The 144,179-nt window shown below is 39.4% G+C and overlaps 2 protein-coding genes and 1 long non-coding RNA gene across 5 annotated transcripts in view; 2 read left to right on the top strand and 1 right to left on the bottom strand.

Annotated features, from left to right (window-relative positions):
• The first annotated feature begins 1,860 nt into the window (after positions 1-1,860).
• KIF3C (kinesin family member 3C) lies at positions 1,861-67,756 on the top strand. The gene is made up of 8 exons (XM_044661016.1): positions 1,861-3,372; positions 36,890-36,991; positions 41,185-41,307; positions 43,369-43,487; positions 44,094-44,210; positions 65,834-65,942; positions 67,288-67,460; positions 67,663-67,756. Exons 1-8 carry the CDS (start codon positions 1,861-1,863, stop codon positions 67,754-67,756), a joined length of 2,349 nt encoding a protein of 782 aa, XP_044516951.1.
• Positions 55,570-59,506, bottom strand: LOC123235002. The gene is made up of 3 exons (XR_006505361.1): positions 59,186-59,506; positions 57,210-57,259; positions 55,570-56,014 (listed from the first exon to the last, which is right to left on the bottom strand). It is a non-coding gene; the product is annotated as an uncharacterized LOC123235002 (long non-coding RNA).
• Positions 67,757-124,985: 57,229 nt separating the features above from the next.
• Positions 124,986-144,179, top strand: part of ASXL2 (ASXL transcriptional regulator 2) — a 166,723-nt gene continuing 147,529 nt past the window's right edge. For all 3 annotated transcript variants that reach the window (XM_044663756.1, XM_044663757.1, XM_044663754.1), the window contains exon 1: positions 124,986-125,280. In XM_044663756.1, the coding sequence (XP_044519691.1) occupies positions 125,224-125,280 (57 nt within the window). In that variant the 5' untranslated portion in view covers positions 124,986-125,223. The remainder of the gene's footprint in view (positions 125,281-144,179) is intronic.

The raw sequence follows: 144,179 nt of genomic DNA on the forward strand, positions 1-144,179 counted from the left end.
ACACATTACTGTCTATCATGTATTCTTCTCTCCAGCCAAATTGGCCTACTTGTTCTTTCTCAAACCTAACATTCCACCCCCTGACTTTTGCACAGGCCTGACCCATCCCTGGACTAGTCCATCGTAGTTTTGTTTTTTGTATTTTTTTCCTAGCTAGGGGAGCCCAGAGCCTGTAGGTGGAGGTGAAGGGACCTTTGGAGAGGGAGAGAGAATAGAATTTTAGACCCAGAAGAATCTTTTGAAATTTAGACTAGAAGTTCTTAACCTTTTTTGTGTCATGAACTTCTTTGGCAGGCTAATGAAGCTAACAGACTCATTAGAATGTTTTTAAGTGCATAAAACACATAGAATTACAAAGGAAACCAATTATATGGAAACATAATTAAGATATTTTAGAAACAAATTAATGGACTCCAGAGTAAAAACCTCTGATCTAAACCAGCACCTTCGTTTCATATATGAGAAAAATGAGTCCCTGAGAGGTTAAAAGTTAGAGCCCAGGTCACAAAGCAAATTAGTGACAGGAGGAACTAAATTCGAAGTGTCCTGATTTGTAACCCAACACCCTTTCCTTCCTCCTGATGTGCCTGATAACTGAAGATGCTAGAGAGGGAGGGGCTAGATGGGTAAGCTGTAGCCCTTAAGAGTCAGGAAAGGATGGGGCCGAAGGGTACAGGTCAAGGGATTAGCCTCCATGGATTCGAAGCCTCCAATCTCACTAGAGACAGAACCCTGGGAAACCGGGGGCCTTCAGCCTTATCAGAGGCATCTAAGACTGGAACTAGGGCTCCTAACCTGCCGGAATTCGGTTAACAAAGGCAGGACTACAACTCCCAGCATGCCTTGAGCGCAGCCCTACTGGGGTGAGGGTGGGTGGTGTCAGGCTCTGGCGTGAAAATGTTAGAACCCACCGGGAGAGCAGGATTTCTGCAATGAGAGGTGCCCGTTGTTTGTTTAGGGGAGCAGGGAGCCAGCAGTGGCACGGGGCGGGGATGCCTGACCATTTGTTTTTCTTCTAGCCAGTCCCAGCTGGTCTCTGCTCCCCCTCCCCCCATCCCTTTACCCCACCCCGTGCGAGTGGGAGAGCTACGGCAGCGGCGGCAGCATCACTCCCCCAGCCGCCACTGCTCCGCCCCATCCCCGTCTGTTTTTCTCTCTCATTCTCGGTTGGCGGCGACGGTGGCGGCGGCTGCAACGGCAGCAGAAGCAGAAGCGGCGCTGCAATGAATGACCCTCCACCCTGGGGAGAGGACTGTAGGTGAGCGTCTCTGCAAATAGAAGGGCCATGAAGGATCCCGGACCGCAGCTGTCCAGGACCTCCGGCTCTCCTCCCAGCCCACTGCCATAGAACACTGGAGAGGAGTAGGAGGAGGAGCAGCCCAGATCCCTGCCGCCCACCCCCATCCTATTTTCTTCTTTCTTTATCTCATTGTTGCTGTTTACAGCCCAGGGTCCCTTCTCCTCAGCATGGGCCGTGCTCCGGGAGCTGCCTCCTGGCAGGCGATGCTGCTCCTGTTGCCGCTGCTGCTGCTGCTCCTGCTGCTGCCTGGTCATTCTGCCTAATCCTCGTCCCCAGCCAGGGGTGGTGCAAGCGAAGAGAGGAGAGCTTTGGAGGCCAGGACTGCAGCAGCTGGCGGCCAGGCAGGCGGGAGCGGCAGCCACCACCCCAGCCAGCATCCCTCTCTCACCCTAGGAAGCTGCATGCACGTTGAGGAGCAGCCCCAGGGGGCCGGGACAGCCCCGTGGATCCAGACTTAAGGGCAGGCAGACAGCCAGGCTGATTGAGTGAGGGGGGTGGGGCGGGGGCGTGGGTGGGATAGGGACCCGGGCTGGGGAAAAGAGCGTGCTGTGAGCTGCAGAATGGCCAATAAAGCCAAGCCCAGCGAGGCCCTGAAGGTGGTGGCCCGGTGCCGCCCCATGAGTAGGAAAGAAGAGGCTGCTGGCTATGAGCAGATTTTGGAGATGGACGTGAAACTGGGCCAGGTGACTCTTAAGAACCCTCGGGCTTCCCCGGGGGAGCTGCCCAAGACTTTTACCTTTGACGCTGTATATGATGCCAGCTCTAAGCAGGCTGACCTATACGACGAGACCGTGCGCCCACTCATAGACTCGGTGTTGCAGGGCTTCAATGGCACTGTTCTCGCCTATGGCCAGACTGGCACCGGTAAGACCTACACCATGCAGGGCACCTGGGCTGAGCCAGAGCAACGAGGAGTCATCCCCAGCGCCTTTGAGCACATCTTCACTCATATCTCCCGTTCCCAGAACCAGCAGTACCTGGTGAGGGCCTCTTACCTGGAGATCTACCAGGAGGAGATCAGGGACCTGCTCTCCAAGGAGCCAGGCAAGAGGTTGGAGCTGAAAGAGAACCCAGACACCGGAGTCTACATCAAGGATCTCTCTTCCTTTGTCACCAAGAATGTCAAAGAAATAGAGCATGTGATGAATCTGGGCAACCAGGCCAGGGCTGTGGGCAGCACCCACATGAACGAGGTCAGCTCCCGTTCCCATGCCATATTTGTCATCACAGTGGAGTGCAGCGAGAGGGGTTCTGATGGCCAGGAACACATCCGGGTGGGCAAGCTTAATTTGGTGGACCTGGCGGGTAGTGAGCGGCAGGGCAAAGCAGGCACCAACACATCCGGAGGGGCACCTACCCAGCCTTCAGGGGGAGGGGGTGGCACCGGGGAAAGGCCCAAAGAAGCATCAAAAATCAATCTGTCCCTTTCTGCACTGGGGAATGTGATCTCAGCCTTGGTGGACGGCAGGAGTACCCACATACCCTACCGGGACTCCAAGCTGACCCGGCTGCTTCAGGACTCTCTTGGGGGCAATGCCAAGACCATCATGGTGGCCACCCTGGGCCCGGCCTCACACAGCTACGATGAGAGCCTCTCCACCCTGCGCTTCGCCAACCGGGCCAAGAACATTAAAAACAAGCCTCGGGTGAACGAAGATCCCAAGGACACGCTCCTCCGGGAGTTCCAGGAGGAGATTGCCCGCCTGAAGGCTCAGCTAGAGAAGCGGGGGCTGCTGGGTAAGCGCCGGAGAAGCAGCCGCAGAAAGAAGTCAGTGGCCATTGAAGGGTACCCAGAGGGTTCCGTGACTGAGGCCTGGGTTGCTGAAGAGGAAGATGACAACAACAATAACCACCGGCCACCCCAGCCTACTCCAGAGGTCCCTCTGGAGAAGAATATGGAGAATTATCTGCAGGAGCAGAAGGAAAGACTGGAGGAGGAAAAGGCAGCTATACAAGATGACCACAGCCTGGTCAATGAGGAGAAGCAGAAATTGTTAGAGGAGAAGGAAAAGATGATTGAAGACCTGAGGCGGGAGCAGCAAGCCACAGAGCTCCTGGCCATCAGATACAAGGTGAGACATTGAGGGTAGGGGGGTGGGTCCTTCAGGTTCTCCTGTGAGCTCATAAGCTCAGTGACTCTTTCAGTCCTAGAACCAAAAGGGGCCTTAAAGATAGAGTCTTAACCTTTGTGTCTTGGACAACTTTAGCAGTCTGGTAAGCCTGTGGACCTCCTTTTAAGAATGTTTGTTGTCCATGCATATTCATAACTAAAGAAAATGCTAAATTTTAGCTAGAGGTTAGTGAAAAGATAGATGTGTTTTTTACCCCAGCCAAGTCCACAGGCCCCCTAAAATCTATTCAGGGACCTCAGGTTAAGAACTCTTGATCTTAGAGGCAGCTAGAAGATTCGATGGAAGAGAGCCAAACCTAGAGATAAGCCTAGGAGGTCCTGGGTTCAAATTTGACCTCAGACACTTCCTAGCTGTGTGATCCTGAGCAAGTCACTTACCCCTCATTGCCCAGCCCTTACCACTCTTGTTCTGCCTTGGAACCAATACACAGTACTGATTCTAAACAAAAGGTAAGGATTAAAAAACAAAACAAAATCCAACCCTCTTATTTTGCAGATGGAGAAATTGAGTTTCAGGGACCTAAAGTGACTTGGCCAAGGTGACATAGCTAGTTAATGACTGGGTTTAGGACCCACATCTCCCAACCCCCAGTTCTTTTGTCATCAACCAGTGACATCCACTTATGGAAAACAAAGGTGAAGATTACCCATGAGAGAATCTTGCTTACTTCCATTGGGACCAAAGGATGGCACTTCTCAGCAGAATAGAGTGGAAACCTCACACTTCTTTTTTCTTCTCTTCTCTTCTCTTCTCTTCTCTTCTCTTCTCTTCTCTTCTCTTCTCTTCTCTTCTCTTCTCTTCTCTTCTCTTCTCTGCTCTGCTCTGCTCTGCTCTGCTCTGCTTTTCTTTCTCTTCTCCTCTCCTCTCCTCTCCTCTCCTCCCTTCCCTTCCCTTCTCTTTCTCTCCCTCCCCCCACTCACTTAGCAAATGCTCCACTATTATATAGATATTTCCTCTAAGCTAATGCACAATTACCCCCAAGAGTTAATCTGATTGTCCATGAAGTCAAGCACTTTCAAAAGATAAATAGTATCTTTGACCTGAAAGGGACCCTGATTTCTCTTTCCTACATCACCTGCAATGCCTCTTGCTCTGCACCTGATACCCCACCTTTTTTTTTTTTTTTGAGGAGTAAGCCTCTATGAGGGAAGAGGAATTCCTGAAGGCTGATATGGGGGAAGCTTCACTATAGACCCATGCACTCTGGGCTGGAATTCCAGAGTCCAGTGGTCCATGTCAGTGGAATAAGTTATTCCATTGATGACACTCAGGTAATGGTGACCTGAGAAACAAACTGGCTGCTTAAATCCTAAATCTAGCCATAAATATCCAATTCCAAGCCCAGTAAGACTTGATCCCAATGTCCTAGGGAATTCATAGATCAGGATATCAGCAAAATGAGCAGTTCTCAGCAGGGTGTGTGAGCTTTAAGGTCACACAACAAGAGTCAGCAGTGAATGGCACCAACAAGGCTAACTAACCAGGGGCAATAAATAAACAAAAGCTATGGGAGAATGAGAAGAACAAGAGAAGAGAAATAAGGGGAGATGATGATAGGCAACTGTCGGGGAATAGTAGAGAGTAGATTGCCAAGAACTGGGCAGCTCATTGATAGAGGGGATAGAGCAATGACTTTAAAGTCAGAATGATCTAAATTCAAATTCTACCTTTGACACTTACTAGCTATATGGAGACAGGCAAATACTTTCATCTCTCAACCTTAATTTCCTTATCTGTAAAATGGAAATAATAATAGCACCTATATTGCAAGGTTGTGGTGAAGATCAAGTGAGATAATATTTTTTAAATGCTTTACAAACCTTAAAGCACCATATAAATGCTAGTTATTATTGTTGTTGCAGGTACCACCTGGTGTGGCTAGTACCTTTGGTTCCTGTGAGAGATGAAAGCAAGGGTGGGGCTGAGGGCTACCTTAAGAATTCGGAGGCCTGATGGCAGCTGTATGGTCAGTCCCTGGATTCTCTTCAGGGTAGCAAGCTCCTGGTGAGGAATTTCTTTAAGCAGAGCAGACTAGCACCCTCTCTGCAATTTACAGTCTCTAGAGTTACTTGGGAGACTGAAGAGATAAGAGCTTTGTACATCATCATGTAGCCAGCCAGTACATTTCAGAGCTCAGACTTGAACCCCAACCTTTCATACCTGGGAGGTATAACTGGGAGGCTACCTAGAGAGAATAATGAATAAATTAGTGAATAGAGAATAAATAGTGAGAATATGGGGAACCTGGGATGAAGCACAGAGCTGATCCTGCCCTGGTCAGCCACATCTGGAGTTTGGCATTTGGTTCTGGTTTCCAGGGCTGCTGTTAACACCCCACATTCATGTGAGGGAAGGAAGGGAGTAAGAAAATAGGGAGGGAAGCCTACCTCTAACTGATAGCAATCAACTTAAATTATTCTTAAGTACTAAGCTTTATTGCTAAAGGACTGCAAGTATTGTATGTATGCCCTAAAATAATCATCATGAGGCAAAGGCCTGGCTGCTCCCACTATAGTTATGGCTCTGCTGGGCACCATTTTTTAGAAAGGACATTGATAAACAGAAGAGTATCCAGAAGAAGGAGCCAGGTTGGTGAAGGGCCTGCTCAAGATCAATCCCTTGAAGGATGTGGGGATGTTTAGCCTGCAGAAGAAAAGACTCGGGGAAACACAATAGCCATATTCATATATCTAAGACATTTGGAAGGGAAATTAAATTTGTTCTTGTTAGAGGGCATTCCCAGGAACAATGGGTGGAAGTCAAAGCTTGATGTCAGACAAAACTTCCTAACATTTAGAATTCTCCAAAAGTGAAATGGGCTGCCTCTGGAGGTAGAGAGATTCTCCTTACTGGAGGGCTTTAGGCAAGGACTGCAGGATTACTGGTCCTGGAGTGGCAAGTTTTGTTAAAGTACGGATTTTTCACTACTATCTATTCCATTGCAGGACAAATCTGACATGAATAGGTTCCTCAAGGCTGCCACTGAGGGTGGGATGGGATTGTACTTCTTGGGTGACTAGGTCTGGTAGATTCCTAGAAGCATCAGATTATCAGTCATCATAACTGTTATTATAAGATTTGGATTCCACTTTATTCTTATCAAGAAGTAGTCCAGTAAGGAACCTACAGTTACATCAAACCCCATTTACACTTTAGCTGTTTAGAATGAAACATTTTTAAAAAACAAACACCCAGGGGCAGGCTCAATCAGTGGATTGAGAGCCAGTCCTGGAGATGGGAGGTCCTGGGTTCAAATTTGACCTTAGACACTTCCTAGCTGTGTGACCCTGGGCTAATCACTTAACCCCAATTGCCCAGCTTTTACTGCTCTTCTGCCTTGGAATCGATACTTAGTATTGATTCTAAGACAGAAAGTAGGGGTTTAAAAAATACAACACACAAACAAAATTTTAAATGATTAAACATATATGCATTAAAATGTGCATAGTCCTTTTTACAAATGAAGCCAGAGTACCCTGTTTGTATCTATGTTCCCTTTCTGAAATCCATTTCATTCCCCCCTCCCAATTTTGCCACTGTGGTTATTGTTATTTACAGAGCCATAAACATTGTGTACATTGCCATTCTCTTCTTGGTTTCTTTGAGCCATGGTGCTTTATAGAAATTCATTTGTACTTCTGAGTATCCTTCCTATTTTATAAATCCTTAAGGGGCAGTTATCTTCCCTTTTCAGCTTGTACCACAATTTGGTCAGCCTTTCTCCAATTTTCATTATTTGTTTACTTTTTTTGTTATAAATAAAGCTGTTGGGCCAGAGAGTTTTTTGAACCAGTCGGGATCTTAGAGATCATCTAATCTCATTTTACAGGTGAGGAAAGTGAAGGAGGCGTAGAAAAGGAGTTGATTTATTCAGTGTCACCCAGCTAGTTTGTAACAGAGCTGGGATTAGAATGTAGGTCTCCTTAATCCTCGTCCAGTGTTTGTTCTAGCAGGGCAGAAGAGAGGGTATAAGAAGGGTTCCAGTCATGTATTTTAAAACTTATGAGGACTTATTCCTTCATTGTAGGTTTTTGGTCTTACACAGTTGAAAACTGAATAGGATAAAACAAAACATAATGAAATGAAACAATAAAATAAGGCCAAATGGTCCCTGAATGCCTATCCTTCTTGTCTGTCCTGGAATACTTGAGAGTTCCAGATCTGGTACCTTGTCAGTCACTGGCAAAGAAGAAAGATGTATTTATATTTAATATAATGTACAAATGTATCTTTAGTACAATGTACAAATGCGTGTTTGTATATGTATTTGTATTTAAATTTTTTTTTAAACCCATAACTTCTGTGTATTGGCTCCTAGGTGGGAGAGTGGTAAGGGTGGGCAATGGGGGGTCAAATGACTTGCCCAGGGTCACACAGCTGGGAAGTGTCTGAGGCCAGATTTGAACCTAGGATCTCCTGTCTCTAGGCCTGACTCTCAATCCACTGAACTATCCAGCTGCCCCCTGTATTTAATTTTAATGTATTTGTATTTATTCACTGAGTAGATAGAGCCACTTCCTCGGTAGTTATGAGAAAGGACCTTGAATCCTTTGGAGGGAGCAGTATGCCTCTCACTATTAAAGAAAGGCAAGAGATTACCCATTTTCAGAACAGAAGGCCCTTCTAGGATTAGGCTTTAAATCAGTGATACCCCAAGAGCTAGGAGGAAGTTGGATCCATGTGCAAACAGTATTTATCTCTATTTTGTCCTAATCTTGCAAAGGAAATCATTGTATCCCCAGCACCTTGTACATAGTGCAGAAATCATAGCTTTAAACCTCTTCCCCATACCCCACTCTATCCCAAATTGCCCATGACTCTATATAGTCATGGTAGTCCTCTACGATGTACCATTTCCGTTGTTATTTAATGTCTAGACCCTTACCATCTAGAGAGTCTGGGAGAGTCATGCAATTTGAGATAGAGTGGGGCCTGGGGAAGAGGGCAGGGTCTCTGGATTTGAACCTTAGAAATGCAGAATCTTGAAACTGGAAGGAGTCTTGGGGACCATCAAGTCTAGTCCCTTCATTTTAGAGGTGAATAAACTAAGACTTAGAGAAATTAAAATGAATTGATCAAGATCACATAAGAATGACTTACATGTCTAATAGGTTTCCTATTTCCTGCCTTCTCAGATGGGGGACAAGAGGAAGAGAATTTGGAGTTTAAAATGAAAATAAAGGATTTTTAAGAAAGTTTACGTGACATGTTAGTAGCAGAGCTAAGACTCTTTCTAAAACAGAGTACAGTGAAAAAATGCACTATCTCAAGTTAGAAATTATAGTTGTTATACAGTTATTTCAGTTGTACCCGACTCTTGATGACTCTATTTGGAGTTTTCCTAGCAAAGATACTGAAGTAGTTTGTAATTTCTTTCTCTAGTTCATTTTATAGATGAGTTAACTGAGGCAAACAGAGTTAAGTGACTTGCCCAGGGTCACACAGCTAGTAAGTGTCTGAGGCCAGATTTGAACTCAGGAAGGTGAGTGTTCCTGACTCCAGGACGGGCACTCTCCATTGAGCCACTTGGGTTCAAATCCAAATGATGACTCCACCCGCTGTGATCTTGGACAAGAAACTTCATTTATCTGATTCTCAGTTTCCCCATTTATAAAATGAAGCATTTGAACCTGATGGTCTTAGAGGTCCCTTCTAGCTCCAGCTCTCATTGCCTCATCTAGGACTCTTTCCATGGTGGAGGGTAAATTCTCTTGCCATCCATGCCAATGATTCCCTGGCTAGAATACAGTAAGAGCCTTCTCTTCTCCATGCTTCAGGCAGTTGTCTGCTTAATGGAGAGGAGAGCTCTGACATTGCTCCTCAGAGACGGAGGTGACATCATCAACACATCCAGGACTCTTGGGTCTTCAGCAAAGATGGCAGAGCCCAGGAAATTTCAGGTTGAGAATAATTCTGTGCCCTGTGTCCATTGTTCAGAATCCTCTCCACCTCTTATCACCCCCTCCCAATTACACAGAACTAAGAGTTAAGAGATCTGGATGTAGCTCTGTTGCTAATGAATTATGAAATCAAGTCAAATGAGAACTAGAATTAGTGTTAATAGACTTGGGTTCAAATCCCATCTCGCTACCACTTTCTGTTTTTTAAACCTTTACCTTCTGTCTTAGCATCAAATTTTTTTTTTTAAATAAAACCTTTCCTTCCATCTCAGAATCAGTGCAAATTAAATATTGGTCCAAGGCTGATCGGTAAGGACTAGGCAGTGAAGGTCAAACGACTTGTCCAGGATCACACAGCCACGAAGTGTCTGAGATCACATTTGACCTCTCATTTCTTGGCCTGGCTCTCTCTCCACTGAGCTACCTTGCTGCCCCCTTCAATATCATTTCTAAGATAAAAGAGTAGAAAGGCCAGGCAATCAGGATTACGTGACTTGCCCAGGGTCATATAGCTAGAAGGTGTGTCTGAGGCCGAATTTGAACCCAAGTCCTGACGATTCCTGACCTGGCATTCTATGCTATGCTACCTAGCTATCCCAGCCTCTCCACTCCTTTCTTCCTGTGTGACCTGGTAACAAATTCCTTAGCCTCTCTGAATCTCACTCTCCGCATCTCTAAGATGAGGGAATCATATCAGATGTCCTGCCAGGCCATTTTGTGGGATCACAAAACCAATTGTATGGCTTGAAGGGATGTGCAGAGAGCTGGCGTTGTGAGAGGGGATGGATTTGAACAAGAGAATGAGCACAGAGGTAATTATACCAGCCTTATCTCAGTGATGGAAATGCCTTATTCAATTTGAAATATTAAAACAAAAAACAAAGAAATAGACATTGTGGGGTTGAACGACTTCACATACATTCCTCTTTCTTTTCTCCTTTGTATAGAAAGATGCTCATGTTTATTCATGTTTGTGAAGTTCATCATCATCACAAAAAGGAAAAAAATGGAAAAGACCTGCCCTGTCTACTTCCCAGGGGTATTATAAGGATAGATAAAATGATATATGTGGGAACACTTTGAGAAAGTTAAAAGCACCTTATGAATGGGAGGTATTATTAGTAGTAGTATCTTTACCATCTTGCCACTTAGGGTACCCAGGATCCCCAGAATCATGGCTTTGGCCTATCAGGTGTCACCATTCCTAGTCTCAGTGCTCTAGGTGTTTCTCAGACTTCCGAGTCATGGCTGAAGACCTCAGGGAAGGTTTAGAGGATGTCTGAGACCTAGAGCTTGGGGTTTTCTTCTCAAAATTAGCTAAGCCCATTCACTATCCTCAGACTTATCCTTTTGCTCCTCTCCCTCATTATCTTTTGCTCTTCCTCATGTCATCATAGCATACCTTGCTGGGAAAAGCATTCTTAAATCAGAGGAGCTGGATTCAGATCCCACCTCTGATGCTTCTTATGTGAGACTCTGGACAAGTCACTTCTCCTCTCTTGGATTCAATTTCCTTATCCATCAAATGAGGGAATTGGACTAGATACCTTCTGGTGTCTCCTCCATCTCTAGAGCCATGATCCTGCCAGTGGCTCAGCTAACCCAATTCTTTCACTCTCTGGCTTCCTCTTTTACCTTTTACTCTGCCTGGGTTGGTCTTGCCACATTTTCTCTCTCTCTCTGTTTCTCAGACAGCACATGGTGACATTTTGGGGGGTTAGCCTAACGCTCCATGTATACTTTTTCATGAGCCTTAGTCATTGCCAATGAGTATTTATCGAGTGTTTCTGTTGCTATAAGTGGGCAGGCGGGGGGGTGGGGAGTTAATATAGCATATAGTAGTTTCTTCCTTGCAATTTTATGTTAGAGGTAGAGGTGGGCTTGGAAGGTTGTTGCATTTTCTGTCTGAGCATTTATACCTCAGAAATCAGCAAACACTGCAAATCAGATCTTGACATTGATTCGTTGACTGTCTACGAGGCATAAGAAAGTAAGAAAGAAAATGTTAATAATGCAGATTAAACTTAAAAGGATGGCTTGTGTATACTTTTTTTTTTTTTTTTGGAGAGCCAGATATTAAACATAACCGGTACACCATTGGTTAGAGCTTAAATTGTGGAGTGAAAGAAAGTGCAACAAAGATAAGAGAATGTTTGTAGTCTGGTTGGGACAGGTTGAGAGATGAAAAGGACCTGTTTTGACAGAAGGCTGAAGATGTGAGATATGTAAGCCTGAAGGGAAGGGAAGGACAAAGGCACAAAAGGGGTAGAAATCACAGAAGGGATCATTTTGGGAAAAGAGTAGGGAATTCTGGATAGAGCCTTGGGGACTCTCACCACCAGGGGAAGTAGGAGGAGATGGAAGATGGATCTTGAAGAAGTAACCTAGGAAACAAAAGGAAAATGGAAATGAAGCCAATATTCAGAACTTAGGAGAGTTTTAAAAGGAACAGGGTAGTAGACAACATTGACCTATCTCTGTGCCTATTAATGGTTCCTCTTCTCTTCCCTCCCTCAGCTGAAGCATGAAAGAAGGGAGGATTCCCCAAGGCTCAGTCCTTGTCTCTGTGTCTGTGATTTCTCTTTACATTCTCACCCTTTACATGGACCATTTCCAAATTTTGTAGCTCCAGATCCTACCTCTCTTTTGAACTCCTAACAGTGGAGTGGTGGGATGTAGAAGAAACATTCCTTGATTGGGAGTGAGAGGGCCTTGATTCCATTCCTGGTTCTGTTTTTTATTATCTGGGGTGACCTTTGATAGGTTACATAACAGCTCTGGGCCTCAGTTTCCTTGTCTGTAAAATAAAGGGGTTGAACCAGATATCCTTCAGCACTAGACATGTCTTCTAGAACTAAATCTACAATGCTCTGACTTCTAATTTTCACTTAAGTTTGTATGTGGCTCAGTGGCTAGAGCACTGTGCCTGGAGTCAAGAAGACCAAGTTCACATCTTGTCTCAGACCCTTACTATGTGGTCCTGAGCAAGTCACTTAAGCGCTGTTTGCCTCAGTTTCCTCATCTATAAGATGAGGATTATTATAGTGCCTATCTCCCAGAGTTATATTAAGGATTAAATGAGATAATAATCATAAAGAACTTCTTTGGGTTTTAGTTTTACAAGATTATTCACTTACAAAAATGAATAATATGGAAATATGTTTTGTGTGATAATACATGTATAATCCAGCAGAATTGCTTGTCAACACTGGGAGTGGAGAGGGAAGAAGGGAGGGAGACAACATGAATCCTATAACTTTGGAAAACTTATGTGGAAATTTGTTATTAAAATAAAAGATAAAACATTAAAAAAAAGAATTATAAAACACTTCCCACAGTGCCTGGCTCACAGTAAGCCCTAGAGAAATGTTAGGTTTATTATTATTACTACTACTATCATTATTGTTGTGGCCTGCAATTTTATGTCTTGGGTGAAATCCTCATCTCATTTTCCCATTTCTATTGGTGCTATCAGTTTTCCCTTTGTCATCCATTTTTTTTTTTAACCCTTGTACTTCGGTGTATTGTCTCATAGGTGGAAGATTGGTAAGGGTGGGCAATGGGGGTCAAGTGACTTGCCCAGGGTCACACAGCTGGGAAGTGTCTGAGGCCAGGTTTGAACCTAGGACCTCCTGTCTCTAGGCCTGACTCTCACTCCACTGAGCTACCCAGCTGCCCCTTGTCATCCATTTTTAAAATGACTGAGTCATCTTGGATTCCTCCATCTTCCTCCATGTACAAATTAATCACTAGGTTCCTGTTATTTCTTCCTAATGTTTCTTAACTTCTTTCTGTTCACATCCTTTGTGCTATTTAGTCATTTCAGTTGTGTCTGACTCTCTGTGACCCCATTTGGAGTTTTCTTGGCAAAGATATTGATTGGAGTGATTTGTCATATCCTTCTCCAGCTCATTTTACAAATGAGGAAACTCAGGCAAACAAGGTCACACAGGAAATGCCCTGTGAGGCTAGATTTGAACTCAGGTTGTTTAGCCCTCTGTGCACTGAGGTGCTACCTAGCTACCATCTAACAGCCTCTTCCTACCTGGACTTTGAGCCTCCAGCTTTGGCTCTCTCCAGTCTATCCATCCTACACAAAGACTTCAGACTGGTCTTTCCAAAGTGCTGTTTTCGTCCTGCCTCACCCCTATTCAAAACCCTTCAGGGGGCAGCTGGGTAGCTCAGTGGATTGAGACGGGAGGTCCTAGGTTCAAATCTGACCTCAGACACTTCCCAGTTGTGTGACCCTGGGCAAGTCACTTGACCCCCATTGCCTACCCTTACCACTCTTCCACCTATGAACCACTACACAGAAGTTAAGGGTTTAAAAGAAAAAAAAAACAAAACAAAACAAAACCCTTCATATTCAGGTGAATTCTACTGAATTTGTAGAGGCAGCTTCTAAGCTCAATGGATGGAATACTAAGCTTGGAGTCAGGAAGAATCTAGCCACAGGTACTTCCTACCTGTGTGACCCTGGGTAAGTCACTTAACCTCTATTTGCCTCAGTTTCCTCAACTGTAAAGTAGGAATAATAAAGCAGGAAAGTAATAATAATAATAATACCTCACAGGTATTTTTTTTAAAGTTTTTTAAGTTTTTTTAAGTTAAGGTTTTAAGGATCAAATGAGATAATATTTATAAAGTGCTTAATACAGTGCCTGGCACATAGTAAGCACTATATAAATGCTCAACTTCTTTCTCTAGTTATATAGTAAATTTAATTTAACAAATATTTATTGAGCACCTCTTGTGGGCAAAGATTGCCAGGCCTGGACTCAGGAATATTCATCTGGCCTCAGATATTTATTATCTATGTGACCTTGGTTTTAACCAAAGACTTAACTCTGTTTGCCTCAGTTTCCTCATTTGTCAAATAAGCTGGAGAAGAAAATGGCAAACCATTCTAGTATCTTTGCCAAGAAAACCACAAACAGGGTCATGAAGAGTCAGACAAGGCTGAAAAATGCCTGAACAACAACAAATTGTGGACAGAAGCACTGTTGTAAGTGGTAAAAGTAATACAAAGATTTAAATGGAGGGATTTGGTCATTCATTTGTGAGGGCAGCTAGAGAGTTCAGTGGATGGAGATGGGAGGTCTCGATTCAAATCTGGCCTCAGACACTTCCTACCTGTGTGGCCCTGGGCAAGTCACTTACCCCTCATTGCCTAGCCCTTACCACTCTTCTGATTTGGAACCAATACTTACTATGGATTCTAATATAGAAGGTAGGGTGTTTGTTTTTTTTTTTAAACCCTTGTACTTTGGTGTATTGTCTCATAGGTGGAAGATTGGTAAGGGTGGGCAATGGGGGTCAAGTGACTTGCCCAGGGTCACACAGCTGGGAAGTGTCTGAGGCCAGGTTTGAACCTAGGACCTCCTGTCTCTAGGCCTGACTCTCACTCCACTGAGCTACCCAGCTGCCCCAGAAGGTAGGGTCTTTAATTAGATTAATTAAAGAATTATTTATTATCTTATTTATATTTTTATATTTAATAATAAAATAAATTTAAAAATAAAAAATAATTTATATGTGTTATAATATATAATTAAATAAAATTTAAAAGGTTAATTAAAAATGTAAATGTTAGAGTGTGAATAACGTCCTTCAAATTAAGAGGTTACGTTGAGCTTTTCCAAGTAGAACAAGGATGCCTTGCCTAGAGTGTGCAAACGACCACTTTGGTGCTATGATGAAACTTATGGATCCCTTCTCAGAATAACGTTTAATTCATAACAAAAAAGGAAATGTTAAATTTTAGTTAATGGTTAGTGCAAATAAATATATAATTTTTTCCCCTTCGAAGTTCCCCCAATCCCTCCTTTCCTGAAACCTATTGCTGGACCCCTTTGGGGGTCTTCGAGAGAATATCACTAGCCTAGAGATAACTAGGGCGTAGAGGAAGGAGCACTGGTTTTGGATTCGAGAGATCTGATTCCTTTTTTTGAATATGAGCTCTTCTACTTACTACCTTGATCATCTTAGATAAGTCACTTTCCCTCTGTTGCCTCTGTTTTCTCATCTTCAAAATAAGGAGGTTTGGTTTCAATGGTCTAGAGGGCCTTTCCAGCACTGGATAATAATTAAAAGGGAACAATAATCCACAGTGTACTTGGATGATGGGCTTAATTCTATCTGTTACAACCAGGGGAAAAAGATTAGGAGTCATTACGTATGGCATTGTTCCCTGAAGACATTGGTCCATTGTGTTGAGTTAGTTTAAAGGGAAAAAAAAAATCAGAATGTTTTAGAAACCAAAATAGATGAAGATTTTCCCCTCTTTTATAAGAACCTAGGAATTCAGAATTCTGAATGCAGCTTTTCTTGCACACCCTCCCCTCAAAATAAAAACCAACTAAAACAATCCAGGAAGGGGTTAGAACCCTTTCTCCTGTTAGGGACACTTTTGGCAGTCTAGTGAATGTTTTTAAATAATTGAAGGAAATATTAAATTTCAGTTAGAGATCAGTAAAAATAAATGTAGTTTTCCTTCAGTTGAGTTTATGAACCCTTTTTCTGGGGGCTCAGTCAATCAATAAGTATTTATTAGAGAATCTACCAGAGAAGCAATACGATACAGTGGCTTACATCCTGCCTTAGACACTTCTTAGCTGTATCCACTGTATGACCTAGTATTTTGTCTATACCTATATAAAGGGCAGGCAGCTAGGAAGCACAATGGTTAGAGCACAGAGCCTGGTGTCAGAAAGAATCTGGAGTTAGGAGTTCAAATCCAGCTTCAGACACTTACTAGCTATGTAACTTTGGGCGAGTCACTTAGTCCTGTTTGCCTCAGTTTCCTCATCTGTAAAATGAGTTGGAGAAGGGAATGGCAAACGACTCCAGTATCTTTGCCAACAATATCCCAAATGGGGTTACAAAGAGTCAGGCACACCTGAACTGACTGAACAACAACAAAATAAAGGGGTGTTTTCCACTCTCCCGCCTCCATTGATGAGACGTTCTATGCCCTGATACCTTTCTCAGGTTAGATCAGCTCTGAAATATAAAATCAGCCAATAGACACGATATGTAAATATGATTGTCTATACCCGGAGGGATGAGCTTCTTTGATTGGGCCAAGAAACAGGGCTAACCCAACAAGTGACCCACACCATTGGGAATTTTAAGTAGCAGAAAAATTTTAGTATTCCTGAATCCAAGGATTCCAGCCTAGCAGTGGAAGACTTCATTTTGGGAGTTGAGGGCACTTCGAGCCAAGCATCTGAGTGTAGAAGCAGACTTGAGAATCCAGCCATTTTCTGCTAAGCCAGACAAGAAAGAGGTTTGCAAAAGTATGTAAATGTCACTCTTCTTACTAAATTTTTTTGTTTTGTTTCAGAAAAGATAGTTTGTTTTTTAAATTCTTACCTTCAGTCTTAAGAATCAATACTGTATATTGGTTCCAAAGCAGAAGAATGGTAAAGTCGAGGCAATGTGACTTGCCCAGGGTCACATAGCTAGGAAGTGTCTGAGGCCATATTTGAACTCAGGACCTCCCATCTCCAGGCCTGGCTCTCAATCCACTGAGCCACTCAGTAGCCCCCAAGAGTTATTTTTTACAAAAATGTTATTTACATTCATGTAATGAGTGTGTTTGTTTTTTATTTTCTAAAACTTTACCTTCTCTCTTAGAATCAATACTAAGTATTGGTTCCAAAGCAGAAGAGTGGCAAGGGCTAGGCAATAGGAGTTAAATGACTTGCCCAGGGTCACACATCAAGGTAGTGTTTGAGGCCAGATTTGAACCCAGGACCTCCCATCTCTAGTTCTGGCTCTCAATCCACTGAGCTATCTACTTGCCCTCTAATGGGTTTATAACTGATATTTTATGTGAATTAATAAATATTTAAAATTATATCAGTTTTAATCTTGAATATGTTTAAGTATCAACACACATAACCCACATAAACAAAAGCCTTTTCAAGTCCTCAATAACTTTTAGGAGTGAAGAGGATTCTCAGACCAAAAAGTCAGGGAACACCTGACCAACTATCTGCCTTGATAGATGAAGAACCTGAGGCCCAGAAGGGTTCTATGACTTGCCCAAAGTCACACAGATGGTCTTTGCTGGAGCTTGGATTTGAACTCATGTTCTCTGACTCTAAATCCAACAAAACCTCCTCTGTCTGTTGTTGAGTGCCCTCAATCTCCTTTATTCTATTTTTCTTATTAGTTCCTCTGCTTCTCTCCCCAGCCCGAGGCAGCACTCTTCCTAAATCCTCCTCAGTAAGGAGATAAACAAGCTCCTTCTCTTTGGTTCTTCTCATTGCCAGAGCCATTTCAGACAGACCTTGTTCTCCTAAGCAGTCTCCAGCTTTCCTTAGAAGGCTCTGGCAATCTTCAGCTTTTTACTTCCCTAAGAGTTTACTCATCCAGCTGAATCCAACCCAACCCAACCTAGCCTAATCCAATCAAAGCAGCATTTCTTAGGGACCTGCTCTATGCTGGGCAGTCTGCTAAGCACTGAGGAGATAAAGATAAAAGTGAAAAGGTCCCCACCCTGCCTTTAAAGGATGCCTCTTCTCCTGCAGGAATCCTTATCCCCATTCCTTCCTTGTAGTGGTGTCTCTCAGACTCCAGAGCCACTGGACGCCAAGCCTTTCTTTTTCCCATCCTTGAGTCTGAGCATGATCTCTCCTCGCTCCCCAGGAACCCCTTTTCTTATTGAATATTCAACTTCACATACACAGACATATTTATCTGCATAGTAACAAGAACAATGAACAAGAAGATAAAGTGACAAATAGGAATAGTCATCGCGGCCCAATTTCCAAATGCCCCACACCTGTGCCTGCTGACCTCCTTGGCTTCCTCTGAGTCCCAACTAAAATCCCTTCTTTTACTGTTTTTTCCAGAAAAGGTGATTTTGTTTTCTTTTTTAAACCCTTACCTTCCATTTTAGAAACAATACTGTGTATTGGTTCCAAGGCAGAAGAGCAAAAAGGGCTAGGCAATGGGGGTTAAGTGACTTGCCCAGGGTTGCTCAGCCAGGAAGTATCTGAGATCACATCTGAACCCAGGACCTTCCTGGAAAATGGTTTTTCTAACCTCTCTTAATTCCAGCTCTTTCCTTCTTAATTATTTCCTATTTTTCCTGTATATAGTTTGTTTGAGCAGATTTGTTTGCATGTTGTCTTCCTTATTAAATTAAATTGTAAGATCCCTGAGGGCAGGTACTGTCTTTTGCCTCTTTTGTATCCCCAGAACTTAGCAAAGAATCTGGCACATAGTAGGTACTTAATAAACATCTATCAAAGGGGGCAGCTGGGTAACTCAATGGATGGAGAGCCAGGTCTAGAGCCAGGTCTAGAGATGGTTCCTGGGTTCAAATTCAGCCTCAGACACTTCCTAGCTGTGTGACCCTGGGCAAGTCACTGAACTCCTATTGCCTAGCTCTTACCGCTCATCTGCCTTGGAACCAATACACAGTATTAATTCTAAGCTGGAAGGTAAGGGTTTAAAAAAAAAAGAGGTAAGATTTGTGTTTTTTTTTTTAAACAAAATGAAATAAATGTTTATTGCTTGGTGATATTTGAGCAGTCAATTATACAACAACCTACTTAGCATTAAAGTTCTTCATCTGTAAAATGGGGGTGAAAGTTATATAAACCTCCCAAAGTTGTTGTGAGAATCAAAATTAGATAATGGAGGTAAAGTGCTTTGCAAACTTTAAAGCAAGTTTTAGAAATATAAACTACTAATATGATTGCCACCATCTTTTCTAACCCTTTTATATTACAGATGAGGATTAAGCTATTAGGCTGAAAGAGTGTTAGACTTGGAGTCAGGAAGCTCTAAGTTCAAATTCTGCCCAGACTCTTATTTCCTGTGTGCTATATAACCCTAAACAAGTCCCTCAACGTCTCTCAGCCTTAATTTCCTCATCCGTCAGATGGGCATAACACGGGTAACCCGCCTCTAGGGATTATTGTGAGATTCAAGGGAGGTTATCTATTACATATTTTGGAAACCCTAAAGAACTATATAAAATGATCTGTTTTGAGGATAGGGAAGCCAAGAAAGAGGAAGGACTCACCCAAGGCCTTAGGGCAGATGGGCCTGATTGCCCTGCCATCTAACAGAATAATTTCTTTCTAACTCTTCAGGTGACTCACTCGGGGCAATAAGTGCGTTATCATATGGGTCCTTTATTTCCGACTCCTGGCTATTCCAATAATAGATTAATTGGCGATGATAATGCACTTACTGTGCCCTGAGTACTGGGGCTGAAGGGAACTGGAAGATAGCCATGAAGAGGCCGCCTCTGGTCCGGGCAGCCAGGCCTGTTCCTAGAGCCAGGAGAGCTTAGACGATCACGGATGGGAGGGGAATAGTCCTTCCACACAGTTTTGTTGCCCTCCGATTGGGAGAGAAGAATCTCTCCGAGGATGGGCTAGGACAGGGCAGGGGCTCCGGGCTAGAGCACGCCAGAAGCCTCCTGGATGGCTTCCAGTCAATGTAATTAGACTCTGATTTCCAGCAGAATCGAATCCCTGAGCATTCACTGGATGGATCTATTCACCCAGAGAATCAATTTTCACCCACTGTTGTCCATTTTGTTCTCTCTCTCTCCGGGGCCGGGCAGGGAGGGGGGAAGGTCTATTTTTTATCCTGTTTGAGCTCAGCAAAGCAGCATGAGTTGCTCCGGGAAGACCTGGCTTCTTTCTTCTGCTCCACATACCAGCGTGCGCTTCTCCCCCTTTCCAGCCTCGGTGGCGAGGGAGCCGGAGAGAGGCCTGGGGAGGATGTGCTTGGCTAATGGGTCTCCCTGGGAGCTCTTCTCTCCTGAGAGACTGAGCTCATCCGTGCCCTTCTGAAGCGGGAAAGGATGATGCAAAAGGCCAGCCTGAGATCTCATCCCGGCCCCTTCGCCATCGCCCCTTCCAGGGTCGGCTTCAGGTGGCCGAGGCAGGGCGGCCGGCGGGGGTGCTTATTTAGAACTTAAAAAATCCTTTCCTTAAGTGCCATAAGTTATAAGCTGCTAAGGGAAAAAATGATTAGGGAGTTATGGCGGCAGGTACAGGGAATTGTTTCAAGACAAGAAACAAAGGATGTGGACAGACTGTTCTGGGGATGAGGAAATGAGTGTTCCCCCAAGGATTGGCCCGGAGAGTAACGCGGGGAAAATCGCTCCTTCTTTCTAGGATTTCCTTTCCTGATCTGTAGAAGGGGTTGGACTAGAGGATGACAAAGACTATTGGAGGACTTAAAATTTGATGTGATTATCATTCAATTTAGAAACAGCACAGATGCCTCAAGATTTAGAAATAGAGGGAAAGCAGGATGGTACAAGGGAAGGTAAATGGCTGGGCCTGGAGTCAAGAAGGCCCGAGGTCAAATGTGGCTTCAGACACTTCCTGGCTGCGTGACTCTGGGCAAGTCACTTAACTCTGTTTGCCTCCGTTTCCTCATCTGTAAAATGAGCTGGAGAAGGAAATAGCAAATCCAGTATCTTTGCCAAGAAAACCCCAATCCTGATCAATGACACACGTAAAACCCAGTGGAATTGTGTGTTGGCTACTGGAGAGGGGTGGGAGGAGGAGAAAGAAAATGAATCATGTAACCATGGAAAAATTTTCTTAATTAATCAATAAAATAAAATAAAAAATGGAGTCACAAAGACATGACTAAAAAGACTGAACAACAATAAAAAAAATAAAAGAGCACTAGGCTGAGAGCCAAGAAAACTGAGGCCAAGCTCTGGCACTAACCTTGGGCAAGTCATTTACCTCCCTGGGTCTCAGTTTCCTCATCTGTAAAATGAGCGAGTTGGACTAGATCATCCCTGGAGTCCCTTCCAGCTCTAACCTTCTGTGTACTTTCTGGTTGATGTCTCTGACTCTGGCACTGGGAAGCCACAAATGAAAGAAAGGAGTGAATGAAGCATGAGGCAAGAAGGGAAAACTTCTAAATGATTATCCATTAGCCTCTCACTCCTCCATTGGCAAGAAGAAAGAGGAATTATTTCTTCCCATTTTGATTTGGAGGAAATTGAGTTGGGGTGAGAGTCTTGTGGGAGCTCAGAGCATGCCAAAACTGGGACTTGAGCCCAGATCACCTGCCTTTTGGTCTCGTGCTTTCTTCACCCTGACTATATTTCCTCACTAGTGAGAGACATTTTTGTCTCGTGGAATAGAGTGATCCCTGCTGTACTTTTAACCTGAGCCATCTGAGGGAAAAGGCTAAATCTGATCCCGACATATTCCCCAGGGCCCAAATTCATTGTTTTTCTGTGTATCTCTCTCTTTCTTGTCCTTCTCACCTCTTGACCCCCAAGACTCTAAAATAGTAATGGAGGGAGAAATAATAATAATTGACATTTATTTGGCACTTTAAAGTTTGCAAATCACCTCACATATGTTATCTCTTTTGTTCATCATAACCCACTGTGAAGAAGATAGTGCTAGCCTCATTTTGTTGTTGTTGTTAGTTGTGTCTGATTCTCTGTGTCCCCATTTAGGGCTTTCTTGGCAAAGATGGTGGCATGGTTTGCCATTTCCTTCTCCAGCTCATTTTATAGATGAGGAAACTGAGGCAAACAGGATTAAGGGATTTGCCTGGAGTCACAAAGCTAGTGTCTGAGGTTGGATTTGAACTGGAGAAGATGAGTCTTCCTGACCTCAGGTCCAGCACTCTAACCACTGTGCCACTCAGCTGCCCTAGCCCCATTTTATAAATGAGGAAACGAAATCTTTATTCTTTCATAAGTTTTTTATTGTTTGTGTGATATGTTCCTTCTTTCACAGCATGAGGAATATGAAATATGTATTGCATGACAACACTGGCATGATAAAATCAGACTGTTTACTGCCCCAGGGAGGGGAAGGGGGCAGAGAAAATCTGAATTGAAAAATATTGGATAACAATAGCCAAAAATTAGAGGAAACTAAATCTAAGAAAGGTTCAGCAACCTACCCATGGTCACAAAGTTATTCCAGGACCAGCATTCTAAACTCTCTGTCCTGTGGAGATGGTGTGAGTAGCATTCCAAAAAAGAGGAATCAAGGCTTGAAATGAGATAGACTTTATAAGACTTCGGGTTTAGCAACTAGTTTTTATTGTTTCATTTTGTTTTTAATCATTTCAAAATGTCAAACTACCATGTTTTCCTTCCTTTTTTTTTTTTTTTTAAACTTTTACCTTCTGCCTTAGAATCAATATTGTATATTGGGCTGTTTTTTTTTTTTTAACCCCTTACCTTCCATCTAAGAATCAATCCTGTGTATTGGTTCTAGGCAGAAGAGTGGTAAGGGCCAGGCAATGGGGGTCAAGTGACTTGCCCAGGGTCACACAACTGGGAAGTGTCTGAGACCAGATTTGAACCTAGGACCCCCCCCCCCCCATCTGTGTATCGGTTCTAAGGCAGAACACCAGTAAAGGCTAGGCAATGGGGGTTAAGTGATTTGACACCAGTTTGGAAGTGTCAGAGCCAAATCTGAATCCAGGACCTCCCATCTTTAGGCCTGGCTCCACTGAGCCACTTCATTACCTCTACCATACTTTCTTTCCCATCAAATCCTGGGGTTGGAGCTTAAGGGCATTCAAGCTGAAAAACAAACCCCTAGTCCAGTGATTCCCAAAGTGAGCGCTACCACCCCCTGGTGGGTGCTGCAGCGATGATGCCCACAGGTGCATTTATCTTTCCTATTAATTGCTATTAAAATTTAAAAAAAAATAATTTCCGGCTAAGTAATATTTTTTCTGGAAAGGGGGCGGTAGGCCAAAAAAGTTTGGGAACCACTGGTCTAGTCTCTTGTTCTCTGTATTCAATTAGTTATTATAAAATCAGACTTTTAGGGATGAAAAAAAAGGTCTTATAAATCTGCCCACTCTTGCTTTACAGATGAGGGAAACTGAGACATGAAAGGATTAAGTTCCATATAACCCTTTTCACTCCAGACCCAACTATTTTATCATAGAGTTGAATGTAGGCCTTCTGACTTCTGATCCAAGTAATCATGGGATCCTAAGTCTAGGGCTAGAAGGGATTTTGGAGGCCATCTAATCCAACCCTCTCATTTTACAGATGAAATTGAAGCAAGGTTAAGTGAATAAGGTCACATAAGTACTAAATATCTAAATCGGGGTTTTGAGAGACTCTCTCTTTATGTGACCTTACCAAATTTTACTTTCTTGGTTCAGACTGCACTCTGGGTCGAGGCCTTCTAACTTGTATCACTCCAGGAGCCAACCTGAGAGCCATCGGGTAGCCTTCAGCCATACACCTTGTCTGCTTTAGATGGAGAAGGGGATAGTTTCCAGGATCTCACTTCCTTGAACTGGTCTGATGTCCTTTAATTTGCAGAAGCTCTGATACCAAGTACTGTTGCTATTTTCCAAATTACTTTTCTATCTGACATTTACTTCTCTCTTCCTCCAGAACCTCTAAGCTTCACAGACAGTCGCCACTAAGAGTCCATTTTTACTGCTTTGTAAAAGTCATGTCTAATAGCAGCTCTCTGGGAGAGTGGATTGTCTGTGTAGCCTAGACCAGCATTTCTTGGCTTTGGAGTTCCTGTTCCTTATAGGACTGAGGGATTCTCTTTTTTCTTATTGTTCAATAGTGCCTGACTCATTATGACTCTTCCTATGGACCACGCCATTCATGGGATTGTCTTGGCTTACTTGAGTTGCTTGCCATTTCCTTCTCTAGTGGATTAAGGCAAAGAGTGGTTAAGTGACTTGTCCAGAGTTGCACAGCTAGTGTCTGAGGCTGGGTTTGAATTTAGGCCCTCCTAACTCTAGGCCAGTGCTCTCTATCCACTGAGTCACCTAGCTGCTGCCTCCTCCTCTTCCTAGAATCCCTCTAATCATTGTGTTGTTTATTTTTTGTTGGGTTTTTTTTTGCCTGACATATTAATTCATTGTCAGAGAACTTTCCATTCGGAAACTTTCTGTACCGTGAAGGTCAGCCTCTCATCTGCTCAGTATTAGAGAATTGCCAATTGCCTCTAGGATAAAATACAAACCCTTTCTTTTGGCATTTAAAGCCATCCACTGTCTGTCCCCCTTCATTACAACCCACTTCAGCCAAACTGGTCATCTTGTTCACTTCCCACACCACACGCCATGGAGCATTTTCATGCCTCTGCATTGGCTCATCCTCATGCCTCAAAGGCACAGCCTTCTCTCCTCAGCCTCTAAGAATCCTTTCTTTTCTTGAAATTTCATTCCAGTACCATCTTGTCTATGCAGGCTTTCTTGATTCCTTCCCCCTTTCCCTCCCACCAAACACGGTTAGTATCTTCCTTCCTCGAAATACTTTGTTTTAGCTATATTTCATAGATACTTATATAAATACACGTTATCTCCCATGATAGAATGTTAAGATCCTTCAGATAGAATATAAGATTCAGTGTCCAAGGGCACTGAAATATAAAGCCAAATGTTCATAGTCATACAGGTAATATGAATCACAGGGAGAATTCAACTTGGGTATATTTGACTCCAATCCACGTTATCTATCACGCCATACTACTCATGCACTTCTCTCTTTCTCTCTGTCTCTGTCTCTGTCTCACTGTCTCTCTCTCTCCCTCCTAATTGTCTCTTCACTTCTCTCCTCATCTCTTTCATTTTCTCTCTTCTTCTTTTTTGGATCTTTGTCCCTTTGGTCCCCCTAGCTGTTTCTCTACCCCTTCTTTTTCTCAGCCTCTCTTCTTCTCTCTCTCTACCCCCTTTCCTTCACCCTCTCTCCTTTCCTCCCTTTTTTCCTTTCTTTGCTCTCTCCCTCTGCCCTTCTTCCTCTCTTCCTCCCCTCTGCCATGTCTCTTTCTTCTCTCTCCCTAAATCCATGTTATTTGTTCAGAATTAATTTCACTCTTGAGAAGATAGGGTTCCTCTTTCAATTCAGCACCGGTGATGAATGTGTTGATTTTTACCGAATACTTTGGTTGCTGGCATAGTTGATTAGACAAACTAATTAGAATGCTAATCCCCTGTAGCTAGAACTCCAAGGTGTGAATCAGTCTCAGATTCTGTAGAAATCCTAAATTTAGGGTTTTCATCTTTACCTACTAGAGCTTCTAATTCCGAAGGTTTGAAATTGGTGTTCTGAACAGTAGACAGGCATGTTAGGAATATTGATGATTCGTCCAAAGATGTCATCATGTTCAAAGTAATCCTAGCTACCCTGGCACGTTTTTTTTGCTTCAGGGGAAATTGTTGGTCTCATGACTCTGGGCTCTGGCTAAGCTGGGAAATTATTTCAGTGACTACATAATTATCTGACAAGCAGAAGGTCAAGAGTGGATTCTGGCTTCTACCTGTTTTGTGATGGCTGCATCAGGAGTGAACTCAGCACTGAGCTCCTACCTCATAGTGATCTCTTGTCCTCTTGAGGGACAGATGTACAAAGGGACAAAGCTTCACAATTTCTTTCTCCCCAGATCCAGCAGCTCCCTGTTAGCTTCTTAATCATGCTAGAGTCCTTTAGAACCAAGTCATATCCACAGCCTCCTCCCACCTGTCCTCTAGTAGACAAAGGGAGCATTGACTTAAAAAAATGAAGGCAGTGGATATCTTTTTTCAGGCAACTAAGGACTTAAGATTTCCAGCTCCCTCTCTGAACAATACTCTCCTCTTACTCCCACTTCCACCCCCAAGCCGGAGGCAAAGCCAGAACAGATGGCCTGTTGACCACCATCTTCCCTTTCAACTGCATATACTGTGGTCTAAGGATATAAACCTTTGAAGAGGGGGAGGAAGTGAAGCTATTTGCACATATTAGTGATTAACAATGGGAAACAGTTTGGTGCAAGGGAAGGAGGACATAAGAAGTGTTTTACTGGGTCATTTTGATCTTTCACCCAGCCCAGTACTCGTCTGGTGGTGGCACAAAGGGATAGTCTGTAGAAGGGATTAAATACTATCCATGATGTTTCTCTGGCCAAAGAATTAGTCACTTAGAGCCCAGCCTCCTGGTAATGAACCTCTTTGTGTTTAGCTAGGCTGATCCCCATTTAGTAGTCTCAGGATATCTCCAGGATTATACTCATGATATCATTTTAGATGATTAGATTTGTACTTTGTCCCTTCCCCTGGCATCCCATACTTCCTTACTAACTTGAGGGTGACTTTCTTTAAACATTTATTTTATTTACTGAATACATTTACAGTAGTACCCCATTTTACACAAACTCAATACATGCAAATCCAGGTAGAAGTGATCAGCAATTGAAAAAAATAAAGGCAGAGAAAGATGTAAAATAAGAATTTTTCATTATGTGCTCGATCCACGCCATTTTTCCAAGCCGCGTAAAGTCTCCTAGCAGTGCACCCAATCATGCTCATTCTTACTCTGCGAAGCATTAGTATGAGTCATTACATTGTTTTGTGCCAAGTCATATCTGCATCAGAGCAGTGCTCCTCTTTGTTTCATTAATGCTAGTTAGTTATCATTAATAATGACCCCAAAGTATAAGAATAGAGATGCTGGTAGCTCTGATAAGCTTAAGAAAAGTTGTAAAGTGCCTAGGTATGTTCAAATACTAAATACTTATTAAATAATGGAGTTCACTATTATGCACATTTTTCTCCCACTTTTTCTTTAAATCCTTACTTCTGTTTTAGAATCTAACAGCTTTTAGACAGAGAGGCAAGGGGTAGGCAAACAGAGTTAAATAATTTGCCCAGGATCACACAGTTAGGAAGTGACTGAGACCAGATTTGAACCCGGGTCCTCCTGACTCCAGGCCTGGAGCTTTATCCACTGTGCCATCTAGCTGCCCTCTTGATTTTCAACTTATGTGAAGGGTCTTGGAGCATACTGATCGTACAAAACAAGGTCCTACTGTATATTATGACCAAACCCAATGCTACCTCTTGGGCTAACAAATCCCATAAATTTAATACCTGCCAGGTAGAGTAGCATCTCTTTTTCTTTGACCTATAACTCCTTCTTTAAAACTTCAGGGGGGTCCAGCTGGGTAACTCACAGGACTGAGAGTCAGGACTAGAGATGGGAGGTCCTAGGTTCAAATCTGGTTTCAGACACTTCCTAGCGATGTGACCCTGGGCAAGTCACTTAACCCCTGTTGCCTATCCCTTACCACTCTTCTGCCTTGGAGCCAATTGGCTCCAAGACAGAAGGTAAGGGTTCAAAAAAAACCAAAACTTCAGGAGGACTTTCTCAGTTTTCATGTTCAAAGATTTGATGAGAATGCCCATTTTTATCTTACCCATGCCATGCATTTTCCTATAGACTTTAATCCCTTCTAGTTTTCACACTGACAGAATTACAGACATCCTTGAACCCCTTTTGACCCTTGTCTCTCCAGATTGAAGAAGTCTGCCATTTGTGCTTCTGTCTCCCATGCTGCCCACTTGATCATTTTAGTTGTTGTTTTTTTCTATTTTTCCTGTTGTAGTAATACCGGCTGACATTTATATAGCATATTTAAGGTTGTAAAAGTACTTTATACATTCGTGATAAAGGCAAAATGAAATAATATGTGTACTTTGTAAAACTTTAAACTCTCTATAAGTATATGAACTATTATTTTCTCATTTAAACCTATCAACAAATCTGTAAACTGTTATTATCTCCATTTTAATATAAGGAAAGTGGTGCTCAGGGAAGTTAGATGATTTACCCACTGTCATACAACTACTAAATATAAAAAAAATTTTTTTTTCTATTTGATCCTAGAGATAAAGAATTGTTGGGAGTTTATTGAGTTGGGAGATGACACGTGTAAACCTATGCTTTAGGAAAACCACTTTGATGACTTTACAGAGAATGTTTTGGAGTAGGTAAAGATTTGAGGCAGGGAAACGGGTTAGGAGGCTGTTTCAGTGGTTCAGATCAGAGGTGAGAGGAGAAAAGGGAATATATACAAGAGATGTTGTGGAGGCATAGAAGATAAGATTTGGCAACAGATTGGATAATAAGATTGGATAGTGTGGTGAATGAAAATGAGGAGTCAAAGATGACACCAAAGTTATGATCTTGGGAATGAAGATAGTGGTGATCTTGATAGTAACAGAGAAATGCAAAGAAGGGTCAGCTTGGGGGAAAAGATAATCAGTACTGTTTCGGACATGGTGACTTTGAGCTGCTCACCAAACATCCCGTTTGGAATGACCAATGGGCAACTGGAGCTCAGGAGAAAGACTAGGTCTAAACAGGAAAGTCTAAGGACTCATTTTACATAGAGATGGCAGTTGAGCACATAGGAACTGTTGAGATCACTAAGTGGGAGCGGGTAGGAGGAAAAGAAAAGAGAGTCTAGGATAGAGACAGGGGGGAACACCATGTTGGTTATTATAGATTGGTGGTTACAATATGGCTAAAGGAGAAGAACCAAGAGTGGGCAGTAGCACTAATCCCCACGAAGGAGAGAATATATGCTATAGAGAATGTTACAAAGAGAGGTAAAGCACCATGAGGATGGTGAAAAGGCCATTAGATTTGGTCATTAAGAAATTATTGGCAACTTTATGGAGGCTAGTTTCAGTTAAGTGATGATGCTGGAAGCTTAGGGTAGAGGAAGTGGAGGAACCATATTATATAGACAGCTTTTTCCCAGAGTTTAGCTTCTGAGAAGGGGAAGAGAGATATAAAATGATAAGCTAGTGGGGATGGTAGGATCCAGGAAAGGGTTGTTTTTTGGAGTTTCAAATAGATAAAAGAGATTGAAAATCAGAAGAAAAGAAGATGATCATGGGAATGGTCTACTGAAGAAGATGGGAATGGATGGGATCAGGTTCTAGTTTAAATGCTTCCTCATTGTGTGACTATGAGCAAATCTCAAACCTGTTTTTCCCATTGATAGAATGGGGATGATTCTGCTTCTCCTACCTAACTCTCAAGCCGGTTATGAGTATAGTATGACTATGTGAGTGGAGAGAAAGGAATATGTGTGTGACTGTGTGACTACTGGGCAAATTTCAAGCCTATTTTCCCAATTAATAAAATTCTTCTTCTACTACCTAACTCACAAGCCTGTTATGATTAAAGTGCTGTATAAATATGAACTATTGTTAATATGTTATTAGGTAGTGAGCATTTGTACAACAGTGATGGAATAAAGGGGAGAAGGGATGGAAATAAGAAATTTGCTAAAAGTTGACTGGAAAAGATTTGGTGCTTGGTTTTACATAGCAAAAAAAAAAAAAAAGAGAGAGATGAGCCAAATAATAATAGTTAACAGTTATATCATGCTAAAAGGTTGTTTGATCTTCAGAAAAAAAGCCTGTGAAGCTACTCTTACTATTCCCACTTTCCACATGAGGAAACTGAGGCTGAGAGAGATTAAGTAACTCGCTCGAAGTCATAGAGCTAGTAAGTATCTGAAGAGAAATATGAGCCAAGGATAACATCTGCATCCATGGGGCCACGATGTCTCCTTAAGGGTGACCTAGGTTCAAGATCTTCTTCCAACACTTCAGTTGAGTAACTGTGGACAAATCACTTAATCTCTTGGAGCCTCTATTTTCTCATCTGGAAAATGTGACAATAGCACCTATAATCTCCATGTCCCAGGGTTGTCATGAGAAAGAGTTTTGTAAAACTTCATTCACTATAGAAAGATGAGTTGTTACTCTTTCTAAAAACCCTTTAACATATGTAGGGTTTATTGGCTTCAGAGATATAGTATTTTCAGGGAATTATGTAGAAATATTTTTTAATAATAATAACAACTGGCATTTCAAAACTTTTATAGCTGGAAGGAACCTAAAGCAGCTATCTTGTCTCATCCACAGTCAAAAAGGAATCTGTCCTATAACATACCCAACAAATGGTCGTCCAGATTTCTAGGAGGAAAAAGCCACTAACTCGCTAGGCCAACCATCTCACTTTGGGATTCTCTTCTTGTTGTTTGTCCTGACATCTAGCCTAAATTTGATTCTTTGCAATTTCTACTTGTTATTTCTGATTCTTTCCTCTAGGGTCAAAAAGAACTAATCTCATTCTTCAAACATAGCTATTATTACTCTCCTGAGTTTTATCTTCTCCAGGCTAAACATGCCCAGTTCCTTTAATTGTTCCTTGTGTGACATATACCGAAGACTCTTCACCACACCTATTTTGAACACTTTCCATTTTAATCAGTGGTAACCAGAACTAATACTTCAGGTGTCTTCTTTTTTATATTTTTAAACCCTTACCTTCGGTCTTAGAATCAATATTATGTATTGGTTCTAAGGCAGAAGAGCGGTAAGGGCTAGGCAATGGGGGTTAAGTGACTTGCCCAGGGTCATATGGCTCTGAAGTGTCTGAGGTACATTTGAACCCAGGATCTCCTGTCTCTAGGCCTGAATCCACTGAGCCACCCAGATGCCCCCCTCTCCCTCAAGGTGTGTTCTTATCAAGGCAGAATCCAAGGTACTATCACTTCCTTATTCCTAGAAGCCAAAACTCTCAAGTTCAAGATCTCATTACTTTATTTAGCTGCCATATCAAATTGTCCCAAACTAAACTTATGTTCCACTAAACTTCCCTAGGTATTTTTATTTTATTTAAATGTTTTAATTTTTAATTCTAAATTTTCTTCCTTTCCCACCCATTGAGAAGGAAAGCAATGTGATACCCATTATACATATGAAGTCACATAAAACATTTTCACACTGGCCATGTTGTACCCAAAAATAAAGTGAAAAAAATATACTTTGGTCTGCACTTAGAGTTCATCATTCTGGATATGGATGATGTTTTTTTAATCACGAGTCCTTTGTAATTGTTATGGATCACTTTATTGATCAGAATAACTAAGTCTTTCACAGTTGATTATTGTCAAATATATGTCATCCCTGGTTTTTCTAAAGCCATCCTTTTCATTTCTTCTAGCATAATAATATTCCATCACAATCATGTGCTACCACTTGTTTAGTCATGCCCCAGTTGCTGGGTATTCCCTCCATTTCCAATTCTTTGCCACCACAGAAAGAGCTGCTAAAAATATTTTTGAATGTGAATATATCCCTGTGCCCTCTTTCTCAGATAATTTATAAATTTTATTTATTTATAAAAATATAAATGGACATATTTAACATAATTATTTAATTAATATAATTTTTAAATGATTTATAAACTATAAACTTATAAATTCCACCCATCCTTGGATGACCTTGATTCTTACAGGTCTGGTTAATCTTATTTGATAAATTTCTTTGAAAAGAGGAACTAAGTATATGGGCCAACCAGTAGACTAACTCATTTAGATTTCTAAAAAGCCTCTGGCAAAGCTCTACAGCAAAAATTATCTTAAAATTTTAAATTATTACGTGGTTAGGTTAGGAGTGAGGGGATTTTCTGTCATGGATTAAGAAATATATTTCTTTGGGGGCAGCTGGGTAGTTCAGTGGATTGAGAACCAGGCCTAGAAACAGGAGGTCCTAGGTTCAAATCTGGCCTCAGACACTTCTCAGCTGTGTGACCCTGGACAGGTCATTTAATCTCCATTGCCTATCCCTTACCACTCTTCTGCCTTGGAACCAATACATAGTATTGATTCTAAGGTGGAAGGTAAGAATTTAAAAAAAAGAAAAAGAAAAAGAAATATATTTCTCTATAGATCATTCTCTGAATCCAAACATAAAACTTTGTTTATCCCTATTGAATTTCATCTCATTCAATTCAGCCCAGGGCTTTAGCCTCTCAAGAAACCCTTCCTGATCTCACCCTCCCAGATTATCCGTATCAGTCAATAAGTACTAAGCGTCTACCATGTGCCAGGCACTGTGCTAAGTACTGGACATACAAGTAAAAAGAATGAAACAACCCCTGCTCATGATGAGCTCATGCTCTAATGGGAGACATTACGAGAACATAGAAAACACAGAGTGTCAAGTTAATACAGCTATAATACAGGGTGATCTGGGAGGGAGGTTACTAGCAGCTGATGAAGTCAGGAAGGGTTTCATTCAGAAGGTGATGCCCAAGTTGCATCTTAAAAGAAAGAGATGGTCTCTTAGGTGGAGATAAGCATCAGACTGCACTCTTAGCATGCAGGATGGCCAGTGGGAAAGCAAGGAACAAGAAATGGGAACAAGGGGAATGAGTGAAGAACAGAGAGAAAGCCAACTTGGCTCTTCTAAGAGTGCTAGAGCTGTCCAGTGAGGCTGGGGCCATAATGTAGAGGCTTTAAAAGTGAAATAGGGGAGGGAGTTTATATTTTATTTCAGAAGCAATAGAAAACTAATGAAGTTGGCCAAATAGGGGAATTACTTGGTCAGATCTTCACTTAAGAAAAATTACATGGGCAACAGTGCATAGGATGGACAGGGGTGGTGAGAGACTTGAGGCTGGGAGACCAACCAGTAAGTTGTTATTGTTATTGTTTTTATAATAATCTAAGCAAGAAGTGATCTGTGTCTGAACTAAGGCTATATGAATGGGGAGAAGGCGTCAGATATAAGACATGTTATAAAGGTAGAAACAGTAAGAGTTAACAATGTGGGGTGTGTAGAGAAAGGGAGGCATCATGGATAATACTGTGATTTATGAACTGTGCCATGCTTTTGACAACAATAGGAATGTTTAGAAGAGGGGAGAATTTAGGGGAAAGATAATGATTCAGTTTCATATATATGGAATTGAAGATGTCTCTGGTACATCTAGTTTGAAACATCCAGTATGCAATTAGTGATGTAGGCCTGAAATTGGGGGAGAGAATGGGGCTGGATATGGGGCTGAACAGAGATGATAGTTAAAACTGATGCAGTTACCAAGAGAGTGAATATAAAGGGAGAAGAGAAGAGGACCTAGAACAGAACCTTGGGGACACCCACAAAACGGATGATGAACTAGTGAAAGAGATTGTCAAGGAGTGATCATACAGGTAGGAAGCAAACAAGGAGGAGAAGTGTTATAAAAATCCAGAGAGAAGAGGGCATTTAAGAAGACAGGATGGTCAGTAGTACCAAATATAGCAGAGAGGTTGAGAAAACTTGGTATTAAGAAAAGATCATTAGATGTGGCAGTTAAGAGATCATTGCTACCTATGGAGAGCATGGGTTCAGATGAATGATGATCAAAAGCCAGAAGGACAATCATATAATTTTGGAAAACTCATGTGATATTTGTTATTATATGTAAATGATAAAATAAAATATCTTTATTTTTTTAAAAAAGCTAGAAGGAGAGTGGAGCTGAGTGAGAGGAGAAGAAAGTAGAAGTGACAATTAGAAATAACTTTTTTGTTGTTAAATGGAGGAGAGATGTAGGATGAGGAAGTTGGAGGGAATGGTAAAGTCTAGTGAAGGTTGTTTAATGATGGAGAGATATGGGCATGTTTGAAGGCAGTAGCAAAGGAAAAAAGTAGCAAAATGAATGAATGAGAGGCTAAAGATTTGGGAAGGGTGGTGCCAGAGAATGCAGTCCACTAGAGAAGGTGGAAGAGGAAGAGATCAGATGCATATGCAGAGAGGTTGCTATGGGCATGGAGAAGGCTCATAAGTAGAGAGAACTATTGAGAAATCTGCTATCTCACCAGTCAGGGGACTATATTTTTTAAATATGATTTTAATTTTTTGCTTTATATAATCTATTTGCATGTATAATTTAGATTAATTTATATAATATAATAATGATAAATTATAGTATAATTTTATTTTTAATTTTTTATGTTCATATGATCATTCTTGTTTATCAAGGTCTGTTTATTCTCAATAATGCTTTTTCCTTCAAGTAAACAGAGCAGGCATAAATATCTATAATAAATTTATTGTCTTACAAAAATCATTGCCTAGAAATATGAAGATACAAGAAAAGATGTTTGCAGGCAAGTGCCTGGTGGTCAGCAGCCAGTATGATTCAGAAAGGGGATGGGAGGAAACAAGGGTAAGCTCCTGAAATCTCCTACTTTCAAGGGCTTCCCAGGTGCACAGTAGGAAGTGGCTACCAATTCTCCCTTCTCTCTTTTTTTCCCAGCCTTACCCTCCCTCCCCCACTTTGGCTGCCAATGTTTCTAGGCTACTGAGCCCAGCTGCCATATTGCAATACTTAGCAATAGCATGAGTGTGAGCTGACCCATTAGAGGAGGGCAAAGAAGCAGGGAAGGAATTCGGCATGAATTTGGGGCTGTGGACAGGAAGCTAGTGTGGAAGACTTGACTAACTCTTTGTGCTTCCCAAGTTGCTAGTTGGAGGAGGTGGTTAAGGAGGCCTTCTGGAATCCTTGTTGGTCCAGTCTTGGTTCTGCCACTGATTTATTGTGTGACTTCAGATAAGACATTTCATTTCCCTGAGTCTCAGTTTTCCCATCAGCAGAATGAAAGGATTGAACTCTTAAGCTCCCTTCTTATTATAGCATTTAATATTCCCTGAAAACCCAAGTGTGAAGAGGGGAGGTTCATCTTGGGAGTTCAGGGCCCTCTAGTGACTTCACATTCTCCTATCATACCTCTTCCTGCAATCATCTCTTTTACATTCTTCTTAATTATGGGAAATTCCAAATTTTCCCTGCTCTCTAGCCCACTCAGGTATATATGTGCATTATCCAAAAGAATGAGGTCAGGGAGCAGCTGGGTAACTCGGAGGATTGAGAGCCAGGCCTAGAGATGGGAGCTCCTGGGTTCAAATCTGGCCTCAGACACTTCCCCGCTGTGTGACCCTGGGCAAGTCACTTGACCCCCATTGCCTAACCCTTACCACTCTTCTGCCTTGGAACTAATACATAGTATTGATTCTAAGATGGAAGGTAAGGGTTTAAAAAAAAAAAGAATAGAGTCAGTTGAAGGGTAGCCAATACTGCCTGGTGCCATTTTTTTTAACCCTTATCTTCCATCTTAAGTATCTATTTCTGTGTCTACTAAGTATTAGTTGTTTCTAAAGCAGAACAATAAGGGCTAAGCTTGCCCTGAGTGACTTGCCCAAGGTCACATACTAGAAAGTGTCTGAGACCAGATTTGAACCCAGAACCTCTCAACTCCAGACCTGGCTCTCTATACACTGAGCTATATAATTGCCCCCTGGTACCATCTAATGATAAAGAGAACCCCTAAGTTCTCTTGGGGATTGCTCAGTAAGATCATTGAAGTGGTATCCTTTTTTTTTTTTTTAATTTTATTTTTTAGAAAAATTTTACATGGTTACATGATTCATGTTCTTACTTTCCCCTTCCTCCCTCCAACCCCACCATAGCTGACACACATTTCCACTAGTTTTAACATGTGTCATCTATCAAGACATATTTCCATATTATTGATAGTTGCATTGGTGTGGTCGTTTTGAGTCTACATCCCCAATCATGTCTGCCTCAGCCCATGTGTTCAAGCAGTTGCTTTTCTTCTGTGTTTCCACTCCCACAGTTCTTCCTCTGAATGTGGATAATGTTCTTTTTCATAAATCCTCAGAATTGTCCTGGGTCATTGCGTTGCTGCTAGTACAGAAGTCCATTACATTAGATTTTACCACAGTGTATCAGTCTCTGTGTACAACGTTCTTCTGGCTCTTCTCCTTTCACTCTGCATCAATTCCTGGAGGTCTTTCCAGTTCACATGGAATTCCTCCAGTTTATTATTCCTTTGAGCACAATAGTATTCCATCACCAGCATATATCACAATTTGTTTAGCCATTCCCCAATTGAAGGGCATACCCTCTTTTTCCAGTTTTTTGCCAGAAGTGGTAACCTCTTATAGGTGGCAGATTGCTAGATGTGGAGTCAGAGGACCTGAATTCAAATCTCAGCTCTACTGCTTACTTAGCATATGACTTGGATCTAGATCAGTATAGAGTAGAGATTAGAAAGTGGGGGAATCAAGAGAAGCCTTCTGTACTGAGTGGCTCTTGAGCTCATTGTTGGTTTTTGGCCCTTTTACTTCCTTTCTTGATGTCTCAGTATCCTCATCTGTAAAAATGAGTACATAGGGCCAGATGAATTAAGGCATCCTTTAATTCTGAATCTATGACTTGTGATTACACGATCCTAAAGTCTTTGGTCTTCCAGTCTTCTCTCTTCTTCCATGTTATGCACTGGAAGATAAAAACTCTTCATTCTTTCCTAAACCAAGAAGTCCCTTTCTGCCATTTCTAATCATTAAGCAAACTCAGCAGAAACTGGATAATGATAATAATAGCTAAATTTATATAATGCTTTAAAGTTTGTCAGGGATTTTACTGTCATTAGCCAAGAGGCCCCATTGCTGGTCTCATCTGGGGAAGAAGGCCCTAACGTGATTTCCTCTAATTCAGAACAGAAAGCTATGGGCAGCACTATCCCCTTCTTTGTCTTCCTGTTCTACCCTCATCCATCTACTCTGTATAGTAGAGGTGCACTGGAGAGGAACCCTACTTTTCCTGTACAGTGGGAGGTGTACAGACCAGGTGAACTCCTTTCCCCCAGGGGTCTCCTCTTGGCTGTACCCTCTGGGAGGGTGCTGGGAACAAGGAGAACTTTTGTGTGAGGCAAAAGAGGCCAGAAAGAGACTGGGGAGGAGACAGATGTTGAATCCTACTGAAGGCCTAGTGGCACAAGGCCTAGGATGGAATTTGGTATCAGAGTTGCAGGGGCCATGCAGTAAAGGAAACAAGAAACCAGCAGCTATTTTGCCAAGATCTTTTGGACTCACCCATTTCCTCTCTCTCTCTCTCTCTCTCTCTCTCCTAGGCAATGGAGAGCAAGCTGCTAATTGGAGGTCGAAATATTATGGATCATACCAATGAGCAACAGAAAATGTTGGAGCTGAAAAGGCAAGAGATTGCCGAGCAGGTAAGGATTCTGTCCTTCTGAGCCAGTGGTCTGTAACTGAATGGTTTGAAATGAGAGAACATGGGTTCAAGTGAATAGGCAGCTAGGTGGTACAATGGTCAGAGTGCTGGATGTGAATTCAGATTCGACCACAAACACTTCAGCTATGTGATCCTCAGAAAAATCACTTAACTTTTGTCTTCTCAGCTGTAAAATGGGGGCTATGATAACACTTGCCTTCTGGGGTTGTTGTGAGAACCAGGTAAGTTAATACTTGTAAAGAGCTTACTACAATGCCTGGTACATAGTAGGTTCTTAATTAATGCTTATTTCCTTCCTTCCTTCCTTCCTTCCTTCCTTCCTTCCTTCCTTCCAATCTTACTTTTGTCACGTGAGCTACCCTAATTCCTCATATGTTAAATGAGAAGATTGGGTTGGCAGCCTCTGAGGCCCTTTCAAACTCAAAATCTAAGATTGTAGGACATTAAATCAGGCATCCCTCTGAAGAAAGAGTGGAACACTACAGACACCCAGAACTCCTTTGCTTTCTCCCTTGGCAAGAGGGCTTTCTCTCTTGGCTGAGAGCAGTGCCAATGATGAGAGCATGAGAAATGCCCTGCAGAGCCAGACTGAATCTGTCCAGTCCAACAACCTGTCTCTGACAGTGGTGCTTTGTAGGAAAGCAGCTTCAGAAGGTCAAGAACAACCCAGACTGGATGGCCCATCCCTAAATCATCAGAAGTTGAAATATATTTAGTTTACTAGTTAACCTTGTCCTCGGAGTAGGAGAATTGACCCTGAGATCATGCCCAGGGCACATTCCATCCCTAGTGATCCAAGTGAAGGTCAGGATCCCACATAGAGGTATATATGTACAAGGCTGCAATGACTGTGTTAGCCAGCGTCCTTGTCCAAATTGGGAAGCTGAGGAGGGGCAAGATCACATTTGGGGTCAGGATGAATGGGAACATAAGGCCAATGAAAAATGACAGGATATGAACTAGCTGGGAAATAGATACTGCCTCCTGAGCTCAGAACTCTATCCTTTTTCTTTCATTCATATATTCCTTCAACAAGAATTTATTCAATACTAGGGCAATGGGGTAGCCAGGTGGCCCAGTAGATAGAGAGTCAGGCCTGGAGACAGGAGGTCCTGGGTTCAAATCTAACCTCAGACATTTTCTACTGTTTGACCTGGAGCAAGTCATTTAACCCCAATTGCCTAGCCAGTGATGGGCAAACTATTCCCCGAGGGCCTGATCCAGGACATGGTTTGCCCATCACTGCGTTAAGCAATTCCACACGGAATGGGCATGGCCCATACCACTCTTCTGCCTTGGAACCAATTCTTAGTATCGATTCTAAGAGAAAAGGTAAAAGTTAAAAATAAATAAATAAAACCCACCAGGGAAGCTAGGTAGAGTGCTAGGCCTGGAGTCAGATAGGCCTGGGTTCAAATCTGGTCATAGATACTTCCTAGCTGTGTGACTCTGGGCAAGTCGATCCCAATTGCCTAGCCCGGTGATGGCAAACTTATGAAATGCGTGACACACATGTAACCATTTTCAATGACACGCGGCCACATGCAGCCACATACAGAGAAGTTTGGGGCCGCATGTCAAGGATGAAACGTTTTCTGTATAAGTATTAAAAATGATAAAGGCTGGTATAATAATATATATTAGTAATTTAATTAAAGCCATGCTGATAGATAAAATCATTAGACCACGCGCTTGTAAGCATTCAAAACTGCTGCCTCCATTACTGTCTCCAGTCTGCTAGCCAAGAGCCTACTGGCAAAGAGGCCACTCCCTCCTAACCCAGGAGATTATATCCCCTCTCTGCGTCGACGTAGGCCTCCCCATGCCCAAAGACCCGGAAACGGAAACCAGTTGGACCACGTTGGATCACGGGAAATGTAGTTTGATACATTTTCCCAAATTTCACTTTTACAGCTGTAGTGTAGTGTAGACACTCTGTGCATGATAAATGAAAATTCTACCTGTATTAATTTACCTATTTTGGGTTATTAAATACAGTTCTATATTAGAATTATACATTTTTATTATTTAAACTATAAATATCATGAAATTATGGTTTTTTCCTTGAAGTGACACAAACCAGCCGAGTTTTGCTCAGTTTTTTTGGCGAATTTTGACACACCAAGCTCAAAAGGTTGCCCATCACTGGCCTAGGCCTTCCCATTCTTCTGCCTTGGAACTGATATTTGTATCAAGCCTAAGACAGAAGTTAAGGGTTTAAAAAGAAAATAAGAATTTATTAAATATCTATTGTATTCCAGGTGGGAGACAGAGTGACATTGGATAGAAAGCTGGTCCCCAAATCAGGAAGTCCTGAGTTTAAATCCTACCTTTGACATACCCTGGTAGTCACATAAATTCCTGGTGGTCATATAAATTCCAGAACAGGTATAGATGTGCATTGATAAAGGGAGTTTTCTTATTGGAAATACTCTAGGTCAGTGATGGGCAAACTTTTTAAAGAGGGGGCCAAAGGAAAGGAAATGCTCATCTGTCAGTCTGTTTCTAAGGCAGCTCTTTCAAAGTTTCATGGTATTGTAGCCTACTCATTGTATTTGTCAGATCAGGAATAATGTCCCTCAGCTGGCTGGATAGAACATTTCAGGGGGCCTCATTTGGCCCACTGGCTGTAGTTTGCCCATCACTGCTCTAGACCATTGAAATCCCAGGTTCAATCTATTTTTAAAATGTATTTAGCTCTGTGCTATAGGTCCTAGGGACACATGAGTGAAAGCACTGCCCTCAAGGAGCTTGGAGGGGTAGAGGGGAGGTTCAGAGATAATTAAATGCAATGCAATGAAAGTTGTTCCATCCTTTTTTTCAGTTGTGTCTAACTCTTTGTGGCCCCATTGGGCTTGTCTTGCAAAGATCCTAGAGTGGTTTGGCATTTCCTTCTCTAGCTCATTTTCCAGATGAGGAAAAAGAGGCAAACAAGGTTTAGATAGACTTTCACAGGGTCATGCAGCTAGTATTTGAGGCCTGATTTGAACCCAGGAAGATGAGTCTTCCTGACACCAGGCTCAGGAATCTAAACACTTAGCTCTGTGTAATGCCAGTGGGGAAGGACATTAGAAAGTGGGGGAATAGGGGCAGCTGGGTAGCTCAGTGGATTAAGAGCCAGGCCTAGAGACAGGAGGTCCTAGGTTCAAATCTGGCCTCAGACACTTCCCAGCTGTGTGACCCTGGGCAAGTCACTTGACCCCCATTGCCCACCCTTACCAATCTTCCACCTATGAAGCCAATACACAGAAGTACAAGGGTTTAAAAAAAAAAGGGAAAAAAAAAAAAAGAAAGTGGGGGAATATTGACCTGGCAGTCAAGAGACCTAGGTTCTACTCCCTAATGCTCTACTAACACACTTCGTAGTCTTGAGTGAATCACTTTCTCTGAATATGTATATTTTGAGAGGCATAAATGGTTCCAAGTAATTAAAAATCTTATTATAGAAAGCAAGATGATTTCAAAAAAAGCTGGAAAGATCTGCAGGGACTGATGCAAAATGAAATAAGCAGAACCAGGAGAACACTGTACATAGTAACAGCAATATTGGACAATGATTATCTGTGAAAACTTGGCTATTCTCAGCAATGCAATGATCTGGGACTATCCTGAAAGACTTATGAAGGGGAATGCGCTCCACCTCCAGAGAAAGAACTGTTAATCAGATGGATGGGAATCAAAGCATTATATCTGTGTATTTAGGGCTTTATTTGGGATTTTGCTTATATATGAGTGTCAATACAACAGTGATCCATATGGAAGCATGTTTTGCATGATAATAAAATAAAATTTTTAAAAATCTTAAAAAGAGTGGGGGAATTAAGATAGGCCTTTTGTATAAGGAAACAGTTGAGCTCATTGTTGTTTATGAGGCTCTAAGACAATGAATCCATCAATAAACATTTCTAAAGTGAAATAATGCCTACTCTGAAGGAGTGGATTTCCTATGAAGTGGAAAATCTAGCCAGCTACTGTGGTAGGAGCCATTGCCTGTCCCCTTCTCCTTTGGTTAACTGTGTGAATTGATCCACAACTGTTTCCTTTCGCTCCAGTATCAGATCCAAATTCCCAGGAGACCTGCTTGAGCCCGGTCCATAACAAGTCTTTAGATACTCCCCTCTTCCTCTTCATTTCCTAACTGTGCTGAATTTCCTCTATGCTGCTTTGTCCTAGAAACGCAGAGAGCGGGAAATGCAACAGGAGATGTTGCTGAGGGATGAAGAGACCATGGAGCTCCGGGGCACCTACACCTCTCTGCAACAGGAGGTTGAAGTCAAAACCAAAAAACTTAAGAAGGTGAGAGTCACAAAGTGGATGGGTAAGGGGGCTGAGGGGCCCTTAGGAGTCCTGGAAGGGCCTAACTAAAATGGCCCACCACCTCAAATGATGTGGTTTCAGGCCCAGCACCCACCCCAATATCAACATCCCTCCGTGGGTCCCATATACTTCTTTTGTCATTCAATAAACATTTTTAAGTGTCTGCTGTGTGCTGGACACCCTATTAGTACACATAGGATGCGTAGGTACCCTGTCTACAAAGACAAAATATTTCCTGCCTTCAAATGAGCTTCTATTCTATTAGAAGAAATAACTCAAAATAACATGTGTATATAATTATGTATATCTATGCGTATTTATTATTGTTCAGTCATTAAAGTTAGCCATGCTTGACTTTATGACCCCATGGACCACAGCATGCCAAATACTGCCAGTCTTAGTTAAATTCCCTTTTTTCATGGTGTCATTCCCAAATAACAGCTTGAGCCTTGCCTAGTGGCAAAGTACTCCTAAAGAAGGAGAGGAAGCCTTAAGGAAAGAGAGGGACAGCAGACTCAGGATGAGCTAAGGGACAAAGAAGCCAGAAAAGAGAGAATTAGAAAATATCTAATATGATGGGAAGTTCATTCATTGTCATCAAGATGCCAAGGGCTCTAATAATTTTTTAAACTCTTATCTTCCATCTTAGAATCAGTGTTGAGGATTGGTTCCAAGGCAGAAAAGAGGTAAGGGTAGGCAATGGGGGTTAAGCTTCTTGCCCAGAGTCACACAGCTAGAAAGTGTCTGAGATCACATTTGAACCCAGGACCTCCCATCTCTAGGCCTGGCTTTCAATCCACTGAACCACCTAGCTGGCCCCTAATAGTTTGGGGCCCTGAGAATAGGTGCCAAGCTTCTGTTAGGACCTAGCTAGGAGATGAGGCTAGAGTCCAGCCACTGGGTAATAGGTGAGCCTTCCAGGAGTGCCCAGGGTCATAGCAATCTGATTGGGACCTGAACCAAGGTCTGCCACTCTGGGAGTTACCATGAACACACTTTCCTCAGGGTCTGATCATATTCTCCGAGGCCTCCCCATTCTGCTGCTAATGGGAACGAGGGACACGTGGTGCATTACTTACTTGCTACCATAAGCCAACCCCTCTTTTCCTCTTGCTAATAGAATTTTCTAATTTATAAAATAGAAAGCAGAAATGATAAATTATAAAATAGAAAAAGCATTCATTCTAGAATCAGAGGTGGAAGTCCCACTTCTGTGCCTCAGTTTCTTGAAATGCAAATTGAGGGAGTTGGATTTCATGACCTCTGAGATATTTCCCAGCTCTAAACTTATAATCCTTTGATCTTCCCTCCTGGGCTTCCTTCAGGATGACAGACCCAGCCACATATCTGTAATCCTGCTGTCCTTGGAAAGCCTGGTAGGGTGAGGATTTCAGTTAGCCTCAAAATATCCCTATTGGGGTGGGGGCACAGCTGGATGACTCAGTGGATAGAGTGCCAGGCCTGGAGATGGGAGGTCCTGGGTTCAAACCTGGCCTCAGATACTTCCTAGCTGGGTGACCCTGGGCAATTCACTGAACCCCCATTGCCAGCTCTTACTGCTCTTCTGCCTTGGAACCAATATACAGTATTGATTCTAAGATGGAAAGTAAGGATTTTAAGATATATTTTTATTATTATATATTTATTATATATTCTATTTAAAATCAATCTAGATAGATAGATAGATAGATAGATAGATAGATAGATAGATAGATAGATAGATAGATAGATAGATAGATAGATAGATAGGCTCCTCTTTTTCTCTCTGATTGTAGTCATGAGAAAGTGGGATGGTAGTGGCATCTTTGGTGGGAAGGAGGGATGGCAGGAGACCCACCGGCAGCTTATTCGAGTTTGGTGGTTTGGCAGTAAGAAAAGGTGAGACTCAGGCATTCATCCTTTCATCCTTTTCAAGAAGGAAGTGGTTCTCTGGGTCCCAAGGAGTGGCTTCTTGGACTCATGAGAGGTTGAGATTGTTGCTGCCACCCCATCCCATGCCTGGCAGGACTGATTTGAACACACAATCTATCTCTGGTCCAGCTCTACGCTAAGCTGCAGGCAGTGAAGGCAGAAATCCAGGACCAGCATGATGAGTACATTCGTGTTCGGCAAGACCTGGAGGAAGCACAGAATGAACAGACCCGGGAACTCAAGCTCAAGTAAGGGGCATCTTTTTCCCTCCTATCTTGGCATGTCTTTCCACTTAGAAATTCCCTAGCCTTCTCTCATTTCTCATTCCTCCAAAGTCAGGCTTTTTCGTTGCCAGGACGCTGATTGCCCCCAGCAGTTGCAATGCTGCCTATTCTCACATGGAGCAGCGGATTGGGAAAGCTCATTGAATTGAGCGAGGGTTCTTCTGATCACCTCTGCTGCCCTCGGATTAAGGCTGGAGAGTTGGTGCTTGGTATGGCACAGAGTAGAAGCATGTTTCCTAAGGACAGGAGAGGGGTCAGAAAGTCCTAAAGCTAGAAAGTCAGGACTTTGGGGGATCTCCTTTTATTTGTCATCATATATTTATCAAACACTCTAAAATGAGTTAGCACACACTAGGGGCTTTTCAGTTTCAACTTCTAGACTTGTTCTTTGGCCCTAGAGATGCTAAGTCCTGTTATTTTGTTTAGTTTTTACTAATGCCAACTATCCTTTTGCATTTCATCCTCATCCTCCTTTTTGCTTTTGGTTATATGTCTATTCTATATTCTCCAATCTCTCCTCTATTCCCTCACTTCTTCCCCATCCCTCCTGCCTCTCACTCCCACTCCCAGATATCTGATCATTGAAAACTTCATCCCTCCTGAGGAAAAGAATAAGATTATGAATCGTCTTTACCTGGATTGTGAGGAAGAGCAATGGAAGTTCCAGCCCCTGGTGCCAGCTGGAGTGTAAGTATGCACTTACCTGCAGGGTGCAGAGGTGGGGCTCTTGACACCCATCTACCGGGCAGGTCAAGAGGTCCATTAGGACCTGTTCACAGATTGGCCCTGTGGCCCGAATTCTACGCAGTGGGTTGATTTTCTGTTTCAGAGAATCTCAGTGAGGAGAGTAGATATTTAAAAAGGGAAGAGTCAGTGGATAGGTCCCTGGAAGACTCAAGTTCAAATCCTGCCTCAGACAATAGGGTTGTGAAATTGAATGAGTCATTTAGCCTCCCCCTGCCTCTGCTCCCTCACAAATAAAGTGAGGGGATTTGATAGTTTCTAAGTTTTTTGCTTCTTACTCTATATGTAGAATCCTATGTGTTCCAAAAAGATGAAGTGTCTTAGAAACCCAGAAGTACTATTGGGAAAGATAGGTGTCCTGTGTGGAGGTAAAAATGCCAACCTTTCTGGTAGGTTCTCTCTTTGGTACCTCAGAAGGAGGAGGAGAGATTTGACCATCATCCCTCTCTTCATTCTTCAGGGATAGAGCCTGTATCCCAGTGCCTTGGGTGTGGAGCTCCCTCTGTTGGTAGCCATGGGGAACACCGCCCCCTGATCTGTGCTAGACCACACCCAGTCCCTTTGTCCTGCCTGGAATCTGCTCATTCCCCTTCTGAGTTCTGCTTAAAGAGGTCCCGAGGCCTCCCAAGCTCTGCCTCCATCCCAGAAAGAAGCAGGACTTAAGGGTAGGCAAGGTGAGCAGTCGCAACATGCAGAGAATATCACAGAGGACGCTTAAAAAACATGATATCAATATCTTTTATTTTTATATTACCTTCATTTTCTCCCACAGCCCTAGCTTCCCTCCACCCAGAAAACTATCCCTTGTGAAAAAGAATGAAAAAGAGATTTTTAAAAATATGATCATCAAAATTATATAGAGTGTCAACTGAGGATTCCTCACCCAGAAATTTCTACTTCCCTCAGGGACACTTATTTTTAAATATTGCATAAGATCACTTAGTTATACTGGAAGGAACCTTAGAGACCTTCTAGTCCAATACCTTCATTTTATAAAAGAGGAAGCTGAGGCCCAAAGGTGGCCAGTGGCTTGTCCGGAGTCACATGGGAAGTGTCCAAGATTGGAATTCATATCTTCTGTCACCAAACCCCATGTTCTTCCTACTCGACCATTCTTTTCACTATGCTAGTTCTTCAGTACTTCAACAATCCCTACATTCATTAGTCTACATCTTCCACTGACATAGATCCCAACCCTTTCTGCCTTAAACCCTTAGCTTCTGCCTTAGAATCAATACTAAATATCAGTTCCAAAGCTAGGCAGTGAGGCTTAAGTAACTTGCTCAGACACACACTAGGAAATGTCCGAGGTCATATTTGAACCCAGGTCTCTAGACCCGGCTCTCTCTCCATTGAGCCATCTAGCTGCCCCTGTACCCCAGTCTTTACAAACTCATATGTTTAATGCCAGAAAATGCCCTGTGCAGCAGCATGTAGCTACCTAGACTATGATGTGAATTCACACATTATAATGAAAGTTCAAATATTCTAATGGGCTCCAATGGATGGGGCAGGGAGGAAAATCTTCAGAGCTCACTAAAAGTGCACAAATACTTTGTCCTCGTGTTGCTAGGGAGGCACAGCTCTGAGTGGGGCACTGAAGAAAGAAAGCTGAATTTGGAGGCAGAGAACCTGGATTTGACTCAAATCTGCTGGATGGCTTGGGATAAGTCGCCTAATCTCTGGTCCTCTGTTGCTTTTATAAATATTTATTTATAAGCAAAAATGAATAATATGGAAATAGGTATCAAGTGATAACATTTGTACAACATTTGAATTGTTTGTTGGCTCTAGGAGAGAGGAGGGAAGAGGGGAGGGAAAGAAAATGAATTATGGAAACATGGAAAAATATTTTTAAATAAAATTTTAAAAATTAAAAACAAAAAAATATAAATATATATAGATATGTAATATGTTCCCAGATATCTCCCTTCCTCCCTCTCTTCAAATTAGAGAAGGTATCATTTGACAAAAAATATATATATGTAATATATATAACCTTATCTTTTATCTTAGGCTCAATACTAAGTATTGGTTCCAAGGCAGAAAAGTAGTAATGGCTAGGCAATAGGGTTAAGTGACTTGCCCAGGGTCACACCACTGGGAAGTGTCTGAGGCCAAATTTGAGCCCAGGACCTCCCATCCCTAGGCCTGGCTCTCTATCCACTGAGTCATCTAGCTGCCCTTCTCATATATATATATTTAAATCCTTACCTTCCTTTTTAGAATCAATACTGTGTATTGGTTCCAAGGCAGAAGAGCCGTAAGGGCTGGACAATGGAAGTTAAGAGACTTGCCCAGGATCACACAGCTAGGAAGTTTCTGAGGCTAGCTTTGAACCCAAGACCTCCCATCTCAAGGCCTGGCTCTCAGTTCACTGAGCACCTAGCTGCCCCAACCCAATATGTTTTTTAAAAAGAGAGAGAGTTGGACTAGATGGTCCCCAAGGTTCCTCCAAGTTTTCTCTCTTTAATCATCTCCAGATTCGACCTCAGAATCCCTATAGCTGTAATACAGAGAGAATGACAAGCATGGTCACCTTCTCAAGGGAAACCCAGGGACCTCTTTATTCCCTGATTTTGGATGAGAAAAGCTCCATCCTTCATTTATACAGACTGAGGTCCTGATACGAATTAGAGGCTGCCACCAAGTGCCGTTATTTTGTTTTTGTACCATCAGGTTCCAGGAGAGTTAATTCCCTGAAGTTTGGGCTGGCTGCCGCCAGGTGGTGGTAGGGTGCCTTGTTCCCATGAGCTATAGTGAGTACTTTCTCTGAGATCCATAAGGTGGGACAGAGAGTCAGAGATGTAAAAGCTGGAGGTCACCTACTTCAATGTCTCTTTGCCCCAGTCCCAGATTTACAACCAGCTGTATTAATGACAAGATTATTAATTTTTAAAAAGCTAAGATGAAAATTTAAACCCATATTAAGACAGATAAGACATCTGGAACAGTTTTTGGAAAAAAGAAATAAATTCCTTATGATATAATTGGGCATTTTTACCTATTATCTCTTAACTGTTAACTTTCTCTTTTTGAGAATTTTAATAATTTATTTGTTGGTTACACCAAAATTCCCAAGTATCTCCTTTCCTCCCTCTTCTTGTCACACTAGAGGAGGCATCATTTGACAATATATATATATGTAAACCGTCTTTCATGTTTCTATTTATCAGTTCTTTCTCTGAAGGTAGACAGTTATAAGTTATTCTCCAAACATTAATTCTGTAGCTGTATGTAACATTTTCTTAGTTCTACTCATTTTGCGTCTCATAATTTCATATAGGTATTTCCAGGTGTTTTTTTTTTTAAATCAAGCTGTTCATTATTTCTTACAAAGCAGTACTTTCTTTCTTTTAGTCCTTGGATCATAGATTTAGCATTGGAAAGGTCCTTGGAAGGCTTTTAATCCAACTTTCTCATTGTATTATCAATGAAAATGTGACCCAGAGAGATTAAGTTACTTGCCCAAATAGGATTCAAACCCAAGGCTTCATTCAAAATCCAGTACTCCTTCCCCTGTACCATAATACCTCCCTCAAAGCACTATACAAATGTGAGTCATTATTATCATCATAATTATTTTCACTATTTTTATGCCCCTTAGCTTTAAAAAGACATGGGGGGCAGGGGCAACTAGGTGGCTCAGTGGACTGAGAGCCAGGCCTAGAGATGGGAAGTCCTGGATTCAAATCTGACCTCATACACTTCCTAGCTATGTGATCCTGAGCAAGTCTCTTAATCCCCATTGCCTAGCCCTTACTGCTCTTCTGCCTTGGAACCAATATATTGTTTATACATTGTATAAATTCTAAGACAGAAGTTAAGGGTTTAAAAAAAAAAGATTTGGTGCAATGGAAAGAATCCTGGAAGAGGCATAAGGAGATCTGAGTCTCCTTGGTTCTGTTGCTAACCAACTATGTGACCTTTTGAAAATCAGTTTGCTCATCTGAAAAATGAGGCAGTTGAATTAGGTGACCTATAAAGTTACTTTCAGTTGTGCCAGTCTTTGATTCTACTTTACTTTCCAAAAAGCCCTTGTCAGTCAGCTCTAGTTTGGGTCCAGGATTTGGGAGTTTCTGAGTTGTAAGGATACTCCAAAATCTTAGAGTCCAACCCATATCCGAATTAGAAACTCCTCTACAGCAGCCGTAACAAATGGCTATCTAGCCCTATGCCCAGGACCTTTGGGAAATGGTGTGATGGAAATAGGAAATACATCCAAAAGTAGCCCTTTCCATTTATGAATAGTTTTAATTATAGCAAACTGAAATCTGCCTTTGTGTAACTTCCATTCCTTGCTCCTGATTCTGTCATCTGAAGTCAACAAAGCAAACCTAATCCCTCTTTCATTGTTTTCCCATACCTGAAGTTAACAAGAATATGCTGCTTTAGTCTTCTCTCTTTTGGGCTAAACATTCCCATTTTCTCCAACTGATCCTCACACCATAAAGTCCTCTTGCCATTCTGGTCACTCTTCTCTGTACACGCTCCTCCAGCTTATCACTGTCCTTCCTATAAGGGGGTACTTAGAACGAAACACAAAATTCCAGATAGGGTCTGACTAGGAGAGAAAAGGGCAGAAATATCCAAGACCTTGCCTCTTGAACTCAAGTGTAGGCCTTTACATTTATGCCTACCAAGTTTTGCCTTCAATTCAATACCCATTTTTATATGCATATTAAATTCCAAGCACTATGATGGGTACTGGGAATATAAAAACAAAAATGAAGTTGTTTCTGTCCTCAGGAAGCTTATTGTCTGCCAGCTTAAATATATAATACATATATTTTATGTATATACGTATACATATGTAATTCATACTTAATACATACATAAATATATATAATTGTCATTGGGTAGTTTCACTTGTGTTTGGTTCTCCATGGCTCCAGTTGGAGTTTTCTTGGCAAAGATATTGAAGAAGTTGCTCTTCCTTCTCTTGCTCATTTTATAGGAATTATAAAGCAATTGATTAAGAGTTAAGTGACTAATATTAATAACATGGAAATAGATCTTGATCAATGACACGTAAAACCCAGTAGAATTGCTCATTGGCTAAGGGAGGAGGGTGGGAGAAAGGGAGGGAAAGAACATGAATTATGTAACCATGGGAAAATACTCTAAATTATTAATTAAATAAAAATTTTCAAATGAAAAAATTAAATGAAAGAGTTAAGTGACTTAACCTAGGTCCACACAGCTACTAAGTGTCTGAGGCCAAACCCAGTGCTCTGTCCACTGTACCACTTAGCTACCTGATAGCATATATGCAGATAAGCAAATACAAAATGAATATAAAATAATGCAAAGCAATTTCAAGGAGAGACTGTTCATAACTATGAAGACTCAAGAAAGAACTGATATAGGAAATGGCACCCACACTAGCGATTAGAGGAAATTAGGGAACCCAAAGGGGTAACATGAAGAGGGATTGTGTTCTAGGCATGGTAGCACAGAGATGGGGAAATTGAACATTAAGCATTGGATAGCTAGGAGATTAGTGTAACGGAAACAGGGAGTGTGTGAAAGGGAATAATATGCAGTAAGTCTGGAAAGGTAAGTGGGAAGGAGCCAGATAATAGTGAAAAGATTTAATAGAAGATTGAAGATAGCGGATTTTATCCTAGGGGTACCAGGGAATCACTGAAAATTTATGAGCAGGGGGGGTGAAGTAGTCAGATCTGATTTAGAAATATCAGTTTGTCAGCTATGTGGAGGAAGAACTAGAGAAAGGACAGCTGGAAGTGGCAAGGCGAGTCTTCTAGTCAAGAAAGAATGAAGGTCTGTTCTAGAGCAGAGGCTATATGAATGGAAAGAAGACAGACACAAGAGATGATTCAGAGGTAGAAACCTACAAAATTTGGCAACTAATTAGAATGTTTGTTGAAGAAGGAGTTGAGCATCATTCTAAAGTTGGGAACCTGGTTGGCTGGAAACATGGTGGTGCCATTAACATAAAAAGGGAAGTTTGGAGGAGAGTTGGATTTGGGGAAATTTTTAATGGGTTCTGTTTTGCTTGTGTTGAGTCAGAGATGTTTATGGACCATCCAAGTGGAGATGTCCAACAGACAGTTGGTAATGCAGGACTAAAGTTCAGAGGAAAGATTAGAATTGCTCATATAAATTTGGGAGTTGTTTACAAGGAGATGCTCATTAAACCTCATTGGGCCTATCACCGAGAAAGAGAAGACCCAAGACAGAGACTTGGGTGATACCTAGACTTTGTGGGCAAGAAAAGGATCTGATCAGAGGCCCTTGATAAGTCTTTGTTGATCAGTGGATTGATGAGCAAACCAAGACAAAGAATCAATCAAATAGACAGGAAGAGAGAGAAGTGCCACAGAATCAAGGGGGGAGAAAGCATTCAAGGGGGTGGAGTGGTTGACAGTGTCAGAACAATTAGGGGCTTTTGGTATAGAGTTTTCCATACAAATCCAGATGCCAAATTAGTGGATTTTACCTAATTATTCTTTGTTAGAAAAGAAGACTTAGTGCTGGTGTGTATGTGAAGGGTAGAGGGAGGGGATATATCCAAAAATGACCGTGATGTAAAAATAAAAACATTGATTGTTGGAAGGAACTTAGTAGAGAAAAGAGCTGCATAGAAGTCAAATAGAATGAAGACTGAGAAAAGGTCATTGGAGTTTGGCAGTAAGAGCTTGCTGGTTACCTTGGAGAGACCTGTTTCAGGGAGGACTGAGCTCACAAGTTAGATTACAAGGGATTGAGAAGTGAGTGGAGGTGAGGAAGCATAAGCTGGAAGAACAAGCACCCATTTTGGAAGCTTAGCTGTGAAAAAGAAAAGAGAAAAAAAATAAAGTTGATTCAATCAGCCCTTCCAGCCCATCAAGACCTTTGGGGGATCCTGATGCTGTCTCTCACATGTGGGATCCCGTCTTCCACAGCCTGCTTTGAGATTTAATTTGCCAGAAATTTCAGCTCTGCTTATGTAGTGCCAACATGAGCCAGAAACTCCTAGGCATCTCCCTAACGGATCCTGGGGAGGCTTTCTACCTCACATCACCTCTGTCATTTGTTTGGAGGGTTTTCCACATCTTAAAGAAGCTACTCTGAACTTCTAGCATCTGACTTAAATTTAAAGACCATGTTAACATTTAGTCTCAGGAATTGAGTTATTGAACTCTCTTAGTAACTCCCCTACCAAGGGACGATTGAGTTCTTGGCCTTAGAAAAATTTTGTCCTCCAACAGCTATTTTTTCTAATTTTGGTATCTGTCCCCTTCCGTAACCTTGTATTATATTTGATGTGTCCTTAGGAGTAACTGGTTTAATGTGGCTATAGATTAATATTTAACAAGATGCCTATGAACAGAAACTACTTGAAATGAAAGTGTGGGGATAAAAGATATAAAAAAAAATAGGATGAATCAATAGGGGAAAGAAATACTTCTCTTTATTACATTTGATTCTATGGCAATTTTTAAGTTTTTATTAAGCACCTACTGTGTGCAAGGCTTTGGGGGTGGGGGATAGAAAGGCTAAAATGAAACAGTCCTTGCTCTTAATGAGGTTACGTTTTACTGGAGAAATACAACATGAACTCAAATAATAACTAAACACTAAGTCAATAACATTTTTAACTGTCTATCATGTGCCATACACTGTGCTAGGCACAGAAACTAAAATTAGACTAATATTAAATTCAAAGACATGATATTACATGTGCTTTTTTGTAATGGAACATGTGATTCATTGGTGTAATACCACTGCCAAAACAGATCCATCACTTAAAATCTTGAAATTTTTCCTGGGGCTCTGAGAGTGAAATGATTTGTCCAGGATCATAAAGACAAAATGCATCAGAGTCAGGCCTCAAACCCAACTCTTGGGGCTCACAAGGCCTCCTCTCTGTTCCCTACACTATAGTACCTATCAGTATACAATAATTACAAGGTAATTTGACAGGGAAAGTATAAACCAATTCAAGAGGAAGAGTTGGTAAGAAACAGGGAGCTTGGGACAGGCCTAATACAGGAGGTGGCAGATTTTGTATCAAAAACCTATGGAGGGTGTAAAATCAAAGAAGTCTAAAAAGAAATCCCATTTTTAAGCAATAGACACTTTTTCTTTTATTACTTCACTTTCCTTTGCCATTTAATCCAGATGAATTGCTTTAAGTATTTTTAGTGTTTGTGGTACTACTAAATAAATTTCTGGAATTGGAATAGTTAAAAAAAAACAAACTATGGAGGGAGAAAAAAACCACCTTAAGAAAAGAGAATCTAGGGGCAGCTACATGGCTCAGTGGTTAGAGAGCCAGACCTGGACATGGGAGATTCTGGGTTCAAATCTGACCTCAGATACTTCCTAGCTATGTGACTCTAGGCAAATCACTTATTTGCCTAATGACAATTGCCTAGCCCTTACTGCTCCTCTGCCTTGGAACTTATCTTAGTATCAATTCTAAGACAGAAGGTTAGGGTTTAAAAAAAGGGGGACGAAGGGGTGAAAAACAGTTGATTTCAGCAAGGCTTACTGATAAATCCAAGCAAAATAATTATACTGTAGGAAAAGCAATGAACTAGGAGCCAGAAGGCTTGACTTCTTGCTCTAGTCTTTCTAACTAACCTGTATGACTCTAGAAATTCATCTTAACTTTCTTAGCCTCATTTTCCTTATCTGTAAAATAATAGAATTTGGCTATATTATCTGCAAGGCTTCTACCAACTTGACATTATTTTTTTTAAAAATAATATTTAATTTTCTCAATTGCATGTAAAAACAGTTTTTAACATGCATTTAAAATTTTTTTTGAATTCCAAATTTCCTTCCTTCCTTCCTCCCTTCCCTCCTCCTTCTTTAAGATGGTAAGCAGTTTGATATAGGTTACACATGTGCAATCATGCAAAATATATTTCCATATTAGTCATTTAGTCAAAGAAAACAGACCAAAAATCCCCTCCAAAAATAAAGGGTGCTTGCTTTAGTAGCACATGTACAAAAAATAAAGGGAAAAGTAAAAAAGAAAGTGATCTGTCAGCTCTTTCTCTGGAGGTGGGGAGCATTTTTTATCCCGAGTCCTTTGGAATTGTCTTTGATCATTGTATTAAAGAGAAGAGCTAAATATCTTGATATAACTGTAAATTACAACCAGAGTATATGTTAAGAAAGAAAGTGTTCATCTTTCCTTATTTTTTTTATCACTTAAGTAATTCACAAATCTAATGAAACTGGCTGGACCAGATAAAAAGCAAGCACCCTTTCAGTTCAGAATTCTGTTTGCTTCTGAAATACATCACGGATCTATGATTTCAACCATGTTGGTTGTCTGTCAGTTCCAATATAGATCACAATTATTCCCTGTAGCAGTTAAAGTTTTAACAAGTTATTAGTTAATGAGTTACTCTCTCTGAAAAAAATTCATCCCCCAGTGTTGGCCAAATATTGACTTAGAAAAATCACATATGTTTTTATCAGTTTCTTTTTTTTTATTAATGCATCAACACATTAAAATGAGATAGAAATTCCATTTTAATCTGTTTTGGGCTCCACTCTGGTGATGAGCCTTTCTGAAACGGAGATATCAGATTTATGGTCTGCCCCAGTAGAATCTCTATACTTTTATTTTTCATTGACATCATTTTGGGTAATAATCAATAGCTGACATTTACGTATACATATTTTCATATATATGTCAAAGTACTTTGCACAGAATCAGAAATCTAGGGGTGGAGAGAATGAAAAAAAGCACCTAGTCTATGTCCTTCATTTTACAAATGAGGAAATTGAGGGCCAAAAAAATTATATGACTTGCTTAAGGTCACACAGGGAGTAGTCTTCAGAAGCTAACTTTGAACCCAGGGCTTTTGACTCCAAGGCTGGCATTTTTAATACTGTAGAACATAAATCATCTCATCTGTCCCTGACATCCCTGTGAGGATCCCAGCTTTTATTAACCTCATTTTACAGATGAAGAAACTGAGAGTCATTGAAAGTTAGCAAAGGTTATCTGAGGTAGAGGTTGACAACTAGTAAGAACAGGGTTTTGAAAGGATCTAAAACCCAATTCTTCCTCATTCCAAGTCTAGCACTAACCACTAAAACATTTTTTTTTGTATCCACAGAAGGGCTTCCTTCAAGCTGTAGAATTAGCAAATGTTGGCTATTTCAGTTTGTATTGGGCCAACAAGAATATTGCGGGTTATTTAAGGGTGGAGAAAAAAGTAGCATTCAGCCTCATGTTTGAATAAGGTTTTCTTGGTTCAAAAGTGGTTTCATAGGGGCAGCTAAGTGGGCACAGTGGATAGATAGAGCTCCAAGCCTTGAATCAAGAAGACTCATCTTCCTCAGTTCAAATCTTTCTCAGACCCTTACTAGCTGTGTAAACTTGGGAAAGTCACCTAACCCTGTTTGCCTCAGTTTCCTTATCTGTAAAATGAGCTGGAGAAGGAAATGACAAACATTCCAGTATATTTGCCAAGAAAACCCCAAGTTGGGTCACAAAGAGTTGGACACAACTGAACTGACTGAACAACAAAAGTGGTTTCATGTGCATGATTTTAATTTGATTTTTGCAGTAACACTATGAGGTAGCTAGTGCAAGAATTATTATTTCCATTTTACAAATGAGGTAATTAAGTCCCAGAGAGATGTAACAGCTTGCCAGAGGTCATACAGGTAGTTGAGTCAGGACTCAAACCCAGTTCTGTTAACTCCAAGTTTGCTATTTTTATGTCCCTATATAACCCTACCTTTTCATACATATTTGAGAGCTTTATGTTCCTATTAATAATAATACTAATATTAATAATTATTAATATTATAATGATGAATGATTATATGGTTCTTAATAATAATTAATAGCTACTATTCTATACCACTAGATCCTATGATTATGGAATACTACATGTGTAAAAATTAAAATGAATATACAATAATAACTTTAAATACTATGTTTTTATAAGATTTATTAGTAATCACTAGAAGTAAGGAATAAATAAGTAACAAAATAAAACCACATGCCCATGGCTAATCTACCTGTTCAAACAGCCCGCATTCCCAGCTGCAGCTACCACATAAAGGAAAGAGCACTAGCCCCGGACAACCACCCAATTTATCCCCTGTCTACGTCAGCATGTAACAACAGGAAGTCAGTGGGCTCCAGGGAAATATAATTCAAAGGCAAAAGATTTAAACCAATTACACACATGTAAATAAAGTCTACATTGAGAGGCAACAAGACTCTTTTGTAACCTCATGGCCAACAATATATGATCAAATGTGAAAGACATTTTCTTCTTTTTTCTTGTCTTACCCAGGGTCACACAGCTAGGAAGTGTCCAAGGCCAGATTTGAACCCAGGTTCTCTGGGCTTCAGGACTGGTGCTCTATCTGCTGCTGTGCCACCTGGCTGTCCTTCCCATTTTGTAGCTTGTGGTCTGTCCTTGGAGGCACATGGCTTTACTTGGTGGAAGTTTTTATTTGTGGAAAATTACAAATTTCATTTGCAAATGAATTTTCACAGCCTTGTATTTCTCACCTACAGTAAGACCCAGGTATGTGGATGGCAGATGTTTTTCCAGGTAGCTCTAGGGTAGCCTTCTTTCTTCAGAGTGTCCACTTTCACCTCAAGTCAGGTACTTACCATCGTACCCCTGTGATCTTGTTCTAAAACTGCTGGGGAATTCTAATTAAAACCATCTTGATGTAATAGAAAGAGTTCCAATCTTCTGAAGGAGTCAGAGAAGCCAAGTTCATCTGCCCTTCTTCCTTTCTTGTGTGACCTCGGGAAAAGACATTAATCTTCTTGGGTCACAGTTTTCTCATTTGTAAAATGGGGATGGGATAGATTAGATCAGTTTCAAAAAAAGAGACAAAAACCACCCAACCTTACATAAGGAACTTTGGGGCCCTACATTGACTTAGAGAACCACATGTTTATGTTTCTTTTTTAAAAATTAATACATCAGAGGGTGGCTCAGCAAATTGAGATATAGACCTAGAGACAGGAGGTTTTGCGTTCAAATATGGCCTCAGACACTTCCTAGCTATGTGACCTTGGGAAAGTCACTGAACTCCCATTGCCTAGCCCTTACCACTCTTCTGCCTTGGAACCAATACACAGCATTGATTCTAAAATGGAAGATATGGGTTTAAAAAAAAAAGAATATATCAACACATTAAAATCAAATAAGAATGACATTTTAATCTGGTTTGGGCTATATTGGGGAGTGATGTAGGCCCTAAGTGGCCCCAAGCTTGTGTTTCACACCTTTCTCTCAATTAAATGACCTCTCAAGTCCCTTCCAGCTCTTTAATTATATGAATATCTTAATTCAGATGACATCCTCTGGACAATTTCTCCTCAGGGGTTTTCCTTTATAATAATGGTAACAATCTTCTAGCTGTTACACATTCGGCAGCTTCCCTAATGCTATACGACATCAACTGCAGGCATGGTTCCCTGGGCTTTGCACTACCTCTGGTCCTTTTGGCTTGTCCCATATCTCCTCACATAGATCAATCTCTGCCACGACTACTTCCACCCTTCAGAGTGGCTTCTGTGCAGATGGCCTTAGAGATGTTAAAGAGACTAAGCTCCTTGGCACTGAAAAAAATCACTTGGAATAGAATTTGTACTGAAAGTTCAGATGATTTCCTCCTAGTGGCAAAAGCTTATGGCCACCGAGGTCCCTTTCATCCCCTGGAATAGCCAAGGGGGAGGAAACAAGCATTTATCAAGTGGCTACCATGTGCTAAGCAGCTTAAACATATTTTCTCATTTGAGAGGTTATATAAAATTATCCCCATTTTTCAGTTAAGGTAACTGAGGGCAAAGAGAGAGGGTAAATGACTTGTCCCAGGGTCATGCAGCAAATAAGTATCTGAGGCCAAATTTAAACTCATCTTCCTCGCTCTGGAGCCAGACACAACGTCACCCAAATTCCTTATCATCTCGAGTCCTGAAGCTCTTCCTACCTGAAGACTGTCGCTAGATGCCTCCATAGATCATTGGGAAACAAAGAGACCTAGAAGAGAAGCATTTATAAGATCCTGGTGAGAGGAAGTGAAAAATGAGATGGAGAAAGAGAAAGAATGAGAGTATTTAGACTAGAGTCAAGGCAAAGTCACTTGGTCTCTAAAAGCATGACACAGAGCAGACTATATACAGCAAGGGACATTTTAAATATTGCTTTTTTTTTTCCACGAATGTACATTTAGAGTGTCAGAAAATCCTGCCCTCCCTGGCACCAGTGTTTATTTTGTGGAAAGTCACAGCATATGTTACGGTGATTTCATTAGTCATTCAGCAAAACTACAACCATAGATTTAGAGCTGATTGAGGAGCTATTATGTGCAAGACATTGGAGATACCAAGGAGGAAAAACAACATTCGCTGCTTTTCACAGGCTTTCGATTTCATAGACATGTTCTCAAATCAATATTATACAAGACAGAGTGTGAAGGGATCAGTGCAACAAAGTGATTGAAAAAGATGTGAGGATGTATAATTGAAATTGGGTCCAGGCACAGTGGTACCTTGCATATAGAAGATAAAATGCTAGAAATAACAAATAAGAGCTAGGACAAACCAGGAAGAAGTCTGAATTTGCCATGGTGGATACAAGTAAAAAAGTAGGAGGCAAATTCCATTTAAAACCTTTTTCAGGGGCAGCTAGGTGGCTTAGTGGATTGAGAGCCAGGCCCAGAGATGGGAGGTCCTGGGTTCAAATCTGGCCTCACACACTTCCTAGCTGTGTGACCCTGGGCAAGTCACTTGACCCCCACTGCCTAGCCCTTACCACTCTTCTGCCTTGGAACCAGTATATATTGATTCCAAGATGGAAGGTAAGGGTTAAACAAATAAATAAATGGAACCATTTCCAACCATGATTTGATATAACAGAGCGTCCTGAAAGAGTCAGATGAGTTGGGTTCAAATCTCTTCTCTTCTTCCTTTCTTATGTGACCTTGGGCAAGTCACTTAAACTTCTTTGGGCACAGTTTTCTTAGTTGTAAAATAGAGAGTGGGATAAACTACATCCATTTCAAATATAGATGGGGGCCACTTAACCATACATAAGGATGTCTGTGAGCAATATATTGTCTTAGAAACTTACATAAAGAAAATTATATATTTATAAAGGAAACATATATAAAGAAATTATATAATGTATAATATATATAATAAGTATATAATACATAATATATTACATATAATATACATATAAGCTATAAAACAATAAATACATAATTTTCTTTTTATATTATGTGTTTATATTATATAATAAATATATTCATATAGAAAATATATGGAAATATATAATAAATATGATTTTCTTTATGGCATATTTATATTTTATATAATTATATGTTATGTCACATAAATATATAAGTATATAATTTTCTTTATATAAACATATTTAGATATAATATCTATGAATATATATTTATAGAGTCTTTCTTTTTCTTTTAATTTAACATATTAAAATCAGATGGGAAACATTTTCATTTAATCTGACTCTGGGTCACATTCACCAGTGTTATTGGCCATATGCAGACCCAGACCATGTGTTTGACACCTCTAAATTAGGAGAAAAGTGACACGGTGCTGAGAGCTGGATGATAGCTGGGATAGTAAACATACAGAGACAGGTGAAAGTAGAGGTGGCAGTAGTGAGATATAGTCTGTAATGGAACAGCTTTCAGCCCTTGAGATGAAGCCCAAGGGACAAACGGAAGTGTTAATAAGGATTATAGCATCATAGATTTAGAGCAGGGAAATTTCGACACTTTCTAGCTGTGTGATCCTGAGCAAGTCACTTTACCCCAACCTAACCCTTATCACTCTTCTGCCTCGGAACTGATACCCAGTCTTAATTCTAAGCAGAAGGTAAGGGCTTAAAAACAAAAGTCCCAGGAGATGAATAGGGCCAACGTCATCATTCCCATACCTTAGTCACCTCCTCCAACCTTCTCGTTTGACAAGTGAGGAAACCGAGGCTCGTTAGGAAAGGTAACTGACCCCAGAACTAAGGCGAGAGGCAGGATTTAAGCATATCCTGACTCCAAAGCCCGCTCCGCCACACTGCTCTCAAGCTGGGGCTCTTCCTGCCCTCTGAGCCTGGGTGGGGATGTGGCTCCCCCCAGGGCAGTCTGTGGCCTCCGGGAGAGAAGAGCTCAGTTCTGTGCAGTCAGCCCCAAGTCATACTCCTCCCTTAGGGCAAGACCAGGGAGAGCGGACTGGGTAGCCCCGAGGCGCTGTTATTCTTTGCAGACACCCTTCTCTGCACACCTCCCAGAATATCCGCAGCTTCTCTCATCGGCTTGCTCAGCCAGCGGCAGACGCTTGACCTGCAGGACTGTTTACCCGATCGGATGATGTCATGAGACAGAAAAACCATAGCACATTCCCTTCCCCCACGGTGCTGCCAAGAGCCCTGTGTCAGTTTGCATGCCCTGGCATTGACATTCGCCCCGCCACCCTGCCTGGCGGTTCGCGGGGTGTCTCTGCAGGATCCTGAATTGCCTCCCTATAGCCTTGAACCCGATCAGCAAGCCTGGCCCTGGCCCTCGGAACCTCTCTGACCTCGCAAAGATTTGGGCCCTTCAGACCCTTTATCAGCCTCTTTTCTGGTCATCTGTGGTTTAACCCGGTGTGTTATGCCAGCCAGCCAGCTGCTGATTAGGATTCGCATTCTAAGGAGAGTTCTAGCAGACAGACTTTTTAAAAAAAAATCTTGCCACCTGTGTTATTTATAACGTTAGCAACAATACTTGGAGTTTGTAATGTTTTGGTTGGTTTTTTCTTAGCTAGGTAGTAGAGGAGAGACTGTTGGGCTTGGAGTCAGGAAGACCTGAGCTTGCATTCTGCCTCAAACACTCTGACACTAGCTTTGTGACCCTGGGCAAGTCACTCTCATTTTCCTGGCTATTAGGAGGATCTGATAAGAGAGTATATGTAAAGTGCTTTACAAACCCTAAAGTACTTGTAAGTGTGAACTACTCTCATCTTTTTTTTTTTTTTTTAACATATCTTTTGTTATATTCTCTCCTTTTAAAAAAAGTCCTTTGAGAGAGCAGCCAGGTGACTCAGTGGATTGAGATCCAAGCCTAGAGATGGAAGATCCAGGGTTCAAATCTGGTATTGGACACTACCTAGCTGTGAGACCCTGGACAAATCAATTAACCCCCATTGCCTAGCCCTTACTGCTCTTCTGCCTTGAAATGGATACTTGATACTGATTCTAAGACAGAAGGTGAAGGCTTAAAAAAAAAAGAGTCCTACAAGTTTTGTAGAGCAGACATCCTCCTCCTCATTTTTTAGATGAGAAAATAAAGGCTCAGAAAGGTCATGATCCAACCCAAAGTCACCCAGCTAGTTAGTGTACCAGATGATTTCTCAGGCTCCAACTATCACTCACCTGCAGCTCTGGCCACAGACCTGATTTCTGATGTTTGCTGGTTTTTCCCCTTTGCCATAAATAAAACATAACTAATAGCAAGTATCACTTTATCGTTTATAAAACAGTCTCCCATACGTTGTCTTGTTTGATCCATAAAACATCATGGCACATGATGAAGGTGGTATTTTTCCCATCTACATAGGAGAAAACTGAGGCTCACAGAGGATAAGGAACTTGCCCAAGACTATATGACTAGCAAGTAATCCAAGTAGGAATTGAGTCCAGGTCTGCTGACTTTAAGACCATCTTTCTTTCCACCACATAATATTCAAATTTAGAAAAGGAAATGACGATTGCAAATGAGTAAGTTTCCCTTTGACTAACATTTATGAAGCACCTATTACATGTAAGGCATTATGCAAAATACTGGGTGCACAAAGCTTTAAAATGGTGCAGACCCTTCCCTAGAGGAGTTTCCATTTAGTGGGAAATAAAACATTTCCCTCATAAACCTCAAGAACTCTTTTCCACAAATATACAGACCAGCAGCAGGAAAGATGGACAGCCATAGAACACATATGTAGAGAGGTACATACATGGGAAATATATGGCTAGAAACTAGGGTAGAGACACACACACACACACATAGAGTGTGTTTGGCCAGGATGTGCACCTAGAGATCCATATGGAGGGAACACTAGCGTCCAGGATACACAGATATGGAGGGTTGGAGGGCCTTTAAATTCTAGTAATGTCATCATGCTGCTTCTTCTGGACTTGGTCCCTGATTATCGCTGCTGGAGGTGCTGGCCTGCTGCCTACTAGCCATATGACTTCAGGGCTTTTCTCGATTCTGGCTTCTGCTTTCTGGCTTCAGCTGAAATCCTTACCTATAGTACTATCTCTCCCTCATGAAAAGAGTAGGTTTCTGGCTCTTCTTTTCATTAAAAGCTGGAGGCACATTTTATAGCTACTTCAGAAAAGCTACAGCCTTCACTTTAGCCATACAGCCAATGGTAACCCTAGGAAAAAGCCTTTCTCAGCATTTTCCCTTTAAGAGTCATTTATCTGCTCTCTTTCAGACTCTTGTCTAGAAGACCTCTGTGTCCTCAGCAGAACTTTTTTTTTTTTTTGCCCCAGACACCAAGCCCATTAGTTGTTGGGGAGGGGGGGGGGGTTCAGCTTCAAACCTCCTTTCTTTTCTTGCATGTTGGTGAGAGGGCTGGGGAAAGAACCCAATAGGAAAAGCTGTTGTCTCTCTTACCTTCCTAGTTATGTTTTGAAGCTTTCATATGTAGATATCATCAGTCAAAGTCTGAGAGCGCTCACTTGATCTTAGCCAAAAAACTGAGAAATAACCGAAACTCTCTTTCATAAATATGATACCAGGTAGGAAGTGCTGAGGTCAGAGGAAGAGATCCAGATGAAGTGCTCTAGGAAAATTTGAGGTAGGAGGAAACTTTTAGATGGGAGTAGGGTGGAGTAGGGAAAGAGAGGAGGAAATCAGGAAAGGCTGCAAGGAAGAATTATACTCAGAGTGGGTAACTCAGTGGATTGAGAGTCAGGCCTAGAGACGGGAGGTCCTAGGTTTAAATCTGACCTCAGACACTTCCCAGCTGTGTGACCCTGGGCAAGTCACTTATTCCCATTGCCTAGCCCTTACCAATACACAGTATTAGCTCCAAGACAGAAGGTGAGGGTTTAAAAAAAAAATTACACTCAGAGCTAAATCTCAGTATGTTTTCACTCCTGATCTCCTTTCTGGTTTCATCCTTTCCTTTCCCTACTTTTTGCCCATTTTTCCTTTGCTTTCTCCTGTTACTTTCCCCTCTTCTGCCTTTCTCTTTCAATCTCTTTCTCTCTTCCAACATTGTCCCTTTCTACAATTTTTAGGGAACTAAGGCTGTAGTGAAAATTTACTCCTCTCCAGCAAAAAAATGGGCACCCTCCCTGTGCTTTGAGGAATTTTTAAAAAAGTATTCTTTGTCTTTCTGTCTCTCCAGAATTGGCAGTAAAGTGGAATAGTAGGTAGAAGGTTGGGCTTGGAGTCAAAAAGACCTACCCTCACATCTTCTCTCAAATATGCCCTAAAATGTATGGCTAAAGGCAAGCATTCAACCTTTCTGAATTTCCAGCATTTTCCTAGAACTTAGATCAAAATTATCCATGTATTGTCATCTGCCACTACTAGGAGCTCCCTACACTGATGAAATTAAAAGAAAAGCCTTCAGCTTCTTGAGTTCTAGCACACTGCTTACTGGGGGTAAACATTTAGTAATATAATAATAATAATAATAATAATAATAATAATAATAATAATAATAATAATAATAATAATAATAATAATAATAAAGCAGGACTCAGAGAGATCTTTTATTTCTTTTTCATTCCTGTGCCCTTTCGCTTCAAGATGCATTTTCCCTCTTTCTGTCAGCTAAGGAGCAAAAATACTTTACCCAGTTGCTTCCGCTATTCACTCTTCCTGTCACTGCCCCAAATCCTTCAGAAGCAGAAGCCAGTCATCCATTACCCAAGTCTGTACTCTATGACCTATCTCGGTCAATGCCAAGGGATCAATGGGGGCTGCCCAAGTGGGAGCCACCTTATTGGTGGAACCTAGAGCTCCTAGCACATGATTGGCTGGTTGCAAGTTGCATAATTTTCCATTACTTTCACACTGCAGAAATAGCAGCATTGTTGATGCCTTCCAGGGCTTCCTATTCAGTTACTGAAGGACTGCATAGCCAGTGGGTGAATAATCCAAGTCCGACTGCTTCTGGGTCTTCTTCCCAATGACAACCTTTTGGCTATTTCACTGCTAACTGGTGTCATCTTTTAAAGGTAAATAAAGGTCATGGATATAAGGCAGACCTTGCAGACTTTGTAGTTACTCAATCTCAGAGCTAAGCCATAGACACCAACTACACCAACCTTCTCAGTTTTTGGAGAAGGAAAATAAAGCGCATGGAGGTTAAGTGACCATCCCAAAGTCACCAAGCTAGTCTAACCACCTTATTTTACAAAATAGACTATAGAGATCTGAGTGGTAAAGGCACTCAGCCAAGATCACAAAAATACTAGGTAATGAAACCAAGATCATTTGACTCTAAACCCATTACTCTCACCACAGGCAGCTAGTTGGTACAGTGGATAGAGTGCCAGACCTGGAGTTTAGGAAGACCCAAATTCAATGTATAAAACCTAGGCAAGTTACTTCACTTCTGTCAGCCTTACTTTCTTCATCTGTACAATGGGGATAATAAAGCATTTATCTCTCAGGGTTGTTGTGAGACCAAATAAGATATTTATGAAGTGCTTTACAAACCTCAAGATGTTACATAAATACTAGTTATTATTAATACCCAATATTACTATTTGACTTTTCAGGTATAAATATATATGTATATATATAATATAATATATAATCTATAAATCTGTAAGTTCCTTGAAGCCAGACACTATGCAAACTAATTTATCCCCACTGTGCTTTTAGACACAATAGGCCTTTAAATATTTGTTGAATTGAAGCCAGATCCCCGTTAAAAGATTATGAGAGGGGCAGCTGGGTAGCTCAGTGGATTGAGAGCCAGGCCTAGAGACAGGAGGTCCTAGGTTCAAATCCGGCCTCAGACACTTCCCAGCTGTGTGACCCTGGGCAAGTCACTTGACCCCCATTGCCTACCCTTACCAATCTTCCACCTATAAGTCAATACACAGAAGTTAAGGGTTTAAAATTAAAAAAAAAAAGATTATGAGATAGGAGCAGCTAAGTGGATCAGCGGATAAAGAGCCAAGCCTGGTGTGATCCTAGGCAAGTCACTTAACCCCTGTTGCCTAGCCTATACCACTTTCTGCTTTGGAATCAAAAAACAGTATTGATTCTAAGACAGTAAAAATTAAAAAAAAATTTTTAAATTAAAAAATGATTATAGAACATGGAAGTTAGAAAGTCTAATTTCAATGGCAAAGGATTCATTGAACCTTTCTTCACCTACACTGTTAGCAATTTTATAACCATTTAAGAATGTAGAATGTCAGCTCTTGGAGGACAGTGATTACCTCATTTTCATATTTGTAATGCTTAAGAGAGTACTTGGGCCACCTAGTAGGTGATTATTAATAAATGTTTGTTGGTTGATGGATAGCAGTGAGACTCCTCCCTGGACTTCAAACCCAGGTCCTCCCCATCCAAGTCCTATATTTGTTCTCCTCTACCAGAAAAAGGCAGATTTACCAATAATGTTGTTGTTTGGCTGTTTTTCAGTCACGTCTGACTCTTCATGACCCAATTTGGGGTTTTCTTAGCAAAGATACTTAAATAGTTTGCCATTTCCTTCTCCAAGTCATTTGACAGAAGAAACTAAAGCCAACAGGGTTAAGTGACTTGTCCAGGGTTGTACGGCTAGTGTCTAAAGCCAATTTGAACTCAGGAAGAGATCCTCAAGCCCAGTACTCTATCCAGTGTGCCACATAGCTGCCCTTTCAATAAAATGACTTAAGTTATTTTGTTGAAAGTTGGTAGAAGAAAGTCACCAGGGAGTGGGATGGGGGAGAGGGTATAGAGCTGCATAGAGAAGAGAAAACTCAGGAGACATGATAAATGTCTTAAAATATTTGAAGAATTGTCACGAAGAAGTTTCAGGCTTGTTCTATTTGGCACCAGAAAACAGAACCAGAAGCATTTGCAGAGACAAATTTAGATTTGATGTCAGAAAAAAATTCCCAACAAATAGAGCACTCCGTAGTGGAATGGACTGCCTCCAGAAATGGCAGAGTCCCTCTCCTCGGAGGTCTTCAAACAAGACTAGATGAGCACTTGTCAGGTACATTGTAAGGCGAATAATTTGGGAGTGGTGATGGATTGGATGAGATGGCCACTGAAGTAAGTCTCTCAACTCTAGATTCTATAATTTTGCAAATCTCTTGGCTCATATAATATTGAATTTCATTCACCTACACCATCCCTTGTTCCCCTTTAGCTTAGAAAATTGGGAACAGATGGTACATATGAAACTGTCTGGGCCAAGTTTGGGTTAGTTAGAATGGACAGGCAGCAGCAAAATGAGAAAAAGGAAATAACAGAGCCTGCAGGGTTGGAGGTCTGCAGGACACATTAATGACCGCTTAATCCCTCATGGTGTCTCCGTTCCTTTGGGCACATGGGAAACTCACCTTGGTACCATCTCTCCCTTACAGCAATAACAGCCAAATGAAGAAACGGCCAACCTCAGCAGTGGGCTACAAGAGACCCATCAGCCAATATGCCCGGGTTGCCATGGCGATGGGGTCCCACCCCAGATACAGGGTAAGAGAAGAGGGAATGGAAGGAAGGGAAGTTATGACACACGATCATCACTGACTTCTCTATCATACTCATGACTAGAGCCAGAACTGGGGCAGGGAACCACAAAGAGAAAGGGTCATTCCATTTTGAGCAAGAGGGAACCTTAGAATTTATCTAGCCCAGATCCTTCCTTTACAAATGAGGTAACTGAAGGCCCACAGACAGAAATGACTGGCCCAAGATTATCCAGGTATCAGACCTAGTATTTGAACCCAAGTCCTCATGATTCCAAATCTATTTCCAGTGAGAGAGATGCTTATTAAACTCAATTCACATAGATGTATAAAAGTTATTATTATTATTTTTTTAACAACAGGGTCTTCTTGAATGGGCAGGAGCACTAAGAGACTGTCAGCTTTGTCCAAAGTCATGTAGCTAGTTTCAGAGGCAGGCCTTGGATCCAGGACTCCCTGAATTTGAGGCTGGCTGTCTATCCTCTAGACCAGTGATGGGCAAACTTTTTAAAGAGGGGGCCAAAGGAAATGCTCATCTGTCAGTCTGTTTCTAAGGCAACTCTTTCGAAGTTTCATTGTATTGTATCCTACTCATTGTATTCATCCGATTAGGAATAATGTCTTCTGCCAAATAGAACATTTCAGGGGGCTGTAGTTTGCCCATCATTGCTCTAGGCCATTAATGCTGCCTCTTGTACATATTTTAATGCTAGGAAATTCTACCTTTCTTGGCACACAGGAATTTATTTCGTGATATGCTATATATGTGACTATGGAGGCTTAAAGCTTCAGTTGAACAGTAACAGATGGATGTATACTTTTTAAAAAATTTTCAGTACATAGCTGGACATGACAGTATAGGCCTATAATTCTCGCTCCCTGGGAGGCTGAAGCTGACAAATCTCTTGGGCTTGAGAGTTCTGAGCTACAATGGGCTAACTCAATCAGGACTCCAGGCTAAGTCTGGCGATGGTAGAGTGAGGCCCTGGGAGCAGGGAGACACCACGTTGCCTAAAGAAGAGCAATCAGAAACAGAGCAGGTCAAAGCTCTCGTGCCAGTAATATATATATTTTTTTTTTTTTACATCATGTCACTTGTCAAGAACCCTCTCTCATAACAATAAGGTACAGCCGAGGATAAACTATCGGATGCATCGGCCGTCCTGACAAATGCTGGGCATGGGGTTTCAGACTCAGAAGGTTGTGATTTTTCAGACCTTGCTGAGGTAGCACAACAGCCCTGTCCCAGGTCCATTCATTGCCACCGTCAGTGAATATTAGCTATTGGCAGAGAAGGCATATGGCGCCAGGCACATCTGTACCCATATCTGGTTTTACTTTTCTGGGGACAGGCAGAGAACATCCTATTCCTGGAACTGGATGTGTCCCCTCCAGCTGTCTTTGAGGTTGAATTCTCTCATGACCAAGAACAAGATCCCCGGGCACTGCACATGGAGAGGCTTATGCGTCTGGACAGCTTCCTTGAAAGACCTGCCACCTCTAAAGTCCGAAAGTCCAGGTCCTGGTCAGTATATCCGGGGGCCAGCAGGGTGCAAATTTGATCTAGGGATTAGAGGAGCAGGGGGTCTGGTGAGAGGTACAGATTCTTGGCATACTAGGCAAGAGTTACAGGTTGATGGGGGGTAAAGGAGGACGAGGGATGGGCTAGACCTACCTGACACATTTCCTGTGTTCTTTTCCACCTTCCTACGCACTACTCCTACCAGGTGCCAGAGTCCTCAGCTGCTGCCCTCTTCCACATCGCATGTCCCACTGGCCTCCACTTCTCTGCGCCCCTCTACAATGCTGGCCCATGAGTGACAGCCTGCAAGGACCACACTGCCTGCCCCCCACAGACGGGGGGGATATGGGCAGCCAGCCTCAAAACATCTCATCTGCGGCTTTGTGTGTGTGCATGTGTGTGTGCGTGTGTGTACATGTGTGTGTGTGTGTGTGTGTGTGTGTATGAGGGGGAGAGACTCCAGCAGAATGTCCCCCTGCCTTCAGTTGTTAGCCTCCCTTATTTATTTAATGTTATTTATTCATGGAGCTCGGCTGGTATGGGGGAAATGACCTTCACCAAGGCCTCTGGACCTGGCGGCAGTCGCTGGGCAGCTTCCTTTCCCTCTTGCCAGGACCTCTCAGTTGGGCCTCAAGCCAGGGTCTGTGTCAGCTGTCTCTTGAAGGGAAGGTGGCTAGTGCCTGAGAAAGTGTTCTTTGCTACACGTCCCATGCTGTGGTCTCCATCTCCTGTGGCACTTAGAGGCACTACCAGGGAGTTTCTGGTGGTAGAAGAATGTTGGCTGTCCAGAGAGGATAAGAAGCTTCCTAACAATGGTGGTGGGTCCACAAGGCCTAACCAGGGAGCCCTGAGGTGCTGCTGAGCTGCAGGGGCTGGAGCTTGAATACTCTGGGGCCCAGGCAGCCTCTCTCAGCTTTTCTCTAGGATACTTCCAAGGCCTCAAATGACCTCATTGCATCAGGCCACAACCTTCAGTTTTGATGCAAAGTCCTGGCTCTCTACAGACTGTGTCCTTCATTTCCTCTCAGTCCTTGCATCGGATTCTGGGGTTAGGGCCAGGGAAGTCAGTTGCTGCCATTTTCAAATCTGAAGCTCTAATTGAAGACATGTTGGGTGGGGGACAGCAATTGGTTCTCCATGTCTAAGATGCCTTGTCTTGTCACAGCCACCAAGGGGACCCAGACTCTAAGCTGCAAGAAGGATCTGCTCCAATCTGACTTAAAAAAAAAAAATAGTTCTCCATACCTGGTGCTTCCTCCATCTTTCAACATAGGGATAGAGGACCCAGGCACTCTCTTAACCAGCTTTGCTTAATACTACTTATTGCTTCTGAATCCAAGTTTTTGGGGACACTGCCTTCTTGAAAATTAACCAATCCCTCTGCAGCTTTTATGTGAATTAGCCCCTAGAATAGTAATTCCCAAACCTTGTTATACTGGTCAACAGTGTCTCATTTCTGAAGATGTACAGAATTCTAAAAAACAAACAACTTTGACTTTAATTTTTTTAATGCACACTTGATGGGGAGGAGCAGAATTCATGAATCAAATAAATGATGAGTGTCATGACCTTCAAAAGGTTGGGAATCACTAGTTTAGGGATTTCCTTCTATCTGCCTCCACTTCTATCCTCATCTAATTTCATGTGACTTCTTTTCATAAAGTCTTTCAGATTCTCTCGATTACATCAATAGAATGGGAACCCCTATCTGCTGGGGGAAACTTGAGGCCTCCAGGGCCAGATTGCATTTGATGTGTTCAAGGATGACATCGTTCCCTCACAAAGCCCTGATTCCCAGCTCTCAGAGAAATGTCCCCGTCCACAGTCCCTGTTCTTATCTTAGCTGTAAATTCTGCCTTTCTTCTTTGGCTTTGGGATGTCTTCCCTTCAAGCTTCCTTAAGGAATCCAGTCCTCCTGGACCCTCCACCTTGCTTGCTTCTGGTCACAAGCCCCTCTTCTTCAAGGGAAATCATTACATATTGGAGCAGGAAAGGAGTTGAATCAGAAGACAAAAGAGGAGGGTTTGACTTGGGCTGAGATGGCAGCTGGCTGGAAGCTTCCTGGAGATCATGGGAGGTGAGGACTTGTCTTCCTCACTACACCTCCCAATCTTAGAATAAAAACCCATAAAACCTTCACTCTTGCTTGAGCCTTCCCAAGGTGGAAGACACAGAGCTACTGTCATCTTTTCCTGTTTGCTCAAAGAGGGGGACTCTCTCCAAATCACCTTAGTTCACTATCTGGTCATTTGGTCCCTCAGTCTTATAGCACAATCCCTGACTTCCCCATCTGAGGTATGAGGCTCTGGACCTGAGGTCTTGAGAGGAGCTCCCATCTGCCCATCACCTATGTGTGTGTGCGTGTGTGTGGATGTATGTGTTTAACTCACTAAGGGGACTCTTCACACTCAGTGTAAAATATTTTGGGGACAGGGCTGATGAAGGTGGCAAGGTCTCAGTCTCTCTCTTTTCCTTCTAACGGATCAGATATTGGATTAACAAAGTACAGGCCTTGATTAGGACCAAATTTCTGTGCCTGTTGCTATGGTATTTATTTAGAAGTCCAGCGGTATCCGTATGATGGCCCTCTTGTCACTCTATACATATGAATATACAGGACATATTATAAATATATATATATAAATATAGTCCTCTGTCCCCCCCCCTCCCAGCTTAGGATGGAGGCCTCTTTGTTGAGCTGTTGTGCACCTGCCATTTGGTGCTGCCAGCAAGCTGTCAGCCCTAACCCTATTCAGATGAACAAAATCAACAATAAAGGAATGAGTATCATTACTGAGACTGCTTTCTTGTCTTCTCTCCCCCTTTGTTTCTTTTATTTTCTCCTTCTTTTCCTCTCTTCTTTCCTTTCCTTCCCCGTCCATTCTCTTTCCTTCTAACATAGTAACTTGGAAATGCAACTCTGTTTCAGCACTGGTGAGGAAAGGCACCCTCTGCTCCATCTTGGAATCCAGATGAGAAGAAGTCAAAAAGGCACCTTGACCCACAGGGCCCCTGTCCAACTCTCGGTGAACAGCCTATTGCCAGGTTCTTACGCTGGGGACACTGCCTTCAGTGCTGATGTTCTAGGTCAGGGACTCTATAACCAAGAGATTCCAATCGATGGGGACTTCTCAGAGCCTGAAGTGAGAAATTTCAAGTCTAATGTTACCACCAGACTTCTGCTACATCCCCACTTTCCATGGCTTCCCACACTTCTGGATGAGGTGGGGTAGAGCAAGGCACAAAGCTGTAACACCTCTTCCCACTCAGAGCCCCCTTTCTCCAAAAGAGGATAGACTAGTGGTTCTTCACCTATTGTTTGGCAGCTCTGATGAAGGTCATGGACTCCTCCTCAACATGTTTTTTTTAATTCGTACTGTAAAGTGTGCGAAATCTTTTTAAATTTTTATTTCTTAAAACCCTGACCTTCTGTCTTGGAATCAGTACTGTGTATTAGTTCCAAGGCAGAAGAGTGGTAAGGTCTAGGCAATGGGGGTTAAGTGACTTGCCCAGGGTCACAAAGCTGGAAAGTGTTTGAGGCCAAATTTGAACCTAGGACCTCTGTCTCTAGGCCTGGCTCTCAATCTATAGAGCTACCCAGCTGCCCCCAAATGCACAGAATTTAGAAGAAGACCTATGTTGAAATGTAATTTTCTAAAAAGTAGTGTCGTGGACCCTAGGTTAAGAATCTCTGGGTTAGGCCGTGAATATACAAGTGTCTCATTTCACAGAATCTGGGGGAGTGGAAAGAACATGGGTTGTGGAGGCAGAGGAGCCAAGTTCAAACTGTACCTTTGCCATTTACTATTTATATGACCCTTGGCAAGTCACTTAATCTTTCTAGGCCTTATCTGTAAAATGAATGGGTTGGATGAGATGTCCTTTTAGGTCGTTTTCAACTCTAAACTTAGGGTTTGGGGTTTTTTTACAGTCACACTGACACTGAACAAGAATCCCCTCAACAACGTCCCAACAAGTGGTTATTCAGCTTTTGCCTAAAGTCCACTCCCAAATTAGGGAAACCCATTCCTTCCTAAAGCAGCCCAGTCCACTTTGGATTACTCTTGAATTACAACAAAGAGTTTTTCTCTCACATCAAGTAAAAATCTACTTCTTGGTAACTCCTACCTAGAGCTCCCCAGGGATACTCTCTGGGCCAAGCATAGCAAGTCAAGACCCTCTTTCATGTGATAGACCAAAGAGAGTAAGAATCAAAAGGCAAATGAAAAGTGGGTCTTCATTTTAAAAAAAATGGTTGGAGACTTTCTGCTCCAGGTGTAGCTTTGGGAATAGGGGCAGGGGTGGAGGTGGAGGGAGGATGCTACTGAAGGATGCTATTGAAGATGCTACTTGCTTTATAGCAAACCAGCTATTTGGGTAACTGTCTATTTTCCTGACGGGCTTGACCTGACCTACCTCTTGACTGTCCTTGCCATCCTCAACTTCAAGATCAAGGAGGATTGCTGAGACTGGTCTGGAGGAACAAAGCTGTGCTCTGGAAACAACTTTGGGAGGAGATGCTAAAGACATTCTATCCCATCCCAACCCTGTGTACTAGCCCTTATTAGCCCAGATCCTCCATCTTCCCATCTCTGCACCCTCTGCTCTCCTTGCACATCTTAACTTCTCTCCTTATTTATTATATATCAATCTGGTACTGCCTGCCCCTTGGACCCATCATCTTTTGTTCCAATGACCCCAAATGTAAGGGGTTTTAGATGCTCACATTGTAACACTGGGTGCCTAGGGCTCTAATGTTACCACATTCTCCTTCTGGAAGGAGTTCTGCCATTTTTGCTCACAATTTCTCTTTCTCTCACTATTAAAAAGCAAGATTTCCATGTGAAGAGAAACCAGGGCATAAAAGGAAAAGTGACTTATTCCAATTCACTGAGCTAATGATGAAGTCAAGGGGAAAAAAAAAAGCTTTCTGACACCCCCAAGCTAGAAATCTAATTACACCAAACTTTCCTTTCCATTAGGAAGGCTATAGGTGACAAAGGCTATAGGTGGCAAATTCCTGGAGCTTTTTAAGAGCAGGAATTGTTTATATACAAAGGGGCTGAGCATTCAATGAATGGGTCAGCAAACACTGACCTACTGTGTGAAAGAAGCTATAGCTAATCTCCTTGCCTGGGTTTACTTAATTTACCGAGCTATTTCCTATTTCCAGATTTAGCTGTGGGCAGAATCCTGACCTCAGCACTGTCACTTTCCTTCTGTTTTTGAAAAAGAGTGGTGCCAGGATGTCCATAGAACTATAGGTCTAGAGCTGGAGAAGATGTCAGAGGCTATTTAGTCCAGCCTTGCCTTTTCATAGCCAATGAAATCAGAGAAGCTAAGTAATTTGCTCAAGGTCACATAGGGAAAAAAGCAAAATTTGAACCCAGGCCCTCTGACTTCAAAGCAGTGATCTTTCTACTGTACTATATTATGCAGTTGGAATCCAGATGACATACCAACCGCATCACAGAAGGACTGGATTCAGAAGGTTATTATTATTATTACTGTTATTAGCATTTATATAACACTTTACAAGTATTAAGTCATCTTCTCACAACAACCCTGAAAGGTATTGTCTCCATTTTAAATTTGAGGAAACTGAGGTAGTCAGATTCGATGACTTCCTCTGGGTCACACATCTAGGCTACTTTGAACTCAGGTCTTCCAGATTGAGGTGTGGCACTCCGGTCACTGTACCACCTAGTTGTTTCCCAGGCTCGGACCGTTTGTCAGGACTCTTAAGAAGCTTACTTGTATTCAGTACTAGTCTACAATTCTGGTACCAGTGATTAGCTTCAAACAGATGTGGAAAGGCATGGGGGGAAACAAGCACTTGAGGGAGCCCACACACGATCTGGAGCTCACGATGCTCTAATAAATTGGGCATCTCCTAAAATCAGAACTTCCCACCCCTTCTCTCACACCCCCACCCTCACACAGCTATCTTTTTCTATTCCACTATGGCGTGTGTTTGCCATACTTTGTCACAGGTAAATTTGTTCTATCAGAGTCCCAGGACTAAGGAAGCACGGTGTGGAAAATTCCTTTAAGGATCAGCATACTCACATTTTAATCCTAATAATTAGGTGTGGCTGCCTGTGAGGAAGTCACTTTATCTCTGTGGATTTCATTTGCCTCATCTATAAAATAGGAATTATTTACCTCATAAGGATATTCAATCAAGCAGTCAGTCAATAATCATTAAGTGCCTGCAAGACAGCTGGTAGAGCATAGGGCTATGAATCAAGAAGATCTGAATTCAAATCCAGCCTCAGACATTTAACTAGTTGCGTGACCTTAAACAAGTCACTTAACTTCTGTTTGCCTCAGTTTTCTCAACAATAAAAATGGAGTTAATAATAGTACCTATCTTTCAGAGTCACTATGAGGATCAAATGAGATAATAGTTATAAAAAGCTCTCAGCATAGTGCTTAAAAAATGCATATTCCTTTCCCTTATTTCCCAACTATGTGCCGACACTTTAGTGGGCACTATGGAAGTCTCTCGTGATACAAAGATAAAAATGGAGCAATTCCTGCCTTCAAGTAGCTTACACTCTATTGCACAAGACAACAAGGTCAGCAATGTCTGAGAGACAGAGACAGAGGCAGAGACAGAGACAGAAAGAGAGAGAGAGAGAGAAAGAAAAAAGAGAGAGAGAGAGAGAGAGAGAGAGTGATGGAGGGCCTCATGTGCGGAACAGAAAGAAGCCTGGCTTGGCTAGGCTCTAGAGCAGTGGTTCCCAAACTTTTTTGGCCTACTTCCCCCTTTCCAGAAAAAATATTACTTAGCCCCCTGGAAGTTAATTTAAAAAAATTTTAATAGTAATTGATAGGAAAGATAAATGCACCTGTGGCCATCACGGCTCCCCTGGATCACTGCAGCACCCACCAGGGGGCGGTGGCACCCACTTTAAGAATCACTGGTATAGAGCATAGGAAGAGAGAGGGCAAATATGAGGATAGAAAAGACAAGTTGGGTCCAGAGCGTGAAGGACTTTAAACGTCCAACAAAGAAGTTTCTATTTGATCCCAGGGGCAAAAGGGAGCCCCAGACTTTATTGAGAAAGGGAGTGATATGCATTCAAAGGGCAGTGGTGTTTGATGTCAGGGAAGAGAAAGACAGTCCTTCTGTTTACTTGGGGTCAGAAGAGCTTCTCATGACCAAACAGCTAAATAGATGGCAGGTTTACTTTGCTCAGCATCCCATTCTCTTAAGTACTACATCTTAAGTACTCTTAAGTACTACTTCTTCTTCATTCAATTATAGGCTTTCTCTATTTGATATAAATTTAGCACTCTCCAAAGAGAGCCTTATTTCTGGGTATATATATACATATATATATATATATATATACCCAGAAATAGGCTTGGCATCTTTTATTTTATATTATATATATATATACATATACATATACATATAATATAAAATAAAAGATGCCAAGCCTATGACCTTCTTTGAGCAGTGGCAACCCTGAGATGGATGGGATTAAAGAGAATCTCATTTTAAAATATTTACCTGTTTTTTTGCAATTCACTTATCAAGATCTGATCCTTGTCCTCATGGAACTTGCTCTTTAGAGAAGGGGCTCCCATCTCTCCCATCATTAAATGGGGATAAAACTTTTCAGGAATGTTGTGAGGGAAAAATGTGCTAATACTTGTAAAGTACTATATAAATGCTAATAATAATAACCATCTAAATTCAATCCTTTTATGATAGCACTGGTATGTAATCTGGATTCCAATTGCACAATATAGTACAGTGGAAAGACCCTAGGTTTGTTGTCAGAAGATCTGGNACTTGACCCCCATTGCCCACCCTTACCAATCTTCCACCTATGAGACAATGCACCGAAGTACAAGAGTTTAAAAAAAAGTTAAAAAAAAAAAAAAAAGAAATTTAGACCAAGAGGAGTGCATCTCAAGTGAATATTTGATCTCTACAAATGATCATAGAAGAGAATCAGAGGATTTTTATAGTGTGGCCAGGTTGTGATCTGTACAGGTGCCCAGAGTAATCACACTAATGAACTCAAAGATTCACTCCTGTCCTGGAATTAAAATGTAAGAGACAAGAATGTGCTATTAAATGCTTATTAATTGGTTCCCACCCCTCAAAAGTACACTCAACACAGTTTAAATTTAATCTGTATTATTATTTTCCCATCTGTTTTTTTACATCTAGAAAACCAGCAAACAATAAATCAAGCTCTGATTTGTAGCATGTACCTATTTCTGAGGTGTAACACATGTTGAAAATTTAATAACTGGGTGTGAGCTAGGTGGCTCAATAGATAGAGAACTAAGCCAGTAGATAGGTCTGGGGTTCAAATGTGACTTTAGGCATTGGTTAAGTCACCCACACACACACATCAATTGCCTATTCCTTATCATTCTTCCGCCTTGGAACCAATACTTCGTATTGATTCTAAGACAGAAGGTAAGAATTAAATAAATAAAGAAATAAACCACAACTGCGGCTTCAAGCCCTCGCCAGCGCCTGCGGATTCAAGCTGGCTCCAGGCCACCCCAGCTTAGCAGAGCTGGTCAGAGTGATAACAATGAACTGTTGTACCTGGGCAGATTTGGTTGGTGCGGTGGGGTGGTAAGTAGTGACACAGAAAAAATGATTACAGATATAGTTGAATGAGGGGAGGGGACAGCTTATCCCTTAGAGAGTCTAGCTTTCGCGCTTCTGGAGGTTGTAAAGCCCGCTGAGAGGGAGGCAGACCGTGAGAGTAGGGTACCACAGTGACAGAACCTTGGGGATAATAACCTGGGAAGCTTTATTAGACAACGCAGCCGCTCAGGCCAGAGAAGGATTGTGCCTGACAGTAGCCATTACTAGGTGAAAGTAGGGCACCAGCTTCTGGACGTTGGCACCTGGATCAAAACTTCCCTCTCTCTAGCTCTAGCTCTAACGGACTGAAAAGCCCTTTGGCTTGCAGGAGTGATCCATGCCTTTGTTCTCCTAGAAGGAGGAGCTGCCTCGTTCTGAAACGGACAGTCGCTTTATTTCCCCGAATCTTCCTCTTCCCTCCCAGCCTCCCAAATAAAATTCTTTTAAAAAAAAAATTTTTTTTTTTTTGACTGGGTCCTTATAGATAAAAGGGGAGAGTAGGAGATCGAGAGCGAGGTTCCAATCAGGTCCGGGTTCGTGCCTCTGCCTTTGGCACACACTCCAGGCATGTTATTTAATTTCTAAAGGTCCCAGGAACCTTTCTAAGTGTACGAATTGCAGAGAAGGTGCCAATCTGCCGATCTGCAAAGGCGCATTCTTCGCGGGGAGCTTCCTATCCTCATGAAAGGAGTCGGGAGATAATAGACAGTGGGAACGCTAAACAGCTCCTAGGGGAGAAATAAAACCCTCCACAGGAACAAAGAGGTGGGGAGCCGCACTGCACCAGAGACGAGGAGCTCATTGTTCAAAGCACTTTCTCCCTTCACCTTTTCCCAGCAAAGATATTCCCCGGAGACTCATTCCTCACTCCCAGAGAGAACTGGCTCCATCCACCCCCAGTTAGCTACAAGGGGAAAGAGGTACTTTTTCTAAACTGTCTGGAAGCTACAGAAAATAACAGCACAAACTGGGAAACTGAAACAGTTATCCCAGGTGGCTCAGTGGATAGAGAGTCAGACCCAGAGATGGGAGATCCTGGGTTCAAATTTGACCTTAAACACTTCCTAGCTGTGTGACTCAGGGTAAGTCACTTAACCCCCATTGCCTAGCCATTAGGGCAATTCTGTCTTGAATCTGATATACAATATTAATTCTAAGACTGAAGGTAAGAGTTTAAAAAAAAAACAGTTATCCTATAACACACATACACCACACACAATCCTTTCCCCCTAAGTATCAAGATGATGACAATAATAGCATAAATACATTTATCGGCTTATGATTTACAAAACATTTTCCTTATCACAACCCTGGGAGGTAGAGAATAATATACATATAACAAATGAATCCTAAGTAATCATTCCTCATTTTTCAGTAATTTGTATAGATCTGGCATGAATCAGAGAAATATAATGTATTAGGTAGAAGGGTCCTTAGAGATCAGCTAGTAGTCCCAACCAATATACTGTCAGGCTAGAGATGAGATATGAGACAGTGAGATTCAGTGAAAAGAACTCTAGGCATGGAGTCATAAGACTTGTATTTGAATCCTTGCTCTGCTATTTTCTATTGCCTGACTCAGTTTCCTCATTTGTAAAATGAGGGGGTTGGGCTAGAGAGCATCTAAGGTCTCTTCTAGATTTGAATCTATGATTCTTTGACCTGAAAAATGAAGAGGTTGGCTCCAAAGACCTCCAGCTCTGTGAGACTAGGAGATAGCAAATATATTCCAGAGTACCTATCTAAGGGTTAGCAGGGCCACAATTTTAGACTATGCCTGCTTAGAGGTCAAAGATTATGCCTTTTTAACTTAAATTTTGCAGATTTTTTAGTACAGCATCACTCACAAAGAAGGTTGCTGCCTGATTGAGTAATTGTCTCTTCCCTCATCCCTTCTCCATTATCTCAATTTTAGAATTTTAATAAAGCCATAAAGAAATTATTCTCTCTTCTGGGGGTTTCTAAAAGCTTTTAGATTGAATACATCAGGCCTGCTCCCAGCCTAATTCCCAGATCAGCATTAAACACACACGCATGCAGACACAGAACAAAACAACCTCCTACTCTTCAATCTTTCCTTCTGCCTCACTCCTACTAAACCAATTCTTTGTCCTTGATATGACCTCCGGTCCCTCTCCTTTTTACTTCCCACCTCCTCTTCCTCCAGTCCATTATCCTAGTTCTAGCTTCTTTTTCCTTTCTGGATAATCTTGTTTCTATTGTTAACCCTTTAAACACATATATTATCAGCTCCCCCTGAATCCCATGCCTTGACAAATGCCATCTTTGGGTTACCCCCACCATTCTCCTTCTTCACTCCTACTCACAGGCTGCTGGAGAAAAATCAGGCAACTACATGACTGAGTACACTATAAATTTGTCATCCAATCTCAGCTGCTCAAGAAGCAACATGCCATAATGGCTGAGCTCAGAGAAAGACCTTGTGTTCAAAGCCTGCCTCTGATATATACTGGCGATGTGTCCCTAAACAAGGTATTTAACTTCTCAGGACAAGACCCCTAAGTGATTATCTATGAGTTGCAGAGCAGATACAGATGTGCATTGGTAGAATGAGTTTTCCAGTGAGGAGCTCAGTAGATTAATGAAATCAGTGCTCTGGTTAAAAAAAAAAAATCTTATTTGGGCTCTTACTGTTGCAGAGCCATCTTCTTATCCTTCCCCCTTTGGTACTCTATTACACTATTTACAGTAGCTATTCTAAACTTTTCTTTCTCATCAAACACTCTAAAATCCCTCTTTCCCTCTTTAAAGAGAAGATTACTTTTCTTAGAAAATAGAGGCCTTTGGGGACAGGTGGGTGGCTCAGTAGACTGAGAGCCAAGCCTAGAGATGAAAGGACCTGAGTTCAAATATGACCTTAGACATTTCCTGGCTGTATGACTCTGCGCAAGTCACTTAACCCCCATTGCTTAGCCCTTACCTCTCCTGCCTTAAAACAAATGCACAGTATTGATTCTAAAACAGAAGGTAAGTGTTTTCTTTAAATATAATTTTTATTTTATTTTTAAAAAAATCTTTTTCCATGGTTACATGATTCATGTTCTCTCTTTCCTTTCTACTCTCCTCCCTCCTGGAGCTGACAAGCAATTCCACTGCATTATACATGTATTATCACTCACAACCTATTTCCATAATATTCCATATTTGTCATAGAATAATCTTTTTAAACCAAAAACCCAAATAAACAAGTAACAAGTCATATGTTTTCTAATGCATTTCTACTCCCACAGTTCTTTCTCTAGAGGTGGACAGCATTCTTTCTCATAAGTCTCTCAGGATTGTCCTGGATCATTGCATTGCTATTAGTAGCAAAGTCTATTGCATTTGATTGTCCCATAATGTTTCAGTTTTTATATATAATGTTCTCCTGGTTCTGCTCATTTCACTACATTTCAGTGCATGCAGATCTTCTAAGTTCTTTTAGAAACCAAGCAGTTTGAGGACTTCAGGATTAAGAAGGCCATAGAGTAAAATGAACTTCATGACTCTTCTTACTACCAAAGACAACAAAGCATCTCAAAAGGACAAAAATCAAAATCAGACAAGGGAAGGGACTCTGCCAAGGGGCTCAGCCTTGAAATTAGGTTTGGGCATTTCAACCCTTTAAGGGGGTCAAATTACACCTACCAAAGCTTGAGCTAAACATCCCTCCCCCAAACCATCTACCCTGCCAGCCAGAGCGAGGGCTGGAGCAATCTCTAAATTCTCAGGGGCTGGCTGAGGGCACCACAATCTTGCCCCTGAGGGCAGCAAAGGGCCTTGGCAGCTAGACTTGGGACCCAAGGCTGAGCAGCATGGAGTGTGTAGTTCAGAGCATGGAGTCCAGGTGTGGAGACAGGATATACCCAGGCTGACTAAGCAGACCCCAGCTGGCCCCAGGAGACACAATGGAGTCTGGAAAAATAGCCTCAGGGCAAGACTCTTTAAAGCCAACTATACCAAGAACTGCCTGCTCACCTCACTCAGACTTCTGGCTGAGAAGTCAAGATAAATCAGAGGAAAAAAACAAGCACAGCAATGGCTACCAACATGAAGGAACTACAATCCATGAGTACCAAAAGAAATAAAAAGCCCTTGATCCTGGATAACTTCTATGGAGAAAAGGAACAGAGTACAAAGACGACAGCAGAGAATGGGAAACAAGCAAACACATCCAAACTTTCAAAAAAAAATGGAAATTGGTCACAAGCTCTTGAGGAAATTAAAATGGAGTTCAAGAATGAAGTAAGGAAGATAAAACAAAAATGGACAGAAAAGTGGGAAATAGAAATGCAAGTAATTTAAAATGAAAACAATAGTTTAAAAGACAGAATCTCCCACTTGGATAAAGAAACACAGAAATCACATGAAGTAATAAGCAAATTGGAGACCAGAATTGACCTGCTAGAAGCCATGAAAAGCAGGATAGAACAAACTGAAAAGGAAAATCAAAAGATCATAGCTGAAAACCAGTCTTTAAAGACTAGAATTGAGTAAGTAGAGGCAAATGATCTCACAAGACAGCAAGAATTAATCAAGCAAAATCAAAAGAATGAAAAAATAGAAGGAAACATGAAATATCTTATTGAACAGACAACTTACCTGGAAAAGAGGTCCAAGAGAGTCTACCTAAAAACCTTGGAAAAAATAGAAGCCGTAACATATTATAAGACTGTCCTGATATTCTTGAACAAGAGAGCAAAATAGACATTGAAAGAGTCCATAGATTACCCTCTACATTAAATCCTCAAAAGACACTCCCCTCCTAAAATGTAATTGCCAAATTTAAGAGTTTCCAAGCCAAGGAGAAAATATTGCAAGAAGCCAGAAAGAGACAATTCAGATATCATAAAGCCCCAGTAAGGATTATGCAGGTTCTGGCAGCCTCCAAATGAAAAGACCACAAGGCTTGGAATATGATATTCAGAAAGGCAAGAGAATTGGGTCTACAACCAAGGATCATCTACTATTAAAACTGACTATATACTTCCATGGGAAAGTTTGGACATTTAACAAAATAGAAGATTTCTAAGTATTCCCAAGGAAAAGACAAGAACTAATCAGAAAATTTGATGTCCAAATACAAGATTCAAGAGAAATATTAAAAGATAAACAAGAAAAAGGGGGCGGAATTTTAAAGATTTCAGAAAAGTGAAATTGTTTATATTCCCATATGAAAAAATTATATTTGTAACTCTCAAAAATTGTTTTCACTATCATAGTAGATAGAAGAATTATTCATAGATAGAGGCTGGGGTACTAAGTGCTTTAAAATGATATGTTAAAAAAGGAGGGTAATAGAAGATGTTACCAAGAGAAACTTAAAGGATAAAGAAAAAATAAGATAAATTATACCACATAAAGAGGTACATGGGAGGGGGAGGGGAAGAATACTATTATGAGAGGAAGAGAGTGCTAATAGATAATACTTAAACCTTAATCTCAATGGAATAAATTCTGAGAGGGAAGACCATCTAGATCCATTGGGGTATAGAATTCTATCTTACCCTACAGGGAGGTTGAGAGGGAAAAACCAAGGGGGGATGTGGGGCATGGACTACCAAAAGGGAGGGAAAAGGGGGGAGGGAATTCATTAGACCTTAAAGAAAAATAAGAGGGGAAGAAGAAGTGAGGGAGTGGGAAGGGAAGTAAAATAATGTTGGGGAATAGAGGGACTGATTAAAAGCAAAATACCAGTGTAGAAATAGTGAAAGAAGAAAGGGCAGGACTAAAAGAGGAAATCAAAATGATGTGGAATACACAGGTGGTAATCATAACTCTGAAAATGAATGGGATGAACTAATCCATAAAACAGAAGCAAATGGCAGAGTGAATTAGAAACCAAAATCCTACCATATGTTGTCTACAAGAAACACACATGAGGCAGGTGGGCACACACAGGGTAAAGGTAAGAGGTTGGAGCAAAATTTATTGGGCATCAACTAAAAAAAGAAAGCAGGAGTTGCAAGCATGATCTCTAACAAATCCAAGTAAAAATAGATCTGATTAAAAGAGACAGGGAAAGTAATTGCATCCTGATAAAAGGAAGCACAGACAATGAGGAAATAGCAGTACTCAATATGTATGCACCAAATGGTATAGCATCCAGATTTTTAAAGGAGAAACTACTGGAGCTTAAGGAGGAAATAGATAGTAAAATTATACTAGTGGGAGACCTGAACCTTCCTCTATCAGATCTAGATCAGTGATGGGCAAACTATGGCCTACAGGCCAGATGTGGGCCCCATGAAATGTTCTATCCAACAGAGGACATTATTCCTAATCTGATGAATACAATGAGTAGGATACAATACTACGAAACTTCGAAAGAGTTGCCTTAGAAATAGACTGACAGATGAGCATTTCCTTTCCTTTGGCCCCCTCTTTAAAAAGTTGGCCCATCACTCATCTAGATAAATCAAACCAAAAAAAAATGAGAAAGAGGTAAGAGATGTGAATGAAATCTTAGAAAAATTAGAATTAATAGATATATGGAGAAAAATAAATAGGAACAAAAAGGAATATACCTTCTTTTCAGCAGTACATGGTACATTCACAAAGACTGACCATGTACTAGGGCATAAAAGCATTGCAAACAAATGCAAAAAAGAAGAAATAATAAATGTAACCTTTTCAGATCATGATGCAATAAAAATAATAATTAGTAAGGGTACATGGAGAGGCAAATAAAAAATTCATTGGAAATTAAATAATATGATCCTCCAAAATTGGTTGGTTAAAGAACAAATCATAGAAACAATTAATAATTTCATTGAAGAGAATGACAATGAGGAGTCATCATATCAAAATCTATAGGATGCAGCCAAAGCAGTACTCAGGGGAAAATTTATATCCCTGAGTGCAAATATCAACAAATCAGAGAGGGAAGAGGTCAAAGAATTTGAAATATAAATTTAAAAACCAGAAAGAGAACAAATTAAAAATCCCCAGATAAAATTTAAATCGAAAATCTGAGAAATTAATAAAATTGAAAGTAAAAACCTATTGAATTAATAAATAAGACTAGGAGCTGGTACTTTGAAAAAACAAATAAAGTCCTGCTTGATCTAATAAAAAAAAAGGAAAGAAAACCAAATTAACAGTATCAAAGATGAAAAAGGCAACCTTACCTCTAATGAAGAGGAAATTAAGGTAATTATTAAAAACTATTTTGCCCAATTATATGGTAACAAATACAGCAAACCAGGTGATATGGATGAATATTTACAAAAATATAAACTGCCTAGAGTAACAGAAGAGGAAATAGAATATGTAAATAATCCCATATCAGAAATAGAAATTGAACAAGCCATCAAAGAACTCCCTAAGAAAAAATTCCCAGGGCCAGATGGATTCACTAGTGAATTCTATCAAACATTTAAAGAACAACTAACTCCAATGCTATACAAACTATTCGACAAAATAAACAAAGGAGTTCTACCAAATTCTTTTTATGACACAAATATGGTACTGATTCCAAAGCCTGGCAGACCAAAAACAGAGAAAGAAAACTATAGACCAATCTCCTTAATGAACATAATTGCAAAAAATTTTAAATAGAATATTAGGAAAAAGACTCCAACAAGTGATCACAAGGATTATTCACTATGATCAGGTGGGATTTTTACCAGGAATACAAGGATGGTTTAATATTAGGAAAACCATCCACATAATTGGCCATATCAACAACCAAACCAACAGGAATCATATGATTATCTCAATAGATGTAGAAAAAGCCTTTGATAAAATACAACATTCATTCCTATTAAAAATACTAGAAAGTATAGGGATAGAAGGGCCTTTCCTAAAAATAATAAACAGCATATATTTAAAACCATCAGGAAGAATCATCTGTGATGGGGATAAATTAGAAGCCTTCCCAATAAGATCAGGAGTGAAACAAGGATGCCCATTATCGCCTCTATTATTTAATGTACTAGAAACACTAGCAGTAGCAATTAGAGAAGAAAAAGACATTGAAGGTATTAAAATAGCCAATGGGGAGACTAAGCTATCACTCTTTGCAGATGATATGATAGCCCACTTAAAGAATCCTAGAGAATCAACTAAAAAGCTGGTGGAAATAATCAACAACTTTAGCAAAGTTGCAGGATTCAAAATAAATGCACACAAATCATCAGCATTTCTATATATTTCTATATATTTCCAACACAACTCAGCAGCAAGAGTTAGAAAAAGAAATCCCATTTAAAATCACCCTAGATAATATGAAATATTTAGTAATCTATTTGCCAAGACAAACACAGGAATTATATGAATACAACTACAAAATTTTGAGGTAGAACAAGCTAACATAATAAAAATGAGAATCCTAGCCAAATTAATTTACTTATTCAGTACCATACCTATCAAACTACCAAGAAATTTTTTTATTGAATTAGAAAAAAATATGACAAAGTTTATTTGGAAAAACAAAAGATCAAGAATATCAAGGGAAATAATGAAAAAAATGTGAAGGAAGATGGCCTAGCAGTACCAGATCTTAAACTGTACTATAAAGCAGCGGTCATCAAAACAATATGGTACTGGCTAAGAGACAGAAGGGAGGATCAATGGAATAGACTTGGGGCAAATGTCCTCAGAAATAAAGTATATGATAAACCCAAAGATCCCAGCTTTTGGGACAAGAACCCACTATTTGACAAAACTGCTGGGAAAATTGGAAAACAGCATGGGAGAGATTGGGTTTAGATCAACATCTCACACTCTACACCAAGATAAATTCAGGATGGGTAAATGACTTAAATATAAAGAAGGAAACTATAAGTAAATTAGGGGAACATAGAATAGTATACCTGTTTAAGACCAAGCTAGAAATAGAGAATATCACAAAATGTAAAGTGAATAATTTTGATTTCATCAAATTAAAAAGGTTTTATTCAAACAAAACCAATTCACCCAAAATTAGAAGGGAAGCAATAAATTGGGAAAAAAATCTTAATAACAAAAACCTCTGACAAAGATCTAATTTCTCAAATATATAAGGAATTAAAATCAATTGTACAAAAAAAATCAAGCCATTCCCCAATTGATATATGGGCAAGGGACATGAATAGGCAGTTTTCATATAAGGAAATCAAAACTATCAATAAGCACATAAAAAAGTGTTCTAAATCTTTTATAATTAGAGAAATACAAATTGAAACAACTCTGAAGAACTACCTCACACCTAGAAGGTTGGCTAATATGACAGCAAAGGAAAGTAATAAATGTTGGAGAGGATGTGGCACACTATTGGCATACTAATGCATTGCTGCTGGAATTGTGAATTGATCCGACCATTCTGGAAGGCAATTTGGAACTATGCCCAGAGGGCTTTAAATGACTACCTGCCCTTTGACCCAGCCATACTGAAATAAGTAAATGAAATAAGTGAGTTGGGAAATAAGGATATAGGTAGAGGAGTATAAGGGGAAACACCAGTACAGCTGGGTTAAAAGTAGCCCACAACTTACTTAGGAGAGGTAACAAACTTTCAAACTTAGCTGGAAAAACAAGTAACAGAAACCAAAACGTAGTCAGGGAAACTGTTAAAATTATTAGGAGGTTCTTGTAGACTGGGAAAGAGAAGTCAAGGAAGTTATAAAAAGTGTTTTTAATAGTTATCAAGGGCAGGGAAAGAGGTGAGAGGATTAACTGACAAATTAGGTCTATGGGCCAACTGTCAGAATGTTGGATAGGGTAATGACTACACTAACATTAACTATAAAGCAGCCAGCATAGGCAGGGCTGTTAAGGCAGGGAAAGGTGGGAATCTCATGGAGCACTTCTCAGTATGGTATCAGGCTGAATCAAGTCTCAGGAAACCATCCAGGAACTTAGCAAATTAATCCAATAAAAGCTGGGGAGTATAGGGTTTACTGTATTGTCCACCAGCCCAGTAAAGCACCTAATCTGAGCTTAGTATCTTGATTAAAGATCTCTCAGTGAATTCAAAGTTAACTCCAATGTCCAAGATTCCTAGAATAAGTCCACAGGCTAGCTGAACAGTAGCCCAAAACTCCAGCTCCATTTCTTACTCCTCTAGGGCAAAACTGTCAACTTTTACCACTCTCTGTGTACTGGCACCTGCCAACAATTTCGAGTTTGGAATGTCCAGCTTCTACCAGATTTTGCTGGGTCTGCTCTTATACTACTTATACTAAGTCCTATCTATAAATTTCCTATAACAATACCACTGCTGGGCCTATACCCCAAAAAGAAAATAAGGAAAAATATGTATACAAAAATATTTATAGCTGCACTCTTTGTGGTGGCAAGAAATTGGAAAATGAGAGGATGCCCTTCAATTGGAGAATGGCTGAACAAATTGTGGTATCTGTTGGTGATAGAATACTATTGTACTAAAAGGAATAATGAACTGGAGGAATTCCATGTGAACTGGAACGACCTCCTGGAATTGATGCAGAGTGAAAGGAGCAAAACCAGAAAAACATTGTACATAGAGGCTGATACACTGTGGCACAATCAAATGTAATGGACTTCTCTACTAGCAGCAATGTAATGATCCAGAACAATTCTGAGGGACTTATGAGAAAGAACACTACCCACATCCAGAGAAAGAACTATGGGAGTAGAAACACAGAAGAAAAACATTTCCTTGGTCACATGGTTCAATGGAGACATGATTGGGAATGCAGACTCTAAGCGATCACCCTAATTATGCAATATTAATAATATGGAAAAAGTTCTTGATCAATGATACATGTAAAACCCAGTTAAATTGTTCATTGGCTACAGGAGGGGGGAAGAGAAGGGGAGAAAAATAATACAAATAATGTAACCATGGCAAAATATTCTAAATAAAGAAATAAATCAATTTAAAAAAAACGAAATCAAGCAGTTCATCATTCCTTATAGCACAATAGTATTCTATCATCATAAGATTTTTTTTGTTTTTTTTTTTAAAGAAAGAAAACAGAGGCAATAGATTGGTAGCCTCATGTCTCCTACTCTATAGTTCAAAATTCCTCTTCATCATCATTCCTTGTTCTTTCATCTTTTGTTACAGTCTCAGTTTAAGAATGTCCCTTCTCTTTGCCAAAGGCAACCCATCCACTTGTGTTGTTCTCCAGAAGTTCATCCCACATATCATTCTCTCTCCACCTCTCATGTTCAGTCTTTTCTTGTGCATGAACTCTTTCCTTACCGCCTACAAGCATGCCCGGGTCACTTGTATTCTTTTTTTTTTTTTTTTTTTTGCCCTTTGTGTTCTTTAAAAACTTTGAACCTGCTATTTTCTCAGGCAATCATTTGATAGTTCATTTCTCTTTTAGAGAAAAAAACTGCTTAGAAATATTTGTCTCTACTCTCTGCTCTCTTTTCTCCTTCCCTGCTCATTTCTCCAACCCTTGCAATCTTGCTTCTGAATCCAGAATCCATGTAACTGAAACAGTTTTCTCCAAATCTCTAAACCATTTTCTCCAAAATCTCTAAACTAGTGATGGGCAAACTACCACCTGCAGAGCAGATATGAGCCCCCTGAAATGTTCTATCCTACTGTGCAACATTATTCCTAATCTGACGAATACAATGAGTAGGATACAATACAATGAAACTTCAAAAGAGTTGCCTTAGAAACAGACTGACAGATGAGCATTTCCTTTCCTTTGGCCCCCTCTTTAAACAGTTTGCCCATCACTGCTCTAAACTAATAAGTCTAATGGCTCCTACACACACACACACACACACACACACACACACACACACTCTCTCTCTCTCTCTCTCTCTTTACTCAGCTCTCTGTAACTTTTGATGCTGTTGACCACCATCTTGGATACTCTTCTTTTTTTAATTGAAATTTTTTATTTAATTAATTGATTTAGAATATTTTTCCATGGTTTCATGATTCATGTTCTTTCTCTCTCCTTCCCCCACCCCCATAGCAACAAGTAATTCCACTGGGTTTCACATATGTCATTGATCAAGAACTATTTCCATATTATTAATATTTGCATTAGGGTGATCTCTTAGAGTCTACATTCCCAATCATGTCCCCATCGACCCATGTGATCAAGCAGTTGTTTTTCTTCTGTGTTTCTACTTCCACAGTTCTTTCTCTGGATGTGAATAGCATTCTTTCTCACAATTTCCTCAGAATTGTTCTGGATTATTGCATTGCTGCTAGTAGAGAAGTCCATTACATTCTATTGTGCCACAGTGTATTGGATACTCTTCTTACTTCTCTTCTATGACAATACTCTCTCCTAGTTGTCCTCCTACATGTCTGAGCATTCATTCCCAGTCTCCTTTCTTGGATCAGCATCCTTCTCCTATCTACTGAGTGTGGGCATCTATTAAGGATCTGTCCTTCACTGCCTTTCACTTTTCTCTATAATCTCTCCCTCATCAAATCCCAGAGATTCCATTGTCTTCTCTATAGAGATGACTCCCAATTCTATATATAAACCCAACCTCTTGAACTCTAGCCCCATATTATCAATTGTCTGCTGGATATCTTTGCCTGGATGTCCCTTAGACATCTCAAATTTAATATGCCTGAAACAAAACTTGGTTCCTTTCTAAATATATCCTTCCTCCAAAATTCCTATTTCTGTTGATGGTACTACCAACCTTTCAATCATACAGGCACTCCTTCAGCCCCCATATCTAACCAGCAAAGAAAAATTTTCAGTTGTATGTCTATAATACTCCTTATTTTGTCCTCTTCTTTCTACTAGAAAAAAAAAAAAGAATACGAGTGACCTGGGCATACTTGTAGGTTTTGGGGAAAGAGTCAATGCATCTATCTAAATTTAGGTCCTTATCACTTTTACTTATCAACAATAACCTAACTGGCTTTCTCATTTCCAATCTTCCCCTTTTCCAATCTATCCTCTTTTCAATTTCCAAATTAATATCCCTAAAACACAGAACTGACCATATCACTCCTACCCGATAGCACACAAACAATGTACTCTAGGCTTTGATATGACTTCAAGTCTTTCATGAATATCTTTCCCATAGAAATCCATTTTTCTATTAATTGCTCTTCTGATAAACTTCATCACTCTCAAACTGAACAAATCATCATCTATTTTCAAGTCAGTGAAGCATTTACAAGTCCTTTTAACTTACAATCACTCCTAAAGGGGCTTTGGAAACATGTTACATTCTTGATTTGTATAGTAGTTCCCTTTAAAAAAGATCATCAGGCTGGTTCTCTCTGGTGATTACAAGTTCAGCCAACTCTTCACTGACTGGTTCACTGTGTTATCCATAGAGTCGACAGAGCTTAAAGAAAAATAGTTCATGTTCATTCTCTAGGTAAAGCAAGGGAGTCTAGACAGATCTTTATTCACTAGGATTCAAAGTTGTTCAATTAGATCTTAACATCTCTTCCTATATAGCAAAACACCTACAAAAACTGTCCTTCCCTCTTCTGCATTTCTCTTTCCAACCAAATGTGTCTAAGTTGCAGATAGTAGGGGGTGAGTGAACAAAAATCAACAAACATTTATGAAAGGCTTCAACCTTTTTTAAGTTCTAGGAAGTACTGAAGTACAATAATTAGAGCTGAAGCTATCTTCTAAGATTCAGTCTTTCCTCTGCCAATCAGGAACTAGCAATTGAAGCCTTTTATTTGTAAACTGACTACTCCTTCGAATGGTTTCTTCTTGTTCCTTCAAACTTCTCCCACAAAACTGCTTTTCAGGACTCCCTTGAATCTTTCTCTTCTACCTTGCCTTTAGCCTCTTCAGCCTCAGCCTCAACCTCAGCTTTGTTTAGCATTTTAAATCAGAGCCTTTTTGTACTCAGGTAGTCATCTTTTGCTTGTGAAGTAACAACTCACCAGGATTTCCTCTGTGAAATACAGTTATAATTTAATCATCTTTACTCTTCAAATAGTTATGATTTTTCTTTTTTGAGCTTTGCCTGCTTAATTTTTAAAAGTCACATGCAAATGCAAGTGAAATCATAATACTCTACAGCTCTAAAACCTCAAAATGGTCAGTCCTCTAAGTCAGTGTCACTGGAACCATGTTTCTTCATACATGCATATCAAGTTTTTTAAAAAATTGTTGATAGTTTCAATTAACTTTTTAGTTGAATCTAAAATTTTCTACATAAGCTATCATATAATCTATAAAAAAGATAGTTTTATTGCCTCTTTGCCTATTCTGATTCTTTGTTTCTTTTTCTTCTCTTACTACTATTGTGAGGTTTTCTAAGACTAAATTAAACAATATATTTTTTTTAAACCCTTACCTTCCATCTTGGAGTCAATACTGTGTATTGGCTCTAAGGCAGAAGAGCGGTAAGGGTAGGCAATGGGGGTCGAGTGACTTGCCCAGGGTCACACAGCTGGGAAGTGTCTGAGGCCAGATTTGAACCTAGGACCTCCTGTCTCTAGGCCTGGCTCTCAATCCACTGAGCTACCCAGCTGCCCCCTAAATTAAACAATATTGATAATAATGAGCATCCTTGACCTTATTGGGAAGGCTTTCCTCATTACAAATAACACTGGCTGATGATTTTAAGTAGATGCTTCATACCATCTTAAGAAAAAAATCCATTCATGCCTATGCTTTCCAGTGTTTTAAATAGGAATGAGGGTTTTATTTGGGCAAAGGCTTTTTCTGCATCTATTGATATAATCATATGGTTTTTGTTATTAATATAATTAATTATGTCAAAAGTTTTCCCTATATTAAACCATCCCTGCATTCCTTGTATAAATCCTTTTGGGTCCCAATATATAATCTTTGGGATATATTGTTGTAGTCTAGTATTTTATTTAGGATTTTGCATCCATGTTCATTAATGAAATTGGTCTAAATTGTTAGCACCATATTTATTTCACAAAAGGAATTTGGTAAGACTCCTTTACATGTTATTTCAAATAATAGTTTATTTAATGTTGGAATTAATTGATCTTAAAATGTTTGGCAGAATTCACTTGTAAATCCATCTGGTCCTGATGCTTTTTTTTTTAGAAAGTCCATTTATGGCCTGCTCAATTTCTTTTTCTAAAAGAGGTTAATTTAGATATTCTATTTCCTCCTCTGATAACCTAGGCAGCTTATATTTCTGTAGACATTCTTCCATGTCACTTACATTGTTAAATTTTTTGACATATAATTGAGCAAAACTACTCTTAGCAATTGCTTTAATTTTCATCTTCATTGGTAGTATATTTACTCTTTTCATCTTTAATACTAGTGATTTGGTTTTCTTCTCTTTTTAAAAAATGTTAACCAATGGTTCAACTATTTTGTTGATTTTTTCATAAACCAATTTCTAGTCTTAATTTCTTTTAAAATATTTATTTTTTTATTACCACGTACATGTTATAACAAATTTCCACACAAGTTTTCTAAGTTATATAATTGAACTTATGTCTTTCCCTCCCTTCCCTTTCCCCTCCTGATTTTGGCAGGTGATTCAATCTGGGTTATCCTAGCCTTATTTCTTAATTCAAAGGTTTTCTTACATTCAATTTTCTTGATCTTACCTTTGGTTTTTAGGCTTTCCAATTTGGTGTTTAATTGGGGCTTTTTAATTTGTTCTTTTTCTAGGTTTTTTCTAACTGCATTCTCAATTCACGGATCTGTTCTTTTCTCTATTTTATTGATATAATTTATTGACATAACTATTTAGAGATATAAATTTTCCTCTAATTATTGCTTTTGTTTTTTTGTATCTCATAGGCTTTGGTATATTGTCTCATTATTATCATTCTCTTTAATGAATTTTTTTAACTTGTTCTTTAATCCACTCATTTGTTAGGATTAAGTTTTTTAGTCTCTAATTAATTTTTACTTCCTGATTTAATGGTTTAAAAAAAGTTTCTTTTTTTTTAAATAAAGATTTTTCTCTTTAAATCATCAAACTATACATATACAAATAAGATACCACCAGTTAACCCAGGATGAGCTCTAGTCTATGAAGTTGTTCTCCTGGACCAAATTCTCTCCAATTGAATTTGCCCAAAGGCCAGAATTCCTAGTTAAGGCTCTCACTACATTGCTAGTGAAATCCAATGTAATTACACGAATCAAGAAATTAATAGTGTAGTATAACTAATTTAGAGAATGGAGCTGACAGAGCTCATGTCTCAGGTTTCATTCCCATATAGATCAATTAACTTGGCTCAGTTTCTGGCTGCAGACTACACCCTGGGACCCAGAGTGCCATTTAAAAACTGCATGCTTTGCTCACAAAAAGATCTACCTTTTTTTATTTAAAAATTTTTTTATTTAACAATTACATGTATTAACAAATTTCCACACAAGTTTTTGTAAGTTATATAATTGAACCTATCTCTTTCCTCCCTTCCCTTCCTCCTCCTGGTACTGCAGGTGATTTAATCTGGGATATATATATATATATATATATATATATATATATATATATATTATCATGCAAAACATACTTCCATAATGTTCATTTTTGTAAGAGCATAAAACCAAAATTCCAAAGCATAAACCCAAATAAATAATTGAAAAAGCATGTGTTTTCATCTGCATTCTGACTCCAACAGTTCTTTCTCTAGAGGTGGGGAGCATTCTTTGTCATAAGTCCCTCAAAATTGTTCTAGATCATCATATTGCCAATAATAACTGCCTATCACAGTTGATCATTCCACAATATTGCTTTTACTATGTACAATGTATTCCTGGTTCTGCTTATTTTACTCTGCATCCATCCATGAAGATCTTTCTAGCACAAAAAGAGCTAAGAAATTTTACATGAATTTAACTTAAACATTGAACCTCTCCCTAGACTATAAGGTCCTGAAGAGCAGAAAATATCACTTTTTATTATGACAAGAGTCCTTTTCCTACACTTCTAAGCATCATATTCATCTATGAAAGATGCAATATCTTATACTCTTTACTTTATCTTTTTCTTTATACAAAAGTACTTTTTCTAGCCCTTTAAATCCTAAACTATTCCATATGAAGGGACGATATCTTGCATTAATCTTATTCTATGTTTCACCCTTTCACACACTCTTCATTCTAGTCAAACTATCCTAATGCCTGCTTTTTGTATGTAATATTCCATTTCTTCCCCCACCATGCCTTTGATGTATGAGATACTATATTTGCAATGAGCACTCCTTCTGTACCCCTATTCTCCCTTTTTTCACTTCCAATTCATAGAATCCCTATATACCTCCAAAGTACAATTTAAATGTCATTTCTGTAATATCATTACAAAATGGAGAGCAGAATGATATTACATCTCCTAGACAAGGCCATAAATTCAATATGAAAAGAAATGCAAGTTTTTCTCTCCATTCTCATGTAATATAATTTGGGAAACATTTATTAAGTGCCAACTATACATAAATCACTATGATGTACTGGGGGAAATATGAAGTTTGGATAAGACTCTCTATTTCCTCCATGTACTTTAAAGATAGGATCAAAACACTGATCTCTTGAAGGATCCTCCTGTCTCATCAGGTAGTTAGGTGGTATAGCAGAGAGAGGACTGGTCCTAGAGCTAGGACATGAATTCAAATCTGGCCTTAGATACTTTACCAGCCATGTGAACCTTGACAAGTCACTTAAGCTTTGTTTATTTGAGTTTCCTCAATTATAAAATAGGAATCCTAACACCTACCTTTCAGGGTTGTTTGAAGATCAAATGAGATATTTGTCAAGTTTTTAGCACAGTTTTTGGCATATAATTGTTTTCCCTTTGTTTTTGAAGAGGGCCAATGATATTATGGGGTGATGTCTTTTTTAAATTTATTTTTATGGGGGCAGCTGAGTAGCTCAGTGGATTGAGAGCCAGGACTAGAGATGGGAGATCCTAGGTTCAAATCCGGCCTCAGACACTTCCCAACTGTGTGACCCTGGGCAAGTCACTTGACCCCCATTGCCCACCCTTACCACTCTTCCACCAAGGAGCCAATACACAGAAAGCTAAGGTTTTAAAAATTAAAAAAAATTTTTTAGTTTATTTTTATTTTATTGATTAATTAAGAGAATTTTTCCATGGTTACATGATTTATATTCTTTCCCTCCCCTTCTTTCATCTCCCTCCCATAGCCAATGCGCAATTTCACTAGGTTTTACATATGTCACTGATCAAGACCTATTTCCATATTATTGATATTTGTACTAGGGTGATCATTTAGAGTCTGTATCCTCAATCATATTCCCATCAAACCATGTGATCAAGCAGTTGTTTTTATTCTTTGTTTCTGCTCCAACAATTCTTTCTCTGGATGTGGAGAGTGTTCTTTCTCATAAGTCCCTCAGAAATGTTTTAGATAATTCCATTGCTGCTAGTAGAGAAGTTCATTACATTCAATTGTGCCACAGTGTATCCGTCTCTGTGTATAAGGTTCTCCTGGTTTTGCTCCTTTTGCTCTGCATCACTTCCTGGAGGTTGTTATGGGGTGACGCCTTGACTTGCATGGGAATTGGATTTAAGTGAGGGAGAGTTGCAAGAAATCATTGGCCTCACTCTCTCTTCCAAAGTCATCCAAGTCCAATGGGAAGACAAAAGTCAGGACAATTGGTGATGGATCAGGATGCATTGGATGACCTTAGCATTTTCAATATCTGACCAAGTTCTAAGAGCCCCACAGAACTTGCTTCAGTCACCTTCTTGGCCATTAGAACAAATTGTTCTTTTCTTCCCATTTTTCTGGGGGAAGTCTTCTCATGCTTGGGGTAGACATTCTGCCTAACTCACCAGTGGATTTGTGGCCATTCATTTACCCTCAACTGGTTTAGCCCATCAATTTGAGTATCACAACCTACTTATCTTGGTTCATAGATTTTATATTCCAAGTTCCTATGCAATATTGATCTTTATAGCATTAGACTTTCCTTTCATCACCAGACATTTCTGCAGCTGAGCTTCCTTTTGCCTTTGACCCTGCTGCTTCATTAGTACTGAAGCTACTTGTCGTTGTCCTCCACTCTTCTCCAGTAGTGTATTGAACATCTTCTAAACTGAGGGGCTCATCTTTCAGGGTTATATCTTTCATCATTTTTAATACTGTCCATGGGGTTTCTTTGGAAAAGATATTGGATACTGTGGAATGATCAAATGTGATAGACTTAGCTTTTCTCAGCAATACAATGATCCAGAACAATTCTGAGGGACTTATGAAAAAGAATGCTATCCATCTCCAGAGAAAGCATTGTTAAAGTAGGAATGCAGATAAAAGCATACAATTTTTCACTTGTTTATTTAGGTATATGATTTGGGGTTTGGGTTTTATAAGATTACTCACAAAAATGAATAATATGGAAATATGTTTTGAGTGATAATATGTATATTGCCCAGATTGAATTGCTTGCCAGCTCTGGGAGGGGGGAAAGAAGGAGAGAGGGAGACAATTTTGATCATATAACTTCAGAAAATTTATGTGGAAATTTGTTATGACAGGTAATTGGTAAAATAAATAAATGTTTTTTAAAAGAAAAGGTATTGGAGTAGTTTGCCATCTCCTTCTCTAGTGGATGACCGATTATCAGAATTCTGTACTATGACCTGTCCATCTTAGATGGCCTTGAATGGTACATTTCATGGTTTCATTAGGCTATGCAAGCTCCTCTGCCATGACAAGGCAGTAATACAGGAGGAAGCAGGGAAGAGACTATCATATTATAATAGTATAACATATATTATGTTATACTATAATACTATAATAGAGTTTTGTCAAGATAACTCACAGTTTATAGCAAACAATTTTTCAATAATCCAAAGGGCAAATCTACTCATAGACATTACCAAATGGACAATATCAAAATTGGATTGATTATATATTTTGCAGCCAAAGGTTGAGAAGCTCTATATAGTCAGTTAAAACAAAGCCTGGAGCTGACAATGATTTATATCATGAGCTTCTTATTGCAAAATGCAGACTTAAAGAAAGTAGGGAAAATCATTATTCTGTCTAGTTATGACCTTAATAATATACTTTATAAGAAATGGAAATGAAGAAGATATTTGAGATATTAGATCTGGTAGATAGATAGAGTATCTGAAAAACTATAGACAGAGGTTCATAATATTGTACAAGAGGAAGCACTAAAAAGTATTCTGAAGGAAAAAAGAAAAAGAAAGCAAGATGGCTGTCTGATGAGGTTTTGCAAATAGCTGAGAAAAGGGGTAGGTAGGTGGTTCAGTATATAGAGCATGAGGCTTAGAATTGGGAGGACTTGGGTTTAGATCTGTCCTCAAATAATTTCTAGCTCTGTGATCCCAGGCAAGTCCCTTAAATCCAACTGCCTAGTCCTTACTATTCTTCAACCTCAGGACTGATACTTTTATCTATTCTAACACAAAAGGTTAGAGTTTTAAAAAACAAATAGCTGAAGAAAGATGGAAAGCAAAAGGTAAAGGAGAAAAGGAATGATAAATCCAAGTGAATGTAGCATTCTAGAGAATAGCCTTGAGAGATAAGATTTTCTTAAATGAGCAATGCAAAGAAATAAACGAATAATAGAATGGGAAAGACAAGAGATTTCTTCAAGAAAATTAGAGATATCAAGGGAATATTTCATGTAAAAATGGGCATGATAAAAAAATGGTAGAGACTTAACAGTAGTAGAAAAGATTAAGAAGTAGCAAGAATATAAAGAACTAGGGGACAGCTAGTGTCTCAGTGGATTGAGACCCAGGCCCAGAAATGAGAGGTCCTAGGTTCAAATCTGACCTCAGATCCTCCTTGACTGTGTGACTCTGGGCAAGTCACTTAACCCCCATTGCCTAGCCCTTACCACTCTTCTGCCTTGGAACCAATACATAGTACTGTAAAATACATAGTAAGGGTAAAAAAAAAGAATATACAGAACTATATAAGAAAGATCTTAACATCACTACTTTCCACCATAGTGTAGAGAATGAAGTCAAGTGTGCCTTAGCAAGCACTGCCAAAAATAAGGCTAGTGAAGGTGATAGAATTTCAGCTGAGATATTTAAAATCCTAAAAAATAATGTTTTGCATGATAATATACATATAACCCAGATCAAATTGCTTACCAGGACTGGGAAGCTGGAGGGAAGTTAGGGAGGGGAACAATTTTGATCATATAACTTCAGAAAATTTATATGGAAAATTGTTATTACATGAAATAGGTAAAATAAGATATCTTTACAAAAAATAAATAAAATCCTAAAGAAATGATACTTTTAAAGTTCTATACTCCATATTCTAGGAAATCTGGAAAATTCAACAGTAGCCACTATTTACATTCATTTTATATCCTAATATTTACATCCTACTTTTACAACAATTTACATTCTAATATTAAAGAAAGGCAATGCCAAAGAATATTCAAATGACCAAAAAATTGCATTAATTTCACATACCAACAAAGGTGCACTTAAGGTTCTATAAGCTAGGTTTCAACAATATATGAATCAAGAATTACCAGAAGAGCAGGCTAGTTTTCAAATAGGCAGAAGACAATTTGGATCATAACTTCCAAAAACTCATGTGGAAATTTATTAAAAATTTTTAAACAAATTAAAAAAAACATATATAACCCAGATGGAATTGCTAACCAGCTCCATGAGAGGGGAGGGAAGAAGAGAGGGAGACAATTTGGATCACATATCTTCAGAAAACTTATGTGGAAATTTGTTATTAAAATAAAAAATAAATCAAAGAGGCATAAGAACTAGAGAACCAATTGACTGATTGGTTTAAGGTTGGAAAAGAAGAATAATGAGGCTACATACTGTCACCTTATTCATTTAACTTATATGTAAAGTACATCATGCAAAATATGAGGTTGGATGAATCAAAAGCCAGAAATGAAGTTGTCAGGGAAATATATACAATTTCAGATATGCCAATAATACCACTCTGATGGCAGAAAGTGAAGAAGAATTAAGAAGCCTTTTAATGGGGGTAAAAGAGAAGAGTGTAAAAGCTACATAGAAAAAAAGACAAAAACGAAGGTCTTGGCAACTGGTCCCATTACTTCCTGGAAAGAAAAGAGAGAGAAGAAATGGACACAGTGTCAGAGTTTATATTCTTGGGTTCAAAGATCAATGATAGATGATGACTACAATCATGAAATTAAACTGTTTGCTCTTTTGAAGGAAAGCAATGGCAAGCCTGGACAATTTCTAAAAAGCAGACATCACCTTGCCAACAAAGGTTTGAATAGTTAAGGCTATGGTTTTTCCAGTTTCAACATATGGCTTGTGAGAGTTGGAGTATAATGAAAGCTGAGTACAGTAGAATTGAAACTTTCAAATTGTGGTCCTGGAGAAGACTTTTGAGAGTCTCTTGAACAGCAAGGAGATCAAATCAGTCAATACATGAAGAAATTAAGTCAGACAGAAGCTGAAGTTTAAATGCTTTGACTGCATAATGAAAAGACAGGACTTATTAGAAAAGACCATCATGTTGGGAAATATTGAAGGCAAAAGGAAAAAGGGACAGCAGAGATTGAGATGGATAGATGTTGTGATGGTAGCAACAAACATGGATCTGGACAGACTTTGGGAAATAGTGGAGGATAGAAGGTTCTGGTGTGTTATGGTTCACGGGGTCATGACGAGTCAGACATGATTGAACAACTGAATAACAGCAACAAAACTGGTCACACCCTCTGGACCTGTAGAAAGCCATTAAGCTATGTGGAATAGCAGAGTTGAATGCCTAGTAGGTGAAAGGGTTCCAGTGAAACATTTAAGAACAGTTTGAGAGGGGGCAGTAGGGAGAGGAAAAGGAGAAAAAGAAGGAAGGAACTCAGCTCAGAATATCTCCTTATTTCTCACCTTGCTGTCCTACTTTGGCACTTGTTAAACCTTCATACCATTCCCCAGGAAGCCCATACATCAGCTTTCATCCCATCAGCTTTGATCCTCTATCTCATCACCACTTTCAGCCCCTCTGATTGGAGGGTAGAACCATGAACTCCAAAACTTCCTTTTCAGGAGGGAACCCAGCTCAGAAGATCTCATTTCTCACCTGACTGTATGACTTCACCTTGCCCCCAAGTTCAATACTTATTTCCTTCCTCCTACTAGTTTTTTAGCTTTCTTTTGTGTGCTGTCTTCCCTCTTTAGATTGTGAGCTCCTTGAGGGCAGGGATTTTTCATATTTGTTTCTTCAGCACTTAGCATAGTTCCTTGTACATGGTAGGCATTTAATAAATGTTTATTGAGTGATTGACCTCGGATCTAGTATTCACTCTCACCCCACTTTGGCCAGAGGAACTTCATGAACTCTGAGAGATTTGGAGAATTTGAACTTTTTCATCAATACCACGATTGTTCCCGGAGAGGGAGGTGGCGGCATGATGAAAAAAAGCAGATATAAGTTTCATAATGTGTAAATGGAATTAGCTCAAGCCCATTCATAGTTAAACCTCTAGCCACCAGAGATAATGTCATCCCCACCTCCCTTAGTGGGGAGGGGAGATGAGTTACCCACACGTGACAATAAGTAACAAATCAAGAACAAAGGATTGCCCTTTGGGCAGTCTAAAACAGTGTTGAGGCTGCCATTTGTCCACTTGAATTAGACGTGGACCCACAGGAAGTGAAGAAAGACACTATCTCTTCAAGTATGTTGGTAACTTCCTATTGGGGGAGTTCCCACTTTGAACTTGGTGCTGAAGGATCTCAGCTGAGACCTCAGGTGGCTTCCCCTCTGAATTGTCACGTGGATAAGTTAGGCTGACTTCCTTGGCCAACCTTGGCGTTTCCAGACTCTCTACCTTAAGTAGGCCTCTTGCCTCTCTGATTGCTAAGGCCTAGTGGCGTGTAGCCTAGTTTAATTAGCCTTTTAATCCTCTCTCCATCTGGGCCTCTGCAGACTTGGACTAGCCTCTCCCTCTCTCTATTTCCCTTGCCTTCTACCTTCCCTAATTGTAAATAAACTACCATAAAACCCATCCTGACTTGGGTCTATTTTAATTATGGAATCAATCTGAATTATTGATTCCCGACAACCACACCTTAAATATATATCTATATAATATCAAATATCTAAATATTACAATAAGGAGTCCAGAAAAAAGGTTACACTATACAAAAGGGGACATTTTGAAAACTCCATCAAAAGAACTTCCCTCATGTACTCTCCAAGTTTAAGTCCACTCTTCTTGAACTCTTTATGTTCTTTATGTCTCTAGGGAGACAATGTGCCACTGACACACTTGGATAGGGCACTTTGTAGCCACTCTTTTTTCCATACTACCTTTTAAAAATACCCTGTTCTAAATTCTTATTAAGCCTGGATAACCAATATCACTTGTTAATCATGGCATGAATAAACACTAGTTCATGAGCACTAGAGACACTCTTCCCCCCAAATTTCCAGTCCCTTAGGGCTCATAGAACATTGTGGGGAGTTGCAATAGCTACCTTCTTTGCATTCAACTTGCCACTGTGAGTTGGGAGACTAGCTTGAGAGAATGTACTATTCCTAGGGAAGTCTCAGTCTAAGAGCTAGAACTCTTAGCTAGATTTCTCTGGGATTTCCTAGGAATCCCTTTCACTGGGACATAATACAGTCATACACAGCACAAGTACTCCCAGGAAGAAAAGCAAAGCAAAAGTCTCCCTATCCCTTTTCCTTTCTTAGAGGTGTAGTTCTTAGGGTCATGTACCTGTGAGCCTAGACTTGACCCTCAGGAGAATGAGCATGACAGACTCTGCCATCCCAGTAGGAAGACAACAGAGGCAGCTTAACCACAGGTGAATAAAAAGTAATGAGGTATTTATTAAATACTTACTACATGCAAAGCACTTTGCTAAATCTGAGGGATACAAATGGAAAAGTAAAAAAGACTCTTTTCTCAAGGATTCTAATGGGAGAAGGAAATTCACATGAAAAGGATTCAGTTGCAAGTCAAATGGCAAGGTCCCATGATTCTTAGAGTGTAGGTACAAAGCAGATGGTAATGCCTCTTCTGTAAAATCATTTCCACAGGTCAAATTGTTTCTTTTTCTGGCAGTGTCAAAGACTCTGGTAAAAAGAACTTTCTTTTCTTAGATATGGTTGTAGCCCTGCATTTTCCGGGCTGTACCTCCACAGGAATTGTTTACCAGCATGATGGCTATGGGCACTTGGATGGAAGCATAGCTTTTTCCAAAAGCGCTTGAGCTTAGGGTCCTGGATTATCTCTATGAGGGTCTGAGGGAAGATGGTGATGAAGGTGGTGGGGGTAGGTTGATTTTCCTGCCATTTGCTACCTCCTGTCTCTCCCCCAGGGTGCCTGTTGTCTCCCCCTCCCTGTCCCACAAAGACAAAAGACACATTTAATTCTTTAGGACCAAACTTGACTAGTTTAATTTAAAATCTATGGATTTTAGTTTATATTGTATTTCAGCAAATGTTTATTAAGCACCTACTAAGAGGTACTATGCAAAGTTACTCAGATAAACAAATTCAAAGTAATTTGGGGAGAGATAAAGAGAACAAAAAGTAACAGTAGATTAGTCAGTGTGCCTAATTTGGAAAAATCAGGGTGAGATCCTTACAGTCTCTTATAGGAAAGTACTGTGTTATAGGACAGAAACGTATCTATGAGAGAAAAGTTCATTCTAAAAGGAGGTGGCTGGGCTAGATTTCAGGAGATGGGCCTTGGAAACAGGTAGGGCAATGGGAGGAATGCCACAGCAACATCTATTGACATTATCGCAGGCAGCAACATTTGTCAGAGCCAAAGAGAATATGTGAGAGCAAGTTTAGATAAGAAGTAAAATGAGAGTTGTGGTTTTAAGGGCAATTGGTGGTATACCATTCCTGGGGAGGCAAATCTTGATTGTGGCAATATCCAAGACTGATTTACTTAAACCACTAGAATCAGTCCATTAGACATCAAGAAATAATAAAGTCAGAAGACTAAAAAAATAGAAGAAAATATGAAACATCTCAGAGGAAAAACAACTGACCTGGAAAAATGATTGAGGAAAGATAATTTAAGAATCATTGTACTACCCACAACACATGAACAAGAAAAGAGCCTTAATGGCATATTTTGAGAAATGATAATGGAAAATAGCCTAGATATCTTAGAATCAAAGAACAAAATAGAAATTGAAAGAATTCATTGATCACTTCCTGGAAGAAATTCCAAAATGGAAACTCCTAGGAATATTATAGTAAAAAGCCAGAACTCTCAGATTAAGGAAAACAAATACTGCAATTTGTTGCAGAATTTCCAGAAAGAAATTATTCAAATATTGGGGAGCCATAATCAAATTCACTAGAGGGCTTAGAATATGAGATTTTGCAAAGCAAAGGATCAAGTATTACAACCAACAATAACCTGTCCAGCAAACTGAGTATAATGCCACAGGTGAAAAAAAAATATATTTAGAGAAATGCTTTCCCACTGAAAAGACCAGAGCTGAATAGAAAATTTGATGTTCAAACACAGTACTCAAGAGAAGCACATAACTGATATATATATATATATATATATATATATATATTTATATCATATAACTTTGCTTTATTTGTTCTTGCTGTCTTGAGAGATCACTGGCTTCTACTTGCCCAATTCTTGTTTTTAGAGATTGGTTTTCTGCTATAATCTTTTAACTTTCCTTTTTGATTTGGTCTATCCTGTTTTCCAGCTATTTGATTTTGGTCTCCAATTCGTTTATCAATTCTTTTGATTTGGGGGCATCTTTTTCAAATTGCCCAATTCTAGCCCTTAGAGACTGGTTTTCAGCTATAATCTTTTGGTTTTCCTTTTCAATCTTATCTGTTTGGTTTTTTAAGGCTTCCAGCTGGTCATTTCTGGTCTTCAATTTGCTTATCAATTCATTTGATTTCTGAGCCTCACTTTCCAATTGCAAAATTCTGCCTTTTAAATTGTTATTTGCTTGCCAGATCTCTTCCATCTTTCTCATAATCTCAGATTTGAACTCTTCAAGAGATTGTGACCAGTTTTCTTTTTTGGGGGGAAAGTTTGGATATGATTACTTGCTTGTTCTCCTCTGCTATTTGCTCTGTTGTCTAGATTTTTTTCTGTGTAAAAGTTGTCGAGTATTAAAGATTTCTTCTTGATCTTTCACTTCTGGGGTTCTTGTCTCTGGCTTGCCATTGTTAGCCCAGCACCCTCTCAGCTTTATCTTCACGCCCAGGGTCTGTCTGTTCTCTTTAGGCTCCTGAGGTCTCAGGTCTAGTTGTTCTCAGGGTCAAGCCTCCTGGTGGTCCCCTTGCTTGTTCCTCTGCTCAAAGCTCCTTTAACAGTCTCAGGGTGCTGCTTCCACAGTCATGCACCCCTCTGCACTGGGTCCCCACCCAAGTGAGCCTGTGCTCAGGATCCGCGTCTGGACCTACACTCAAGGTCTGTGTTCAAAGTCTTCGCATTCTTTAGCCTCTTGGGGTCTTAAGTCTTGCTGCTCTCAGGAGCAGGCCCTGGTGATCCCAGCTGCCAAGGACTTAATGGATGCCCCAAACTTGCTCTAACTATTGTGTGCAGGCTTTGGCCTTTCAATGCTGCGCCCTATTGTGGGGTCCCTTTGTTTGTCTGGATTTGTTTTTATGTCCTCTTGAGGGGTCCTATGTAGAGAGCCATAAACAAGCAATTTGATCTGTAATTCTTCTCAGATCCAATTATAACTGATGATTATAACCAATTTTAACTTCTTTTATTCAAAGTTTTCCTGTCTAAAAAATCATGTTATTTTGAAAAGAAGGGGGATATGTCGGGAGCTTTTAAGAGAAATTAGAATCTCAAGTAGATATTTTTATCTGGACCCCCTCAAAAGATCAATACAGACCAGCAGAGCCGTGTATTATCTTTCCGCCCTATTTATGGGACGAGACAGGTGTGGGATATCTAAGATGAAAATCTGAGATTCCTCTTTTGATTCCTTTCATAATTCTCACCTTCCTTCAAAATACATTATAGGCTTATTGAAAAAGCTTTGGGCTCTCAGCACTCCAGCAGGAGGGGGGCTAACTCTGTTCCCCTTTACCCGAGAACACAGATGGCTGGTACGGCCAAGGCCAAACCCTTGGCAGGGCATTTTGCCCAGAATTAAAGTAAAATAATGAGGCTCAAAAAATTGTTTAATACCATCAAGGCCGAGAAACTGACGGGGCTTTCCAACCTAACGGAGATGTCCCAGGCTCCACTTAAAGATAACACATGTAGTTGATAGTTTAGCATAGGTTTTTGTCTACGCCTGAAGGCTTCTAAGGCTTTTGTTTTGACTATAGTAAAAATCTTGCTCTCTGTAACTGTGGGAAACTTTCTTGGGCTTTTGGAGGAAAGGGATCTTTAATTTCCTTTATAATAAAGTGGCTACTTCAGTATTTCTTGAAGTACAATGAGCTAACAAGCTGTGCTTCCAATCTGTTTCATTCTTTGCATCCAATGACCACCCAGGCCACTCAGATTAGTCTCTGGTTATAGAGTATTGATCTCTATAGTCCTATATGTGTGGATTAGGAGAGGTTAAGCAGCTGCTTTTTACTCTGCCGCCATCTTAACCCGGAAGTCTGTCAGTCTGTTTCTAAGGCAACTTTTTTGAAGATTCCTTGTATAGTGTCTTACTCATTGTATTCGTTAGATTAGGAATAATGTCACTCGGCCAGATAGAACATTTCAGGGGGCTGCTTATGGCCCTCAGGCCATAGTTTGCCCATCACTGCTGTAGGGCAATCATTTAGAGCAGGGGTTGGCAACGTATGGCTCTTTCTGCAGGAGCATAAAGTCAACTGCAACACAGTAACTAACAGTTTATGCACGACATCATGCATCACGTGATATGTCATGTGATCCTTTCGGTACTGCAACTATCTTCTAAGATAGAAGACTCCCTCATTGATATTGCCGCGCGAGATGAATCCTGGTCTTTAGTTTGGCTTGGTAGGTGTGCTGTGTGTTCCTTCTTCTGCCCTCCTTTTACTCTTTCCACACCTGTTACTGACATCTTGGGGTTCTGTATAGTGATTGATCACTTTTGTTTACATTCTCTACCCCTCTGCCTCTGATTTACATGGCTTTATCTCAGTGCATTCATGGGGTCTGCACTCCCTATTTGTAGGATTGTTATTGTTTTTAACTTTTCTACCTGCTCTTAAAAGGGAACTATAGTCATATTATATCTTTACATATGCTTCATTAGTGAGAAGCATTTCTCCCCAGTAGCTGTTTCATTTGATACAGAATGATTTGAGTAGGCAGCACTGATAAACACCTGTACCAGGAAATGTGTGTGATGTGTCCTGACCAGTTTTCCATGAAAAGGTACCCTCCTCCCCCACTACTTACTAATGCCTGCACACGAGTCATGTTATTTTCTGTAATCTCCTGATCTCCTACTTAATTTATGTGGCCAAATGACTTAACCAGCAGGCCGGCAGCTTTTTCTTCTCCTGTTGCCTGACTTGAGAGAGGGAGAGGAAAAAGTATTCTTCCCTGAATTTTTCTCTCTTTATTTCAGCAATTTTCTTAGTGTAAAGGAGTTTTATATGTATGTGTGCAGTTATATCAGTACTATAGTGCCGTAGTGCCCCATTAAGTCTTGTTTTTTGATTAATAATCAAAGTAATTTTGATTAATAATCAACAAAACCATGCAGCACCAGAAGTCAAATTAATGTACTTTATTCATCATTGGTTAGCACATAATAACGTTATTAAAAATAGTTCAGAGACTTATTGTACTTTAAAAGTGTTGTTCTTACATAAAATGCACATATTTACTTGTATTCAGTGTTAAACATATTGTATGGCTCTCACGAAATTACATTTTAAAAAATGTGGCATTTATGACTTTCACAGCCAAAAAGGTTCCAGACCCCTGGACTAGAGTTTTTTATATTTATTCTCATCTGCCCCTTTCCTTCAGGGGGAGTTTGAACATTAAGATTCTGAAGGAACTTATTTTTCCCCCTTTTAGGATGTAAATACTTCTTTATTATATAGTCCTTTCTATGTATTCTAATTAATTTAGCTTTCTAGATTTCTCTCTGTTCTTGGGTTTACATTTCTATTCAGCTGTATTCTTTAAATAAGGAATATTTAGAATTCCTCAATTTCATTAAAGACACATTTTTCCCCTTTGGATTATAATTGATTTTTAGAGGCAAGCTGTTTTGGGTTGTAAACTTTTATGTTTTGCCTTTTGGAATATCATATTCTAAGTTTTTCCTTCAATAATAGTGGTAGCTGCCAAGTCTTAAGGGATCCTGACTGTCTCCTTGGTACTTAAACTTTTCTCTGGCTGTTCATATCATTTTTATTTATGCTGGAAGTTTCTGATTTTGGCTATATCATCCTGGGAGTTTTAATTTGAGGATCTCTTTCAGGAGATAATTGGTGAATTCTTTTAGTTTTTACTTTATCCTGTGGTTCTAATAATTTTGAGTTGTTTTCATTTATGATTGGTTGGAGTATCTAGGTTTTTGCTATTATTTTCAGGTAGCTAAATGATTCTTCAAAAAATGTTTTCATTTTTGTACTTTTTTTTACATCTTCATCTTATTTTACATTTCCATCATATCTTCTTTCCTTTCCCAGGAACCACCTCATATTTATTGCCTTTCTCATTTAAAAAATAATGCATATTCAGTTCATTAATCCTTTTCCTTTTTATTTGTCAATGCATATTTATGGGGCTTGATTTTCCCCCTAAGGAATGACTTAGTTGTATCCCAGCAATTTTAGAATGTAATTTCATCATTATAATTTTCTTTCAATAGTTATTGTTTCTTCAAATTGTTTTTTGATTTTCTTATTATTTAAGGATTCCCTGATAATTCTCCATTTGTGTCTGTGTCTTTGTGCTCCCTGAACTGACTATTAGTTTTTGCCACACTATGATCTGTTTATGCCATTTCACATTTATTTGCAATATCTCAGTGCTTTAATACATGATGAATTTTTGTAAAAGTTCTGTTATGCTGAGAAATACATATATTCTTTAGTAGTCTAATTTAGAAAATGTTATGTCTTTTAGCTCTAGTTTTCTCCAGCAATTTGTTCAAATCTGTATTTTTGCTTTTGTTTATCTTTGTTAGATAAGTCTAAAACTGAGAGAAGGAAACTGAAAGCACTGTTACTAGTTAGTGTTGCATTACTGTATCTATCTTCTTGTAATTTAATTTTTCCTGTAAAAATTTAGATACTAAAGCATTTGGAACATATAAGTTTAAGTTTAATACTGATACCAGTTCGCTGTCTATATTTGTTTTCAGCATAATGTAATTTCCTTGTTTTGTAGTAAAAGTTTGTTTTTGCTTTATCTGGTAGTATGATCTCAACTTCTCTTTCTGGTTTCATCAAATTCATTCTGAAATGCAACATTATCTAGTCAATCTCCAAAATCCCTTCACCTCAAATCAGGAAAGAATAAATACAGCAGAGATAGATGCAACATCAGGGCCATATGTTTGCCTCCTTTGCTTGAACCCAACCAGGGAGAAAAAAAACCCCAAGAGGTTTTCTTTGGCTGGTTAGTTTTTTTAAATGAACTACATTTCCACTCAGCCACCAATTAAAAGTCTATCTCTTCACTAGGAGGTTAGCAGATAAGACCCAATTAGAGAATACCTGCTTATCATCCAAAGTCCACTGATTGCATCAGTAGCTCACTCTATGCATGCTCATAAGGTCTGACCTTGGCTAGGCCCCCATTGCAGATAAAAAATAAAAATAATTGGGGGAAGTTTATTTTGTCAAAGACAGCCAAGTTTTTCCTTCTTCTTTTCTTCTTCTCTAACTGTTCTGTTTCCTAGATTATCCATTGTTGCATAATATATAAACTTGATTCATTTCTTTGTCATCACATCCCTATTGATCTTGAAGGATTTGAAACTTAGAATAACTACTACAACTCGGAACTGTAGTGTACATGACTTAAGCCCTGGGATTGCATTAGCATTTCTATTCAGATGCCTTCTTGTTCCTGCATTTTTCTTTGTGCTCTACTGACACACCTTCATCTTTTTTATGATCTCTAATCTTGAACCAGCTGCCTTCTGGACATCTCCTAGATGTCTCATTAGCATTTTAGATGCAACATGCCCTTAATGGAACTCAGTGTATTTTCCCTTAAACCTAACCCCTTCCCTAACTTCTTTCTTTTTATTGAGAATATCACAATCCTTCTGGTTGCCTAGGTTTACAACTTTGGAATTCATTCAATACTCTTTACTCATTCCTACCCCAACCTCCAGTATTCTAATCAATTGCTAATTCTTGTCTATTTTACTTCCAAAACATTTCTTGAGTCCATCCCATTCTCTCTATTCACATAACCACCATCCAAAAGCAACACTTCTTATCTGGACTATTACTTTCTGGTTGGTCTCTCTATCTTCTATCACTCTTCTCTTCAATCCAGCCTTCACACAGCTACCAAACTTAAAACTCTTTCCATTAGAATGTTAGCTCCTAGGGGACAGGGACCATGTTTTGTATCCACTTCTCTTAGCACAGTGCCTAGTATGTTGTAACCTATTTTTTAAAAATACATCTTCTATCTTGGAATCAGTACTAAGTATTAATTTTAAGGCAGAAGGATGCTAAGTGCTAGGCAATTGGGGTTAAGTGACTTGTCCAGGGTCTACACAGCTAGGAAGTGTCTGTGACTAGATTTGAACTCAGGTCCTCCTGACTCTAGGTGTGGAACTCTAACCACTATACTACCTAAATGCCCAGTAGTAATCTCTTATTAACTTAAACTCAACAAGCATTAAGTTAATTCCTACTATGTATGAGACACTGTTTGGAATCTAAAGAATAATAAAAGTGTCCTTGCATTCAAAAAATTCTATTTGGAGGGGAGGTGCCACAACCTATACACAGAGAAGTAAATTCAAAGTTTATACAGAACAAATACAAAGTAATTTTAGGGTAGAACAGTAGGTATTAACAATTGGGTGAGTAAGGAAAGACTTCTGGTTGGTTATAGCTCTTGATTGTACCTTAATGAGATCTAGGGATTTTAGAAAGTGGACAACAAGCATTTATTAAGAGCTTACTTTATGCTGGGCACTGTGCCAAGATAGAAAGAAAGGCAAAAACATGGTCCCTGCCCTCTAGGAACTGACATTCTAATGAGAGAGGCAATATGTAAACAATAAAGAATATATAAGTTATATAGAGTAGATTGAAAATAATCTCAGAAATGCATTTGCATAGGGGAGAACTGAGAAAGGTCTCCTGAAGAAGATGAGACTTGAGCACAGCATCGAAGGAAGTCTGCAAAATTGAGGCAATGGAAAGGAAGGTGAGAACTCCAGGCATGGAAGTCAGCTACTACAAAGGCCTAGAGATAAGATGGACTGTTGTATGTAAGGAACTGAGAGTTGGCCATCATAGCTGAATCTCAAGTCTATGGAGGAGGGGTAGAATGTAAGAATATTAGAAAGAATAAGAAGAGGTCATTTGTGGAAAGCAATGAATGTTAAACAGAAGGCTTTATATTTGATTTTGAAGGTAACAGGGAGCCACTGGAGTCTATCGAGGTGTAGGGCAGTGTGATAGTGGTATGGATGACATATTCAGACCTATGCATGTAGCTATTACAGTAGATAGAGTGCTGGGCTCAGAGTCAGGAAATCCTGAATTCAAATCAAGATACTCTTACTAGTGTGTAATTAGAATCTGTTACCCTAAAAGGTATAATCCCTAGCAAAACTATGATTCCCAGGACCCCACTCACTTCCTGTCCTTATGTACTGACATAGAAAGGATATAAATTGGGTGGAGGTCTGTCTCTCAGGCTCTTTCCTTCCTGTTGCAGCTTTGGTGGAGCAGGCTTTATGAGTAGATAGAAAAAACTTAGTTACATGGTTCTATTTTGTCAGATAATAAACTTATAAGTATAATACTTCATGTATTCAACTTTAATTTAAATCTTATACTTATGGCAACTAGAAGTAGGGTTCAGAATCCTTAATTCTCTCTGAGTAGATTAGTTTGAAAAGAAACCACGTTTCTCCTGCCATGGATTTTCACACTCTCTTCAGAGCTGTGTCTATTGCTACCAATCCTGCCTCCTTGCCTGGGTGGTCCTTGCAGAGCCATTGCTTCTGCAGCTCCTGCTCCTGCTGTTGTTACTGTTACTGTTGCGGCTGCTGCTGCTGATTGGAGCCACTCTCCAGGGGCCTGGAAAGTATAGATCCCTCTTTCCCTCACATTGCAAACAGCTAAGTGCTTGCTCGCTGCTTGCCTTTGAAGTCCAGGTGTTTCCCTTAGGCCAGTGATGGGCAAACTTTTTAAAGAGAGGGCCAAAGGAAAGGAAATGCTCATCTGTCAGTCTGTTTCTAAGGCAACTCTTTCAAAGTTTCATTGTACTGTATCCAACTCATTGTATTTGTCAGATTAGGAATAATGTCACCTGGCTGGATAGAACATTTCAGGGGGCTGCAATTTGCCCATCACTACCTTAGGCAATAATTAGCCTCCTAAAGGCTTTTACCCTGTCCACAGGGCAGAGGAAGCAAGTTGCTCCCTGGAGTTTTTACTCTTAGGGGGGAAGGGAAGAAAGGTTACTCTTCTAAACAGGAAGTAGAATTGCAAGCATGGCTTGTGCTATGAAAAAGCAGTACATTACCTATCTCAAACAGCTCCCAGTTTTAGGATGTCTTTTCTTCCTACTGTTCCTGGGTGAATTGGTCCTCAATTCATCTCCCTACACCCCCTTGCAATCCTGGCTAGCCCAGGGATTCTTCCACACTGTATTCAGTTAGGAATTCTCCCACTATGGGAGATCCCAGAGGTGTGACAAAAGGAACCTAAATGGATAATGATCCTGGGGAGGGGAAGGAACCTTAAAGAGTCTGGAGGTGGATTTTTAAGCCTTTTCAGACTCTACTGTTTTATGGAAGTCTAGGTGTCAGAATTGGAAAAAAGGACTCTTGAGTTCAGTGCCTATATCCTGTCACATATATTGTATTTGCTGATTGCTTGTTTTAAGATTTTATTTTGTTTGTTAAGTTCTGTTACACTAAGTCACTTTACACTATGTCAAAACACTTTAATGTGTTTTGACCATTAGCTATATATGCTGTTACATTATGTTTATTTGTACCTCCCCAGATGACTGGACTGGAGAAGATACCATTATAAAAGCACCTTTGAGTTGTTTGTAACAAGATGTAAGGGTCCATTTAGTAGCTGAAGTTAAGTATTATAGTACTAATCCCCACTTCCATATTTATAAAATGGATGAGACATATAAAAACATGCCTTTTATGGCTATTACAATCTCATATCAGAGGAACTGGGAAGGTTTTCTTTAGGAGTCATGGTACTCCTGGATGGCTCCCAAGAGATAGCATTTCCCATCAAATCTAAGTAGCTTCTGGATGATAATTAACTCTCCCACGTAATCTATACTCACCAGAATGATCTAGATTCTTGGTGACATTTTAGACCCACAAGGTTTTCTTGAATTAGCTGCTATGCCACTGTTTTTTATAAAATTGCTTTCTTAGTGAAAATTAATATATCTTGAGTTGATCCGTGTTTGTCAACACCCTCCTCAGGGGGGGATTTATAATTGTCATATAATTCTAGTTTTATAAAAGTTAAGAAATTTGCTGTCTAGAAATTTGCTATCTCCCAGAATCCAGGAAGTGAACTGTTTGGAGAAGGTGCCATGGAGATGCCTGAAGAAACCTCACACTGCACTGAATTGAACTGTGTGGGGGTTGTAACACATTTATTTTGTATGCATACTCTTATGCCAAAGGGGACTGCCCCTTTTTTTTTGTCAATGCGCCTAGCAATCATAGGTTTTGTTCTCTTTCACTTTTATCCCCAAATTATTGTAATTTATAAGTTGGTTATGTTTACAAGATCCATTGGGGAGACTAATCTTCCAAAGGATCTCAGGGGAGATTGTGTAATTACCCTAAAAATTACAATCCCCAGCAAAACTACAATTTCCAGGACCCCAATCACTTCCTGTCCTTATGTGCTGACATAGACAGAATATAAATTGGGTGGAGGTCTATGTCTTGGGTTCTTTCCTTCCTGCCACAGCTTTGGTGGAGCAGGCTTTTTGAGCAGGTAGAAAAAAACTTAGTCATGTGGTTCTATTTTGTCAGATAATAAACTTATAAATATAATACTTAAAGTATTCAACTTTAATTTAAATCTTATAATATCACCCTGGGCAAGCAACTTAACTTCGTATCTGCTATAGTTTCCTTAAATGTAAAATGGAATTATCAATAGCACTTACTTGCCAGGATCATTGTGAGGATCAAATGAAATAATATTTATAAAGCACTTAACACAGTGCTTAGCAAATAATAGGCATTTAATAAAGGCTTATTTCCTTTCTTTTGTCATATGTTTTAGGAAAATCACTTCGGCAACTGAGTGGAAGATAGAATAGACTGTAAAAGACTAAAGGCAGGGAGACCAGTTAAGAGACTATTTCAAGGGGGTAGCTAGGTAGCTAGTGGATTGAGAGTCAGGCCTAGAGATGGGAGGTCCTAGGTTCAAATTCGGCCTCAGACACTTCCCAGCTGTGTGACCCTGGGCAAGTCACTTGACCCCCATTGTCCACCCTTACCACTCTTCCGCCTAGAAACCAATAAACAGAAGTTAAGGGTTTAAAAAAAGAGAGAGACTATTTCAATAGTCCATGTGTAACCAGGCCTGGAGTCAGAGGTCCTTAGTTTGAATCTAACCTCAGATACTTTCTAGTTATATGACCCAGGGCAAGTTACTTAACCCCATTTGCCTGGCCCTTACTGCTCTTCTGCCTTAGAAATAATACATATTCTAAGTATTGATTCTAAGACAGAAGGTAAGGTGTTTTTTTTTTTTTTTAATAGTCCAGGCGAGAAGTGATGTGTCTGAATTAGGATGGTGGTTGTGTGGATGGAGATTAGGGGATGTTTGGAGAGAAGCTATGAAGGTATAAATGAAAAGATTTGGCAATAGGTTGGCTATGTAGAATGAGTGAGAGTGAAGCGTTAAGGATGATATGAAGGTTGAGAACATGACTATATAGAACAGGGGTCTGCAACGTATGGCTCCCAAGTCATATCTGGCTCTTTGGAGGACCAAATATGGCTCTTTCTGCAGAAGCCATAAAATCAAATTTTTTTCAGGCGCTGTTACAGGAATGTGCACTGTGAGCACTGTTCGGCTCTCACGAAATTACATTTTAAAAAATGTGGCATTCTTCCTGGTTAAGATGGCAGTAGAGTAAAAAGCAGCTGCTTAACTTCTCCTAACTGAAACATACAGGACTCCTCAAGAAGACATAAAAACAAATCCAGAGGAACAAAGGGACCCCACAACAGGGCGCAGCATTGGAGGTACGTGGAATTGGGGCATTTCCATGTTATAAAGGGGTGAAACAGCTCTCACTAAAACGCAAGCTGAGCAACCCCCTCCCCCACACCACAACACCTACAGTGCCAAAGCCAGCGCACAAGAGTTAGAGCAAGTTTGGGGCACACATTAAGTCCTTGGCAGCTACCTGGGGTCACCAGGGCTTGTTCCTGAGAGCAGCAAGAATTATGACGCCAAGAGGCTAAAGAACGTGTGTGGACTTTGAACTCAGACCCTGAGCTCAGGCATGAGTGCAGGCACGGATGCAAGCCCAGACACAGATCCTGAGTGCAGGCAGGACTCGGATCTTAAGCGCAGACACGGACCTTGAGTGGGGACCCAGTGCAGAAGGGGTTCACAACTGTGGAAGCAGTGCCCTGAGACTGTTAAAGGAGCCTCGGGCAGAGGAACAAAAAGGGGACTACCAGGAGGCTTGACCCTGAGAACAACTAGACCTGAGACCTCAGGAACCTAAAGAGTGCAGACAGACCCTGAGTGTGAGGATAAACCTGAGAGGGTGCAGGGCTAACAAAGGCAAGCCAGAGACAAGAACCCCAAAAGAAAAGATCATCAAGAAAAAATCTGTAACACTCAACAACTTTTACATAGATAAAATCCAGACAAAAGAGCAAACAGCAGAGGAGAACAAAATGAGTAATCATATCCAAACCTTCCCAAAATAATGAAAACTGGCCACAAGCTATTGAAGAGTTCAAATCTGAGATGATGAGAAAGATGGAAGAGATTTGGCAAGAGAAGTGGGAAATAGCTCAAAAGGAAATTAACAGGTTAGAAGATAGAAACTCTCAATTGGAGAAAGATGCCCAAAAATCAAACGAAATGGTAAGCAAATTGGAAACCAAAATCTGGCAAGAAAATAACACTTTAAAAGGCAGAATTTTGCAATTGGAAAGTGAGGTTTAGAAATCAAATGAACTGATAAGCAAATTGAACACCAGAAATGACCAGACTGAAAAGGAAAACCAGTCCCTAAAGCTAGAATTGAGCAATTAGAAGCTAATGATCTCTCAAGACAGCAAGAACAAATAAAACAAAGTCAAAAGACTGATAAAATAGAAGGAAACATGAAATATCTCAATGAGAAAGTGACAGATCAAGAAAACAGGTCTAGAAGAGACAATCTGAGAATCATTGGTCTTCCTGAAAAACTCTTATTGTTAAATTTGCCTCTTTAAGGGCTTCAATAAGATCTAATTATTTGTATTCCTATATGGAGAAATGTTATGTGTAATTCTCTGTATTGAACTCTATTCACTATTATAGTATCCACTATTATACTAATTAGAAGAATTATTCACAGGGAGAGGTTGGAGTACTAAATGGTCTAAGACAATATGGGGGTGGGTGGGAAAGAGGGGGGTGAATAGTAGATGACACCAAGAGAAACTTGAATGAATAAGAAAAATAGGATATTCTATTACCCACAAAGAGGGCATGGGAAGGGGAGGGTACAAATACTATTATAAGAAGGAGAGGAAGAGAGCATTAAGAGGTAATATTTAAACCTTACTATCAGTGGAATTAACCCTGAGAGGGGAGAGTAGCTATATCCATTGGGATATAGAATTCTATATAACCCTACTGAGAAAGTCAGAAGGGATAAACCAAGGGGAGCAGGGGAGTGGGGAGGTCAAAAAAGGGAGAGGAGAAGAAGGGGGAGGGAATTCATTAGGCCTTAAAAATAAATAGAGGGGAATAATAAGGGAGGGGGTAGAAAGGGAAGTAAATCAAGGGAGGGGACATGAGTTACTGGCATAAAGCAAACCACTGGTTTAAAAGGAAATAGTGTAAGAAGAAGGGGCAGAACTAGGAGAGGATACCAAAATGTCGGCAAATACACAACTGATAATTATAACTCTGAATGTGAATGGGATGAACTCACCCATAAAAAGGAAGCAAATAACAGAGTGGATTAGAAACCAAAATCCTACCATATGTTTTCTACAAGAAACACATATGAGGTGGGTGGACATACACAGATTTAAGGTAAAGGGCTTGAGCAAAATCCTTTGGGCCTCAAATGAGAAAAAGAAGGCAGGAGTAGCAATTATGATTTCTCACAAAGCCAAAGTAAAAATAGATATGATTAAAAAAGACAGGGAAGGTCATTACATCCTGATTAAAGGCAGTATAGACAATGAGGAAATAACATTGCTCAATATGTATGCACCAAATGGCATAGCAAACAGATTCATAAAGGATAAACTGGAAGATCTCAAGAAGAAAATAGATAGTAAAACCATACTAGTGGGAGATCTAAATATCCCTCTTTCAGATCTAGATAAATCAAACCAAAAAATAAATAAGAAAGAGGTAAGAGAGATGAAGTCCTAGAAAATTTAGATTTAATAGATATGTGGAGAAAAATAAATAGGAACAAAAAGGAATACACCTTCTTTTCAGCTGCACATGGTACATTCACAAAGATTGACCATGTTATAGGGCATAGAATCATTGCAAACAAATGCAAAAGAGCAGAAATAATAAATGTAACCTTCTCAGATCATAATGCAATAAAAATAATAATTAGTAAGGGTACCTGGACAGGAAAATCAAAAACTAATTGGAAATTAAATAATATGATTCTTCAAAACCAATTTGTCAAAGAAGGAATCATAGAAACAATCAACAATTTCATTGAAGAGAATGACAATGATGAGACATCCTACCAAACTCTGTGGGATGCAGCCAAGGCAGTACTCAGGGGGAATTTTATATCCTTGAGTGCATATATTAACAAATTAGGGAGGGCAGAGATTAATGAATTGGGCATGCAACTTAAAAAATTAGAAAGCGAGCAAATTAAAAATCCCCAGATGAAAACTAAATTAGAAATACTAAAAATTAAGGGAGAAATTAATAAAATCGAAAGTAAAAGAACTATTGAATTAATAAATAAGACTAGAAGCTGGTATTTTGAAAACAGATAAAATAGACAAAGTACTGGTCAATCTAATAAAAAAAAGGAAAGACGAAAACCAATATAGAGTATCTATGAGACTGCTGAATCTCAAGAAAAAGTTTGAGAATGGATATAAAAATCTGAGAGTCATTGGACTGAGATTATAATTTAACCCATTGGAGTTGATGAGATCACCAAGTGAGAGAATACAGAAACAAAAGAAGGCCCAGTTAGAATTTTGGGGAATACTCATGGTTGGTGGGCATGATATGGCTGAAGATCCAACAAAGGAGACTGAGAAGAAGCTGTCAGGAAAGAAAAGAGTCAAAAGTGCCCAATGTCAGGAAAATTTAGAGAGGAGAAAGTATCCAGGAAAGGATAGTTGTGTTATCTTCTGCAGAAAGGTCAAGGAGAAAGATGATTTAGGAAAGATAATTAGATTTGTCAAATAAGAGATCACTGATAACTTTGAAAACAGAAATGTAAGTTGAATGATAAGGACAGAAGCCAGATTGCAAAGGATTTAGAAGGGAATGAAAAGAGAGGAAGTGGAAGTAACTAGTGTAATTGTTTTTCTTAAGGAATTTTGCTAAGGGAAGGAGATTTATAGGATGATTTTTGAAAGATAGTGGAGACATGGGTATGTTTGTAGGCAGCAGGTAGAACAAGTAGAAAGGGAAGAGATTGACAAAGAGAGAGAAGTGGGATAATATGCTGAAAAAGATAAGAGGAGATGGAATCAAGAAATCAAGTAGATACCATATGAGCTGTTCCAGTGGATGCTGCCTCTACACCATGCTCACAGACCTCTGGACTTTTGAACTCACAATGTTACCTCTTGGAGATATCCATATTGAGGTTGCTGATTTGTTATCTGCTCATGGAAGGAGGAAGAGACTGAGATGAAAAAGAAGATCCTCTGGTTGTGGCCTCCAGCACTAGCTGCTATGTCAATAAGGTCACCATGATTTTGGAGTTATATATGGTCACCTGAAAAATCACAGCTGAAAAGGCCAAAGTGGAAATATTCTCTCTCTCTCTCTTTCTCTCTCTCTCTCTCTCTCTCTCTCTCTCTCTCTCTCTCTCTCTCTCTCTCACACACACACACACACACACACACACACACACACACACACACACACACATAGCACCCTGCCCCCTTGCAATTGTTAACAAATGGCTAAAGAGTAAATAGATCACTCAAGATTTGGGAGAAAACTGATGTACTACTCAGAGTTTACCAAGTCACACTAAATTACTTCCTATACAAAACCCCATATTCATCCAATTTTAGCAGTTTTTTCCTTAAATGATTCTGCATTTACTAAGTATAAATTTTCTATTTACTCATCTGCATGTGTGTGTGTGTATATATATATATATATGTATATATACATATATATATATTTCTCCAATGGGATGTACATTATTTGAGGGCATATTTTTTATTATTGTATTTGTATCCCCAGTGACTATCAGTGTTGGGCATACAGCAATTATTAAATATTTCTTGACTTGCATTAAAAACACTTAAAACACATCTCATTTATTTGTCCCCTGTATGGGTCTCATAATTTATGTCCATGCCAAAGAGCTGCCCAATGCAAGAAAGATTATAAGGAACTTGCCAATGATGATTTGTGCTACTGGTCCCAAATCTGCATAGCTTCAACCTCTCCTCTGACTACAAATCTCATTTTTCCAATCACCTAATGGGCAGTTCAGTCTGGATCTGTACAACATTTTAAATTTCTCAATCATCCTAGCTCCCAAATATGTGCCTCTAACTTTCTCATTTGTATTTGAATTTTTTTTTAATCTCAGAGAATTGCTTGTGGCACTGACAATTAGTACTCGTTTCTTCCTTTGTATCAAATTTTATATTATTTCCCCCCAATTACACGTAAAAATATTTTCCATCATTTTCAAAATAGTGAGTCTCAAATTCTCTCCTCTTCCCTGCCCCCACCATTGAGGTGCTAAGCAATCTCATATATTTGTACATGTCCAATCATGTAAAACATTTCTGTATATTAATCCTTTTATGGAAAGAAACTCAAATAGAAAAAAATAAGAAAGTGAAAAAAGTTTGCTTTGGTCTGGATTCAGACCCAGTTCTTTTTCTTTGGTAGCAGATGACATTTTTTTATGACAAGTCCTATGACAATAGCTATTATTCACAGTTGTTCATTGTATAGTTACTGTCACTGTGTACAATGTTCTCCTGGTTCTGTTTATTTCACTCTGCTTCAGTTTGTGTAAATCTTTCCAGGTTTTTCTGAATTCCTTCTGCTTGTCATTTCTTATAGCACATTAGTATTCCTTTATAATCCAATACTATAACTTACTTAGCCTTTCCCCAAACGATGAGATATCCACTCGCTTTCCACATCTTTGCCCCCCCAAAAGAGATACTTAAAATATTTTTTTACATATAGGTCCTCCCCCTCCTCATTTTTTATTTCTTTGGGATAAAAACCTGGTAATGGTGTTGCTGGGTCAAAGGGTATGTACTGTTTTATAGCCCTTTGGACTTAGGCCTAATTGCTCTCTTGAATGATTAAATCAATTCACAATTCCTCCAACAATGGATTAGTGTTTCAACTTTCCCACATTCCCTCCAAATTTTGTAATTTTTCTTTTCTGTCATAATAGCCGATTTGATAGTTGTGGGGTGGTACCTCAGAGTTGTTTTAATTTGCATTTATCTAAAGTGATTTAGAGAATTTTTTTGCATGACTATAGAGCTTTAATTACTTTATCTACAAACTGTTCATATCCTTTGGCCATTTATAAATTAGGGAATGACTTGTATTCTTATATATTCAACTCATTTCTCTATGTATTTGAGGCATTCTCCTAGGGTCGAATAAGAGGGTGTCACCCCAAAACAGGGGGACCTAGATAGTCCTGCCACCTGACAAGAGTTGGGGGCAAGGCTTCTGAATAAGAAGAGGTAGGTGGTACCCCAATCTGATTCTGAATAAAGATGGGGTTCACTCAAACTTCCCCCAAGGTTGGTTAATTTCACAGCGTGTAGTCTGGCTCAAAGATGAAGGCAACCAGACCAAGCTGTGGTTCCCCTCTCCCTTGTTGTCTCTCAGGCACACTACACTGGAACACTATCTGACTGTTAAATGACTTTTATTATTCGCAAATTAAATTACTTTTATTATTCACAAATCAGGGATTGAGGAAAGGGATGAAGGGCAGAGGAATTTTGGGGTGCTCTCTTTGCTATTCCTATAGGGTTTGTCACTTAGGTAGGAACCCTAATGGTTCCAACTCCTAAGATTCTCCCCCCCCTTCCCTTCTACTTCTATCTTCTATTTCTATCCTTTCCTACAATTGTAAGCTTTGACTGAAAAGGGTCTCTCAGCAATTGGTGAGAGAGATTGCTCCCCAATGGAGTCCAAAATCTTAGCTGACTAGATGGCTGTAGTGTTGGATGAGTACTGTTGAAATGGCTATGATCAGGGAATCAGGGTTTCAATTTCCAAAGGAAAGATCTTCAGGAATTCCTCTGGACCAGATCAGAGCTGGGTTGTCCACCTCCTCACTCCTCCCAGCCCTCAGCCTGAAGACCCTCTTCTTCTCTTCTCCTGGAAGAAATTCCCCTAGAATCCTCTGCTGGTCTCAACTGTCAGCAACTGTCAGCATCTGCCTTCTCTGGCTCCTTTGGTTCCATCTCCCTTGCACAAAACCCCATCCTTATAGTATGGATGTACATAGTTTGACCTTATTGAATGTCTTTTGTTTTCCATTTCCTGTTTACCTTTTTATGCTTCTCTTGAATCTTGCATTTGAGAGACAGATTTTCCATTCAGCTCTGGCCTTTTCATCAGGAATGTTTGAAAGTCCTCTATTTTACTGAATACCCATTTTCTCCCCTGAAGGATTGTGCTGTTTTGCTGGGTAAGTGATTCTCAGTTGTAGTTGTAGCTCCTTTGCCTTCTGGAATAACATAATTCAGGCCCTCTAATCCTTTAATGTAGAAGCTCTTACATTTTGTGCTATCCTGACGGTGGCTACATGATATTGAATTGTTTCTTTTTGGCTGCTTGCAATATTTTCTCCTTGACCGAGGAGTTTTAGAATTTGGCTTTAATATTCCTGGGAGTTATCCTTTTGGGATCTCTTTCAGAAGTTAATTAGTCTTCCAACATATATTTTGACCTATAGTTCTAGAATATCAGGAAAGTTTCCCTTGATAATTTTTGATGGCTTTCAAGTAGTCCAATTATTCTTAAATTATCTCTCTTGGATTTATTTGCCATGTCAGTTGTTTTTCCTACGAGATATTTTACATTTTCTTCTATTTTTTCATTCTTTGGCTTTGATTGTTTCTTAATGTCTTATAGAGTCATTAGCTCCCACTTGCCCAATTCTAATTTTTAAGAAGTGATTTTCTTAAGTGAGCTTTTGTACCTTATTTTCCATTTGGCCAATTCTGTTTTGTAAAGAGTTCTTTTTCTCAGTGAATTTTTGTACCTTTTTCCCCATAGGACCAATTCTGTTTGTTAAGTTTTTCTCTTCAGTGCATTTTTGTATTAAACTTTCCCATTTGGTTGATTCTGTTTTTTAAGTGGTTCTCTTCACTGGAATTTTGTGCCTCTTTTGTCCATTGGCTCATTCTATTTTTTAAGGTATTAATCTCGTCAGCATTTTTTGGGCCTCCTTTGTGAAGCTGTTGACTCTTTTTTCATGATTTTCCTGAATTGCTCTCATTTCTTTTCCCAAATTTTCTTCTACCTCTCTTATTTGATTTTTAAAGTCCTTTTTGAGCTCCTCCATTAACTCTTTTTGGGCTTGAGAACAATTAGTATTTTTGTTGGCGGCTTTGGATACAATAGTATTGACTTAATTGTCTTCTGAGTTTGAGACTTCCTTGTCACCAAAATTACTCTGTTGAGTTTCTTTTTTTGTTTGTTCATTTTCCTGCCTTTTTCTTTTCTTTTAGCTTAAAAAACTGTTAAAATTGGGCTCTTTCAAATTTTATGTTCTTTGAGCCTTCAGAATTGGCTGTGGGGATCTTTAACTTTTAAGTTTTTACAAGGATGTAGGATGTAAGGAGAGGTATGTTTAATACCCTCCTGGCCTATGCTCTGGTCTGTAACCCCAAGCACTGTTTTCCCCCTTGGAACTGTGACCAGGGTACCCTGCACCTTGTGACTATAAGCATTGATGTATGTTGGTGCTCTTCTTCACCCTGAGACCAAATTCTAAGACTGCTACCTGGTTTTGTGTATGGGAGATGTAATGCATCTTAAACCTAGAAACAACAACGGTATTCCTGTAATCTCCTTCTGAGAAGTTGTTTGAACTCCCTTACCCTCTGTGGCTGAGATTTCTGGAAACTTTTGCTTCTGTGTCAGCTGCTCCTAAGGCCTGTTACAGTTTTGGAGTTTGCCTTGGTGTACTAAACTCAACCTCCACCCTAGGCATTAGCCTTGTGCTAGCCTCCTAAGTTGCTTTGAGCTGAAAAACTATTTCACCTAGTCTTTTTGTTGGTTATGCTATTCTAGAATTCATTTTTAGCATTTATATTATAATTTTCCATAGGGTAATTTGGTAGAAATCAGATGGGTCCATGTACCTTCTCTGCCATCTTGGCCTTCCTTATTTGTATTGATGGCTTCACAAGCTTCCCAGTTACTAAAGTTGAACCATTTCCCTTTCCCTCCTTCTTTCAACATCTATTCAGTTGTCAAGGCTTGATTTCCCAAATAGCTTTAATATCAAGTCCCTTTATCACTCATACTGCCACTATTCTAGTTCAATCCCTAATTACCTGCTGCGTAGACTATTTCAATAACTCTTTACAAGGTCTTCCTGTTTCTACTCTATTCCTGCTAGAACCCATTTTTCATGCTGTTTGCATTACATTATTTCTCTACATTATTATAATACTTGAAATTTTTCCGTAGCACCCTCCTGTCTTTCAAATAAAATGTAAACTTAGTGTGATAGTCAAATCCCTAATCCCCACCCCTCTGCAACTTCCTTTTCCAGCTTTACTTTATATTGTTCCCTTTTGGTAAAAGGCGAAAGATTTATATGATCTGAAGAGAAACCAGAGTATAATATTGTTCTCTTTTGGATATTGTTTTGCCACTGACCTTGAGTACTTAGCTTTTCTTTGTTAGTCTGGCCGTCACTTGTCTCTAAGTATCTGAATAGGCCTCAAGCCTAGAATTAACTTCTCCTAGCTTTGCCTATTGGATTCCTTTTCGTCCTATAAGACAACAAGTCTTAGGCACAACTCTAACAAAATGCCTTCTACGATCTCCCTACTCAGAAATGATCCTGCTCTTCAATCTCTCATGACACTCTGTTAGACTTTTCCTTTGCAAAGGATCACTTACAAATGGCTTCCTGTTGAGCACTGGTTTTTGAGTCAAGAAGGCCTGAATTCAAATTTCAACTTTAATTCTTATCACTTGTGTGATCCTTAGGTAAATCACTAGCTTAAACCTACTTTTCTGATCTGGAAAACTATTATGAGCCAAGTATTTTGTAGACTTTAACCATTATATATGAGGGATCAGTGATCTCACTAATGTGAAGGGGTTGAGTCAGAAGTCCTTTAAAATCATATTGAGCTCTAAATATGACTCTATGATTCTTTGCTTTGGATATATGTTAGAAAACAGAAGCTAGAAAGTAACATTCCCAACTCTCCAAGCCTTAATTTATGTTCTCTTACCAGTTCTGTGTCAAAATATTTATTAAAGTACCTTGACAGTGAAAACCAGGGGAATGTTTTAACCTATGTGTAATGTTACTAATGCTGCATTCCTAATTTCTTTTACTGCTAATTTCTTCACAAATAAGTTACTTTGTATCTATTTTGTATTTATATTTAGTTGCCAGGGTACATATTGTTTTCCCCAGTGGGCAGACTGTTTCATTTTTGACTTTGTAACTGCACATAAAAGATTGTTTGTCACATAGTAGGTTCTTAGCAGTAGATAACAAGCTCTCCATAGCTGCTCCTCCTTTAAGTCTTGTCCATGTTCTACTACAAACGTGAACACAGAGTACCCTTAACTTGCTAAGGGACTTCCTCACTATTAGTTATCATTTGGTAGTTACCAATGGTGAATAAGAAGTTAGATTTGTTAATGGTCTTCTAGTTCAACTCTATTATTTTAGAGATGAGGGAACTGAGGTCCATGGAGATATACAGTTTCACAGATAGTAAGTAACCAAAGAACAAATTGAATCCATGACCTTTGAGTTCAAAAACCATTGTTCTTTCTACTGTACCACACTATTAATCTTTGCCCCTCCCTAAGTGATAAGTCTACCTTTTTTTTTTTTTCCTGGGCATACCTTTCTAATAACCTTTCAACCTATGAAAGTGTTTTTTTGTTTTTGTTTTTGTTTTTGTATCTCTTCTACCATTAGACTGCATAAAATTCTTTGGGAGCAAAAAATGTATGATTTTTCATCCTCATTTCTCCAATGCCTTAGCACACACTGGGTCTTTGTTAAATCAAATGGGGTAAGGCCACTAGATTGTAATTTAGTTTCAAAGTAATTATGCTGAACTCAAGATATCAAACTTGAGCAATTGAGCTTAATTAAATTTAAATAGAATTATTTATAGTTTTGTTTTAAGTCTGATTCACTATGTAAAATCAGAAATGGGTATCTTTTCAAAATTCTGGGCTAGAGTTACTATGGAAAAGTGTGCTGGATTTACATACAGAGGTTCTAGATTTGAATGCCACCACATGTGGGGTCAGACAACTAGAGGGCTCAGTGGATAGAGCCCTGGGCCTGGAATCAAAAAGACCTGAGTTCACCTCAAACATTTACTAGCTGCAAGTCACTTAATTAATGTTTGCTTTAATCTATTGGATAAGGAAATAGCAAACCTCTCCAGTATCTTCATCAAGAAAACTCCATATGGGCTCACAAAGAACAAACAAAAAAAAAACACTTATGTTCACAGATTTAACAGAAGAAAAGACTATTGTACTCTTGTGGTCTATCTCCCTTATTTTATATGGGAGGAATATGAGGTTCAAAAAGAGCATGTGGCCAATCTAGATCACACAGAGAGTATTTAAATCCAGATTTAGTGTGTCCAAATCCATCTTCTTTTTTCATTGCTAACTCAGTGACCTTGGGCAAACTTTCATTTTTCTGGGCCTAAATAGTTTCTTCATGTGTATATTCAGCGAGTTGGATTACATAATCTCTTAGGTTCCTTTCAGCTCTAAGTCTATGATTGAGTCACTCTTCCCTGGCTGGGGCCATTGCCATTAGATGCTTTCTTACATTAGCCACGGACGCTGCCACACGCTCACTTAACCCTAAATATTTGCGAATTGACTAACTTCCGTAGACACATTTCCGGTTTCTGCGTGTTCGACGTAGGGTAGGACGCTGCTGCCTGTAAGGCCGCGCTGCCAAGCGCATGCTCGAGAGCAGAGGTCGGGGGAGGGGGGGAGGGTTCGGCGAGGGGCGGAGACAGGAAAGGGGTGAGGTCGTTGCCGCCTTTTAGAGTTCTGAACGTGTAGCCCCCCTCATTCTCCTTCCCCGCCTCCCACCACGGCGCCGGGATCGCGCGTGCGCGCGAGATCCTTACAGTAGGGGACGGGCCGCGCGGGAGTGGTCACATGATCGCGGCGGCCCTCTGTACAGTAAGAGTCCAATATGGCAGCAGCGGCGGCGGCGGCGGCGGCAGCGGCAGCAGCAGCGGTAGCAGCGGCAGCAGCAGCAGCAGCAGTGGCAACGGCAGCGAAAGGACCGGCCGTCCCCTAGACCCCGGCGCGCGGCCCCTCTTGCTGCTGCTCCTCCTCCTTAAGCCTGGACTCTCCTTCGGCTCCACTTCCCCCTTTCTTCCTCCTTTCCCGGCACAGCGGGGAAAGCCGCGCAGGCGGGCGGGCGAACAAGCGAGCGAGGTAGCGAGCCGTGAGAGGGCGGGCAGCCGGACCCCGGACACGGGAATATCCCAGCCAATCTAAGCCCCGACATGAGGGAAAAGGGCCGTAGGAAGAAGGGCAGGACCTGGGCGGAGGCCGCCAAGACGGTGAGAGGCGGGGAAGGAAGAACGGGGGAGGCCGGGCGGAGCCCAAGAGGGAGGGACGGACCGCGGGGGGAGGGCGGCCGCCGGCCTGAGGGACGTCCCGCTCGGGTCGAGGGGCCTGGAAAACCGCGCGCGGCCTGGGGAGGCCGTTAGTGCTGGCGCCGGGTGTTTCGCCGGGGCCCAGGCCTAGGCTCGAGGAGCAAACGTGACCCCCACCCAGTCTTACAAGAAGTTGGTGGTCGGCGTCTCCCACCCCACCCCTTCTCGGGGTACGCGGCCAGGCATCCTGAGGGAAGTGAATGGAGAAGCCTGGTGCTTACGTCCGGCCCCTTGAAGCGGGAGGCGGCTGCTGGGCACCCGGCTGGGCCAGCGGTACCCAGCTCCGCCATGCTGCGCCTGGGCCTCGGCTTAATTTCTTCTGGAGGACCCGGCCCGGGGTCGCGCCTCTTTGTTTTGGGCTGTTGTCTGAGCGGAAAGTGCGGGCGGTGTTTAGAAACGAAGTAACAGGTGGGACTTGGGGAGGATTTTTCTGTTTCCGTAGAGACCTGCCGTGATCTGGGCAGCGGTGCATGGTGGGACCTGTAGTTTACCCGAACTGCGCCTCTATTGAAAATGATGGGGGCCCAGAGGTCCGCTGCAGGGATTTCTGAAAGGAGCAGGAGTTGGGTCTTGTTATCACATTTAAAAATCTAGGCTTTCTTCATCCTAGAGATGAATTAAGAGAATTGCAAGTCTTATTAAGGAAATATTGATGATTGCCTCTCTTAGTTCTAATGAAAATTCAAGGCTGTGTATGTAGGCATGAAACTTTAAGAGAAAGTGAAGTCCATTACATCACCGTGGGTGTAACTCTAAACCACTCCACCGCAGCATCTCAGAAAGATTAGGTACTTGTAACTTATAAAAATCAGCGAACATGCAATAAATACCTAGGGATATACAACAATGAAAAGTGGTCTAGTGGAAAGAGATACCACTGTGGCTTAGTACAGTGCCAGGAATATTAGGAAACACAATAGAATAGAATAAAGGCCCAAAAGTAATGATTGACATGACATACACAGGTAACTTTGATGAGAAGTATGTATATAGTATTTGATAATTCTATTTGCAACTTCTGTCTTGTTAAACACATTTCTAGGGGAGTGGAAAAATACTTAATAAAAACGAAGACAATGTCATTTTATAAAATTTGTGAATTTGAGATTTTGGTGTTACTTTTTCTCCTAAAAGATTGAAAACAAAATTTGTGGAATTCTACAGAAATGCAAGAGCAAGTTTTTTTTCAAAAGCTATTTTCTACAAGACTCAACCATTCCCTTAAATGTTTACTATGTGGCTTGGGAGATAAAAAGATGATTGACTTATTTACTATATAACAAAACCCCTTTTCTCTTGCCTCTTGAATGGCAAGCTACATTTTAATTTTATTTATAAGTTAAAGATGAGTTCTTTGCAACTGTTAGAAATGTAGATGAAAGTTAATTTTCTAGGCATAGATAAATTTTGACAGAAGGGGAAAACTAATAGAATAAAAATAGCTTCTTATTCCTAAATTCAAAAATATTTATTCTGATCATTTATGAGTACATTTCATACTATAGTTAAAATTTTTAAAAATTATAATTAAGCTGTATAGTAAGACTAGCCTTATAATTACTGTAGGTCTGAGTCAGATTAGACTCCAAGGGTTTAGCATTATTAACTCTTGTGACTGTTATCCTAATTTGAATCTTACACATACTTAATACCTAACTGATTTAATTCAACAAACATTTGTTAATTACTGTCTGTATCTCCTCAGTTGCCCTTCAGAGCACCTTGCATGTATTTCTATTGCAATACTGGAGTGAATTCTGGGTCCTCTTCTATGAATTAAGTATGCAAAGACAAAAAAAGAAATAGTCTCTACCCTCAAGGAATTTATATCTACTTTGGGCAATTGATGCCACATCCATACATATAAATATAATACAAGGCAGAATTAGAGATTGCTCTATTGATCATTACCTTTCTCACTTTCATTCTTTTACTTGTCCCCTTTATATATTACTAATTAAAAGTCATCTCTAAAAGAACTATAGTTATCACTTCTTCCTTTTACTGCCTTAAAAAAAAAGGCATAGAACCCTTTATTCATAATGGAATTTATGTATCATAGGTGCCAAGAGTACGTTATTAAAATCCTGTATTGAATAGAATCATTATAAGAAACATTGACAAAACCAAGTGATCAAACCCATAGGAGTTCAAGCTTCAGATCTAACCAGGAAGCTTCTGACAGTTTACTTCAGCTTTGATTCCTACTGTTCTGAGGTCTTTCCATCAATCCTAATGTTATCCAAGAGGGATTCGTATTGATTAATATCAGGTTTGTCAAGCAGCATAAATGACTAGTCCCTTTTACTGGTTGTTGCTTCTATTTTCTTATTACCCATTCATTCCTCAGTCCCTTGTCCTTTGACTTCCATTTCTACCAGTAAACTAAAAAAATACTTTCTCAGAGCCACCAGTGACCTCTTAATTCCTAATTCATTGGCCTTTAATTGGTCCTTGTTCTCTTTGACCCTTCTGCAGCATTGGACACTATGATTATTCTTTCCCTATGGATACTTTTCTCCTTTGGCTTCTGTGATAATTGTTTTCTTCTAGTTCTCCAGCTCTAATTCACTGGCCTCTTCCCATCCCCTAAGTGTGAATGTTGTTCAAGTCTCTGTTCCGGTTCCTGTTCTCACTTTATTCCACCCCCCCCTTGGTAGTTCTACTTGTTCAGTTGTCACTTTATGGCAAGTGACTCTTATCTCCGTATTTCCAAATCTTCAATTTCTTCCATCTCTATTAGACTCCTGAACAGCTCTCTGGGTATCTCTTCCTTTAAATTCATTGTCTCCAAAACTGAACTCTTGTCTTTCCCTGAAAAAAACCTATTTCCCTCTCCCAAATTCCCAGATTCTGTTGATACTGCCAATCTGTTGCTCAGGCTCAAAATCTTATTATCCCTGCTTTACACACAATTCCCACATTCAATCATTAACTGTCTTATTTGTTTTATATAAAGATATTTTATTTTCTTAATTACATATAACAATTTTCAACATGTTTTCCAAAATTATAAGATCTAAATTGTCTCCCTTATTCTCTTCTCTCCTCTCTCTACCCCCTCAGAGATGGTAGGCAATTTGATCTGGATTATACATGTATTATCATGCAAAACATACTTCCATATTTGCCATTGTTGTAAGAGAATACTCACATAAAATCAAAACTCCAAAATAAAATGGTAAATAATGTGAAAGACAGTATGCTTCAATCTGCATCTGACCTCCTAACAGTTCTTTCTCTAGAGGTAGATAGCATTCTTTGTAGTAAGTCCTTCAGAGTTGTCCCAGATCATTGTATTGGTGAGAGTAGCTAAATCTTTCACCGTTGGTCATCATATAATATTGCTGTTATTGTATGTTCTCCCAATTTTGCTCTGTATCAGTTCTTGTAGATCTTTCCAAGTGTTTTCTGAAATCATACTTATCATTTCTTATAACACAATAGCATTCTAGCCATTTCCCAATTGATAGACATTCCCTCAATTTCCAATAAAAAGACAAAAGGAGCTGCTATAAATATTTTTGTACAAGTAGGTCCTTTTTTTTTTTTTGGATATATAGACCCAGTGATAGTATTACAGGATCAAACGGTATCCATAGTTTTGGGGCATAGTTCTAAATTGCCCTCCAGAACAGTTGGATCAGTTCGCAACTCCACTGACAATGCATTAGTGTCCCAATTTTGCCACATCCACTCCCAATATTTGTCACTTTTCTTTACTGTCATATTGCAAATCTTCTAGTTGTGAGGTGGTACTTCAGAGTTGTTTTAATTTGCATTTCTCTAAGAGTGATTTAGAATAATTTTTCAAGTGATTATTGATAACTTTGATATATTCATTGGAAAATTGCCGATTATATCATTTGACCTTTTGTCAGTTGGGGAATGGCTTGTATTTTTATAAATCTGATATTCTCAATAAATTTGAGGGATGAGACATTTATTGGAGAAATTTGTTACAACAATTTGTTTCCTTTCAAATCTAATCCAAGCCAAATCTTATTGTTTTTGTCTTTTATGATAGATCTAGGATCAATTTTTAATCACTTCACTTTTATTACTGTCACTGCCTAGACTATTGTAATAGTTTCTTAAATTGACCTTTCTGTTTCCACCCATTCTCTCACCTCCCCCATCCATTCTTCACATAACTGCAAAAATATGATGATGATGATGATAATGTTTCCTTTCCCACTGGAGTTACATCTTCCAGGGGCTTCTTAATTCTTTTAGTTTGGCATTTATAGTATAGCTCCAACCTTATTTTTCAGCTTTATTTCACATTATTCCTCTTCATACACTCTATTCATCCAAACTAGACTACTAAATAGTCCCTGAACATACATGCTGTCTCCTACTTCTGTGCATGGTCAGTTTTCCACCTCTGGTATAAATCCCTGCCTTTTTTTTTTAACAACAAAAAAATCCTCTTCTTCAAGGCCCAGCTCAAGTGCCATCTGCCTAATGAATCTTTCCTGATCCTCCCCCATGCCCTAGCTATGATTTTTTTCCTCTTCAGTTATTCTGAGAGCACATTGCTTTTACCTCTTCTATCGCATTCTATCTTGTAATATGCCTTTTATTAATTCAAATTTTAAAAAGTATGTTACAAGAACAGTTATAGAATCTTAGGACAATTTTTTTTCTTTGTTAGCACTGGGAGTTAAAGCCAGAAATCAAGGATATAGAATTAGGAGATTAGTGTCACTCCTCTGCTTAAAAATATCCATGGATCCCAGTTGCTTTCACAGAGTGGTGTTGAAACTTCTTTATATGCTATTGAAGGGCCTCCAGAATTCATTGCCATTATTTTCCAGCCTTTTCATATTTTCTTTTTAATAACATTGTAACCAAACTTGCCTCTCTCCCCCACAAAAAAAAGGCTCACCCATCTCCAAATCTTTGAACACACATAGCTAAAATGTCCTTAGCCTAAAACTTTTGAATTCCTACTCATATTTTGTAATAAAGCCCCATTCAAATACTGTCTGCTTGGTTTCTTCAGACTGTAACACTTTGTTTTCTTCTTTTTAATGTGCCTTTCATTTATTAAAATTATTTGTCTTGAGAGCAGAGGTTTATATCTTATCTAAATTTCCTATTCTTCCAAACTCTTAATATAATATTCAGTATATAAGAAGCTCTTGATAAATGAATAAATGCTGAGGTATCATGTAATAATGTATTATGGAGAAAAGGCCATTTGGAAGAAATTTTTTGACCAATAAAAGAAGATAAGCTAAATTTTTGGTATTGAAGTTTTGAAGCCTTTAGGGGGTAACGAGGGTTGGTTTACTTTGAAGAGTGAGATTGAAAACAGAACCTTGAAAAATTATTTGAGAACTGGAAGTAACTTGAAATATCTCTCTAAAAGACCTACTTCACCCCCAAACATAAATTAAACCAAAGTTTAGGAAAATTTGAAGTGTCAAGAGTAAAAGATTAGAAGATTTAAGTATGTGAATTTGTGGGTATCAGAGTCTTTAAAAGAAGAGAAGTTCAGTGTAGTCTTGCCATCTTTCACTTATATGCATTTGTGTATAAGTTTTTGTTTGTCATCCTTTTTTCTGTCTTCCCTGGTCGTTAGGGCTTTGCTAGAAATATACAGTTTCCATACCAAAAATTTAGCTTATCTTCTTTAATTGTTCAAAAAATTCCCTGTATTGTAAAAAATTGAGTGAACTACACTGATTTTGTCTTGTTAATTATGGACCTAGATTTCCACTGTCCACAGAAGCATTGTTATAACTAGGAGATACTGTTTTTAGTCTAGTCATTTGTTTATTTATTCCCAGAGTCATAGAATTTTTGAGTTGGAAGAGACCTCCTTAATCTTAATTTATGCCTGTAAAGAATCCTTTCTACAACTTATTCAGCTTGTGGCTTTAGCCATTACTTCAAGACTTCCAGTGAAAGCAAACTCAGTGCCCCCTGAGACTATGTCATTTTTATATAGCTCATATTTAGATTTTTACTTTACATCAAGTCTGAATTTTGCCTTTTTGTGGCTTCCACCTATTGCTTCTAATTTTGCCCTTTGGTGTCAAATAGAATAAATATAAAAAACCCTCTTTTATGTAACAACTAACTGTTCAGCTACTTTAAAACATCTACCAAGACATCTCATGTCTTCTCCAGACTAAATATCCTATGGACTCTTCAGTTGATTCTTGCATAAGATGGATTTAAGATCTTTTATTATCCTGGTTGCCCTCTTAGTCATACTCTAGTTTATTAGTGTTCTTCCTAAAATATAGTATCCAGAATGGAACTCCATATCACTCTGGTGTTATTTGACTGGGACGGTGATAGCAGAACTATCACCTTTTTAATCTTGAACTACATTTAATTCAATAAGCTGATAAGCACTTATTATTTGACAAATTCTGTAATAGGCACTAGTTAGGATAGGAAGACAAAGCTATATCTCTGAATGCAGGCCATAGTTGTAAAGACTTTTTTTGTCCATTATTGTCACTTTATTGTCCATTAAAAACTGGAGATCTTTTTCAGCCAAATAGTTACTAAATCATGCTTTCTTCAGTCTTTTACTTAGAAAATTGATATTCTGAATCCTACTGTAAGTTTGTACATTGATATTAAAATTTATTTTTTTTTTAATTTGGGACAGTATTCTAGGTTGTCTATATCTTTTGGATCCCTATCAATTGTGTGTGCTAGATTTGTGTTATTTAAAAATTTTACAAGTATGTAGCGTAATCTTTGCTTTTATCCAGGTTATTGGTAAAAATGTTTAAATAGCTGAAGGCCAATCATGGATCTCTAGGACTTTTCCCTGGAGCTACTTAGATTTGACCTTAAATGACTACTAGAAACCTTTAATTGTTCTGTCTTCTAGCCATGATAAGCATGAGAGAATTTATCAAGTGCTTTACTTAAATCTAATTAAATTACAATTATCCCTTAATCTGACAGTTTAGTAACCCTGACAAAAAAAGAAAATGAAGTTAGTTTGGTTTTTCTTTCTTAAAAAAAATATTTTAAATATTATTTTCCTTTGTAATTTTGAGTACAAAATTCTTTCCCTACTTCCCACCCCCTCTGTCACTCACAGGCAAGCAATATGATATGAATTACATATGTGAAATCATGCAAAATATATTTCTTTCTATATTAGCCATATTTAAAAAAAATAAAGTGACAAAATTATACTTCAATTTGCATTCAGAGTTCATCAGTTCTCTCTTTTGCGGTGGATAGTATTCTTCATTATGAGTCTTTTGGAATTGTCCTGAATCATTGTAATTGTCAAAATAGCCACAATTTTCACAGTTGATCATCATAGCATTGCTGTTATTGTGCATAATGGTCTCCTGGTTCTTTTCATTTTGCATCAGTTCATATAGGTCTCACCATTCCTCTTATTATTTCTCACATTCCAGTAGTACTTTTACCACTATTATATGTCTTTCCCCAATTGGTTAGCATCTCCTTAATTTCCATTTCTTTGCCAGCACAAAAGAACTACTATAAATAGAGTGTGTGTGTGTGTGTGTGTGTGTGTGTGTGTGTGTGTGTGTGTATTTCCTTTCCCCTTTTTATTGATCCCTTTGGATTATAGCCCTAGTAGTGGTATTGCTTCAAAAGGTATGCAGTTGTATAGTGTAAAGGGTAAAATTATTATTGGACTGAATATTTAAGAGGGTGTTTGCCAGGAATTTAATTAATTAATTTCAAATGAATTTTTTTTTTAGCAATTTATTTATAAAATAGAGAGAAAGAGTGAAAGTAGAGAAATGAGAAGAGGGCAGAGTAAGGAACTAGACAATGTGCTCAAGCCCTGGCTTACTCCGGCAGGGCTCCAGGAGCCTCAGCTGGAGGGCCTAAGGGTCAGTTAACAAGGGTTTAAGCCAAGAGGCCAGTACCTCCAGGAAAAAGCCAAGGAAGGGAGTCAGCCTTTTTCACTCACCCATGTGGTAGTTCTAAAGAGAAATATAAAGCAGTCCAAGATTCTCAGCCAGAGCTCTGGGTCCAGTTCAAGGAAAAAAAGACCCTTTTCACAGGAGGTTCTTAGCAATTTATAAAGACCATTCCTTTTGTCATTTCCTGTACTTTCCTCCCATTTTACATGTACCAAATACAGTTAAAGCTTGGTTAGGATTGTCTAGGGGACAGTAAGTTGATTCTGATTCATCACCCACTATTGCACTTATAGGTCACAGACCTTCCCCACTTGAGGATAAGTGAGGTGTGTACACTTTTGGTGATTAAATCTAAAAATGGGCAGGGTAGAGTTAATCCCATCTTTACAATATACCATTGAGCACAGTTTGTAAATATTTTCCAGAATGTTTGGACCAGTTCACAACTCCACCAACAGTTCATTAATGTAACTATTTTCCCCCTCATCCCTTCCAGCATGTTATTTCTGATAGGTGTGAGGTGGTACCTCAGAATTTTTAAAATTTGCATTTCTCTAATCAATAGTGTGTTAGCAGTTTTTCATATGACTTTAGATAGCTTTGTTTTCTTCTGAAAATTGCCTGCTTATATCCTTTGACCATTTATCAATTGGGAAATGGTTCTTATTTTTTTACTTAAATTCTATTACTGAGTATATATTTGAGAAATGAGTTCTTAATCAGAGAAGCTTGACTTAAAATTTTTTTTATATTCATTGTCTATGTACTTTTTGGTCTATGGTACTTTTTGGCAAAATGTAGTTCCCCATATACTTCTTTTGCTTTATCTGATCATGATTGCTACTCCTACCTTTATTTAAACCAAAAAAAAAAACCCAAACCTCTTTATTTTCTGTCTTAAAATCAATTCCAAGAAAGAAGATCAGCAAAGGCTAGGCAATTGTCCATAATCACAACTAGGAAGTATATGAAATCAGATTTGACCCCAGAATCTCCTGTCTCCAGTTCTGGCACACTATCTTCTGTGCTACCCCTGCCTTTTTTACTTCAGCTGAAGTATAACAGATTCTGCTCCAGCCCCGTTATTTTAACTCTATGTATGTCTCTCAGTTTTAAGTGTGTTTCTTGTAAAAATATATATTGTTGGATTCTGGTTTTTAATCCATTCACATTTTCTTCAATTTTTAAAATTCTTTTGACTTTCTTTTATTATTGTTTCTTGATGCCTCTCATGTAGTTCTTAGTTTCCATTTGTCCAAGTTTGATCCATTTAATCTATTTCATTTTATGGGTGAACTCATCCCATTCACACTTATCGTTATGAATAATGTGTATTTCCCTCTATCCTATTATCTTCTGTTTCTTTTTTTATTCTGTCCCTCCTTGAAAGTCTATTTTGCTTCAAATCAGTGCCTCTCCCAGTCAACCTTCCCCACTCCCACATCCCTTTCTTTTAAATGCCTTCCCTTCCTCTTTCCTTATTGAATGTCACATTTTTACACAGCTGAGTCTCTATGTATATAAATATATAATCCTTCCTTCTTTGAACCAATTCCAATTCTGTTACCCCACTCCATCCCCACTTTCTCCTCCATTCTAAGAACTCTTTCTTGTGTGCTTCTTTTATGTGAGAAAATTTTTCCTCTTATACCTCTCTTACCCCTTCTCCCAGCACATACATCTTTGTTTCCTCTCCTTTTTTAAAATATCATTCCAACATAATTAACTTATACTCATGCCCTCTGTCTTTGTAAACTCCTTTTAACTGATCTCATAATGATAAAGTTCTTAGAAGTTAATATGTATCATTTTCTCACATAGGAATGTAAACAGTTTTAACTTTGAGTCTCTTAAAAATTTTAACTCCTTCATGTTAACTTTTTATTCTTCTCTTGAGTTTTCTGTTTGAATTTTCTATTCAACTTTGGTCTTTTTTATTAGGAATTCCAGAAAGTCTTTTATTTCACTAAATATCCACTATTCCCCTCCCCTTCCCCCAACCCCTTCCTCTAGCAGTATTATCCTCAGTTCTGCTGTGTAGATTATTCTTGATTGTAATCCTAGCTCTGTTGCCTTCTGGAATATAATTTCAAGCCCTCTGCTCCTTTTAAAGTAGAAGCTGCTAAATCTTGTGTTGTCCTGATTGACTCCATGATATTTGAATGTTTTTTTATTTTCTTTAAGTGCTTTCTTTTTAATCTGGGAGTTCTAGAATTTGGCTATAATATCCTTGGGTGTTTTCAGGAGCTGCTTGTTAGATTCTTTCAATTTCTATTTTACCCTTTGGATCCAAGATATCAAGGCAGTTTTCTTTGATAATTTCTTGAAATATCATGTATAGGATGTGTTTTGATCAGAGCTTTCAGGTAGTCCAAAGTTGTTAAATTATCTGTTATTTTTCCCCAATGAGATATTTCACATTTTCTTCAATTTAAAACATTCTTTTGATTTTCTTTTATTGTTTCTTGATGTCTCATGTAGTCCTTAATTTCCATTTGTCTAGTTCTAATTTTTAAATATTCTTTTCTTCAGTGAAATTTTGTGCTACTTTCCCCCTTTGGTCAATTTTGCTTTTTAAGAAGTTCTTCAGTGAATTTTTGTGCCTCTTTTACCATTAGGCTGATTCTGTTTTTTTAGGTTTTTTTTTCTTTCAATTTTTTATGCTTCTTTTATCAAGCTTTAATTCTATTTTCATGGTTTTCTTGCATCCTCATTTCTCCCAATTTTTCCTCTACCATTCTTATCTCTTCTGGGAATTCTTGTTCCAATTGGGTCTAATTAGCATTTTTCTTTGAGACTTTTTGGAGTAGTTTTTATCACATTGTTGTCTTCTGAGTCTTGTTTTTTTCTGCTAATATTAGTAGCTTTTTATGGTCAAATTGACTTTTTTTGTTATTTGTTCATTTTCCCAGCCTATTTCTAGACTTTGAACTTTATGTTAAAGTTGACCCTGCTCATTCGCGTTTGGTGAAGTACCATCCCAAGCTTCAGGCTTTTTTTTTGTGCTAACGTTTTCAGAGCTAATTTTGGAGATCTACAAATTTTAGGTGTTTCCAAGGTGGTATGAGCTGGAAAAGGTGTAGTTACTGCTTATGGACCACTGCAGCTGCATACACTAGCTTTTTTCTGCTTTGATACTGTGACCAGGATTTCTCCTCTGTTGTGATTTACCCTTTGTGTTTTTCTGTGTCCTGGAACTGGGTCCCAGAACTGTTTATGGCCATTAAAGATAGCATTCAGTTGCTGTTAAGCCCAGTGCCAGTAAAGGGTTCCTTGTAATCTCTTCCTGAGCAGTTTTCTGACACCTCACTTTCTGGGCTAGAATTCTATAGCTGCTGATGTTCCTGCCACTGTCATCTCTAGACAGAACTCCACCAGACCACCATGCTCCTGTTAAAGACTTCTGCCTACCTCTGAGTTTTCTTAGGCTGGAAAAATATCTCACGCCAACATTTTGTTGGCTATGTCTCTCAAATTTGATTTGAGATGTTCTTTTGTGTTTGTTTGGGGGAGGGGGAATGTTGGGAGAGTTCAGCTGAATGGCTGTCCCTGATCTGTCATCTTGCCCTCTTCTATTTCCCCATCCCCCCAGTTGAATTTTCTTGATGTAGACATGATGATTTTTTAAAAGTCCTGCTACCTTTTGTAGGTCTTCACTAAATAGTTCTTTAATACATCCTAGAATTTTGCTAAGAATTGGAAATAAAATTCATTTTTCTGTGATGCAGAGTGCATCTTCCCTTTTCTGAAAATTGGTTTATTGGCCCTTCAGTCTTATAGTACCTCTCCTGGTTTCTGTTATCTTTCAAAGATCACTTATTGAGGGTGGCTCAGAAGTCATGCCTTCCAGTTTCTTTAGTACTCATGGATGTCATTCATCCTGATTAGTTGATTTTTTTGGTAACCTAATGGAGCTACTATGCTTTCTTACTACTTCCTTGCTTAGATATCAGATCCTTCTTAGCTATATTTGTTTCATGCTTCCCAGCCCACAGCCCCTCATTTGTAGAGAAAATAGAAGGAAAATAAGAGCTCAGGTACTTTGCTTTATTCTAATTCAGTTATCCTAGCCACCTTGATGACCTTTTGATTGTCTTCTCCCTGTATATCTTGGTTCCCCTTCCTGCTTTTGTTGTCTCTAGGTTTCTTTCCCAGCCTTAAAATTATTGGTACGGTGTTTTTTTGTGGGTTTTTTTTTTTTCAGTTTATTGGCAGTTTTAACACCCTTTCACTATTATGGCTCTAGTTCATACTTAACATCTTCTTTACATGTCTTAAAATTTTTTTTACTTTGTTTTTAACATTACCTTCATTTCCCATATATCTATCTCTCCTTTAACCAGAGAATCATCCCTCAAAAAGAAGATTTTTTTAAAAATGTCGGGGGAAGCAGTTCAGTAAAAGAAACCAATGTTTCAACTGAATCTGAGAGTCTGTGTAGTTTTGCAACACCTCTGACCCTTTAACTCTGCAAAGAAGGGAGAGGGGGAGGCATTGTTATATCTCCTCTTCAGGGCTCATGATATTTGTACATTATTTATTATATAGCATTATTATACAGCATATATTTCTATCTTTTCATTTACATTCTTTCTGTGGATATTGTTTTCCTGGTTCTACTTTCCTCACATTGCTTCATTCATATATCCTCCTTTGCTTCTCTGTAATCTTCATTTTTGTCTTTTATTGTGGCATAGCAATATTCTATTATATACACATGCTGCATCACAATTTGTTTAGTCATTCCTCAGTCAGTGAGTATCTACTTTGATTCAAGTTCTTTATTATAAAAAGTACTGCTATAAGTATTTTGGTGTGTATGGAATCTTTTAAAAAAACTTTGATTTCCTTGGGTGGTGTACATGTCTTTAAAATCTAAGTGGTATAGTGAAGTTACTGGGCATTGATTGTTCTCTTAATATAATTCCCATTGTTTTTCTCTTTGGAATCGTTTCTTTCTGAGCCATCATAGTCATACTTATATTTATCTTTCCCAAGCTGACTTGTCCTGTGGAATTTTAATTCATGGGATCTTACTCTTCCTTTTAAGCCAGTAGGCATAAAGGGATTGAAATTAAAGGAGAGAGTAGGGATGAACACAGTCTGAGCCTTCAGTCTTGAAGCTAACCATGTCTGGAGGAAGATCTAATAAAAGGTATTATTTCAGGAAAAACTAGTTTAGGTATAGGGATTTTAAGATATTGCTTCTACTCTATAGGCACTATTATTATCCCCACAATACAGCTGAAGAAACCGAGCTTGAGAGAGATTACATGTCTTGTCCAAATTCACATGGCTAGTAAGTATTTGAGGTAGGATTTTAAACTCCAGTCTTCTAGTCTTTATATTGAGTATGACACGCCTTTTCTATGACCAACAGTACCTTTAAAACATTTCAAATTTCTCTATATTTAAAATAGTAAAAATTAATGCTTCAAACTTTATTAAATTTTCATAAACATGCTGTTATTTTTGAAAGGGCCAGGTACATGTAGAACATATACAAAATAATTGCTGTAAACTTGACCAGTTTAAAACAAAAATACCCTATCATTTCATGGGTATGAATATACGTCCATCATTGAAGATTACAGTACATACAGGCCTTATCTTGTGATTCTTGCCCATGGCTTCTCTTACATTCTTCATAGAGGGTCCATTTGTTTTTGTGTCTTAAGCACCTAAAAAAGTCAATTGCTAATTTCTTTTTATTCCTTACATGTATCCATTTTAATTGTTTTATAGTATAGTAGGGCCCCATACTCCAGACCTATGGTGGATAGCTGAAACCACAGGTAAAAGCAAAATATCACCCGACCCCATTTTTAAATGTGCTCTCTCTCCCCATTTCTGCCCTTCAGCTTAGACTCCATGACCTCCCTCTCCCCCACAAAAAAATTAAAAAAACAAAGTGAAAGAAGAACTGATGCTAGAAGCCATGCTGCCTCACTATTGACCAATGGTAACCGAAACTGGGCATAAGGGAGGGACTACTGTATTATTAAACATTTATAAATCAAACAAATCAAAATTTTGATTATTTCTCAATATATAATGCAGCCAAAAAATCTTTTGATAACTTGTTTTTGATTATAACATTGTTAGGATATTTCTAATGCAGGAATAACGTATTGGATCAAAAAAGTATGGTTTTTGTATGTTTTAAGTTTAACAGTGTAGTTCTAACACTGTTCTGCTTCCTTGTCCCCTTTTTATCTTTTTTACAATTCATTAACACTTTCTCTCTTAATTTTTAGTATCACTATGTTTAGATTTTAACTTTTTTAAATTAACTTTTAAAAATTTTAAATAAAATTATTTTTTGAAGATCATTTCTCTTTACCATCCCTTTTCCCGCTTTGAGAAAGCAAGAGAAAACAAAAATATAAAATTCCTTACAAGCGTTTCATTGGCTCTGTCCTGCCTCTCCTCCAAATAATTTGCAGTCTGTGTTCTGAGTCTATTACTACTCTATTAGGAGATGGATAGCATCATGAGTCCTGAAATGGTTGTTGGTCACCATGTTGAACAAAGTTGTTTGACTTTACAATATTTTCATGTTATAAATAATTTTCTCAATTCTGCTCACTTCTGTTCTCCTTAAGTTTATAAAGTTCTTCCCAGGTTTTCTGAAATCATTCTCTTCACTTCTTATAACATGCTAACTTCTTATAACATGCTAATAGTCCATTATAGTCGTATAACATGACTTGGTCTCCAATTGATGGGCACCCCCTTAGTTTGTTATTGCAAAAAATAATGGTTTTGCCTATTTTTTTCTTTGATCTTTGATGGGGGAGTTATTGGTGTTTGTCCCTCCTTTTTGAAGAGGATGAGTGATATCATGAGGTAACATCTTGACTTGTACATGAATTAGATTTAAGTGAAGCAGTTGCACAAAGTCATCAGTTTCACTCTTCTAGAGCCATCCAAGTACAATGGCAAGATAAAAGTCCAGATGACTGATGTTGGTCTGGGTTGCAGTGGATGACCTTGGCCTCTTTGATGTCTGTCTAAGTTCTAAGTGTGCTCTGTAGTGCCTGCTTCAGTTGCCTTTCACTGGGAGAAGCGTTCATATGTTTGGAGTAGACATCATCCTAACGCACTGATGGTTTTGAAGCCTGTTGGCCTCCCTCAGTAGTTTAGTCCCTCTGCCAAGATATGGCCTCTGTGCATGCTACAGCTTCTTGATGCCATAGGTAAGATTTAAGTGAAGGATGAGGACACCAAAGGTGTATGAACAGCCCTGAAAAGGGCTTGGTAATCCCTCACGCAAGAGTTGCTAATCTTTCCTGAACACCCCCCTATACATACCAGAGTATCGATGTAATAGTGGTAATAACTGGGTAAGAGGGTTTAATATCAGCCCAGTTTAATACTGTTTGTGGCATAGTTGTAGATCAATTGATCATTAAGCAACTATTATTTGCTAGACACTATGTTGAAATGGCTGGATTATTCCAATTTCATCAGCAGTGCATTAATGTTTCCATTTTCCCAAATCCTTTCCAGCATTTGTCATTTTCTTTTGTCGTCCACTTTGTCATACTAATGGATGTTAGGTATAACTTCAGAGTTGCTTTAAATTGCATTTTTCTAATTGGTCATCTAGAGCATTTAAGAAAATATAGCTACTAATAGCTTGGATTTCTCCTTCTGAAAATTATTCATGTCCTTTGATTTATTAGTTGGGGAATAGTTCATATTTTTATAAATTTCTTTATTTTTAAATTTTTTTGTTTTGTTTTGTTTTGTTTTTTGTTTGAAATATTTTATTATCATTTTATTATTATTACAGATGTGAGCAAGTAGTAGCAATAATATTTTTGTTTTAATAATAAATTTCCACTTGTTTTCCAAAGTTTTATGATTCATGTTGTCTCCCTCTTTTTTTTCTCCCTCCTCCCATTGCTGACAAGCAATTCAATCTGGGTTATACATGTATTATCATGTAAACATATTTCGATGGTTATTCATTTTTGTAAGTGGATAATCTTATAAAAGCAAAACCCTCAAGTCATGTATCCAAATAAATAAGTGATAAATCATATGTTTTCATCTGCATTTATACTCCCAACAGTTCTTCTCTGGAGATGGATAGCATTCTTTTTGAGAAGTACCTCAGAATTGTCCTGGATCATTGTATTGCTGTTAGTAGCAAAGCCTATTTACATTTGATCATTCTACAATATTTCAGTTTCTGTGTGTAATGTTCCTCTGGTTCTGCTTATTTCACTCTGCATCAATTAATATAGGTCTTTCTAGTTCTTTCTAAAATCATCCTATTCATCATTCTTTAAAGCACAAGTCGTATTATAAATTTAAAACACATCTCTATATATTTTGGAAATGAGACCTTTAATCTGAAAAATTTGTAAAGATTTTGTCCATTTACCTGTTTTAATTTTAATTGCATTAATTTTATTTTTGTACAAACTTTTAATTTTTATATAATCAAAATTTTTCACTTTACCTTATGATTTTTGCTCACCCATTCCTTAGGTTTAATTATTTAGTCTCAGGTGAATTTTAATTGTTTTTCCCCAGGATCCTGTTATAACTTTCCTTTAAAAGATACTTTTAATTTTTCTGCTCTAATACATAGTCAATTTTTAAGTTGCTATGCATAGCTGAGGAATATGTATATCTAGTCAGTAATCTGTCATAAATAACTTGTCCAAAATTCTATTTATGTGTTTTGCTTTTCTAATTTTGGATTAGTTTTTTCTAGGCCTGGCCGGTAAATTTAGTTCCCTCATTATTAAAGTTTTAAGGTCTGTTTCTCCCTATTACTCTTTAAGAGTTTTAAAAAAGTAGTTAGATGCTATACCATTTCCTACATATATTTAGTATTGATTTTAATTCAGTCTATAATATATTTCAGGGTAATGTAGTTTGCCTGTTTATCTCTTTAAATTTTTATGTCTTAATCTATATAATTATATATATATATCTACTTTTGTTTTAACTGTGATCATGATCGATTACCCCCTTTTTTTTTTTTCTTAAGCTTCAACTAAGGCATAATACATTTCACTCAAATCCATTATTTGACAAAAGCACAACACTGCAGAGCAACACTATGCGCAGTGATCAGATGTCGATGTGAAGTGGACAAGGAGAGATGCTAAACATATGGGCACAGTGCAGAAGAGCAGACTGATGCTAGACACTTGAGTCAATCAGTGCCCAGGCTACAGAACACAGCACTGTGGTTGGTCACCTTTCATTCCATCAAACTGTACACAGTTTGCTGTGTACAATCTCACATCAGCAAACTTGCGCAAGCAGTAGAGGCATATTGTGTTTCCATCATGTACAGCATGGTATTCATCCGCAAAATTCTGTGATATAGTGAACACACCGCGATACAGAATTAGATATATATATTTTTTAAACCCAATATAGTGAAGCCATAATAAATGAACAGCGATATAGCGAGGGATGCCTGTATGTATATATGATTGATGATTTTTTAAAAAGCAGAAAAATATGTAAGATAAAAGTTTTAATTATGTGCTAAATTTCCCCAAGCTTCATAAAGTCTCAAAGCAGTTTGCCTGATCACACTCATTCTCATTCTGATAATCATTAGTGTGAGCCATTTTGTTGTTTTGCACCAGACATTAACTTACCATATCAATCTTTGTCCAGAGTTCTTGCTTGTAACATTCATTAATGCTATTTAGTTATTAGAAATAGCCCCAACATATAAGTGTGATGCTGATAGTTCAGATAAGCCCAAGAAAAATTGTAAAGTGCCCAAATATATTTATATAAGAAACTTATTAAATAATGGAATTCACTATTATGGGCGATTTTCAACTGATGCAAATGTCTTGTAAAACAAAGTCTTATTACAGCAGCAATGAATGAGTATATCTGTTTTGCTATAACCCCGTGAGCATTAAGTTTTGCTGTGTTTTTACACATTTTATGAGTGAGTTTATCCCATTCAAATTAGTAGTTATGATTTTTAATTGAATTTTGGAAGATGTGATGTGGTGTTAAAAAAAAAGTTTTTAACTTGCCTCTCTCTGATTAACACTTAAAAGATAGTAACAATTTATTTTCTCTTTTGAGGATCATCCATAACCTTTTACCATTTACTCTTGTAGAGTGGGAATTAACACGGTGAAATTTTAATAGCACCTCTATATTTTATTTTTCTAGGACATGTGATTTTATGTGTTGGGGGCTCCTGAGAATACTTCTTTTAATGTAGTTTAAGCAATAAACATTTATTATGTATTCTGTTCCAGGCACTATGCAAAGTGCTGAGAATTGAAGCAGTTCCTATCCTCAGGAAACTTACATTCTTTCAGGGGAGATATGTAAATACAAAATAAGTACAAGGTAAATTTTGAATGTTCATGTGTGTTTTTGTACTAGCTGTGGGATTTGGGAAAAGCTTCATATAGAATGAGGGCTCTTAACCATTTTTTGTGTCATAGACCAAACTTTGTCAATTTGTTGAAACCTAGGGACCCTTTTAAAATTTGTTTTTAGATATGTAAAATAAAATACATAGGATTAATAATTATAATAATAATAGTTAGCATTTGTAAATCTTTAAAGTTTGCAAAGCACTTTATACGTATTAACTCATTTGATCCTTACAATAGTCTTGGGAAGTAAATACTATTATTATCTCCATTTTATAATTTAGAAAATTGAGGTAGATAGAGGGTGGATCTCAGTTATGTTGAAATACACTTATCAAAGACAACTGGGTGGCCCAATGGATAGAATTCTGTTCCTACTAGAGTCAGGAAGTCCTAGTTCAGATTCATCCTTAGTCATTAGGTATATGACTCTGGGCAGATCATTTAATCTTTGTCTGTCTCTGCATTTATAAAATGGAGATAATCAATGGCCAGGTTCTTGGATCCCAGATTAAGAACCCCTGATGTGGAA

The sequence above is a fragment of the Gracilinanus agilis genome, chromosome 2 (assembly GCF_016433145.1).
Source record: "Gracilinanus agilis isolate LMUSP501 chromosome 2, AgileGrace, whole genome shotgun sequence".
In the NCBI taxonomy this organism is placed as follows: Eukaryota; Metazoa; Chordata; class Mammalia; order Didelphimorphia; family Didelphidae; genus Gracilinanus; species Gracilinanus agilis.

Excerpts from the sequence above, each read along its gene's own strand:
- KIF3C (XM_044661016.1), top strand. The coding sequence starts at position 1,861 with ATGGCCAATAAAGCCAAGCCCAGCGAGGCCCTGAAGGTGGTGGCCCGG. Across the intron at positions 36,992-41,184 it reads GGCAAGAGATTGCCGAGCAG|AAACGCAGAGAGCGGGAAAT; the intron begins GTAAGGATTCTG and ends GCTTTGTCCTAG. Across the intron at positions 65,943-67,287 it reads GGTCCCACCCCAGATACAGG|GCAGAGAACATCCTATTCCT; the intron begins GTAAGAGAAGAG and ends TTCTGGGGACAG.